The sequence below is a fragment of the Budorcas taxicolor genome, chromosome 18 (assembly GCF_023091745.1).
Source record: "Budorcas taxicolor isolate Tak-1 chromosome 18, Takin1.1, whole genome shotgun sequence".
Taxonomy (NCBI): Eukaryota; Metazoa; Chordata; class Mammalia; order Artiodactyla; family Bovidae; genus Budorcas; species Budorcas taxicolor.
In genome coordinates this window covers 46,262,519-46,376,700 of record NC_068927.1, presented here as the reverse complement: position 1 = coordinate 46,376,700, position 114,182 = coordinate 46,262,519, and the positions used below count along the sequence as shown (strand labels likewise).

The 114,182-nt window shown below is 43.0% G+C and overlaps 3 protein-coding genes and 1 pseudogene across 6 annotated transcripts; all 4 read right to left on the bottom strand.

The window, feature by feature from the left end:
• Positions 1 to 17,074: 17,074 nt before the first annotated feature.
• On the bottom strand, positions 17,075 to 17,804 carry LOC128063926 (beclin-1-like; annotated as a pseudogene).
• Positions 17,805 to 24,908: 7,104 nt separating this feature from the next.
• Positions 24,909 to 49,509, bottom strand: WTIP (WT1 interacting protein). The gene is made up of 8 exons (XM_052655231.1): positions 48,834 to 49,509; positions 42,802 to 42,903; positions 30,330 to 30,397; positions 30,110 to 30,172; positions 29,812 to 29,942; positions 28,998 to 29,049; positions 28,239 to 28,307; positions 24,909 to 25,070 (listed from the first exon to the last, which is right to left on the bottom strand). The coding sequence occupies exons 1-8, from the start codon at positions 49,507 to 49,509 to the stop codon at positions 24,930 to 24,932; spliced, it is 1,302 nt and encodes a 433-aa protein (XP_052511191.1). The 3' UTR covers positions 24,909 to 24,929.
• An 8,232-nt stretch (positions 49,510 to 57,741) lies between these two features.
• Positions 57,742 to 87,327, bottom strand: UBA2 (ubiquitin like modifier activating enzyme 2). 4 transcript variants are annotated; one of them, XM_052655907.1, is made up of 17 exons: positions 87,181 to 87,327; positions 85,218 to 85,301; positions 84,141 to 84,211; positions 82,863 to 82,927; positions 81,229 to 81,329; positions 79,632 to 79,753; positions 76,101 to 76,168; positions 75,514 to 75,635; positions 72,759 to 72,858; positions 71,672 to 71,838; positions 69,662 to 69,755; positions 69,460 to 69,572; positions 66,961 to 67,116; positions 65,308 to 65,404; positions 62,502 to 62,607; positions 60,869 to 61,005; positions 57,742 to 59,200 (listed from the first exon to the last, which is right to left on the bottom strand). In XM_052655907.1, the coding sequence occupies exons 1-17, from the start codon at positions 87,316 to 87,318 to the stop codon at positions 59,019 to 59,021; spliced, it is 1,923 nt and encodes a 640-aa protein (XP_052511867.1). In that variant the 5' UTR covers positions 87,319 to 87,327; the 3' UTR covers positions 57,742 to 59,018. The 4 variants fall into 4 exon arrangements, with proteins under 4 accessions (XP_052511867.1, XP_052511868.1, XP_052511869.1 ...); XM_052655908.1 differs by lacking the exon at positions 87,181 to 87,327 and adding an exon at positions 85,941 to 85,951; XM_052655909.1 differs by lacking the exon at positions 87,181 to 87,327 and adding an exon at positions 85,797 to 85,856.
• Positions 87,328 to 92,726: 5,399 nt separating this feature from the next.
• PDCD2L (programmed cell death 2 like) lies at positions 92,727 to 111,040 on the bottom strand. The gene is made up of 7 exons (XM_052656390.1): positions 110,933 to 111,040; positions 110,652 to 110,818; positions 110,445 to 110,505; positions 109,206 to 109,579; positions 108,036 to 108,146; positions 102,153 to 102,301; positions 92,727 to 92,891 (listed from the first exon to the last, which is right to left on the bottom strand). Exons 1-7 carry the CDS (start codon positions 111,038 to 111,040, stop codon positions 92,761 to 92,763), a joined length of 1,101 nt encoding a protein of 366 aa, XP_052512350.1. The 3' UTR covers positions 92,727 to 92,760.
• Between the last annotated feature and the right edge of the window lie 3,142 nt (positions 111,041 to 114,182).

Genomic DNA, 114,182 nt, shown 5'->3' with positions numbered 1-114,182 from the left:
ACTCTGTTGCTGCCCAGGCTGCCTATCCAGACTGGCAAGTGTCTGCTCTGGCCCCCGGGCAGCCCCAGTCCTTCTCTGGGTGCTGCTCTGCTGCTGCTGCTTCCTTCCTGCAGGCTGTGCCAATTCAGGGCCAGGCCCAGTGACTCACTGACCGCTCCCCTCCTCCCCCCGCCAAGACCTATATCTCTGCAGGGCAAGGCTGGCTGACACACTTTGCATGCCATTCATCAAACTTTGGCTTGTGTGTTTTAGTTAAAGTGGTGGATACTAACCTCAGAAGGAAAGGTGGGAACGACCAGCTTACTGTCAAGACAGGCATCTGGCAGCCTAATCTGCTACCCCCAACTCCACCTCCCTCCTTCTGTAACTTGACCTTCTATCCCCATCTTCAGCATTGGCCTTGACATCCGGAATGTATAAAAGGCCACAATGGTGCAACTATAGGAAGTTAGGGAGAACCAACAAGGCACTAACCCTCGAGTCCTGGTCTATAAGAGCAACAGTCATGACTCAGGTTCATGAGCCACACAAGACCAAGGATGCCCCTGCCTCTCTTTAAAGTCTTTATTTTTGCAACAATTAACATCTCAGAAAAAAAAAGTATTTAAATTATATGTAATGTTTTCCCATAATTTTTATATTAAACAAGTTGTCCTGAAATCATATGCATGCCAGAACTTCACATATCTATGCAGTTCTTGTCAAATGTAGGTAGATGATAAACACAATGCATAAAACATTCTTGAATTTGGAGAAGGTTTCTTATCTTATTTACCTTATTAAAGTGCAGCTCTGGGTTCATCATGAAATCAACAGCCAAAACCAGATTGACAGTGAAGGCAAAACTTGACCTGCCTCCACAGCCTTCCCATGCAAACCAGGAGAAAAGCAAACAAACCATCACCCCATTATTGTTTATCATTCTGGAGTTCTAACCAATAAAACAGGGTCAGAAAAAGAAGTGAAGTAAGGTCCAAACCATAAAGGATTAGTGATATCAAATAGTTTTCATAAATGACAAATATTAACTGCATTCTAGAAGGAATTACTAGGGATTAAAAGGATTAAAATTATTCCAAGAGTAATTTAACATTGGAAAGTATTTCAAACCAAAATTCTTATACTATTTTTTTCTCTTTTGAGACAGCATATTAAAAAGCAGAGATATCACTTTGTCAACAAAGGTCCATCTAGCCAAGGCTATAGGTTTCCCAGTGGTCATGTATGTATGTGAGTTGGACTATAAAGAGAGCTGAGTGGCAAAGAATTGAGGCTTTTGAACTGTGGTATTGGAGAAGACTCTTGAGAGTCCCTTGGACTGCAAGGAGATCCAACCAGTCCATCCTAAAGGAGATCAGTCCTGGGTGTTCATTGGAAGGACTGATGTTGAAGCTGAAACTCCAGTACTTTGGCCACCTGATGCAAAGAGTTGACTCATTTGAAAAGATCCTGATGTTGGGAAAGATTGAGGGCAGGAGGAGAAGGGGATGACAGAGGATGAGATGGTTGTATGGCCTCACCGACTCAATGGACATAGGTTTGGATGGACTCCGGGAGTTGGTGATGGACAGGGAGGCCTAGCATGCTGCAATTCATGGGGTCGCAAAGAGTCAGACACAACTGAGCGACTGAACTGAACTGAATGTGATGGACTGATTTTGAAAGTTCTTCAAGAGTAAATGCTTAAGAGGACTTTCCAGGTGGCTCAGTGTTACGTACAGAATCCTCCCCCTGTCAATGTGGGAGATGAAGGAAATGTGGGTTCGATCCCTGGGTCAGGAAGATCCCCTGGAGAAGGAAATGACAACCCACTCCAGTATTCCTGTCAGGGAAATCCCATGGACAGAGGAGCCTGGCATCCATGAGGTCACAAAGAGTCAGACACGACTTAGTGACTAAACACCACCACCACCACCACCCAGGGAGAAGTGAGGGTGCCAGGAAAAATACGGTTATCATCATACTGCTGATGGAAATGACAGCAGGCACAAATGATCTGGCGGGTAAGGTGGCAGTGTGCATCAAAATCGTCACGAATCTGAAAACTCTTCAAACTACCATTTCCACCTTCAGGACTTTATCCCAGAGAAATAATTAAGACTAGAAACAAACCTTAGGTCCCATGTCATTTATCACTACTGATTTACAAAACAATGTTTTAAATGCCCAGTAGAAAAGCAGACAGTGTTTTTATAAGAAGTAAATTATTTAAATTTTCCTAATGGGCTGCATAAATACATGTTACTTTGTACTCGGTGGGCCAAAAAGTTCATTCAGGTTTTTTTCATAAGATGTCATGGAAAAACCCCAAGAAACTTTCTGACTAATCCAATAGGAAGACAATCATAAAGTAAGAATCCTATTTAATTGCTTTAAAAAGTATGCCAAGGTCCTTACTTGGAAAAAGTTTGGGAACCACTGCCAGAGTGTCGATTTTATAGAAGCATTTCTCTAGATAATATGCCACTGTAGACTGGAAGTACAAGGGTATGTGCTGGGGCAGTACATACTCCTATTCAGTCCAAATCTTCAGGACCCTCAGGAATTGTTAGTCCTGGAAGGCCCGGTGATGGGGCGAGGGGTGGGTTTCACTTACTGTTTCCCAGGCTGAGCTTCTTGTCTCCACAGTGCCAGGCAACAACTCTCAGAGTCAGTCATCCTGGATTCATCTCCAAGGTCCTGGCCACACCAGGCCAACAGGAAGGCTGCCCAAAACGGAAACATGTACATACAAAGGCACCCATGGCAGCATGTCAGCACACCTCTAAAAGCAAAATCATATCGACTTCCAGTTACAGATGATGGGCTGAATACCTTCATTCACGTTCTCTCCCACCAGTGACCAAACCAGAGGATAAAGGAATACTAAAACTGACAACCTCACAATAGCAAAGACAATGCGAAGGCGTTCATTACAGGACTTGAAATTTCAACAAAATGGTGAAGAAGAGTGGGAGGAGGATGTTGAAGGGAAAGCTTATTATTGTTTAGTCACCAAGTGGTGTCTGACTCTTTGCGACTCCATAGACTGTAACCCACGAGGCTCCTCTGTCCATGGGATCTCCCAGACAAGAATACTGGAGTGGGTTGCCATTTCCTTCTTCAGGGGATCTTCCTGACCCAGTGATTGAACCCACATCTCCTGCGCTGGCAGGCAGATTCTTTACCACTGAGCCACCAGGGAGAGCTTAGCACGACTCAAAAAAGATAAAGTGCTCCAAACATGGGGAAGGACAAGGACATAGCTGATCTGCCCCCACAGACTGCCACAGGGGATGAGTGTGTTGTAAATGTGGGGTCTTTAAGGATCATTTCAACAAGGCTGCAAAAATTATACTCAAAGAAGCATATGAAATCAAAGGATTTATTAATATTGTACTCATAGGTCTCAGAGTGAGAACAGCATACCTCCTACGGGGCCACGTGGGAGGAGCACCAGGAGAACAGGTTCCACCAAGCATGATGGAGGACCAGTGGATAAGTGCCATAAATGAGGGTCAGGGAAGAGTACACAAGCGAAAGGTTTGAGCAGATTCAGTGATGCATTTGAATGTTTCTAGGTTACAGTCATGGAAGGGCAGGAAGGGAAACTTATGGAGCAGACCAGCCTTACCATTCTATAGTCTGCTTGTGAGGATGCTGAGCATCAGGGAAATATGAAATTTTAAAATATTATAACACAATAAACCCTGTTATGCCTCAGCATCAACTACACTAAACAGATGGATGAAAGCTTTCACTTGAGTTGTGGAGATATTAAAAGTGAAGGGGACAGTTTGACTTAACCACCAAAATAAAATTTGTTAAGGTGACAGCCAGGAAGAGTTCTATTAAGCAAATGATAAGAATTTAGAATCATCACATACAAGGGAACCCACATAAGGCTATCAGCAGCTCAGGAGAGACTGGAATAATGTATTTAAATTGCTGGAAGGAAAAATAACCAACAAAACGGACAAATTCCTAGTAACATACCACCTATCAAAACTGAATTATGAAGAAAGAGAAAATATAAATAGCTAAGGAGATTGAATAAGTAATCAAAAATCTTTCAACACAGAAAAGCCAAGGATCAGCTAGATTCATTGGTGAATTCTACCAAACATTTAAAGAATTAACACTAATCCTTCTCAGATTTTTCTCAAAAATTTAAGTGGAGGGAACGCTTCCAAAAACACAGTACAGACCAACATTACCCTTATAAAGACACAAGAAAACTACAGGCCAATATACCTGACATAGATGCAAAATTTTCAATAAAATATTAACAAGCCAAATTCAACAGTACATTAAATGAATTATATGCCATAAATTGTGGTATTTATCTCTAGGATACAAGGATGATTCAATATAATGCAAATGATTTCCCCAATTAATAAAAGATAAAAATCATATGATCATCTCAACAGATGCAGAAAGAGGATTTGATGAACTTCAATATCCTTTCATGATTAAAAACTCTCAACAAATTAGGTATACAGAAAGGGTACCTTATCATAATAAAGGCCGTACATGACAAGCCCACAGTTAACATCAACTCCATGGTGAAAAAAATGAAAGCTTTTCCACTAAGACCAGAAATACAACAAGTTGCTTAGACATACCACTCCTATTCAACACAGTACTGGAAATACTAATTAGAGCAATGAGGTCAGAAAAAAACACATCCAATTTAGAAAGCAAGAAGTAAAACTGTCTCTCTTGGCAGATGATATGATCTTATCTATAGAAAATCCTTAAGACTCCACCAAAAAGCTGTTAGAACTAATCAATTCAGTAAAGTTGCAAAGTAAAAAAACAACATACAAAATCAGCTGCATTTCCACACACTAACAATGACCTATCTGAAAACAAAAGCACACAATCCCGTTTATAATAGCACTGAAAACACAATAATTAGGAATAAAATCTAACCAATGAAATGAAATACTATAAGCCATTGATTAAACAAATTGAAGACACAAATAAACAGATATTTTGTGTTCATGGGTCAGAAGAATTAATAGTTAAAATGTCCATATCACCCAAAGCTAACTATAAATTTAATCCCAATCCCTATCAAAATTCCAATGGCGTTTCTCACAAAAACAGAAAAAGTAACCCTGAAATTCATATGGAGACACAAAAGATCAAGAAGAGCCAATGCAATCTTGAGAAAGAGGGAAAAAGTTGGAAGCATCTCACTTCCTGATTTCAAACTATACTACCAAGCTATAGCCACCAAAAACACTATGGTACTGGCATAGAAACAGACACACAGACTAATGGAATAGAATCAAGAGCCCAGAAACAAACGTATGCACGTAAGATTAACTAACATTCGGCAAAGAAGTCATGAATACTCAATGAGGAAAGGATAGACACTTCTATTATTATAGATGGTCTTAGAAAAACTGGATATTTATATGCAAAAGAATGAAATCAGACACCTATCTTATACAGTCACAAAAATTAACTCAAAAGGGGTTAAAGACTTAAAGGTAAGGCCTAAAACTGTAAAACTTCCAGAAGAAAACATAAGATATTACAGAACACTTGATCTGTGGCATAGAAGAGAGAAAAGAGGTTAAGTAAAAATGCTGTAGTCCTGAATTTGAATTGGAAGTATCAGCATGATTGACACATGCCATCACGTGATTGTATATATAATATGGATTAGATGTAATATGGGAGAAATAGAAGTAAAAATGCTGTAATCTTAAAATTTGGATTGGATGGAAATTATTAAAACCACCATTTTGAAAAATGATTTCACAAGATCTAGAAACGTGAACTATTACATATACTCTAGGATTCATTGGTATATATCCTAGAGAGACTCTTGAATATATTAAACAAGATAATAATGTATAATAACATGCATATATATGTTCTCTACAAAACAGAAACTACCCAAAATACCCATCAACAATATGATGGTTAAATCACTTAGGTTATCTTCATCAATGGAATATTACCCAGCAATCAAAACCAATGACTACACCAACACGTAATCCTGGATGAATCCGTAAAATGCCATGTTGAGCAGAGGAAGTAAACACAGAAGAAAACATTTAGATGAGTCAACTAATATAAAACCCCAAAGCATTCAATACTTCACAGTAAAATGTTTAAGGATACATAAATAGGTGGTAGAACTACACAGAGAAGTAAAGAAGGGATCAACACATGATTTAGCATGAGAGGGTAACTAAAGGGGGTGTGTTCAGAGCAGGGCACATGGAGGGTGGTGCTGATTATGTTTCATCTCTCCAGCTAGTGAGAGGGTAAGAGGCAGGAAGGCCAGAGGTCCCCAAGAGGCAGGAGGAAATAAACTGCAAGTAGCAAACGATTTTTTTCTTTCTCTACACAAAATTAGAGAGGCTTCTTTTAATTCTGTGTTGACAGCATCTGGTTCTGCCTTAAGCTAACAAACACATTTTTCTTATGGAAATGTTTTTCTTAAGCTATGTTGATGAAACTATGTATTTACCTTGGAATCTGCCTTTCTTCAAAATGGTTCCGCCTGAGACTTTTTCTTTTCTCAAAACTTGGGCTGATAATGGCTCAACAAACCAGTATTCCTGTCAATTGTTTGATGGCCAGGAGATGACACACCTTGTGCCATCCCATCTCAAAAATGCATATTGTGGGACAGGAGCCTGATAAAACTCCCTCAGCTTTGAGGTGTCTCTCTTATCCAATTAATAGCTTTTGAACAGACATAAAACACTTTGCTAAAAATTAGCAAGCAGGCCCTCTTCCTGTCCCCTTCTGATGTCTATGTCAGAAGCTTTCCCTATATCTATTATACTTTAATAAAACTTTGCTACACAAAAAGTTCCAAGTAGTCAAGTCTTGTCTCTGATTCCAGATCAAAATCCTCTTCTCTGGAGGTCACAAATCCCACACACATAACACAGTCACGTAACACACGGCTCACAGCAGCAAACATTCATCTTGGGGGCTCGTCTGAGATCCTCAAGACAAGGTAAGGATGCTTGGAGCTCTAGTTCTTTGCTCTCCTAGTAAACACATTTTCTGCTGTACTTTACTAACTCTACGGTGTGCCTATGTGTGTGAAAGCAGCATGAAAGAGGTGGATTTAGCCACAAAGCAAGTATTGAGCCCTGCTCTGTGGTTTCATGGTGCCTCGAAATGACTGAAGGCAGCCCCAAAAAGGGGAGCCTTGTCGGGGGTTTATATTGACCTGCCAATGCCAAGAGGCACCCAACATTCCTGCGAGGGAAGCGGCCAGAAATGGGTGAAGCATGTGGACCAAACATTCCTTTCTCGGTTACCTTTTCCTGGTCTTTTTGACCATTTTGTAACTGCCTGAGGAATTAGAACTACTAGTCAAACCTGTTGGATCACAGACTTTCAAGGGACTTGCAATCCACAATGTTGGTTGTTGTATCGCGCACTACAGACAAGAGCACGTTTGGTAGCTGGATGGAGCTCTATCTCCCAGAACGTCTCTCAGGCTAGAAGTTGCTCTCTTAGCTGCCTGTCTCAGAGGGTAGCAACCTGAAAGTGAGTCTTTATCATGGCTGTGCCTCCGATCTATATGGATAGTAGCACCGCTGGTGACCATGAGGTTTTTGAGGACATAGATCGGGAATCCCAGGATCTGGTCAGATTGGAAGTGCAATGGGCTTCTTCCTTTGGTAAAGCTAGCTCTTAGCAGGCCAGAGAAGGCTCATTGGTGGCTTTGGAAGGATTGGCTTAATAGCTCGAGGACAAAAATCAATTTATCCTTGCTAGCTAGCCCTTCACCACCTCTTCTGCTATCACACATACTGGTGTAGTGACACTCAGAAGGGACACCTTTGATTCCCCCCCCCCATCATGTAACTTTTTTTATTTTTTTTTTTTTTTTTACAATACTGTATTGGTTTTGCCATACATTGACATGAATCCGCCATGGGTGTACATGAGTTCCCAATCCTGAAACCCCTCCCACCACCCTCCCCATATCATCTCTCTGGGTCATCCCAGTGCACCAGCCCCAAGCATCCTGTATTCTGCATCAAACCTAGACTGGCGATTTGTTTCTTACATCACAGTATACACGTTTCAATGCCATTCTCCCAAATCATCCCACCCTCTCCCTCTCCCACAGAGTCCAAAGTCCGTTCTATACATCTGTGTCTCTTTTGCTGTCTCACATACAGGGTTATCATTACCATCTTTCTAAATTCCATATATATGTGTTAGTATACTGTATTGGTGTTTTTCTTTCTGGCTTACTTCATTCTGTATAATCGGCTCCAGTTTCATCCACCTCATTAGAACTGATTCAAATGTATTCTTTTTAATGGCTGAGTAATACTCCATTGTGTATATGTACCACAGCTTTCTTATCCATTCATCTGCTGATGGACATCTAGGTTGCTCCCATGTCCTGGCTATTATAGACACCTTTGATTTTATGTTCATCCTCTAGGATCATATGGAAAGGGCAGTCAGAAAGGCTGAAGAACAGCCACACAAGCTGTTGCCTCTCCATGAAACACCCACCGGGAAAACTAACCCATCTATAAGAGTTAATAAGCCCTTTTCTTATCAAGAAATACAAAGAATCAAGGAAGATCTGGGAGACTATTTGGAGGACCCAGAAAAATATGTTAAAGCCTTAAGGGTGTTACTCTGCTTTATGATCTTACTTGGCAGGATGTGATGTATCAGTTCAGTTCAGTCACTCAGTCGTGTCTGACTCTTTGCAACCCCATGGACCACAGCACACCAGGCCTCCCTGTCTATTACCAAATCACAGAGTCCACCCAAACTCATGTCCCCTGAGTTGGTGATGCCATCCAACCATCTCATCCTTTGTTGTCCCCTTCTCCTCCTGCCCTCAATCTTTCCCAGCATCAGGGTCTTTTCAAATGAGTCAGTTCTTCAAGTCAGGTGGCCAAAGTACTAGAGTTTCAGCTTCAACATCAGTCCTTCCAATGAATACTCAGGACTGATCTTTAGGATGGACTGGTTGGATCTCCTTGCAGTCCAAGGGATGCTCATGAGTCTTCTCCAACAACATAGTTCAAAAACATCAACTCTTCAGAGTTCAGCTTTCTTTATAGTCCAAATCTCACATCCATACATGACTACTGGAAAAATCACAGCCTTAACTAGACAGACCTTTGTTGGCAATGTCTCTGCTTTTGAATATGCTGTCTAGGTTGGTCATAACTTTCCTTCCAAGGAGTAAGCGTCTTTTAATTCCATGGCTGCAATCACCATCTGCAGTGATTTTGGAGCCCAAGAAAATAAAGTTTGTCACTGTTTCCATTGTTTCTCCACCTACTTGCTATAAAGTGATGGGACCAGATGCCATGATCATAGTTTTCTGAATGTTGAGCTTTAAGCCAACTTTTTCCACTATCCTCTTTCACTTTTATCAAGAGGCTCTTTAGTTCTTCTTCACTCTCTGACATAAAGGTGGTGTCATCTGCATACCTGTGGTTATTGATATTTCTCCTGGCAATCTTGACTCCAGCTTGTGCTTCATCCAGCCCAGCATTTCTCATAATGTCAGGAAGCAACAGTTAGAACTGGACATGGAACAACAGACTGGTTCCAAATAGGAAAAGGAGTACATCAAGGCTGTATATTGCCACCCTGCTTATTTAACTTATATGCAAAGTACATCATGAGAAATGCTGGACTGGAAGAAACACAAGCTGGAATCAAGATTGCCAAGAGAAATATCAATAACCTCAGATATGCAGATGACACCACCCTTATGGCAGAAAGTGAAGAGGAGCTAAAAAGCCTCTTGATGAAAGTGAAATTGAAGAGTGAAAAAGTTGGCTTAAAGCTCAACATTGAGAAAACGAAGATCATGGCATCCGGTCTCATCACTTCATGGGAAATAGATGGGGAAACAGTGGAATCAGTGTCAGATTTTTTTGGGGGGGGGCTCCAAAATCACTGCAGATGGTGACTGCAGCCATGAAATTAAAAGACGCTTACTCCTTGGAAGAAAAGTTATGACCAACCTGGATAGTATATTCAAAAGCAGAGACATTACTTTGCTGACTAAGGTCGGTCTAGTCAAGGCTATGGTTTTTCCAGTGATCATGCATGGATGTGAGAGTTGGGACTGTGAAGAAAGCTGTGCACTGAAGAATTGATGCTTTTGAACTGTGGTGTTGGAGAAGACTCTTGAGAGTCCCTTGGACTGCAAGGAGATCCAACCAGTCCATCCTAAAGATCAGTCCTGGGTGTTCACTGGAGGGACTGATGTTGAAGCTGAAACTCCAATACTTTGGCCACCTGATGCAAAGAGCTGACTCATTTGAAAAGACCCTGATGCTGGGAAAGATTGAGGGCATGAGGAGAAGGGGACAAGAGAGTCTGAGATGGTTGGATGGCATCACTGACACAAAGGACATGAGTTTGGGTGGACTCCAGGAGTTGGTGATGGACAAGGAGGCCTGATGTTCTGTGGTTCATGGGGTAGCAAAGAGTCAGACATGACTGAGTGACTGAATGGAACTGAACTCTGCATATAAGTTAAATAAGCAGGGTGACAACTTACAGCCTTGACATACTCCTTTTCCTATTTGGAACCAGTCTGTTGTTCCATGCCCAGTTCTAACTGTTGCTTCCTGACCTGCATACAGATTTCTCAAGAGGCAGGTCAGGAGGTCTGCTATTCCTATCTCTTTCAGAATTTTCCACAGTTTATTGTGATCCACACAGTCATATCCTGGGGCAAACGCTAACTCCTGACTCAAAAACTCCAGTTTTGGAGAGAGCTATTGCCTGTAGAGATGAATGGCTTGGTAATGAATCAGCAGGAAAGAGGGAGGACAAGATAGCCACCCTCCCTATTGGGAATCCGGCAATCTCAACTAAAGAACCAGACTGGGACTATAACACGGCTAAAGGAAGATGGAATCAGAGTCATTTTGTCAGATGTATTCTTGAAGGACTCAGGCGAGTACATGCTAAGACTTTAAATTATGCCAAACTGGCAAACATAGAAGAGGAAAAGAAGGAAGCACCCAGTAAATTTCTAGACAGTGAGAAGCCCTTCACAGATTCACAGAGATTGATCCCAAAAGTAAAGAGTGACAAATTATCTTAAAGGATAGATTTCTCACTCAGTTGGCTCCTAATGTCCACTATAAGCTACTAAAACAGGCATATGAACCAAATCAGTCTTTAGATAATCTGTTACAACTGGCTTAGACAGTTTATTATGGCAAGGAATATGAGGAGAGGAAGGAAAGACAGAGAAAGACCAAGGGACAGACTGAAGCCCTAATAATGGTGGTCAGAACCGTTCTGAGACAGCCTGAGAAAAGTGCCCAGAGGGACCCAGGTGGAAAGGGACAGATTTGCGATTACTGTGAAAAGGGGCACCTCAAGTAGGACTGCGCTCAGGCTTCTAAGTTGCCCCCAGGTCCATGTCCAATCTGCAAAGAACCACACTGGAGGAGAGACTGCCCCCAGAGACATAGGACCCAGGGGTTGGACTCTCAAGACAATCAGGACTAAAGGTGCCCAGGGGTCCCCACACAAGCTCCCATTCTAATTACACCCGAGAAACCCAAGGTATTAACGACTGTGGGGGGCCAATCAGTCGATTTTCATTTGAACACCAGGGCAAATTACTGTGCTTACTGAAGCCCCTGGCCCACTTTCTCCCCAATCCACTAATGTAATTGCAATGTCTGGACAAGCCAAACGTTATTATTTCAGTTGTCCTCTAAGCTGCAACTAGGACTCTGTGCTGTTTTCACATGAGTTTCTGATCGTGCCAGAGTCTCCTCACCCCTTTTGGGGATGGATATACTGAGCAAGGTCCATGCCTCTGTTTTCATGAATATGGAGCCCTCTCCTTCTCCCTCATTAATTGAACAAAATATAAATCCTAGAGTGTGGGCTGATGGAAAAACTGTGGGTCGAGCACAAAATGCTATTCCTGTCACTGTCAAGCTCAAAGACCCACACGTTTTTCCACATCAAAAGCAGTATCCTCTAAAATTCAAGGTTAAGTAAGGGTTAAAAGATATCATTGAAAATTTAAAGGAGCAGGGGCTATTAATTCCCGGTAACAGTCCACGTAACACTCCTACTTTGGGTGTGAAAAAGTCAAATGATAAACGGTGACTAGTTCAAGATTTATGAATAATAAATGAGGCTGTGGTTCCTTTACACCCCATGGTGCCTAATCCTTATACTCTATATTGTCTGAAATTCCTGAAGAGCTAAATATTTTTCAGTAATTGATTTAAAAGATGCCTTCAATTCTATAGCATTAGCAGAGGAAAGTCAATTTTTATTTGCCTTTGAAGACCCTACCCAGCCAGCTTCTCAGTTAACCTGGACAGTTTTGCCCCAGGGGTTTCATGACAGCCCTCACTTATTCGGACAGAGTTTGTCACGGGACCTACAAAACTTTAATATCCCCGAGGCAGTGAGGCTACTGGTGTTACAATACGTAGATGATATTCTGCTCTGTTCTGAGACAGAGGAAGCTTGCTCACAAGCCTCAGAAGGCTTCCTAAACCTTTTGGCTGGCTGTGGTTAGAAGGCATCAAGGGAAAAGGCTCAGCTTTGTCAACAATCTGTTAAGTATCTGGGCCTAATCATATCAAAAGGGACGAGGGCCACAGGCCCTGAGAGAATTAAGCCTATACTAAATCATCCCCTACCTACGACTTAAGACATCTAAGAGGATTTGGGGGCATCACAGGCTACTGCCTCATTTGGATTCCGGGTTATGGGGAACTTGCCCCGCCTTTATACAAACTTGTAACTGAAACTCAGCAAGCCCAAACCGACAAACTGGTTTGGTCTCTAGATACTCAAAAGGCTTTGAAGGCTCTACAAACTGCTCTCCTGCAAGCACCTGCTTTGAGCTTGCCCACAGAGTCAGAGTTTAATTTGTCAGTCACTGTTGTTAGAACCAATAACTTAGTTTAAAGTTTGTGGCAGATTTCAGCTTTTCAACAGGCATCACAAGAACTCCAGGAGGTGACACATGACCCAGCCTTTGAGTCAAACAAGCCATGGTTTAAGCCAGGAACCAAAGCTCTGATAAAAACACTGGGACAGGGGGTGGGGGGGGTAGGGGGCATCTCTTGAGGCCCTCTAGGAAGGCCCTAACCAGGTTATTCTTTCTTCTCCCACAACTGTCAAGGTGCCAGGAATTGATTCCTGGGTGCACCACACAAGTTAAAAACTGGCATCCTGACCCCTCAGGCTAAGCCAATCATTTTATCTTTATTCTCTGTTTTTACTTTTTCACTTTTCAAATAAGCCTGATAATCTATATATGGGTCTGCTTCTGCTGACTCCAAAACCCTGATTCTGCTGTTTAACTCTCAAGATAATGCCTTCCTGTCCTGGGCTCATTCTTAAGCCATATTCCACAATCAAATTGCTGGATCTGCAGACCATGCCCCTCCTCATCAGTGGAAGACTTCCTGTGGTGGGCGTCTCTACTTCAAGGAAAGGACTTTTTCCTAGTCTGCGACTACCTTCGACAACAACAATCATATGTAATGCCTCTTCTTAATCTGATGACATCTAACAATCCTAAAATGGACTGGTGTTAACACTTCACACCTTAACTACAGACATAATGTAACTTTTAATTTGGATTGTTTTAACTTGGTTTAATGACGATTTAGCTGCACCTAAGATGACAAATGGGTCTAGATCTGATGGATTTTTGCCTGACATTTATAAAATATGGAATGAGGTCATATGGCTAACTCCTGAAAAGGGACGCCTAATGTCTAGTGCTCTCATATGCTGGGAACAAACAGAGCCATCCCCAAAAGTTAGAACAACTATAATGACTGGAAACAATTGGGATTTTTGCCTCAAGAAATACACATGTAATCATTCCTGTGTTTTCCAACCCAAGTACAGGTCCTCCTTTTGCCTAGCCAGGCATTGACTGAGACTGGATCCCTCAGTCACACTGGCTTGCACCAAGTGGGACCTCATGGATATGTGGCTCTTACCTATGGGCATGGCTTGCCCCTGGCTGGATAAGGAGAAGCACCCCAGGTCTAGCTTTTACTCATGGCTTCATATTTTCAGAGCTTCCAGAGAAGCCTGCTAATTTGCCACACCTTAGAATCGTTGGACAAGGTCTGTATTTCATTGGTATGATTATTTGGCTGCAATATTCATTCCCTCTCTGGGAACTACAGACATTATGCTAAGAGTTGATGCTCTAACTTGACTCAACAAGCCAAGATTCTCAAAAAGCTATTTCAGCCCTTAATGCTGAACAACAGATTGGCCTTAGATATTCTAACAGTCACACGAGGAGAAACTTGTGCCAATATTTACAATAAGCACTAATGTCACTCACTTTATTAAATACATGAACAAGATGATTCAGGCTATGGGTACTCTGAAGCCTCAGTTGCTTCACTTTGGGAGATGTTAACTAGTTGCCCATGGTGGAAAACTATCTTAATTGTAGTAATTCTGATTGTTCTGTTTTTGCTGTTTGCTCCCTGCATCTGCAACTGTGTAGCTGGATTTGTTTCTAGCCGCATGAAGGCTTTTAAGTTACAAATGGTTGTCCAAACTCCTATGAGTGCCACAGCTTCCTCCAGCTACTACTTGGGGCCTCTGGAACAGAGACCCTCAATAGGAAGGTTAGGACAATGTGTTGCCTCACCAATTTAGGGACGATGCCCCTTGTCAGCTCAGAAGTAGTTAAGGAATGAGAACGGCACCCCTATCCATAAGCAATATAATTCTCCTAAAAGAAAAGGGGGGAATGAGAGGGTAACAGGCAGGAAGGTCAGAGGTTCGCAAGTGGCAAGAGGAAATAAATCACAAGTGGCAAACGTTTTTCTTTTTCCTTCTCTATACAAAATTAAAAGAGGCTTCCACCTGGTTCTGCCTTGGGCTAACCAATGTGTTTTTCTTACGGAAACATTTTTCCTAAGCTATGCTGATGAAACTATGCATTTACTTTGGAATCCGCCTTTCTTCAAAATGGTTCCACCTGAGACTTTTTCTTTCCTCAAACCTTGGGCTGATACTGACTCAACAAACCAGTATTCTGTCAATTGTCTGATGGCCAAGGGATGACACACCTTGTGCCATCCCATCTCAAAAATGCATACTGTGGGTCAGGGGCCTGGTAAAACTCCCTCAGCTTTGAGGTGTCTCTCTTATCTGATTAATAGCTTTCTAACGACATAAAACACCTTGCTAAAAACTAGCAAGGGGGCACTCTTTCTGTCCCCTTCTGATGTCTATGTCAGAAGCTTTCCCTAGCTCTATATTTTAATAAAACTTTGATACACAAAAAGCTCCAAGTTGTCAAGCCAGATATGGCACCCCACTCCACTACTCTTGCCTGGAAAACCCACGGATGGAGGAGCCTGGAAGACTGCAGTCCATGGGGTCACTGAGGGTCAGACACGACTGAGCGACTTCACTTTCACTTTCATGCATTGGAGAAGGAAATGGCAACCCACTCCAGAATTCTTGCTTGGAGAATCCCAGGGACGGGGGAGCCTGGTGGACTGCCGTCTATGGAGTCGCACAGAATCGGACACGACTGAAGTGACTTAGCAGCAGCAGCAGTCGAGCCTTGTCTCAGACCCTGGGATGAAATCCTCTCCTCCAGAAGTCACGAATCCTGACGAAACTCACGGCTCACAGCAGCAACCTTTCACTAGGAAACAGATCCACTGCGGCGTGTTCTTTCCTTCAAATTGAACGTTTTCTAGCTTCACTGTACATGTATGTCTTGATATAAAATATTTAAAAGGAGAAGAAAAGGAAAGGGCTCTAGGTCTAGGGAGCATCTTTAGGGTGGGGACAGCATGAACAAGCTTTCAAGCCATGCTCCCTATGACCCTGGCAAGGGTGGCCAGGGCTGCTGCAGGCCAATGAGTTTCCATTGGAGGAGGAGGAACTGAGCCCACACTTCCTCTTGATGAAGGCTAGGGGAGGGTCACACCCAGCCCTGAGCAGAGTGGGAAGGGAGACAACTGGAAAAGGCAAGGAGGCTCAGAGCAGCACTGTGGGGTGAGATGAGGCCCAGAAGCAGAAAAAGGAGGGGAAAAAGACTCAAAATGGCCACATGACTCAGGGTGGGAAATAGTAACCAACACCATTTGCTATCGCTAACACAGAGCAGAGTGGCCATTTGGTACTAGAACCTAGTACCAAGAGAGACATGTTACAGTACAAACTTTCAATCACATCACATGGTGATGAGACAAAGCTTATATGTTGTCATTTTCTCACGTTACCCAACTGTGTAGCTTACACATTTCATCATCTCAGTGGAGATAAAAATTTCTATTTCGTATTTTGAGTACAGGAAGTTGAGAGAGATAAAATCCAGTGAAAACACACTAATCTCAATTCAACTGAGGCTTTACAAAAAAATACAAGCAAACTTAAACTGGACACTTTGAAGATAACAGTTTGAAAAGGCAGGCATGGGGTTACGAGCCAAAATTATGACATGGGCTGGTCACTATACATGGCCTGTTGTAATTCTGGAAACTATCAATGGATATTTTACAGCAAGAGTGGCTTTTCCTGTATTTTTTCTTCTTTTTGTACTGTAAACATGTGCTGTTTGATATGACCTGAATTTATTTTTTGACCTGAATTTACAACTTTTTTTGCAAACAAAACAAAAAATTTACATCTTTAAAGCAAGTATCTTCATAAGGAAAAAAATGAGTTCATTTATTATGAAACTGTGAGGATACCCAAGCAAGGCCCTACTTAACATTCAACAGTATGAACCTGAGAGTTTCCGTCCACTGTTCCTCAGAGCTGAACTGGGTTTGACAGAATTGGAGCCACCACTGCCTCCTCTGTCTTCCATCTTTCCCTCTCACATCCAGCCTGTAAGGAAGTCCTCTTTCTCAGCCTCTTCTGCGAACTGCTGCACACAGCCCAGGAAACCTGCTGTTCCAGATAAAACAGACCCCAGACCAGTGTATCAGCAACTCCTTATATTTGTCTGAGACTTCAGACTCCACAGAGAACACGCCAAAACCTCTAAACTTCAAACCCATCCTATTGGCCAGGGCATTGGTAGCAACACCATCCAGCTCCCAGCAGGATTCAGCTTGTTTCATTCCCCAGGAATATAAGGCATCTGGTTTTCTACACCCTTCAGCTCATCATCGCCTTCCAGCTGTCATTGTTTAAGTTCAGTGTATTCCCTCTGATACTGAGCTTCCCCTGGTCTAGTCTCAGCCTCAGCCTGGACACACTCAAGATATCCTGCCACTATCTTGAAGTTCTTTTCTTTCAGCTCCTCATCAGCCTCTCCTCCCTCAAAGCCAGTTCCTTTAGCTCCATGTGTAGCTGTTCACCAGCATCTTCATTCACTTGCTCTGAGATCTCCAGAGTTTGCAGCTCTATCACTTGTCTTCAGGGAGATTCAGCTGAGTGTCCACCTGGCCTAAAACAGAGTCTGTGCCTCGCTTACCCACTGATGACCCACAACTGTTTGCCCTGACCGGAAGTCAGAAAGCCTCCAGTGATTTTACTTTTTAGCTAATGTTCTCCCTGGGGCTGTGTCAGACACCTCCCAATTAGAGTGAAGCTGTTGGCACTTTCCACAGACATCAACCAGGCTGGGGGATGAATGTGTGAGACACATCCTGATGGGGGTTGATAAATGGCTCCTCTCCTGAGTTAGTCCCTCCCTACTTCTCTCCTGGTTTGACCCGGGCTGGGGGTAGTGATGGAGCAGTAGATTCCTGGATGGTGACACAGGCCAGTTTCAGGGGCTGGCTACAGTGCTGACACACAAAGCTGGCCTGCATGGTGCCACTGAGCATCTCTAACTGTTCCATCCCTCAGGATCTGGAGCAAGACCTCCAGAACCACTCAGTCTTCAGTTACTTCCTGGTCTGCAGCCAACAGTTATGCACTTTTCAGTCCAGTTCAGTTCAGTCGCTCAGTCATGTCCGACTCTTTGCGATGAATCACAGCACACCAGGCCTCCCTGTCCATCACCAACTCCCGGAGTTCACTCAGACTCACGTCCATCGAGGCGGTGATGCCATCCAGCCATCTCATCCTGGGTCGTCCCCTTTTCCTCCTGCCCCCAATCACTCCCAGCATCAGGGTCTTTTCCAATGAGTCAACTCTTCGCATGAGGTGGCCAAAGTACTGGAGTTTCAGCTTCAGCATCAGTCCTTCCAATGAACACCCAGGACTGATCTCCTTTAGGATGGACTGGTTGGATCTCCTTGCAGTCCAAGGGACTCTCAAAAGTCTTCTCCAACACCATAGTTCAAAAGCATCAATTCTTCAGCACTCAGCTTTCTTCACAGTCCAACTCTCACATCCATACATGACCACTGGAAAAACCATAGCCTTGACTATATGGACCTTTGTTGGCAAAGTAATGTCTCTGCTTTTTAATATGCTATGCATTTTTACTGAGTATTTATTACTCACCTGTTAGCATCCTGAGTACTTTACAAGTACTGGCCCTTAACCAACATTCACCAGCACGTTAGGAGGTGGATGCTGGGCTCCTAGTGGACACAGCTGTGACCACTGCAGTTACAGACCCTGCCCCCATGTGGACCAGGGTCTGGTGGGGAAGATAACCCTGGGAATGCCCACATGGAGTGTACATGCTTTTAAGAGATGTGAGCAGGGAGCCTCAAACAGGCCTCAGCATCCTATAAGAACTCACCCTGACCCAACTCCTCCCACTGCTGCACCTCCACCCCATATACCTGGGGGAGCTGGCTGCCTTTTTCCTTCCCTTTCTTCATCTCTAGGAGCTCAGATCTATGTCACCCCCATTGCAGCTCTGAAACACCTTTGTTCAAGGTCTGAACACCTTCAGCAGCCTCCTGTCCTCCTCTCTCTGCCCTTTTCCCCCCTGGCTTCTCTGATGCCACCTTCAACCACCCCTTCTCCATGCCCACCCACATCACTAGCACCCCCTGCTCTATCCCCTTTGCTGAGGGAAAAATGAGCCCAGAGCTCAGATTTGGGCCTCCTCTTCCTTTCTGATCTCAGCCTCCCTCCACATGATCTCATCCACAACTTCAAATATCCCTATAAACGCATAATTACAAAATGTATATCTCCTGCCCTGAATTCATCTTCCCTGAGCTCCAAACTCCACCAGCTTGCTCCACACAGCAGACATCTCTAAAGAGTAAAACAGAATTTTCTCTTTACACTCCCACACGAGCCTATCCTAACCTTTAGGAAAATGGAAAACATCCACCCAGTTGCTCAGTCCCAAAGCCAACAAGGTATTTTTTCTCCAATCAGATGAAGTATAATAAAGTCTTTAAATATTTTTTTAAAAAGAAGGGATGAAGAAAGGAGATGAAGGGAGGGTGGGTCAGTCCACATGAGCTAAATGCAATCTTCCCACTGACATGTTGCAGTGAGATACCCCAACCCCCACCCAGGGCTCCATGATCTTCCCTTAGGACTTTCCTCACCCACATGAGGCTCCTAACCCTGCAAGAGACAGGGTCCCAGTCTGCATGGTACAGGCCTCCTCAGTTTGATCTCCTCCATCATGGACACAGCCCTCTGCCTCTTTGAAGACTCCCCCCAGTCTGGCAATAGGACTCCCTTCATCCCCATGAAAGCTTGTTCCCACACTGGAGGGAGCCCTTCTCACCAGGGTCAGTGATTCCCCCATTTCCAGGGCCAGAGGTGACTCAGGTGTTGCAGGGAACCAGAATACGCATATGTGAAAAGAGAGAGCTGAGCCAAGCTGGGCAGGGAGTCAAGGAGGGGTGGTTGGGAACGAGTTAAGCCTCAAAAGGCCCTACATGTCTGCAAGGATAGCAGCCCCTGGCTGAGACCCACACAGCTCAGGAACGTGGCCACACCAGACCACAGGGCAGGCAGAGCCCAGCTGAAGAGGCCTGGAAATCCTCTAGTACTATTGCTCAAATGGAAAAGGAAGTTCCCAAAGCAATCTGGGTTTGAAGGAGGGTGAGTAAACATCGGGCCAGTGAAATGCCTCTTCCTGGGTTTGAGCCCCACCATTGGTGTCCACAAGGGCAACCGTGGGTGGAGCACTGATGGCCCAGACACTATCACAGAGGAGTGAGTCAGCTGGGTCACACAGGTGCCGGTGACAAGTGTGTGGCAGGTAACTTTAGGAAGATAAGGTAGAGTTTGTGGGACCATCGTGTAACCAGTGGGCAGCACAGGTGTGTGTGAGACATGAGCAGGTACACCTGCACAGCACAGGTGGAGGAAGGTGTGCACTAGTGTAGGATGTTGGGAGCAACAGGTGAGCAGATAGTGACAGACAAATGTGTATATGACAGGCACACCAACACCAGTGCTGAATGCTTCCCATCTAAGTGCGAGATGTTTCAGGGCCATAGTCTCCGCATCCCAGGGAGACCTGAGGGCCCTGGTGTCCCTGGGGAGACACCCAGGCCTGCTCTGCCCTCTGCAGTGACCCTCATTGCAGGACAGCAAAGGGCCCACCTGTGACACACTCCCCCAGGGTTAGAGAAGGAAGCCCAGCTGCGTCCTCAGGACCAGAGCAGGAAGATGGGAGGGGGAAGCATCTGCCACTCCAGCTGTGTTCCTCCAGTTCTCCAAGCTCCCAGACACTTCATGGGCTCTGTCTCCAGGAACCAGGGGCCTCATAAGCACTTGTAGCCTCAGACCAGTCTGCTACTCCAGGCCACGGTGCCACACAGAATTACTCCTGGGATAACTAAAGAAGAGCCTCCTCCTGTGCACCCCAGGTCATGTGCACCCTTCCATTTCAGAACCCCGAACCCAGGCCTGCTCCCAGTAGTCACTGAGTCCCCAGAGCATGCACATCCCTCTCCCAGCCAGGTACCCACATACCCACTTCAGGCACATGCAGGCCCGAAGTCCACACACCACACAGGGGCAGGTCCTCCAGAGCTGCTGGCTGGAAAGTCATCAACAACATGGGCGCTGCCCCTACCCCAAGACCTGTCCTCAGATCCAAACCCAAGGCCCTCCTGAAGCACCCAAGGCTGAGTCTACTCTCACCTTTTTGCCATCCTCCCAGGGGGCATTAGCTATAGAAGACCAGCCTTAGGGATGGGAGTTGAGGCGGTAGGAGAGAGTGGTTGAGCACAGCCCCACTCATCATCCCACTCAACTGTCCATCACCACCAGGATCGGCCCACTGACTCCAAGTCATTCCTCCTCCCACCTTGCACTCCAGACCTCTGCCACTGTAGATTCCTATACCAGACCCTCCCAGGTCCCATAAATAATTACCCCAACTGCCTATTATTCGCTTCTAGGTCCCTCCAGAACAAGCCTACAGGAGGCACTCAAAAGTTTATCTATGGTTCAGCAAGCTCTCATCTTTGTTTCCTGGCCCAAAAGAGGCAGGGAGCACTAACCAGGAGGAGTGAGCACCATTTACTCCTTTTCTGCCATGTAGGCACCCCATGGTCAAAACCCACCTCCAAGAAACCATCCCAGCCCAACATCACGTACACACACACCGCAGCCTTTGTCACTTAGAGAAGGTGAATCTATTTGTGGGCCAAGTCATCCAAATATTTCCAAATCACCAGGCCCTAGGGACCCCCTGCCTTGTGGGAGAAAGACCCTAGGTTCTGTTCACCTCGGTTAAATCTATCTCTCCCCCGCCGGCTCACTCCATCTCTCAATGTCTTTCTCAATCTTTCTCTCCACCGTTCTCTCATCCTCTCAAGACAGTGAACCTCCCTCTCAAGCTCTCTCACAATGTTCCTCTCTCACCCTCTGTCACTCTCAAACATTCAACCGCTTTCACAATGTATTCTCAGCACCTCTATCCCTCACAGCATCTAGTTCTCTCAGTCTCTCTCACAATCTCACGCCCCCTCTCTTATCTCACTCCCAATCTCCATGTCTTCCTCTCCTCTCCCTTCCTCCCCTTCTCATTCCCCTCAACCAACCTCCCTACCTCTCTGTCTCACAAACACACACACACACAGCAGTGGACCAAGCACTCGAGTCTCCAGCCACAAAGGCACAAGTGTGTGTTACCTCCTAGGACACACACTTGATGTGCAGCATGTACAGTATTTGTGGAAACCTGTTTTTGTGCTTTTATCCCACCTGTGACTCGTTCATCTGGCAACTCAGGTTGTACTTGGTGCAAATCGGTGAGGGAGAAAGGTCCTAAACTGAGACTCTAAAGGTCAGGACAGGGTCTGGCTCAAGCTGCAGTAACCACAGGCCAGGCACTGTGAAGATAAGAGTAAACAACTCAGACAGAACCTGGCCTGAGAGTGTCTCTACCCTCTAGTAAGGAGATGTACCATCAAGAGAATTCTTATTCTCTCGGTACATGAAAGTTCAGCAGTTAACAAAAGACAGAGGTGTCACCAGGTGTCAACATCAGGGGAGACATTCTAAGGACAGGCGGGTTTGGCACCCTGCCGTATATAATCATGGGTGATCTACCTGCCTCAGAGTCTGACTCTCACACTGCTTCTTCAGTTCCACAGCCATCAGGTCAGCATAATTCCTCACAATGAACTAGAAGATGCTTCTCCCTAAAAAGAGCTTACAGACCAGGGCCCTAAATTCTGGGTGTTTGGTGAAATGTTAATACCTGGGAGGCTGGCTTATTTGTGTAGCTGAGATTGGAAGGTTCTGATCAGGAATTAAAGTTATGGGCAGGGAATGGGTCCAGGCAGAGTGACCTGCATGTGCAAAGTCTCTGGGGCTAGAGGGATGGTGGCAGTCACCAGCCATAGGAAAAGCCAATACAGGGCTTCTGTATTTGGAGCCCAAAGAGAAAGAGCAGCCAGAGATGCATTCCCTTGGCTCTGACTTTGGTAAGTCTGAAACATGAACTCGAAGAGGGCTCCATGCTGTGATGACTTGGTTCATCTGTGTGGTGGACCACAGTAACCAGGATAGAGCAGGTGAGGAAAGCAATGGTGAGGGTCACCTCCACAGCAGACACAAAGGAAGAGAAAAGATACAAGCTGCACTTGCAGTAAGGAGAAACCCAGGGCAAAGCAGCTTTGACACTGGAAGCAGTCAGAAAAAAAGCTTTGCAATAACAGGCTAGAAAGCAAAGCAGCCCAGCTCAGAAGGAAGAGAAAGCCAGAAACAGCCACCCATCCCAGGAATTTACTCTCACCTGCCCCACTGGGATCGGCTCCTCCAAGAAGCCACTTTGATCCTTCTGAAGCCCCTTCCTCAGCAGACACACGGTTTCCCCATCTCAGGACAACCTCTGCGTTAAAATCACAATCCCCAAACTCACCATGTACTTGCGCCCTCCGCCCACTAGGGGGCCTTCCGGTTCCAGTTCTCAGACTAGCTGGACCCTGATGGCTGCCACTTCCCCTCCTACCTATCCCCAAGGGCACTCCTGACAACCTTCACTTCCTACAGCCGGGCTCCCCCAGATGAATAATCCTACAAGAGAGATCCCAAATCTCACACATGGATAAGAACAGTAGTCAAGAGAAGGTGGTTCAGTTCTCATAGGAACAAGTGGACTTAAAGTATTCCATGAAAATCACTGTGATGGTTATCCTGATTAGGGGGTCTCTCGGCCGCAGGGGCCTGCCCGGGCCACCCACCAGTGCAAATCCAACATTAGGAATGAATGAGAAGTCCAAGCTTCCCAATGCTGATGCGTCTTTCAGAGGGAAAAAGAAAAATCTACATTTCCACATACCACATTTCATTAGGTCACCGCTTTCAAGACACTGACACAAACAAAACCCCACGCTAGTCAAAAGCCTGAGATTTCAGAGGAATTTATACAAAAACATAGTCAAACTACAATGCTTTTTTACCACTTGAACACTAGCTGTATGCTACACAAATTAGACATTTTTGAGCTTGTGATTCTCCTAAGAAATAACAACCGTGGACCAAGGTTTTAAAAGAAAACTATATTCTTTTAAAGAAAATGAAAATATTCTCAAAGGAAAAACTTAATTTAAGTCAACTCATATGCTTTTTGTCGTGGAGCCTAATACACAGTGCTTTCCTGCAACAAGTGGGCAGGGCGCCCCCTCGCGGTCTCTCTTGACCGAGACCTGTGACTGGAATTCTGAGTGAGAAGGCGTTATTTTAGCGAGGCTGAGGATGGGAGGGTTTGGGAAGGAGCCCAGGGCGAGATGACGGCTGTAAACACCCATCGGAATCCTGGTGACCAAAACCCGCAGTGACCAAAGGCCAAAGGCAGGGGTCCTTCACAGGCCCCATTCCCTGAGGGCGGTCATTCCTCACCCCCTCCAGTGACCCCACCCAAACAATGAACCCTTCCCACCCAACCAGCAGGCAAGGCGCTTAAGAGACAAATACGCGTGCCCTTCCCCAAATCCCCGCCTGCCAAGCCACACCCAGCCCCGGGGCGCTCTAGAAGGGGATCCCAGACCCCTCCGCTTCAAGGAAACTGGTTCCTGCCCCAAGGCCAGTCGGAGGATGGCGGCCGTTTATCCCGCACCCCTGCACGTGGTAATGGCCATCTTCAGCTACGCGACCCAGAGCCGGTCTGGGAGCCTCCCCGCCACGAGGCTACCGGGCACAGGGAGGGGGTCCCGAAAGGGAAAGCCGCTGGTGAGGGGAAGGGCGGGAAGCAGGCAGGGCCCGGAAGAAAAAGAGCGGCTTGAGGAGGCACAGACGGTGAATAAATATTAATAGCTTCGCCGCGGGGCCGGCCCCTCGGACAGCAGCTCGGTGGCTGGTGGGGATAAGGGTGGGGTGGGAGCCCGCCGCCGCGCCCACCCTGACACAAAGCTCTGGCACTGACCTGGGTCGCGCGTCACCAGCGCACACGCAAAAATGCGCCTACGCAGAAAAACACGCGCGAACGCAGAAAAACACGCGCGAACGCAGAAAACACGCGCCTGCGCAGAAAAACATGCGCGCTTCAACGCAAAACCACGCACGCATGGGCACGCACGCAAAACCGCAGGCTCGTGCAAGCACAAACACAACCCCAGGGTCGGGCTCTCAGCCCCGGCTCAGAGCTCGGTGACATGCACAGCAGGTGAGGGAAGCGGCCCAGGCCGGAGGCGCCGCAGGTGGCATCGGCGACACAGGAGGTGGCCCTCCAGGGGGTAGCAGCGGCGTCCATCCTCCCCGCTGAGCTGCAGCCCGCAGTCCTAGGGAAGAACACAGCCCCGGCTCCAGGGTAAGCAAGGGAGAGGTGCATCTGCGATCTGTAGGACCCTGCCCACCCTCCAGAGGACTTTGGCCTTTACTCTTTTGGGAGAGAGGCGGTCAGGAGCCCAGTGTTGGGACACCCCGACTTGGAGAACCTCCTGCACATCCAGAGGAGCCAGCCGGGAGGGAGGGAGACGCTAGCCTAGAGTCTGGGAGTCAGGGCTGGGCAGTAAATGCGGGCATCAGCATAAAGATGTGACCCTTCTTACAAAGCCACAGGAGTTTCCCACAGGGAGTGCAGATAACTAGGAAAGGGAAGAGAACAGCTGAGCAGCTCCAACTTTAAGAGAGGAAAGAAGAGGACCAGTGCCCAGATTTCAGGGGAAAATAGAAGAGGCAAACCAAAAACAGCCTGTCCTAAGGGCACAGTGAAGAGGGCGACTAGGAGAGGGGAAGAGCCTAGGACAGTTACTCCAAGCTTAGGGCAGGGACAACTGAGAATCGTCTCCTGGATCCCCACATGGGGGTCATTGGTGACCTTGGGAAACGGGGAAGGTCAAATGGCTGACTTGAGTGGCCTTAAGAGATAATGGAACAGAACTGAAAACATCAAGTAAACAAGGAGTTTTGTTTTATGTCCTTTATCTTACCATTTTACCACTGCAGGATATATTATGGGCTAATTTTCTCTGTTTAACAAGCTACGTGATTCATGTGTAAATAAATAACAGACAGGAAATGTGAAGGGCAGACACGGAAAATAGTGTGCTGTGAGCTACAGTGAGGCACCAGGTGAACAACTTTTTCCTTCCTTTTGTCCCCTACCCCAAGGAGGCCCCTTTGGTCACACTCACTGCACTCAGGCCTCCAGCCTGTCAGGTTTGACACTTGTTACCCAAAGGCCCTGAGACTAATACCTGCCCCACCCTCCACAGATTACAAAGCTGGACTGCTGCCATGGAGCCTCATGTCCCAAACAGCTCAGATCCCAGATGTCCTCCGTGTCCTGTCTGGCCACAGCCCCCTGACTGGGCCTGCTACTAACCACCACACACCAGAGAGAGGGGACAAGAAGGGGGCCTGGAGACCCCAGTTCCCATCCAGGGGTCTCCGCAGAGGGACAGCAGCACCACATCTCCCAGCCCTGAGGCATTGGCTGTGATCTGCCCACAGCTTAACCTGCTCCTGGACTCTGAGTATCAGGCTTCCCCTAAGGACTGTCCTTAGTGATCCCAAGGGTACCCAGCAAGTCCCCAGACAGCAGAGCAGGATGCCCTCCTACTGCTGCTAGAGGATCGGGGGCCCTCCGCAGGCCATGCCTGCTCCCAGTCCACCTTCCTTGATCCTCCCAACAGGATTCCTACTCCCTTTGGGCCACTTGGTCCCACCAACACAACCTGGTTCCAAATGGACCCTAGATTCCTACAGAAGATTTCTCACTGACACACCTGCTCTTCCCTGGGACTCTGAAACCCAACACTTCGATTTTCTCCTACCTCTCTGGTCAGATCAGGTCACTCATTCTAGGCCTGCTGTGTGGCTGTGTGCATCCCTGGAATGTTGGGAGCTCCCTGGGCTATCCTGAGCCCCAACTCCTTCCTCTACAGTTCTCCCTGGAAGACCATTTATTCCCCTGGCTTCAATAGCCATGTACCTGACCATGATGGGACTGATGGGACTCTTGCTTCTGGCCCTGACAGTAGCAAAGACCGGAATTCCCATTCTGCCTTTAACAATGAAAAAGGCTGGGCAAAAAAACAATGATTCTCAGACTCAGAACACCAAGCAAGGCAGGCCAGTGATGGAAGGGAAACTAATACAGCAAGCCCCACAACTGCCCCAAGTTACTGTACTACTTGGAAAGATTTTCCAGAGTACTCAAAGAGAGCCTACTGGCCTTCTTTAATTGAGAATTTGGGGAGGTGAATGCAACTAGAAACCACAGGACAGAGTATCAGAGAGGAAAGAGCTATATATGCCAATGACTCCCAAACTCCTATCCTGTACCAGAGTCTTCATACTCCAGCACATCTGCCTGCTTCCTGGATATCTCCGTTCAGATGTCTCTAGCTACCAAAAGTGAGAACATCTTATGCCTTCTTCTCACCTTCACTCATTCTCCTGGGGTCCTCACTCTCACCTTCCAACCCCCAAATTCCCACATCCAGTCACTGACCAAATCCAGTCCCTTGTACTATCTAACCAACACTCAATCTACTTCCCAGAACCCAGGGTCACAACCTTCACTCCACCAGCGTCCTCAGGGAACCCCAGGCTCCTTCCCCCTCCTTCTCCATTCATTCTCTGCATGGCAAGGTGAGTGCCCTTCCTAAAATCCCAATGACATCATGTCATCCCTTTTCGATCCTTCTCTACTGTCCTCAGGATAACTGCAGGCTCCTCAGGCCTTTCATCATCCTGCCAACTTCTCCAGTGACACAAAACAACACACCTTCACACTTAGCAATTCTGCTTCCATTCCCTGGAAATGCCCTTCTCCCTGCCTCCTTGGCTAGCTCTGACTCGTCTTTCAAATCTTAGCTTGAGTGTCACCTCCCCCAGAAAGTCTTCCTTGATTTTCCAAGGCATCCTAGGTGCTCTATTAAATACTGCCTGAGTACTTGTCTCTCTGGCGGGTACAGACTGTCTTTATTCTCTACATCCACAACACCCTGATGCTGTACATCCTGTGGAAATAATTTGACTGAGAATTGAGCTGAGAGAAACTATATCCTGGGCGGGGTTGGGGGGGTGGGAGGGGGTGGGCACGGTGCAGAGGGAGAAAGCTCACTAAGGGGAGGATAGGCATATGAGGTCGCTTGCTTAGAGAATCCCAGGGACAGGGGAGCCTGGTGGGCTTCCGTCTATGGGGTCGCACAGAGTTGGACACGACTGAAGCGACTTAGCAGCAGCAGCAGCAGGCATCATGGAGTAGAACCATAAAAGAGGAAGTGGGGGATTTCCCTGGTGGTCCAGTGGCTAAGACTCTGGTCCCAATGCAGGGGCCCTGACCCTTGTTCAGGGAACTAGACATTGCCGCAGCTAAGACCCAGTGCAGCCAAAGAAATATTAAAAAGATGTAGGCCCGTAGAACACCTAGGGAGGACAAGGTCTATATAGGAGGGGGGCTGCCCCAGCCACCAGCCCTCTGGGGGACCCGGGCTCACCTCGCAGTGGTAGCACTCCACGTGGTAATCTCTGTCCATGGACACCACACGGATGGTTGTCTCACAGCCCTGGAAGAAGAAACAGGGTGTGAGGCGAACTGTGTGGTGGGCACACACCTACACATGCTCCTGTCACGGGGGCTGTGCGTTCACACCCGTGTGAGCACTGACACGGGTGCTTCCATGGGGCCGGAACAGGCATCGGTGGGCGCACACAGACGGCTGTGCGTGTGCCGTAGGCCTCCTCCCACACCTGCAGCTGACAGCATACACGCTTGCTGATGAGACACCGCATGAGCATCAGTTCTTTGGAGTCAGGAAAGACCACTCCCAGTCCTGCTTCCCCAGACACAGTAAGCTGGGACAGAGCCAACACATGAGGAAAACCCAGTGCCGAGAGCTGCACCCACAAAGGTTGTTTCCTGCACAGACTGCACCCTTCTCTTCATCTGCTCCGCCCACCATCTCAGCTGTGAGCTCACGGATTTGGGGGACAGTCCTGATATGGATGGCCAATGGAGTTGAGGGGGCGGGGGGGCAGGTGAGAAGCTGGGGCCACCATGTCCCTCTGACTCATACAGGAACACTTGCACCCTGTGCGCCCTGGGTGGTCCCCCTCCTATACACATCCTTCTGCCCAGAGGGCGATGGGGCAGGAGCACCTGCTTGTCCCTCCCACCGGGGCCCAAGACCTGGGGCCCACCCAGGCAGGACCAGCAGGGCCAGGCACCTGATCATCTCCAGGTGAGTGGTTCCTACCTGTGCAGGGAGGATAGGACGGGCACAGGAGGCACATTTTGGTGCAAAAACCCTGGAGGAATAAAGGAAACCAGAAGTGACCAGCTGAATGACTAGAGGTCAAGGGCACGAGGACAGGTCCACCCACAATAGCCCATGATGTGGCCCAAACAACAAGCCCTCTCTCCTTGTGTGGACAGAGTGAGGTAGGAGCATTCTCTGCCATGCTTTCTCAGCACTGGCCTTTTCTGTGGCTCCCCAATTCACCTCCACCCCATCACCTCCTCCAGACAGCTTCTGCCCTGGCCTCTCCCTCATGCTTCCTGAGTTTTTGCCCCCTAATGTCCAGGTTTGGGTCTCTCCTAGCTGAGATCCTGCAAAGCCTGGCTCCACACCGAGTACCAGGAACCAATGCCTAGCACCACCCCCATGCAAGGCAGCAGCACAGGACCAGAGGTCTGAGAGCAGAGCCTGGAGCCACAGCAAGGAAGAATGGACTGCCTAGTCACATGGGTACCAGACAGGCAGGAAAAGACTCTGCAGAGACCCCAAGTTCCCATTCCAGGCAGCAAAGTCCTGACCTGGTCATTGGAGCAGAGAGACATGAGGTGGGGCATCTGAGAAGGGGCTGTAAGCAAAGGCAAGGGGAGGAGAGGACCGAGACATATGGCTCCAGGCAGAGACCCGTGCCTCACCTCAACCACTGAGCACACAGTGGAGGCAGGAAGTGAACAGGCCAAGAATGAAGAACACAGACAGGCAGGCTGGAAAAATGCTCCCAGAGGAGGCAGAGGAACCACGGGAGTCACACTGCTCCACAGCACCAGCTACTCACGTGTGATAATCTCTGACACAGTAGATGTTGTTCTCCACGTCCACAGTGAAGGGCACCCCATCCAGGCACTCATTGCATACCGAGCATCGGAAGCAGCCTGGGTGGTAGGACTTCCCAAGGGCCTGCAGGATCTGGGGGCAGGAGGCACTGAAGGGTCAGTGCAGGTGGAAGGCTCAGCACAGCCCCCAGAAGACACGCTGGCTCTGAGCCCCTGGCAGGTCTCCAACAGGTGAAAGGGTGGGGTCCTCAGACTCCACGCATGTCAGAGGGGCTCCAGGAGCCTGGGGGAGGTTCTCACCATCTCCATGATGAGGTGTCCACACACGCTACACTTGTCAGCCGTTTGCTGGAACCCGGAGTACTGGGAGGGGGACACAGGATCCAGGATGTTATATGACAAAGGGGCACTCACTGCCCAGCCAGCATCTGCTTCCTGGCCTCAGGTCTCCATGAGACTCAGGAGGGTCCCTGCCCCTGCTCCCACCCACAGCACCAGCCAGGGCACAGCTTTGACTCACCAGGAAGTCCTCCTGGCAGTACACTTTCTCACCCACGTTGTAGAATGCTTTCCCACGAAGTCGTCTCCCTGCAAGGATGAGGGTAGAGAAGGAGGTCCCTGGACCACTGGAACCAGGGATGATGCCTCTGCTGCCATTTCTCAGCACCCTCCTCCAACAGATGAGAAATGGATGCAGACAAATTTTTAAATTTCCCTCTAATGTTATGTTGTTATCATTACAGTAATTAATAGTTTTTAAAAATTAATATGTTGTTGACAAAACTGTCATAAGAAGTTGTCATAACAAATACATGAAGACCTGTTTATCAAATGTAAATTGAAGTTCTGGTAATTTTAAAAAACATTCGCTTTAAGTTCAGTTGAATTCAAGAGCAGACGTCACAGAATGAATTTCGTAATCTAAAAACATTAGAAGTACAACTCTCACCAGGTAAAAGAGCCCAATATATTAAAAAAGGGTATCCTTTATTGCAAGGGTGCCAGATAGTTCAACATTCACAAATCAGTCAGTGTGATACATCATATTAACAAAATAAAGGATAAAAATCCTGTGATCATCTCAATAGATACAGAAAAAGCATCTGATGGAATTTAAGATCCTTTCATAACAAGAACTCCCAATAAAATGGGTAGAGAGGGAACATACCTCAACATAATAAAGGACATATATAAGAAGCCCATGCTAATGCCATATACAATGGTGAAAAGTAAAAAGTTTTTTCTCTAGGATCAAAAACAAGACAGGGATGTCCACTTTTACCACTTTAATTCAACACATTATTGGAAGTCCTAGCCCGGGCAATTAGGCAAGAAAAAGAAAGAAAAGGCATCTAAATTGGAAAGGACAAAGTAAAACTATCACTATTTGCAGATGAAATATACAAAAAATCCTAAAGACTCCATCAAAAACTGTTAGAATAAATGAATTCAGTAAAGTTGCAGAATACCAAATCAATACATAACAATGTGTTGTTTGTGTTACTTTAACTAATAATGAACTATCAGGAAGAGAAGAGAACAGTCCACTTACAATTGTATCAAAAAGAACAAAATATCTAGGAATAAACTTAACCAAGGAGGTAAAAGACCTGTATATTGAAAACTATAAGATATTAATAAAAGAAACTGCTGCTAAGTCACTTCAGTCGTGTCCAATTCTGTGTGACCCCACAGACGGCAGTCCACCAGGCTCCCCCGTCCCTGGGATTCTCCAAGCAAGAACACTGGAGTGGGTTGCCATTTCCTTCTCCAGTGCATGAAGATGAAAAGTGAAAGTGAAGTCGCTCAGTCGTGTCTGACTCTTTGTGACCCCATGGACTGCAGCCTACCAGGCTCCTCCGTCCATGGGATTTTCCAGGCAAGAGTCCTGGAGTGGGTTGCCATTGCCTTCTCCAAGAGAAACTGAAGAAGACACAAACAAATGGAAAGATAGTCTATGCTCATGGACTGCAAGATCAGTATTATTAAAATGTCCATACTACCCAGAGCAATCTATCAATTCAATGCAATCCCTATCAAAATTCCAATGGTATTTTCCACAGAAATAGAACAAATAATCCTAAACTTACATGGAAACAGAAAAGATCCCAAATAGCCAAAGCAACCTTGAAAAAAAAGAACAGAGCTAGAGGTATCATGCTCCCTGATTTCAAACCGTATTACAAAGCTACAGTAATTAAAAAGTATGCTACTGGCATAAAACGGACACAGTGATCAATGAATCAGAATAGCAAGCCCAGAAATAAACACACATATATATAGCTGATCAATTTACAACAAAGGACCTCACATCCATTAGAATGGCTATTATCAATAAGGCAAGAAATAACACGTGTTGGTTAATATATAGAAAAAAGGGAACTCTTATACACTGTTGGTGGGAATGTAATGTAAATTGGTACAACCACTGTGGAAAACAATATGGAGGTTCCTCAAAAAATTAAAAATAGAACTAACATATGATCCAGCAATTCCCCTTCTGGGAATTTATCTAAAGAAAATGAAAACTAATTCAAAAAGATATCTGCATTTCTATGTTCACTATAGCATTATTTACAATAACTAAGATACTGAACACAATCTAAGCATCCACTGATGGATGCAACGGATAAAGAAATTGTCACACACACACACAACAGAATATTAATATTCAGCCATGACAAAGGATGAAAATGAAATTTTGTCATTTGCAACAACATGGATGCACCTGGAAGGTATTATATACTAAGTGAAATTAAGTCAGACAAAGAAACACAAATACACCACGACCTCTCTTATACAGGGAATCTTTAACACACACACAGACACACATACACACACACACACACACACACACACACACGAACATAGATACAGAGAAAAGTCTGGCTGTTCCAAGATGCAGGGGGTTGGGGATGAGAAAAATGAGTGATGTGGTATTTTTTTAGTTTAAATAAATTGAAAAAAAAAAAAAAAAAAAACTTTAAAAGAAAAAGGCACACTTGTCAAATCCAAACCACACCCCCAGCAGACCTGCCAGCAGCTATGAGAGGCTTTCTCATTAGTCAGGAGATGACAGCCCCTAACCAGGAACAAGAGGGAACTTCCTCCACTTGATGAAGCACATCGAGGAAAGCCCCATAGCTAACATCAGACGTTAACAGTTAATTTTTTTTCACTTTTACCCTTAGGGTTCAGCAGTACACTAGAAGTGCTAGACAGTGGGCTCTCCTTTTTGAATTTCAACTCGGGAGTTACAGGGAACTATAACTCCGGAACCATAACTCTGGAGTTACAGTTACATTCGAACTCCTCTATGGTGTAGGGGAGCGGTTAGGGATTTTCTTCTTTGTTTTTGCATTAGGATGCTCTGATCTGCCTTTTCTGACAGGGACATAAAGTGCTAGATGCTCCTGTTAACTTTCAGCAAATGGGATGGGGGAAATATAGCAGTTCTTGGTAAATTCCTTTATAATAATGGTTTGATTTTGTATTTCAAGAGAAGCTTTTTTCCCAATGTATGCTTTTTCCTTTTTGCCCATTATCCTTATCATTTGCTATAGATGGCTTACTTTGCATTCCTGCTGACGATGCTGCAAGTCTGTTTCATCTAGTGAACTGAAAATTATTGCTTAAAAAAAGTCTTTAAACACAGATGACAATTTTATTATATAGAAAATCATAAGAAATATACAAAAAAAAAACTACTAAAACTAATCAGTGTGTTTAGCCAAGCTGTAGTAAAGGTGGTCAGTATATGAAAACCAAAAATATTTTTATAATCTAGCAGCAAGTGATTGGAAAATAAACTTACAATTTTAAAAATACATTTATAATACCACCTGAAGAAAAACCATAAAATACTAAGGAATAAGTTTAATGGAAGATGTGTCTGATTTGACTCAGTAAAACCAAAGTTTGCTGGAAAAAACTGTAAAAGAGCTAATAAATAGATATACCACTGTTGCAAGACAGTTCTCCACTGGACCGATTCCATTCTTAACACATCTTTCAAACACAGGGCTGGTAGCTTTCACTCTGGATTATCTTTCCAAGGATATCTGTGGAGCAAACTGCTTAGGAGACAGAGACAGCATCTCCCTCTGAAGCAGAGGGCAAGTCTGTTTGCTGTTCAATCTAATAAAGATAATGGGCTTCTCTGGGAGAAGAATCTAGCAGGTTTGCTGGCAGCCCATTATAAAATCCTGGGGTTCCCTAAGCTCAGGGTTCCTCAGCCATGACATACAGACCCAATGCACAGGCAGCGCACACCTGGTACCCACATCACCACTGTGGGACTAAGGAGGGCACACAGAACCAGTGCAAACGTGAAGCTCACACTGCTTGCAGCACTGTGAGTATCTCCCCCGGAGGGTCGTGTCTTCAGCCAGCACCCATGAAACACTGGCAGGCTAACTTGTCAGCTTGCACATGGGGAAAAATCTCAGATCCTGCATAGTTCCTGACAACCATCTTCATGCTTCAAATGTTCTCATACTGATTCTGCCCCATTTGATCTGTACATTCAGTGCCACCCAATCAAGTTCTCAGCACTCTTTCTTTTGTGTAAATTGATGTTCCAATGTTTTAATTTATATAGAAATACAGAGAACCTAGAATAGCCAAAATAATCTTGAAAAAGATCAACAAAACAAGAAGACTAACTATTTTAAGATTTACAGAAGTCAAGACAGTGTAATATTCTGGTAAGGAGAGACAAAAAGATCAGTGGAACAGAATGGAGTCCAAAAATAGACCCATAAATATTTCAAGAAACATGCAAGCGGGAAAGCTAAAGTCCTTCCAGCACATGGTGCTGAAACAACCAGACAGTCATATGAAAAAAAAAAAAGACTCAATTTCTTACCTCATACCATACAGAAGATGAAATAGTCATCAACCTAAACATAAAAATGAGAGACCTAAAACTTCTAGAAAAAAACAAAGGAGACTATCTTCATGACTTAAAGGGAGACAGAAAAATTTAAGTCACAAAAATAATAACCATAAAACAAACAAACAAAAAAACCTGAAGAAAATATTCACAAAACATCTAAAAAGAAATTTTACCATATATATTCCTAGAACTAAACAATAAAAGACAACTCCCAATTTAAAAACTGAGCAAAAGAGGAACTTCCCTGGCAGTCCAGTGGTTGAGACTTCAAACTTCTAGTGAAGGGGTTGTAGGTTCAATCCCTGGGTGGGAAACTAAGATCCTATATGGTACATGGCAAGGCCAAAGAATTTTTAAAAACAAAAAGGGAGTAAAAACAAAATTAAAAATTATTAAAAAAAAAAAAACACAACAGGGCAAAAGACTTTGAATAGACGTCACAAAAGAAGAAAAAAATGGCCAAGAAACAAAGGAAAAAAAAATGCTTAAACCTCACTAGTTCTCAGGGAAATACATATTAAAACCACAGTGAGCTACCACTTCACACTCATTAGAACAGCTAAAATTAAACAGACTGAAATACCAGCTGTTGGCTAATATGTAGAATGACCCAACTCTCTTACATTTCAAGTAGGAGTTTAAAATGATACAGCCCCTTTGGAAAATAGTTTGGCAGTCTCTTATGAAATTAAACATACACTTAGCCTATGACCCAGAAATTCCATTCCCTGGAATTTACCCAAGAGAAATGAAAACATTTGTCCACAGATGACCTGTACTAGAATGTTCATAGCACAACCTAGTATCTACCAACAGTTAAATGAAAAAACAAAGTGTGGTATATATTCATACAACAGAATCTTAGTGATACAAAGGAGGGAACTACTGATATATGTAACAACATGCATTTAAAACAAAAATGTTTAGCAAAAAAAGGGGGGGAACCACTATAAAAAAAAGAAAATAGTACCTATTAACTGCATTTAAATGAAGTTCTAGAACAGTCAAAACTAATGTATGGTGGTAGAAATTAGAACACTGGTTGAAAGGATGTGATGGGGGAATCATATGGAGATCAACTGGAGAAAAGGGAAGACAGAAGTTTCTTGTGGTTTTTTTTCCTGTATCTTTGTTAGGGGTGTAAGTTGTATAAATGTACATATTTATGCAAAATCTTTGAACTATATACTTAAGATCTGTTTGCTAAGCAATATATAAATTGTACTCAATTAAAAATGAAAACAAAGATAAACCGAGTCTATCTTATGCCAGAGTAAAGCAGTGTTCAAAGAACAAAGTGGGTACCTGTCAAAATGGCATAGGAGCCAGCAGGAAGGGACTTCTCTGGCCAAATTTGAGACAATTTGTGCATCAAAAGAATTATGATGGTACTGCAATACATTAAGCTAAGCTAAGCTAAGTCACTTCAGAAGTGTCCGACTCCGTGCAATCCCATGGACGGCAGCCCACCAGGCTCCCCTGTCCCTGGGATTCTCCAGGCAAGAACACTGGAGTGGGTTGCCATTTCCTTCTCCACTGCAATACATTACATGAATACAAATCCATAAGTAATAAGAATTCTCAGAAAATATATATTTGCCCCTGCTCATACATTTTCAAACACTCCTTAAGTTTTCTGGAAAACATGTTACAGTTTAGAACTATATCAACTTTATTGGAGAATTATTCCGTTATAAAATTTGTCCTATTGGTAAGTGGGAAAAAAAAATTCCCTAGGAGAATGCACCTTCAACAGACACCTCAATGAATTCCCACAGACAGACTTCCACAGTCACAAACTAGAAAACCCTGGTGGTCCAGTGTTTAAAATTGCTCTTTTACTACTTAGGGCCCAAGTTCAATCCCTGGCTGGGGTACTAAGATCCCAAAAGTCGAGAGATGCAGCCAAAAAATAAGAAAATAATGAAGCAAGAATAGATGAGGAAAAGAATTTATAACACATATAACCAACAAAAAAACTTTTATCCAAGATGCATAAAGAACTCCCAGAAATCATTAAGAAAAAGTCAAACAACCCAATTAAAAAATGGGCAAAAAGGGGCTTCCTTGGTTGCTCAGTGGTAAAGAATCCACCTCCCAATGCAGGAGACATGAGTTTGACCCCTGGTCCAGGAAAATCCAACACAACATGGAGCAACTGAGCCTGGGCACCACAGCTACTGAACCCGTGCTCTATAGCCCCAGAGCCGCAACTACTGAACCCAAGTGTCCTAGAACCTGTGCTCCGCAACAAGAGAAGCCACTGCAATGAGAAGCCCACGCAGCACAACGAGAAGCAGCCTGCACTTGCCACAACTGGAGAAAGCCCACGCAGCAATGAAACACCAGTACAGGCAAAAATTAATTCTTTATAAAATGGGTAAAAGACTTAACAGGTATTTTACACAGAAAGGCATTCAAATGACTACCAAATACATGAAAAAGTGTATGAGTCATCAGTATTCATCAGAGAAATTCAAAGTAAAATCACATTAACGTATCACTGCAGTATGGCAGAAACCAACACAACTTTGAAAAGCAATCATCCTCCAAGTAAAAAATTAATTAAAAAAGAGAAAGATATCACTCTATCTCTACCAGAAGGGCTAAAAAGACAATGCCAAGTGTTTGCAGGAATAAGGAAAAACTGGAATTCTCATACACTGTCAATGGGATTATAAACTGGTCTGTCTCCTGTGGTAACCACCCGCACATACTAAAGCTACACACAGCTGACAAGTTCGCTGATCTAGACTCCCAGTTCTGGAAGACAGATCTGAAGAAATCAAACAATGCAGCAAAGGGAAAGGAGACAAGGACAACATGAAGGAGTGGCTAAGGGAAAAGCAGCATAGAATGACAAGGACTGATATTTCTAATTTGAATTTTATAAGTGAATAATAGAAACAATGGAAAAGAAGGAAATTTTTGAAAATAAAATAGCTAAGATTGTTCTCATATTGACAGTTTTCAGATTCAGGAGTCAAAATGAATCCCAGACAAATAAAACTCATACCTACACCCATCAAGCTATAAAAGAACACTTTAAATTATCTGTACTTTTTTCCTAATTGATATGTGAAATATTTTAAATACTCTGGAAAATGATCCTTGGAAGTTATGATTGTGGTTTGTTTTCCCACATGCTTCACAGTCAGTCTCTTTTTAACAAATCCAGTTTTTTAACTCTAATGTAGCCAATTTTGTCAATCCCTTTTCTTCTTAAGTTTGGTGATTTTTGTGAGTGGGAAAAAAAAAAAAACTTTCTCAACCAAAATACAGAGGTAATTTTCTATATTTATTTATAAAATTATCATGTTTTTCTTTACACATATTGGTATTTGATCCACTTGGATTTAATTTCATTATTTTATATGGATAACCACTTTTCCCAGAACCATCTGCAATGCCATCTCTATCATCAGTTAAGTTTTCACACAGACATGGGTCTGTTTCTAAACTCTCCACTCTGTTCCAGTGGTCTATTGGTCTATCCTTGCCCCAGGACCAGATGAAATTACTAATACAACTATACAGTATATATTGACACCTGGTAGCAGAAACTTGCCCAACTTACTCTTTGTCAAGATCATCTTGACTATTCTTAGCCTTTTGCTCTTGTATTTAAATTACAGAATTAGCCTGGCAAATTCATGAAAACCTGCTTAAGTGGAATTACAATGCATTATAGATCAATTTAAAAAAACGGGCATTGAATATACCCATGTTCAATAGTACATGAATATGGATATATTCATAAATATTTACATGAATATGGTATATTTATTTTTCTTAGTGCAATGACTAGGACTTTCAGTACAATGCTGAACAGAAGATATGGTTGCAGGCTTTGTCCTTTCCTCTTTTAAAGGTCCATTTTTCTTATATTTCACTACTGAGTATGATGTTGGCATAGATTTTTAGTAACCAACTCTCACCAGGTTGAGAAAGCTCCTTTTTATTTCTAACTTGCTAAAATCTGAATGTCAGGAATTTCCCTGGTGATCCAGTGGTTAAGAATCTGCCTTGCAACACAGGGGACATGGGTTCAATCTCTGATAGGGGAACTAAGATCTTACACGCCACAGAGCAGCTAAGCCCTCGAACCACAACGAGATAATCCATGCACTGCCAACGAAAGATCCTGCCTGCTGCAACTGAAACCTAATACAGTCAAAATAAAACAAATATACAAACTTTTTAAAAAAACTGAACGTCAGAATCCACCTGCCAATGCAGGAGACATGGGTTCTACCCGATACAGGAAGACCCCACATGCCAAGAAGCAATTAAGCCTGTGTGCCACAACTATTAAGCCTGTGCTCTAGAGCCCAGGAGCCATGACTACTGAAGTCCATGTGCCCTAGGGCCTGTGCTCCACAGTAACAGGAGCATCCACAATGAGAAGCCCAGGCTGCAACTAGACAGTAGCCCCCACTTGCCGCAACGAGAGCAACCACGCAGCAATGAAACCCAGCACAGCCAAAACTAAATAAACAAAAATTATTTTTAAAAATGTGAATTTCAGATTTTACTGACCTCTTGTTCTACTCCTATTGAGACGATTATAAAGTTTTTCTTCTTTGTTAATGAGGTGAATTACATTAATGAGTTTTCTACTGTATACTGTATAAGAATACTCAAGTATTCTTCAGATAAGCTCAACTTGGTCATAATATATTATCTTGATTCATACACTGCTGAATTTAATTCAAGAGGGGAAAAAAAGGAGTAAATAAAATAAATAGTACAAGAAAAAATTCCCAGAACTGAAGGGCAAGTCTCCAGTCTAATGGGACTTTGTGTGTGTGCCCAACACAACCAATGGCACAAAGCCTACACCAAACATAAATAAAGTATCCTAAGCTCAGTTGCTGCACTGCACAATTTCAAGAGCACCATTCCTGCTGCATCTACGTAAATGGCACTCCCTGGAACTGTGCAGTTCACGGCCCTTTCCAGGGGCTATCAGAGCCGGAGCAGTGACAGCCATCTTCCTGAGACTCTCAAAAGGAAAAACCAGGTCACACACACAAAAATAAGACTCAGAATGGCATCGAAATTTAGGAGCCATGGCTTCTGGAAGATCAATCTACAACTTACAAAATGCTTAATGAGGGACCTCCATGGTGGTCCAGTGGTGAAGACCCCACACTTCCACCACAGGGGGCCATGGACTCCACTCCTGGTGGAGGAATTAAGATCCCACATGTCATGTGGTGCAGCCAAAAGGAAAAACACACACACACACACACACACACACACACTAAACAAAATGCTTAGTGAAAATTATTTCCAATTTGGAAGACTATTCTCGGTCAACTATAAATTGTGAGGGTAGAATAAAGGCATTTTAGACACACCAGAATTCTGAAAATGTACCTCTCACATGCTCTTTTTTAGAGAACGAAAGCAAAACGCTGGACACTCTTTGGGTGGTTTCAGAGCTTCGAGTCTTCCCTACTTATCCAAGTTGTGTTCAGTATCCAGCCTTACCTCAGGCAGCTTGCTGTGTTTAAGGGAAACTTGAATTCACCCCCCTTATCCACGGGTGGGCCTGATTAGTATAAAGCTAAGTCTTCTTCCCTTATATTTTATATTGGTTCCGATACTCAGGCAAGTAAAGTCAATCAAATCACAGCACTCCCCCCAGCCACAGGGATTGGTTCAGGAATCCATGTGTGAGCTGATCTGGCCAATGACATGCAAGAAGACTGTTGCTAGGTGTTTTCTGGGAAAGAAGTGTCTCCACCCCAAAAACATGACCAGAAGAAATGCCCACTTTTTCTTCAGACCAGTGGTGTGGCAATGCGAGTCTCAAGCTGCCTCAGACGTTTCATAAGAGAAGTTGCCCTAAGGATAAAGCCAAGCACGAGGGAAACCCAGCCAAGCTTTTCTTAAGGCCTAAGCCTCTAGATCCTTCCCAGCCTAAAGCCAGTCCTATCTCTGGGCTCCCAGTTCACTGAGTTAAGAAATATTCTGAAGAGTTCAAGCCTCCTCAGAAGTTTTCCTGTTACCTGCAGCTGAAAGCTTTATGGAGACTGTAGATTCAATCCAAAGAGTATACATGGGAACGTGAAGGTACAGAATGAACAAGCCACAGGGGTTCAGAGGACTGCAGGCTCAGACTACAGGGACCCGGGACTCCCAAGAGGGGAACTCAGAAGAATGCCTGCTACTATGGAACATCTGGGGGTAGAGAGTGGGGAAAGACCTGAAGATAAAGGTCAAGACAATGCATGGAGAAAAAAAGTTTAAAGAAGAAAAAACTCCAGGAAAAGTAAGTGACTACAGAACAAAGGAGATCTAATCACAGTGGAATTCTTAGCTCTGCAATAAATAACATTTAAAAAGTCACATAATATAGTAATATAAACCTAGTTTATTGATTTAATCACAACTTATGATGACTATACTGAGAAGATGGAAGGAGAGAAGGGAGAACAGTCAGTATAAAAACAGCCCCTATTCTGAGGGCTTCCCTGGCGGCTCAGTGGTAAAGAATCCACCCGCCAATGCAGGAGACACAGGTTCGATCTCTGATCCAGAAAGATCCCACATGCCACAGAGCAACTAAGCCTGTGCTCTAGAGCCTGGGAGTTCCTACTACTGAAGCCCACAGGCCCCAGAGCTCAAGCTCCACAACAAGAGAAGTCATCGCAATGAGAAGTCTGCACACTGCAACTAGAGAAGCCCCTACTTGCCTCAACTAGAGATAAGCCCATGCAGCAGCAAAGACCCAGCACAGCCAAAAAAAAAGAAATACATGAATTATAAAAAAGAATCAATTCCTCAGTTACCACAGCAAACTCAAGTAAACCATGGTTAAAAAGCTCAAGTAAATCATTTCTAAAACTGATACATCAAGAAACAGCAGTGTGCACTGTCAGAACCTGGAGGTGTCTACTAGAAGAAGTTGCTAAAAAATACCAAGTGAAAGACTCCAGGGGTAGGAAGATAAGTGCTTTTCTGCTATTGCAAAAATTGGTTCTCAGGACTATCTGACTTAATACTTGGCACATATTACACTTTTATACTATAAAATACTAAAATGTTTTGTGTAAATAAATAAAAGATGTCTGCATGGGGCAAAGTATGAAAGAACAATAAGAACATCAAGAATGTAGATTTATTAGGTTGGTTGGATTATAGTTACTTTTTATAACTTTTTTAAAGTTAACTGATGTTTATATTTTATACCATGTGTAAAATCGGGACAAAAAATAAGCTGCAGGGAAAAAAAATACTAGCCCCATATATAGGCAGGCAGAAGGCACATCACTGGCTCCACAAGCCCCACCCAGGCAGCCAGGAGACATTAGTACACTGCTCAGGACGAGGTTCCAAAGCCAAGGCTCAGGGACTTCCCTGGTGCTCCAGTGGTTAAGACTTCCCCTTACATCACAGGAGATGTGCGTTCGATCCCTGGTTGGGGAGCTAAGATCTCACAGGCATTGTGGTAAAAAAAAAAAAACCATAAAACAGAAGCAATATTGTAAAAAATTCAATAAAGGCTTTAAAAACTGTCCACATCAAAAAAAAAAAAAAAATCTTAGGACATCGCTGGCAGTCCAGTGGTTAAGAATTCACCTTCCAATGCAGAGGACTCAAGTTCGATCCCTGGTCTGGAAACTAAGATCCCACATGCCTCGGGGCAAGTAAGCCCATGTGCTGCAACTCCTGAGCCTGCTGCTCTGGAGCCCGCAAGCCGCAACCAGAGAAGCGCATGCCCCACATGCACCTCAACGAAGAGCCCACCCACCACAACGAAGACCCTACGTGCTACAACTAAGAACTGAAGCAGCCAAAAATAAACCGTTTTCTAAAAAAGACAAAAAACAAGGGTTAGAGGGGCAGCTTTTCCCAATGACCAGCAAAAGGCTCTTCCCTGGCCCCACATATCCCCACCCCCAGGGTCCAGCAGATCTCCCAGGCGCATAGGGCCCTCAAACAGACCAAGCCAGAAGGAAAGGCATCATGACTCAGCCTCCTCCACACTCCAGCCTAGGCCAGAGCTGGGTGATCCATCTGCCTGGAACTTAGGCACAAGAGGGTTCACAGTGCAAGAGGGCTGGAAACGGAGAATGTTACCTACCACAGGAGTTGCAGGTGAAGCAATCCGTATGATATAGGCTCCCCATCGCCTGGCACGCCTGCCTTGCTCCATATATGCCAAGCCCACACTTGATGCAAATGCCTATGGAAGAAAGAGGCAGGAGAGAGCAGCGGTTAGCGCCATGACTGTGGACTTGAACAGCTATGCATCTGACTCCCAGTGCTGCCCAGTCACGTGATCTTGGGCTAGGGGAATTCCAGAGTCCTCCGTGGCTCCAGTACTAATGGCTAACATGGGGATAGTAAGGGTACCATTAGGGCTTCCCTGGAGGCTCAGAGGGTAAAGAATCCGCCTGCAGTGCAGGAGACCCAACCAATCCCTGGGTCTGGAAGATCCCCTGGAGAAGGGAATGGCTACCCACTCCAGCATTCTTGCCTGGAAAATTCCATGGACAGAGGAACCTAGCAGGCTACAATCCATGGGTTCGCATAGAGTCAGACATGACTGAGCGACTAACACACACACACCCACACCCACACACACACACACACACACAAGGGTACCACTACTTAGGGTTTGCTGCTGTTGTCTGAGGATTCATAGAGTTTAGCAGCGCACCTGGCAAGTCAGAGCTAAGTGACACTGTCTGTGCCATCAAAATTACAAGGGCACATTTATGACTAGAAAGTTGTTCTAAGCCCCTTCATCTTGACCTGCTAACAGACTGGGGGAAATTCCTTTCTGCTGTCTATGAACCAAAAAGAATGAAGACCACACAGACACAAAGAGGGCAGAGCCCTGACCCTCCCAGCCACACCTCCCTCACTGAACGGTAATGTCAGTTTAATCTCTTGTTCAGTCCCCACATGGATACTGATGCCCCGCATAGTTTAGGTGCCAGAGATTCTGCAAGGCACCAAATTCCCACCCACAAGGAGACTGTGGAGGGAAACAGACAACAGGTAAGTCACAGCTCAGGTAGAAAAAAGTGCTATGGAGGAAAAGAAGGCTGATTAAGAGTATGTCTGGGGGCACCTCCCTGGCGGTCCAGTGGTTGGGACTTCGCCTTCCAGTGCAGGGGGCTGTGGATTCGATTCCTGGTTGGGGGAGCTAAGATCTCACATGCCTTGCGCCAAAAAAATGAAGCATAAACAAAAAATAAAACAGAAGCAACATTGTAACAATTTAATAAAGACTTTGAAAATGGTCCACATTAAAAAGAAAAAGAAAAAAAAAAAAAATACATATATATATATATATATCTAGGGACTTCCTTGGCTGTCCAGTGGTTAAGACTGCACTTCTTATGCAGGGGGCACAGGTTTGATCCTCAGCCGATGAACTAAGATCCCACATGTCTCACAGTGTGGCCAAAACAAACAGGAATACATCTGAGTGTGTGATTTTTAAAGTTTAAAGAGGGTGTCAGACAAGGCCCCAGTGATAAGGTGGTATCTGAGCCAAGATTTAAAGGAAAAAATGGAGGGAAGCTGCTCTGCAGGGAAAACTAGGTGGACTTGGGGACCACCCCAGTGTGGGGTGCTAAGCAGACAAGGGAGGGGTGGTAAAAAGAGGGCTGACCAGCAATGCCAGGGCAAAGGCCAGCATGAGCTTAAGGGACTCTCTGGCCAGCCCGCCTGGGGACCTGGACTGAAGGTGGCCAACCCAGACACCAGAGCTTCTCTCTCAGACTCACCCAAGGTCTCCCAGGCCACAAAGGGCCTAAGATGGGCCCCCTGGACCCTAAGTCCTCTGGCAGTTTCAGGACACACTCCCCTCACCCCTTCCCCCCTGCTTTCCATCACATCTCTCTGCTCAACATTTAGCATGGCTGAGCCTCTCCCACCTTTTTCTAATGAAAAAACCTCCATCAGCCACCCCATTCTCCCTCTCCCTTCAGTTAAGAAAGAAAGCTCAGTCCACACCCCATCATCTCCTAACGGTGAGCTCTATGGACTTCCTCTTCTGGTCTTGCCGGCAGGGGCCTTCCCCTCCTCTCGGGTCCCCAAGATATGACCTACACCTGCCTGGCTTTCTGGTTCTTCTCTCTTCCCAGCTCTATTGGGTAATCCCTTGCTCCATCCTGGACCTCCCATGCCTAAGTCTCCCCAGGAAAGGGCCAGTCAGTGCAGATGCTCTCAAACCAGGCAGGAATGTAAAAGTGGCTGATGAGGCCCCAGGTGAATGGAGGAGAGAGCCATGGCCGGGGGAGGTCACAGCCATTGGCTCCACTGACGGCTACCAGGTGGGAAGGCAAGGCCAGCCCTGCTACAGAGTCTGATTTTTCCAGAAAAACTAGAAATATGGATTTATATATGAAAACTTTCCATGGAGAAATAAATCATCAACTTTCATGTTGTGAGAATTTGGAAGCCAAACACACCATGTCTGCAGGTCTCCACACGCGGCTTTACCCCGTCTCCCCGAGGAAGTCCCATCTGCTCCCAACTGCTCACTTCTACCGAGGCTCCTGGCACTCTGCCCAGCCCAGATTCCTTTCCCGAGCTACCGATCCACTTCCCAGACCACTGCAGGCCCAGAACAGAGCTCTGGGTTCCTGCTCAGGAAACAGCACTTTTGTGTAGCCAGGTTTAGGGAAGTATCCAGATCTACCCTGTCTTTCTCACCTCCAACTCTGAATCCAGTTTCTGTGTTTCCCACTATAGACTTCATTCTCTCCCCTCGCTCCCACTGGTCTGATTCAGCATCATCAATTCTCATTCCACTTGCTGTTTCAACAGTCTCCTTACAGCATCCCATCCTGGCCCCCAATAATCCATCTCCAAAACTGCAGCCAGACTTATCTTTCTCAAGTGAAAATGACCCACCCTCACACCTTCATTCTTGTCCATCAACTCCATCAACTCTGAAAACCTGACCTTGTTTTTGTCTAAGTTACCAAAATATAGAGTGAAAAGGACAGAAGTCAGCTGCCCCTGGGAAGCAAAACACAAGGATGGGCAAGAGGGGAAATTATAACCTTATTATTATTTGCTTTTTGGTTTTGTTTTTTTTTTTATTAATATGAGCTTGCACCACTTTAATAAAAATACACTGAGGACAGAGACAGGCTGTTCAGGGACTAAAAGAGGGAGCTGACCAAGGCTTAGGGTGATAGGCGGTACCATGAAGAGGTTGAAGACCACGACTCTGTTGCCTCGTACAGCAACTGAAAAGGGGGCCACAGCACTGACTCGGAGCCAGGGTTCTGCAGAGCAGAGATTAGAGGAATCAGAGGTACTGGTGAGATGCAGGCTGCAGTCAGAACTGAAGACAGCTGAGCTGAGGCAGATCCAGGTGTGGAGCAAACCCAGGATTTACCCTCAGGCAAATCCTGAAGCTGCTAGCTGGCTCGTGACAGCAGAACCTGGTCAGAAGAGATGCTCACGAAATACAGAGAAGGGCCAAGAGGTGAGTGGGTTCTAGGGCCAAGAAAAAGGGATGGACAGAGAGGAAGAAACACACTGAGGGTGAGGTTTATCAGAGGTCACTTGAGCTATGCTACCTGCAGACTTCCTGTTATAAAATGTTACATTATTTTCATACAAGTGGACGTGTATGAAACTACCGCATTTATACCTCTAAAAGATGGAATAAAGGCAGTAAGATACTAGCAGTTCAAGTAAATAGCTGCTCATATTTTTAAAAATCAGGAAAATGTAACCTAGATCTGACTTCTCTTAAAAAAAAAAAAAAACAAAACTGAAGAGCAGGACTTCCCCAACAGTCTAGTAGTAAAGACTCGGTGCTTCCAATGCAGAGGGTGTGCGTTCAATCTTTGGTCAGGGAATTAAGATTCCCCCATGCCATGTGGTGCAAAAAAAAAAAAAGAAAAAAAACCCTAAAGATCTATATCATCAGTCACCTCCCACTCCCATGTGACAGCAGTTCCCCTTAGAAAGGACAACCCATTAGCCCCTTCACTTCTCCCACTACCTGCCCAGGCCTGGCCTCCTCAGTTTACAAAAACTCAGAAGTAATGTTCACTGCAGCACTGTTTCCAATAGCCAGGACCTGGAAGCTACCTAGACGTTCATCGACCGATGAATGGACAGACAACTGCGGTGCATATATACTATGGAATATTACTCAGTCATAAAAAGGAATGGATTTGAGCCAGTTCCAGTGATGGACCTAGAGGCTGTTATACAGAATGAAGTAAGTCAAAAGAGAAAAACAAGTATCATATATTAACGCATATACATGGAATCTAGAAAACTGGTACTGATGAACCTATTAGAAGGGCAGGAATAGAGACGCAGACACAGAGCACAGACCTATGGACCCAGCCAGGGAAGGAGAGGGTAGAACAAATTGAGAGAGTAGCACCAAAACATACACATTACTACATGTAGAGCAAATAGGTAATGGGAAGCTGCTGTATAACACCGGGAGCTCAACCTGGTGCTCTGTGACAACCTAGAGGGAGGTGAAGGTGTGGGGGCGGGAAGGAGGTTCAGGAGGAAGGGGGTGTGTATACCTATGGCTGACTCACACTGTTGTATGGCAAAAACCAACACAACACTGTAAAGCAATTATCCTCCAATTAAAAAGATATAATTAAGAAATTGAAAAGCTCAGTAGTACCTTCAGAGGCCCAGAGAACACATCCCTGCCCAGGCCCTGCAGTGAGTGAGGACAGGAAAAGGGGTAGCTTCTCCGGTGGAGAGTGCTGGAAACTTGTTCTCTTCAAAAGGCACTCAGCTTCTGCTCCTAGCACCTACCTGGTATGACAGACAACAGCTTCCTAAGTCACCACCCTGCTCCCAGGCCGTCTGACAGCAGCCACGGGACCTACCCGACCACAGATTCTTACCATGGTGCTCAAAGATGAACAGGTCCCCTCTCAAAGGCAGAACACCCCTGTGGCGTACACACTCCCTTGACCACCTAACCCCTCCTGGGCTGCAACCCTGGGAGCTTAACTGAACCGTCCACTTCCTTACTTGCACCCTTCTGCCCACATTCTTCCTTCTGGCTGGAATGCCCCTACTGACTAGTCGTCTACAACCTCCTTCTCTCTCAAGATCCAGTTCAGGCCAGTCCGGAGCTGCCAGCTGGAATGAATGCATGAAAGACAAACCCCAGGAGGGGCCTCATTCCCAGACACGATACCCACCACCCCCTCCAAAGCCAGGTGCCTGCTTATCAGTCTAGGAGGGACGGAAGCCCCTCCCCAAGCCTCCTCTCAGAACCTCAAGCCTAAGAGTCCCAAGACTTGTCCAAAGGATGGGATCAAAGGGCCAAGGTCAGACTGGGCAAAGCAGGCTGTCAGAGATTGATGATCTTTGCAAATGATGCGAAGTAGGGTTCCCTTGGGGAACATGCCATATACACAGCCCAGCCCAGTGTGACCAGCTCAGTTCCCTCCCACTCAGGGTGGGCTTCCCGTCCCTCGGCCTCTACCTCCAGCCGCTACCATTATCAAAGCCTCAGGTCAGGTGGGCCCCGGTGGCATCTGGCCGGCCGCCTCCCTCCCTGCCCTGTACCTCCCTGCCCTGTTCAGGGCCCCTACTGCTGAGGGAAGGAAGACACCGGGACCGCGGGGCCCTAAAACAGCTTGAGCTGATCACCAAGCACCGAATACGATGAGCTGAAGTCAAGTACCGAGAGTTAAGAAAAAATTATTCGAAAATAGCTTACTCTGCTTATTAACCTGACGTTTTCTCTCAGGAGCAACGCATCCCCTAATGATGCCAGAACTCCGGGCCGGAGACCCAGAGGCTAAGTCACTGTACTGCACAAGCCCCAGAACTGGTGGTTCACACACACACACACGCTAACCCACTGTCCTACACAAGCCCCAGAACTGATGGTTCACACATACATACACACACGCGCGCACACACACACACACACACACACACACACACAAACACACACAGTCTGCGGGAACAAACGTCGCCGGCTCCCAGCCCCTCGGGAGGGAGACGCGCCTTTCGCATCCCGGCCCACCTCGCGCTCTCCTCGACCGAGCCGGCCGCCTACCCGGAGGCCGTCCTCAACCCCCGACGAGGAGAGCGGAGGCCCCGGTGCCCAGGCGCGCGGGAGGCGCGGCCGAGCTCGCTCACCGAAGTAGTCCCGCGCCGTGCGCGCCTCCAGCGCCCGCTCCAGCTCTCGGGTCAGCGCCTCCAGCCGCCGCTCCGCCGCGCTCGGGCCGCCCTCCCGGCCCGGGGGCAGCTGGAGCGAAGGCAGAGCGAAAGGGGCCGGCCCGGCGGGCTCCGGGGAGCGAGCCGGCGCGGGGCAGGCGCCGGGCAGGAGCAGGTCCGGGTAGGCGCCAGCCGAGCCGCGGGAGCCGAGGCTGGACACGCTGGAGCGGGCGCTGCCCACCGACGGCGGCCCGGGGCCCGCGCGCGGGTCCGAGCGGCCCGAGCGCGGGCTGCCGTGGCGCTGGTCGTAGCCGAGACTGATGCCGCTGGAGCGGGCGCTGCCGCTGCCCCCGCCGCCGTCGGAGCCCGCCAGGCTGGCCCGTGGGCTGCCCGCCGGCTGCGCGCTGAGCTCTGGGGCCGCCGCGCGCCGCGGGCCTCGCTCCCCGCGGCTCAGTCCGTCCACCCCGGCCTCGGGGCCACCGCCGCCGCCGCCGCCCTGCCCCCTGCGGCCCAACGCCTGGGCCGTCTCGTCTGCCGGCCCGGGCCGCGGCCCCCGCCGACCCCGGCCCGGAGAGTCGCCGCCCGGCTCCAGCTCCCGCAGGGCCAGCCCGGCCAGGAGCAGAGCCGCTTCGTCCGCGGCCGCCCGGGAGCGCTGCATGGCCCGGCCCGCCGGCCCCGGCGCGTCACCTCCGCCTCCGCTTCCCGCCGCCGCTCCGGCCGCGCCGCCGCATCGTCCGCCCGAAGCCCGGAGCCCGCCCCGGGACCCCTGGGCGCGGGGTGGGGCGGGGCCGGCGCCGGGCCCGGGGTCGCTCCGCCGGCCACGCGCGGTCCGGGGGCCGCGGCGCTTCGCTCGGTGGCGCGCGCGGCGGAGGAATGTGCGCTCGGAGGCGCCGGGCCGCCTCCCCTCCTCCCCGCGGCCGTGCGGGGGGCGGAGGGACTCCTTTGTGGGGGCAGGAATGCGAGGAAGGAGACGGCGCTGCGGCCTCTGGAATGTGGGGGGAGTGGCGGCGGCGGAGCCGCGTTGTCCGCGCTTCGCCCGGAGCTCGGCGGGGCGCGGGGGCTGGGCTGGGCCGCCGGGCCGTGCGGCTTGGAGCTGGCCCTCGAGTGGAGGAGCGGCCAACTGTGTGTGGCGCCGCGGTGAGGGCCCGGCCTCCGTCGTGCGCCCCGACCGTCGGGCCGCTGGAAAGGCCCCGTATTCCAGCGGGCTGAGCAAGAGGCGGCTCCCCCAGTCCAGGCCAGAGAAATGTGAGCAGTTGACAGACGTTTCCCACATCCTCCCCCATCTTACTTTCCTGCGCCGCCACGGTTTCAAGCGCTGGGCCGGACAAGTTTGGCCTTAGGCAGAAGCACTGCAACCGCCCACCCCAGGACACTGGGGACCACTGCGCGTCTCTGACATTTGCGCCCACAGCATCTTGCCTGACTTGACCCCGAGACCCCAGCCCCTCCCAGGGCCATGCGGCTGCGCACTGGTTCCGGGTGTCCCCACCTGCTTTGTTGGGAAGGCGCCTTGTACTAGGAGTTGCGGCTGGATGGAGACTGGTCTCCAAATCTGGTCACTGGGCACAAGCGCCTAAGGCCAGACGAGGCCGGAAACAGGCATCAGGCTAAGCCAGTGGGCGGGGAAGCCTCAGTTGTGACCCAAGGTTCAGTCACCGAGGGGTGTGAAGACTCTTCGTTTCTCCAACACCTGCCCACAGGAGCTTAGGTGAGATACCAAGGAGATGCTACTTCTGAAAGCACATCCTGGGACCAGATGGGCCTTTGGGGGGAAGTGGGGGGGCGAAGGTGGGGGAGGGGAAGGAGAGATGCCTAGGGCTTTGTCCCCCAAAACACAAGCTACAAAGTCCTTGTCACACATTTGAAACAGCTTGTAGGGAAGAAAAGCAAACCATTATCTGTCAGGACCTGATGGATCCCAGAAAACAACCTTGAGTGAAAGAGTTCTCTTACTTCCAGGCACTTCATTCCTCAGAGAATTCAAGGAAGGCAACTACAGGGCCTCAGGGAACAGGGAGCCTGGGTAGGAAAAGGTCTGGGCGCAGGCTGACCAGGGCGTCTGGCCTCAACGTTGCTGAGGAGCGGGCTGTGGCGCATTCTCAGCTGGGAGGGGAGCAATGTCTGACCCAGCTACTCCTCCCTGCTTCCACCTTTCAGAGCTGGGAGAATTCCAGCCCCTACTGGGTGGCAAGGAGGCACAGGTGGGGGCAAGCCCTTTGTGGGGAGCAAAAAATCCAGAGGCGCCTCCTGGTGAAAAATGATCTTCCACTCCGCGAAAAGAAAATAAATTGTCAACAATAAGGTATCCTATTCCACTGATCACATTATCTACCACCTAAAAATGGAAATATTGGCAAGACTGTGGGGAAACGTGTGTATTTTACTGGTAATGAGTGTAAGCTGGTACCTCCTGTCAGAAAGAGCAATTTGGTGTTAACATCCTCACAAACAAAAACATTCTTGAAAGCAGTAATGCTCCAAGAATCTATTCCGGGGAAGTAATCCCATCGCAGATGACAGTGTAGGCACAACTGTTTATCACGTTATTTATGTAATCTATACAGTCCTAGAATCTCCAGCCTTTGGAGCTCAGAGGGAGCTCTCTGCCCTTCAGTGTAACTTAAGTTCCACCCTTATCTGCCCACTTAGAGCTTTCAATATTTTAATAATATATTGGCGTCCAGGGTCAGCTAAAGGGCTTTCTTACTCAAATAGATAGATGACAATAACCACCGACACACTGGAACAGAAGCAACCTAAAATATGTTTGCTTTCTGGCAGTCGTGGCTTGGCAGCTGTTCTTGGCTGGGGGACATCCCACATCTAAGACAGGAAGCTGGTGGCAGCAAAGATGAAAAAGTTGCTGGAGTCAGTCCACTCTAGGCTCCTAATCATTATGAAAAGTGGAAAGTACTGCTGGGGTATGCGCCAACCCTGAAAATGATCAGACACGGCAGAACAAAACCAGATAGCCTCCACAATGTCCCAGCCTTGAGGAAATCTGAAATAGAGATCTACACCTGTTGGCCAAAATTTGTGTCCATCACTACTGCAGTGGCAATAATATTGCATTGAGCAGAACTGGTAGAAAATATTACAGAGTTCCAACACTGGCTATCATTATTCTAAGTGATCCTGTTTAGAAACATACCAAAACAGACTGGCGAAAAGTAAATCACACAAAATTATTCTTTAATAAAGTCAACCAGAACCTGTTTAAATAAATATTCACTGTTCAACATTAAAGTACTTCCATGAAGCGGGAAACTCATTAATTATTTTAAATACCTTTAAAATATTTAATGCAGTGGGGAATCCTACCATCATTCCACGAAGTGGATACAAAGTAGAATTTGAAATTGTATGCTCTCCTTTATACATTAACTGAATGTGTCCCAGACCCCATCTTCCTTTCCTCACTAAAGGTGTGTCTGATCTGTTAGCTGGCTCTTTCTGCCTGAGAAGTGAAGGGCCCCTGATTTATAGCATTTGCCAATAACACCATGGTCAATTTTATGTTTTTATTAAAAAAATTTCTTTTCACTGCACTGCACAGAATGTGGGCTCTAATTTGCCAACCAGGGTTCTAACCCCCATCCTCTGCAGTGTAAGTGAGGAGTCCACTAGACCACTAGGGAAGTCCTTCACTAGGGTCAATTTTATTTTTTAAAATATTTATTTTTGGCTGCATCGTGTGTTGGTTGCCCTATGGCATGTAGGATCTTAGTTTCCTGACCAGGGATCAAACCTGTGTCTCCTGCCTTGTAAGGCAGATTCTTAACCACTGGACCATGAGGGAAGTACCCCCATGATCAACTTTAAACTGCCAATATGGTGTTATTAAACAGAGTTGGAAAGAAATGGGTATAATCAGCTCTTGAAAGCTAGAATAGAGCTGGCTCCAATGACTACTGCCTGCATCCCACTGTTGGAAAAGTTTCAAATAGAACTGCCAGTTCTCTGATTCTATCATTGTTTCAACTAGGATCTTCTGTTGAGACAAACCAACACTCAGAAGGCTAGAACAGGGCATGTTCAATCTAGTCTCACACCAAATCCTGAGCCACCATCTTTTTTTCTAAGGCTGATCCTATCCAGACTGTCTACACTAACAGTGATTTTTTTTTTAACAGATCCCACTGTCTCTCCTTGTAGTCTAGCTTCCATAAGACCCCCTTATCTGTCTGTAGTATATTTTCTGGACCCCAAGGGCATCCCTGGTGGCTCAGATGGTAAAGAATCCTTGTGCAATGCGGGAGACTTGGTTCAGTCCCTGGGTTGGGAAGATCCCCTGGAGAAGGAAATGGCAACCCACTCCAGTATTCTTGCCTAGAGAATCCCCATGAACAGAGGAGCCTGGCAGGCTACAGTCCACGGGGTCACAAAGAGTCGGACACAACTGAGTGACTAAGAACGGCACAATTATCACAATTCAGGGGTTTTCTCAGTCTTGGGACACACTCAGATGTCAATCAAATGTGGACTAAGTAACTTGGGTTACGAGGGAAGGGGATGGCATGCAATCGAACACCACATCTAAGAATCGCTGAGATCCACATTTCTCTCCCTCCCCTGAGCTTGCAGCAGTCTACCTTTATAAGTTTTCCTGGGGAGAGCAGAATCTTTCACCTAAACCACATACGGACCCTTCCCAGCTCAGCACCTGTGTGCCAATCCCATTAAAACACTGCACTAGACCCAACATGCATGTTCTGCTTAAGCCACTGTGAGGCTGTCCACTGGGAGTTGTGCCCAAAGGGATTTTTCCATCCGTTTTCTGAGGTCCAACTCTTCCTACCAGATTGAGTCTACCAACTTCCCTTGGTCCTAGACACCCTTTAGGCCTCTCTAGGGGCACAGACGGAGAAGACAATGGCATCCCACTCCAGTACTCTTGCCTGGAAAATCCCATGGACGGAGGAGCCTGGTAGGCTGCAGTCCATGGGGTCTCAAAGAGTTGGACATGACTGAGCGACTTCACTTTCACTTTTCATTTTCATGCCTTGGAGAAGGAAATGGCAACCCACTCCAGTGTTCTTGCCTGGAGAACGCCAGGGACAGGGGAGGCAGGTGGGCTGCCGTCTGTGGGGTCCAACAGAGTCGGACACGACTGAAGCAACTTAGCAGCAGCAGCAGCAGGGGCACAGAAGTTTCAAAGAATTAGGGTTGGGACCTTATCCTGCATTCAGGAATGGCAATGTATGCATTAACTTTACAGGGCAAAAACCCTAGTCTGCAGCTCCATGGGAAGGAGCTATTTGGGGATGCTACAGCTTTTGGAATCACATTAAGCAAGAGGTTGGTGTTGACGACTTGCAGTACTGCTAGAAGCTGCTGCCAGGACCAACTGGAAAGCTTGGCAACTGAGGATGTGGGTTCTCAGATCCTCCTCCCACTACCTACCTATTGCTACAGTAAGAAGTTACGTTTCTGTGTACACCAGCATTTAGTGTCTTTCAACTTTCAAAGACTTCTATGAGACTGGCAAACTTGACAAGGTTTTCCAAATGAAGCATAGTGCCAAGTAGGGAGGCAATACATTTACTATCTGAAGCTCCAATACTTTGGCTACCTGATGCGAAGAGCAGACTCATTGTAAATAAGACCCTGATGCTGGGAAAGTCTGAAGGCAGAAGGGGACAGCAGAGGACAAGATGGTTGGATGGCATCACTGACTCAATGGACATGAGTTTGAGCAAGCTCCAGGAGCTGGTGAGGGACAAGGAAGCCTGGCGGGATGCAGTCCATGGGGTCGCAAAGAGTTGGAAACAACTGAGTTGACTGAACAACAGTATGTTTATAAAATGAATGATGGTGTGCACAATGCCTACATCTTCTGAAACTGATCTGAGAAAGAACTCTTCTAAAGTAAATCCTGAGGAACTTCTTGGAGCATTATATATTCTAATATTGATATACCCTTTCCTCAGTCTGTCCGTATGTAGTAAATTATCATTTGTTGCAAGATTTAAAGTTTTTAAAACTGTTATACGGAATTCCGTGGCAGTCCAATGGTGAGGACTCTGAGCTTTAACTGCTGAGGGTCTGGGTTCAGTCTATGGTTGGGGAACTAAGATGCCATAAGCTGGATGGTGTTGACAAAAAAAAAAAAAAGCTTTTATGAGATACATTTAGCAAAACTTCCAAAAAATGTTACCAGTTAATAACTGTCTTCAGAAATATAAGCAAGTGCACAGTAGCCTCAGAAACCTGTAGTTCAACCCAGTTGCTTAGTGAAGCAGTTCAAACATTTCTCAAATTTTTGGCTAGAACTTAAATTACATGCAGGAAAAACAACAAAAGAAGTCCCTTCTGTATGCAGAATACAAATAATGTATTCCCAGCATGAAAGGGTCTATAAAAATACTTTGCTAAATATATCTTGCAAGACAGTCAAATGGATTCTGGTCCTTAGCTACACTACTTTACGAAGGAAATGGGAGATCTTCACATCTGCAAGCCACAATGACTAGAAACACGTGCCAACATTTCTTCTTCCCTGATTTCTCTGGGTTTTTAAGATTTGCTTTTTATTACAAGAGTAATAAATTTGCCCATGTTCCTGGGTCATAGGAAACAATGGGAACAATGATGGGGAAAAACAATGGCAACAGTGACAGACTTTATTATTTTGGACTCCAAAATCACTGCAAATGGTGACTGCAGCCATGAAATTAAAAGACGCTTGCTCCTTGGAAGAAAAGCTATGATCAACGTAGACAGCATATTAAAAAGCAGAGACATTACTTTGCCAACAAAGGCCCATCTGGTCAAAGCTATGGTTTTTCCAATAATTGTGTATGGATGTGAGAGTCGGGACTATAAAGAAAGTTGAGCACCAAAGAATTGATGCTTTTGAACTCTGGTGTTGGAGAAGACTCTTGAGAGTTCCTTGGACAGCAAGGTCAAACAGTCAATCCTAAAGGAAATCAACCCTGAACATTCATCGGAAGGACTGATGCTGAAGCTGAAACTCCAATACTTTGGCCACCTGATGCAGAAGAACTGACTCATTGAAAAAGATCTTGATGCTGGGAAAGACTGAAGGCAGAAGGGCACAACAGAGGATGAGATGGCTGGATGGCTGACTGAACTGGGTCATAGAGCAAGTCCACTTCAGACATGTGTGCCACCAACAGGTGAGTTTCAGGAACATCGATCACAAACCAAGTGTGTTCTGGCAGCTTCCCGGTGGACCACTAACCTACTGGAAGCAACTGGTTCTCTTGACTTCCCTAGAAAATCAAATGAGAGAGACTTCTTCCTAGCAATAAGGATGAGTAAAGCTGATTTCATCAATGCCAACCCAGGAATTGCTGTAACACTTTCTCATTCCAACTGGCATTTTTAATAATCTTTATTACTTTTCTGATTCCAATCACAGGATATATATTCAGTACAAAACTTGAAAAAGTCACAGAGGCACTAAAGGAAAATACAAAATATATCTCCACTTTTATTATTAAAGTTCTCAGAGAAAAGTTAGATGGCACAATAAACAATATATATAGGCTCCATTGAGATCCAATGTTAATTTGGTTTTTCTTCCTGTATTTTTTATTTTGCTGAGCCATTTAGAAGTTGTAGGTATTGTGAGCTTCATCTCTAATCTCTCTCAAGAATAAGGACAATGGCCTACATAACTATAAGAACAATACCATAGCTAAGAAAATAATTCCATTATCACTCAATTTGTTCCATTTTCAAAGTTCCAATTGTCACAAGAATTATTTTACACTTGAGCTCTAGAATGTCACACATTCTATATTCATCCAATTATTTCCCTTTAATGTTTAACTTTTCTCTACTCCCTCTGCTTCCTGTTAGTTGGAAGTCTCTAGATGCTAAATTCAAGTTACCTTTTCGGGGTGAGGGGCCTAGATGTTGGATCCTTGAAATCATCATCTCCTATCAGGAAGCACATACCAGGCTGTCCCATTAGTGATGCCAGGTTTGATCACTTGATTACAATGATGCTAGATCAGTCTATTGTCAAGACAGAGAGCTTTTCACTTTTGCAAGTTTATATAGCAACATTTGAGCACTCCACAAAGATTCTGTTCCTTAGTAGCCTTTTAGGTTTTGCATCCACAGATGATCTTTGCCTGATCAATTATTCTGTTAATGGTTCAGGCTCTCATTAAAACATCAAATCCTTTCATGGTACCTGCCAAGTACGCAGCATGATCTTTGGGACAATGGACTCTCTAGGTAAACTTGAGTCACTGGACTGCTCCCAGTGAGGCTGGAATATGGTTTGTCAGACTGTTTCAGGATGGAGCTGCTCGGGAAACATGCTTGTCGAGCCTGCTTCCGGCTCCATAAACCGAGAAAACTCACGTGGGAAAACCATGAATACAAAGGCCAGATCTAAAGTACCTCCACACTCCGGGGACAGAGTAGCAGTTTGGATCTTAGTCTAGTCAAACAAGACCACTACGGTCAGGCCTGCTTTGCTGGTAAACCCAGATTTTATAAAAACAGAAACTGCTGGAAAAGTAATAACAGAGTTGTTGCAAAACTGAAAACTGCTGGTCTGCCAAGAGAGAAACACATCTCTACAAATTACACTGGCATTTAATACCACTATACATTCACACAAGAAAGAAAATAGAACATAAACAAAATGCTAGAAATATACTGTTGATAACTGTGTTGAAAAATGCAGGATGGATGAGGTTTAAAGGAATGGAGAGACTTCCAAAATTCAGATTTTCTTGAGAACTCTTCAGATTTCAAAATTTCAAAACAGGAGATGACCATCAGTGACCAACCAGTTAACCAAAATTTGCTTCTGAGAGGGTATTTCAGGATATTCCATTTTTATCTGTAGCAGTTCTATAATTTCAAAAAAATTTTTTTTTTCTGGAGGAAAATGAAACCTTCGTAAGCTGGATGGCAGAGTAAGAATTACACAACGGCAAACAACATAATGAATTACCAAGTTGAAATTTCATTGACAGTGGCCAAAAACACCAAGGCAGAGGTACAGAACAGGGACAACAGCTTCATGGGTTTCTGTTATCTGAAAACTCCAGGCACATCTGCAGGAGAGCAGCCTAGGGGCCAAGGCGTTCGGAGGTTCAGGAGATATGAGAGCTGATCCGTCGGACTGGCCTGGCCACATGTGCTGGTCAGAGTTGGGCCCAGAAGAGTACATGCAAGAAGGGCCCTGGATGACCTGGGGACACCCCGAGTGGAGGAGAGTTGCCATGTGGAATCTCAAATCCACAACTCCAAGTTACTGGGGCTGAGCAAAGATCACTTGAATGTTCTCAACAGAAGGCCAACAGTTTACAATCATTTAAAAAGCAACATGCCTTTAAAAACTGTCTTTTAAAAAGTACTCATCTGTGGTAAACAGTACTCATCTATGTCCATTTCTGAGTTAATTTTCTAAAAGGAAAGAAAATAGTATGCCTGCAGCAAATACAATGTACAAACCCAGTAAGGCAGCAGAAACATGAACTGTGCAGGCATGTATAACAAGTATGCAGATGTCATTTATTTGGTCCATAAGTACAGTATAGTTGTATTTTGAGTTTTACAAAACATCAAATATAAATAACCTGAAACTGTAACAATACACAAAAATTGGCTTCTTACACAGACATACCAGGCAGTACAAGCTGAAAACTTGAGTAAATTAACAACTGTTTTACATTAATATACATAGTGCCAGTTAACATTTAAAAACAAGTTTCAATGCATAGCACTCGATACTTCTTTGAATCTGTTTCAGTCAGTTAAGAGTATGAAAATGGTTAGATCTAGGCTAAAAATAATTCTTCTTCTAACCAAAAATAAAGGCATAATATTTATAACCAGGTATCAACTTTACTAAACCACAATATTTTAAAACTGTCAAATGATACCTAAGGGTATTTACATTAAAAAGGCAACATGCATTGTGTTGTTTCACCTCATGGACTGGTTATGCACATACTTTGTTCAAAGGGTTTTAAAACTATATTCCTACTTTCAATACAGCATACTGCAATGTTTCTAATAGTTCTAGCAAAATGAATGCTTTCAAAGAGAGCAGAATCATCTTCAAGTCACTGGTGTCAATTTTTTCCCTTTGGAACAAAGGACGTAACAAATAACCTGGTTCTGCCCAGAAGGCCTTAATGGAGTATAAGAGGTTCCGTTCAGAGGCATTGCTGTTCAATCTAATGCTATAACCTCATCAAGCTCCTCTGCCTGCTCTATGCGTGACCTTTTCGCACTGACACTCTCTTTCTCATCTAGCTTCCTCTTGCGACTTCTTTCTTCTTCACTGATATCAGCATTATTTGAGGGACCTTCTTCATCCGAATCAACTATGAGCACATCATCTTGCTCTTGTGCTTAATTCAGAAAAAAGGGAAAAGAAATGGTTAAAAGTGGGGGGCGACTAGAAGCTCACTACAATTTTATGTACATGAAAAACTAACTCTTCTAACACACATCAAACTTCCGAATGCCTACCCTTAGGGAACCTTTACACATTACATATTTCTGTACTGTTTCACTGTTTTCTGTTACAAGCACCTATTTCTTTCCTAATCAAAATGAAAAATTTTAACAGGCATTATACAATTCAGAGGAACTGTTACAGTTCCTTGTTTCTATCTCTCCAACAGAAAAGGGGAGGGTGCATATCCTAATATTCGTAGCAGTGATAATAGTAATAAACAACAACAACAACAACATATACATAGCACTTACAATGTGCCAGGAACTGTTCTGAGCACTTTGCATATACAACTCATTTAATCATCACAACCACCCTATAAAGAAGATAACATTATTATCCATTTTCCAGAAGAGGAAACGGAGGTACAGAGACTTGCCCAAGGTCACATAGTAGCAGCAGAGGACGGGATCGATTCAAACCCACGAAGGGGGGCTCTACAGTGCATGCGCTTAACTTACACTATGGCTGGAACTGTGTCACCCACCCCCGACATTCCGCCAAGTCAAAGGCACAGTACCTACCTTACTGCTAGTCTCCAAAAACCTGCCCACATGGTGGAAAATAAATGCACGCTGCAAATTATGATTTTTGAAAACTACCAGTCCTTTACTCAAAATAGGATGAGGAACCTTTGTATTTTTCAGGGGTGGGGGGGCAGGGGTGAAGGGTCATGACCCACTCTAGACCAGCAGTCTGGACCTCAACCTTTTTGGCACCAGGAACCAACCTCATGGAAGACAATTTTTCCATGGATTGAGGGTGGGGGGATGGTTTGGGGATGACTCAAGTGCATTACATTTGTTGTGCACTTTATTTCGAATCTAATGCCACCGCTGATCTAATAGGATACTGGCTGATGGCCCAGAGGTTGGGCAACCTTGCTCTAGACGATCACTAAATTCATTTTCACAACGCTCAGAGAACATCAGAACCAAAGAAGCACCAATATTCCAAAGAATACCAAAGACACAGGGTCAAAGAAATGAAAATAGAGAAGGAAAAAATGAGTAACTTTTAGTTTCCTGACACTAAAGAACGAAGAGGTGTGTGTGTGTTTGGGGGGGGGGGGGGGGCGCGGGTGGTGCAGGTAGTGTACATTCACACTGGAGTACAGTAAAGCACCAACACTGAAAACCCAGGAAACAGAGCTTCTGACACATTCTACCAAAGTCACTGGTTCCGAGAAAACTGAAATGCTGTACTTACCAAGCACCTGTTCATTCAAAATAGTCAGATGCACTGATTCACTGTCCCCCAAAACATGCATGTAAAATCCCGAAGTAGTACTACTCAGAATGAACTATCTTTATGCACTAGTAAACTGACATTTCCAGTTGTAAAAACAATAAAATCTATGTATTTTCTATAAAAATTTTACCCAGTCTTAAATATCTTCATGGGTCATACATTCAAAGTTCCATTAAAACAATGCTGAAGCAACACACACCTCCAGTAGTCCTGTGAGTAGTTCTATTTTATGGTCAACGTTCATAAGACAATCAGTTTGTTGTAAACCGTCCTGCTTGGTGGGTGACTGCTGGCTGGGGCTGTGACTCACCTGTGGATGTGGAAGGCTGAGCTCCATCGTCGCTGCCATTGGTTATGCTTTTGGCAGCATCTTCAGCTTGCTTGGGCCCCACTTTTTCTGGAGCATCACCAACAACTTCAAATTCAACATCCTTTCCTAGGTCTTCACTGTAAGGAGAATAGCGTACTATAACACTGAACCACTGCTATGACTACTTACAAAAGCAAAGGCACACCAAACAGAAATTGTCCTCAAACCTCAAAAGGTGTATACTACATACACACCTTTTATTTGGCTTCTGATTTTCAAAGAGTTAAAAAAAGACACATAATAGGTTTTTATGTATTCGAAGCTCAATTCAAATGGTCAATAACACTGTCCTTTCAATTCAAGGAAAAAATTTTTAACTTTTATACCTAAAGCAGAAAACTTGAGTCAAAAATTGTGAGGCCTGGTGTAATTCTTAGGCATTCTTTCTTCAGCTATATGAAAAGATTCTATACACGCTCTTCTGATGAGTGTTTGGGGGCAGAGTTACACAGCTTCTTGGTTTTCCCTCCATCTTCACAGGCAGCACCCTGCTTTTGTAATGAGTTCCCAAAAACATGTACAAAAATTTAACACATGAAAGTCAAACAAAAGACTTACATGTTATAAGGGGGGTTCTGTTCCCAGGGAGCTAAAAGATATGATAAAAAAGACCCTAATTATGCCTCCTCTTTTAGACACCAACTGATGTATTTCCATTTCATTGTACATGTCCTTCCACAACTGAACACAAGCACACCACTGACATCCAACTAGTGTGTAACTGAGGCCAGAGATCACCCCCAGCAAGACCTATCTCTGACTCACCTGTCTCATTTTATACTATTATTAATAACCCACATTCAGTTTTTCCTGTCCTTTCCTGCTTTTTATAAACTAAGTATATATAATGTAATACTCTTGAACAATTATACACGTTCTGTATATTTGGGTATAGATGGCAACACTGGCAGTATTTTGGGTATAGATGGCAACACTGGCAAAAATATCTATATAGTTAGATATAACCTGAAGAAATGAGCCAGGGTGCCAATGAGCATGAACCAACCTTATTCAACAGATAACCACACCAAAAGGAGAACCATCTGTATTTAAGCTGTGCTACACATGTACAAATATCCTGTAATGCAAACAGTATGGATACTTTTTCAAATAAAGTGGGCAGGATATAAAATAAAGTAAAAAGAAAAAAAAATGTGACTCAGGGATCTGTATATGGTAATATTTAATGCTCTCTTGTTACTGTTCCAGATCACAAAGAAATATTTGTTTTACGGGAGAGATATTTCTTCCTTCCAAACGAATCTCTAACAATTAAAATTTTTTATTCCAGTTCAACTATGAAAAGGAATGTACCCCTGATTGTAACTATTCACACACCTGCATTTCTACCCTCTCTAGGTCTTTCTGATCAGCTACCACTGATGAGTTACCCTCAAACATTTCTTTCTGGATTCTCAGATTTTTCTGTAGGTCAAACCTCAGGAAACTTGAACATATGTATGGTACAGCTTCAAATGAACAGTAGGATTTAAGGGTAAGAAAACATTTTCTCTCCACTTTAAGTTTATATATTCAAATAACTTCTTACACTTAAAATATTAATAGTTCCTACCTATGAAGGATGTTGATCAATAAAGTGTAGTCCTGAAGGAAGTCATCTGCTTGAAGTCGGCTCCCATTTCTAATTCCAAATTCTGACAATTTCTTGTGATTATTAGCTAAAAATTGTTTTAAAGAAATTTAGATGCTTTAGTTCTATCTCCATGAAGCAGTCAACCTTAGTTTTTATAAGACAAATCCCCTGCTATAAGCTGAATTGTATCTCCCCAAAATTCACATGCTGAAATGTTTCAGAATGTGACTGTACTTGGAGACAATATTTTTTTTAAAGAGACGTTAAATTAAAATGAGGCTGTTGGGGTGGACCCTAATCCAATCTAATTGGTATCCTTAGAAGAAGCCAAGGAGAGGGGTCTCAGGAGAAACCAAACCCGTCAACCACCCCTCCAACACTCTCGCTAGACCCTTTCATCTTAAGATTTCTAGCCTCTGGAACCAGGATAAAATGTGTTAAGTCACTTGCCTGTGTGTTTGGGTGTGATGGCCCTAGTAATCTAGTTCACTAAAATATCAGGCACTTAGGAACTCAGCCCCGAAAACTCAACTACCAAAACAAGGAAACTAAACTGAGAAGTTCTGAGAAACTTCTCCCTTTGAAACCAAATTAATATGGAATCCTACAGCAGTCAACGACAACTTTTAGAATTGTTCAAAACATACTATTTCTAAAAAGGCTACCCACAATATCAACCATAAGCCAATTTCACAATTCAGTTATTGAATTGTAAACTTTATTTCAATAATTTTTTCAACATAAATTTTCTGCATTTCTCAATGGACAGCCAGAGAGGTCCCCAAAAGCTAATCACTCCAACTCAATTCTCTCTTCCATGTCATTTCTGCTAAATCTGAACAGCCCCAGGATGTAACACACGATGCCAAGCCCCCACTAGCACTCAGTAAGCCTTTGCTACATGGATTATAAATATTCCAGTGAAGAACAAACTCTCCAATCAAACTTTTGGTGTTACCATCTCCTCCTACCTATTCTAGGGCCTTCCTGTCTTTAACCGTCCTCTCTCCTGCATGTTCAAATGCTCAAGTTTCATTTACAAAACTGCCTCCTCATTTAGCTCCCAATTTACACTCTCTCCTCACAACAGTCAGTCTGCTCTACTGAGAATTTGCTCTTGCCTATGGACTGTATAGAATCTGTATAGCCACAGTGCCTGGCACATACAAAGTAAAATGTATTTTAAAGTCTTAAATTTTGCTTATAATTTTAAAATTTATGTTGTTTTCTACATAATCCAATGGATTCTCTGGCAGCTGAGCTGGTAAAGAATCTACCTGCAATCCAGGAGATCCCAGTTTGATTCCTGGCTTGGGAAGGTCCCCTGGAGGAGGGTAGGGCAACCCACTCTAGTATTCTTGCCTAAAGAATCCATGGACAGAGGAGCATGGTGAGCTACAGTCCATGGGGTCACAAAGAGTCGGACGTGACTGAGCAACTAAGCACAGCACAACTATCTTTTTTTTCTTCTTCTTTTATACCTTTTCAGTCTACCTGGAATGTCTCTGGAGAACAGTTAATTCCTACCCAGACTTCCATTGCCAAGCTCTTTCACTCAAATTCCACAGCCCAACATGTTCAAAAGGGAAATAGCCTCTGAGCAATTCTATCCGGGTGAATTAGCATCACTTCCAAAGCCAGAGTCTTGGCAACAGTTCTGTCTAAGCCTAACAATGCTACTCTTCCTCACCTGTACTCTACATTCAGACTCTGCAAATCTCAAAACTGTCATTTGCTTTTGCATTAGTAAAAATCTCTCACTTCCCTCAATTTTTTTCTAACTGGCTCCCCACCTCCACTGTCACATCCTTGCCTTAATCTTCTGCAGACTACACATTACGCCCCTGCTTAAACCCTAGAGGGAGCAGAAAATCGGCGGGGGGGAAGACACACACACCCATACACTACACACGACACACGCAATCCTCAAGTTGCATCACTGCTGCCAACCCCACAGCACCCCACCAGGGAACAAAACAGCTGGTCACTCCTAAAGCCCTTTATATTGCTTTGTAAGTTCATGCCTTTGCAGATGCTGTTCATTCTGCCCAAATGTACTCTCCCCTCTCAGTTCTTCAAGAATTGCCCCAAGAATCCTCTCTCCTGTGATATACCCCCTTGCCCTGTTAACCTTCCCTTTACAAAACTTATTTCAAACTTTGTACACCTTCTCTCTATAGTATTTCTTAGATGACACTAAATCTACTTGTTGCTAATCTCTCATCTCCTTCTAGGCTGTGAAATACTTTAAGCCAGGGACTATTATCTTATTTTTCCTTGAATTACAAATATCTATGACTATGCCTGTAATACAGCACTCCAAAGGCTACTGGAATAAATGCTCTCTCACCCTCAACAGCACATGTATTCTGTGGAAAAGGGTCACATTTAAGCCACTGAGATTCTAGACCAGTTTCCATTTTAAGGTCCTAGCCTTTAAAACAGCTGGCTAGAACTAATGGGAGGACGTTTAGTCATTTTTTCTTTTTGGTGAAAACATATTTAACTAGATTTTTAATAAAAAACAGACTACTACCCAGCCAAAGCACAACCTCCAATTACTTATGACCCAATATCCCCAAATTTCTGGGCAAGGAACTATAGCCAAAAAGAATCCTGACACTCTCCAACAAGACAGATGAGGTGTGGGAACTTCGAAGTCTATTCAGATTGACCAGTGTGACCCTCAGTACTGTTTACAGTAAATGGAAAAACTAATGTGCACCCCTTCACTCAGGCAGTCTCCATCCAAATGAGGGTGAGTGAACAAGGCAATGTATAATACCTTCTGTCTCTCCCTCTTCTGAAGATATTAGGATTGTTCCTTTTCCATCTTCAATTTGGACATCTGGTGCTACCATAGCAAATTTTTCTTTCACAATCTATAAGGAAAAAAATTCAAAATGTTAACATATGGAATTAAAAGACCACAAATAGCCTAGACTTCTTATAAAGGCGCTTAATTCTCTCCTTCCACTGGAATTCACCCAATTACCTCAGGCCCACGTTCTATCCGGAGAAGGCAATGGCACCCAACTCCAGTACTCTTGCCTGGAAAATCCCATGGATGGAGGAGCCTGGTGGGCTGCAGTCCATGGGGTCACTAAGAGTCGGACACGACTGAGCAACTTCACTTTCACTTTTTATTTTCATGCACTGGAGAAGGAAATGGCAACCCACTCCATTGTTCTTGCCCGGAGAATCCCAGGGACGGGGGAGCCGGGTGGGCTGCCGTCTATGGGGTCGCAGAGTTGGACACGACTGAAGCAACTTAGCAGCAGCAACAGCACATTCTATCCCATGTTTGACCACTGATAAAGATCAGGTAGCACTTCCTCCAGATGGAGACTAAGAACTCTTGGCTGGCTCTTGGTATTTTGTCCTTCCCAGCAGATTAGGTACTAAGCTAGACACTTAACATATTTTATCTTAGTCTCTATTACAACTCAATATTGGAAGATGTTTTATAGATGAAAAACTTATCATCAATCTGATTCTCAAATAGTTTTCCCCTTCCCAAGCTCCATCTCTTCCCAAGTTCCATAAACCCTTTGCAAATTCCAAGATGGATCAGGAGTGAAAATACTGTTAAATCTTACCTGATCCTAAACAAACAAACAAGCCAAAAAACCAAACAACAGATAACTCTCTAAAGATCCAATTACACTCCAAATAAGTGGAATAACCATTAGCTCAAGAATGAGTAGATACCACTTATAATCATTTCTTTCCTAAGAAAGAACACGGGGCAACCACCCTCTGCTGGCCAACATAGCAAGTCCAGCTCCTTCTCCATCCAAAACATAAGTTCAAATTAACCTGTCCAATGTAACCAGTTCTGGGAGAAAGGCCATTCATTCTCAAGCAGCCTTTAGGGCCACGAAGTCTACTCCTCCGTGTTGGGAGGCACATAAACATGAAACATCACAATGTACATAATCAGAGGAACTATGTGAAGTGATTTCCAGACTGAGAAGTGTCACCATTCAGGCCACTTGCTCTTTCCTAATTAAAAAATACTAGGAGGAACTGAAGGACCAGGCTATAAGACCGAACCATACCTTAACCGTCCATCTCTCACACCAAAGCTCTACAGGTGAATCCAGGTGTGCTCAGGGACTAGCTTAACACACCATCACTAGAAACCCAAGGAACACAGAATTTGCTTGTAAAGATACTATGCTACCTATCTATGTGCCACCTGTGGTCCACATTCTAGCCAAATACACACCCATTCCTCTCTGGGATGTGAAACACACATTCTGGAACCACAGAGAGAAAAGTCAACAGGACACAGATGGCAAAGGAACACACCTCAGTATTCAGGGTAATTATCTGGCTTTTAGTTTATCACAGTACACTGTAAAAGGCAAAAGGGGACTTGTTTTTTTTCTTACAAACAGTAACCTTGTGGAAGAGAACCAGGCTCTGCACTTACCTTATCTTGTAAGGTGAGAACAGTCACTTTATGAACATTCAGCCGCACAGTCACCTCTGGCTTGCTGGCACATACGTAACAGTTAGGGTTGGGAGCATCCAGTGCACAAGGCACAAGAAGCTTCTTTCTTGGGTTTGGTTGTTTATTCAAAAAAATCTTTGGCGAAAAAAAAAAAACACACACAAGCAAAAATCAGAAATCTGAGTTATAACTTATATACCATAGAATATTCACTTAAATACTCCCTTCCAGATGGCAAAAGATAAGGAAAATCAAGACCTTAAAAGGCTGACTTTTCTCCCAACCTTTTCAAATTAGCCACCTTGTAAATAAGGCTGAGCTTACTGAAACCTCATTGTACTGAAGACTAGACTATTCTGCAAACTAACTTAGCATGAATAAGGGCCTCATCATACTTATTTCTGGTATCATCATTGAATCAGTTTGGAGTGCCTTCCTAGTGGTTATTCTTATCAACTTTAAGTCAATTTCTAACAAGACCAGTGCACTAATTTCTCTAATTAATGTCTGCACAGATACAAGGACCAAATGAGCTGCATTTCTTTTCTAATTTTCTGATGATTGTGATATTAACATTCACATAACTAAAGGAAAAATAATGTATGTCTGGTACTATTACCATTTTCCTAATACCCAAACCAAAAAAAAAAAAATTACATGAACCAAGGGAAATAAAAAACAAACTGCACTGAAGTTATAATTCTCAAGAGAACACTGGACGCTAATACACAAATTCTTACTGTGGAACTACCATGTAGTATGGTATCTGTTAAGATGAATTATCTCTAAAGAACCCTATCGATTCCCCCCAACTTAAAGAAGTAAATCCCTTGACAGGCATTAAGTGCTAGGCAGAGGCCTCCTGTAGCCTCTCCCCACAATGAATACTAGGCGTATACACTTGTACTGCCAAGGCTGGAATAGGGGACAATGGTTGATCTTGAGATTCACTGGGAGGGTAACTCCGCTAAGAGAAATCGACAGTAATAAAAACATCTGCTAACACTACTAATACTCAGGCTAACACTTCTATTAACCTATCCTGATATTCATTTATAAATGGGAACAAAGGAAGCCCAGACATAGGGGTATCATTAGCCCGAGAGAGGAACAGAGATGAGCAAGTAAAAAAATGAGAAAAATGTTACAGGACAAAGTAAGACACTTGTTCAGGCTGCTATAAAAGGATAAGACATAAAAAAATATAGTTCTTAGAAATTAAAAACATGATAGCCAAAATAATTTAAACAGAAAGCTGAACCAAGATGTCAGACTGGCATTACGATTCTACATTCCCTTACCCTAAAGTATTTTAAGAATGCGTTAATCATGACACTGAAAAGTAAGAATACCATCATAGACTAGACTAGGTTTTTTGCTTTTGTTTTTAAAAGACATTCCTGAAAGTAAACTGGTCCTTTTATTTCAACATTACTGTAAAAAGGACAACCTAAAACAATAGCAAAATATTGGCTCCAATATTTATAAGAAGTTTTTTAAATCCTCAGTGGTATGAAAGCAAAGTATCTTCAGACATGCAAATTCAATTCAGCAAGAAAGCAAGAATCCAAAGGGAATATTCAAGTGGCTTTATTCGTAAGAGATACACCCAGTCCAACCACTACTAGTGCAGGAAACTCATGATAGCAGATGTTCACATCAAGTAAGGGGACGATAAAAAAAGGGGAGAAAAATTTCTTCCCTGCAGAAATAGCAAGAAAAGTTATCTCAACCTTGGTGCTTCGTGAGGGAAGAACATCTTCCTTTATAATTCATTACAGTAAGATAGGGTTCATGCAGATTTGCTGTCTGAATATATATGTGGGCTAAGAAGCTAAAACTGAGAATGTAAAAGTGGTCTCAGGTTGGTAGAACCCCAGGCACCCAGATATAAACACACACAAATCCTCTTTGAAGAAATACACCTTCAGTGGGTCCTTAAAGAATTATCACAGATACAGTGATAACAAATATAATTCTGTTTAAAAATATATATATATATATCACATAAGCAAACAAAACACTGTGAGAGAGATCTAACAGAAATGACATGAGCTCATCCATAAAGATTTCAGGCATTAACACAACCAAATGTAACATAGTCACAATAACATAAAGTTTAAAATAAAAAGGGAGACTGACAAAAATACCTGAAGAACAGGGGACTATAAAATGACCAAACAGAATTTTAAAACCAAAGTACTCTTAGAATTGGAAAACAATGAAGAAAAGTTAATACAAAGGACCCACAGAATGAGTTCTTCTAAGAATTCAGTAAAACTAGAAATGTTAGAAGTAAACTAGCTTCTGCTTCCATTTTAGACAAAAATAAGAGAAGCAAATGTGTTTTCCTTTTTGTAACTTCCAGGAAGCTTATTTAAACATGCAACTCACAAGGTAACTTGAACAATTACTTTTCCATTGCTTTAAACCAAATGTTATTGTTTTAATTTTAAAATTGCAAATAGAAACACTCACTGTTCTACACTGGTCTATTTTTCCTGATAAAATCTTCAATCCTTCCAATACTATCAACCCAGCAATCACAGCATTAGTAGTAGCGATAGCAGGAATAATGTTCCCTGCCATTGCTGGAAGAAAAAAAAAAAAGATTAGCTGTTAAAAAAAAAACAAAGAAACTTAGAATTTAGATGATACAACTGAAGTACAAACAACTTACATTTGATATCGAATCTGCTTTTCATATTCATACTGAAAATATGCATCCTGAGATTTGCAGCAGAGGTGACAAAATCCATTGCAGATGGGTCATCCTGTCAATAATTTAAACAATTTAACAAGTCTCCCCACAAATTTACTAATTTGGCTAGTACTGCTTTCAGAACAGCACCTTCACAAGTTTCTAACACGTCAACTAGAACAAGAGATGCCCTCCAGGGAAAGGCTGGTCTGGATGAGAAGTGAGCAAGTGCTTGCTTGGGATCATCAGCTCCAGGGATACAGGAATGGGGCCTGCCAAGAGCCAACAGGTTTTAGGAATTCACTCCTGCGTCCACAAATGCACTGGAGACGAAGCGTACGAGATCAGAACACCAATTCTATTTACTGATGGTGGCAAACCTTCCCTGGGTCCATATCGTCAATAATAAGCTTGTCTGACGAGTACAGAACTCAGGGATGAAGACACAGACTGGTTTAAGAAAGCTACTTCATTAAAGCCTCAGAAATACCTAGACTACCTCTTTTTGCTTTGTTTCTCCAAACTCCCTTCACAAGCACTGCACTCCTATATTGGCTGATTCTTTTCAGATGTGGCAGGACAAAGAAAGTTTTCCATTATTCCTAAGCATATACCCCACTCTAATTCAATTTCAGCAAAGTTTCGTGCTTTGAACTGAGAAAAACCATCCTAGCCCATAATGCAGAAACACCAAAGTATGAAAGAAAAAGCACTGATAGGACGTAGGTTCTTCACATACTTACCTGGCTGGCTGAGTAACCACAGGCAAATAAATCCCCCTGACCCCAAATTCTTTAATGTGTTAAATGGGGAAAACTATATAAACATCTTATAAGGCTGTGGTGAGGATAAGTATGATTACTTAAGAGTACCCAAAACAGGGTCCAACAGGTACTTCCCCAGGCAACTGGCTTATCACATCCATTAGTTACAGATTTTACTCAAAGAGAGTAACAATTTGCAGTCCCAAGTTTTGTTACTGAGTCCCTGTATACAGATGAAAACCTCCTAAACCAGTTCTAAAAATACAATGAAAAAAGGTTTTAATACTGACCCCTTACAGCACACAAAACCTAAAGACTAATGTTTGCAACTCTCCAAAATCTAAATTCACCAGCTTTCTTTCAGATGTCTGATTCAACCCCCATTTCAAAATTTGCACATACAAAGCTATCATGTGCTCAGTCGTGTCCGACTCTCTGCAACACCACAGACTGTAGCCCGCCAGACTCCTCTGTCCAAGGGATTCTCCAGGCAAGAATACTGGAGTGGGTTGCCATTTCCTTCTCTAAAAGTTATCTTAGTTCTCTAAAACTGATCAAACTTTTCTCCTTACTTTGAAATTAATGGCAAATCTTTACCAACATCTGAACAAACTTTAGCAGATTAACCACTTATACTCATAGAAAGTATTGAGTATAATTTTAAAAAAGTAAAATTAATTCACTAAATACCAAAATGTAACATTTAACTGCAAGATACTATTAAATATTGTTTTAACTTGTAAGAATTATTACATATCCTTATTGTACAGATAAGTCTCTCAGAACTCAAAGCATTATTAACTATTTCAATAGAAAGGCAATTTTATTACTTTCAAGGCCAAATAAGGCCTATAAGCTGTTGTCTCCAAAAGGATATTATGACTTCTATTAATAAATCTCTATTACGTAAGAAGCTCTCTTAAGGCTATTTTCTTAAGTCAGAGAAATATTTTACTCCAGTAAAGTCACATTTCTCTAGTTAACAGTTACAAACCATGAACATATTAGAATTTAAAATGAGATTTTATGATATTGCTTAAATTCACATATAGAAAATTCATAGTTCAATGTAGTAATTAGAGGTGAACACACCAAAACAAAATCAATGTCCTCAAAATCTGGTAGAATAAAAACAATATCCCAGCATTACTAGATTCTGATATAGCTCAAGAACTGAAACACACATTTGATATACAAGTAACTGCCACACATTTTTGACACAAACCTTGTCCCATATGAGCTCAGCTCCATCCCCCTTTTCTGCTAAATGAACTCTCAAAGTCTCAATGCTCTTTGAAAAAAGACACGCATAGCTCTTCACATCTAGAACCTGCTGGTCTTTCAGACCTAACTGGGGTTCATTTTGTTGATCTGATGCACTGGTTTCTTCTCCTGGAAAAAAAGTATTAGAAAATTTACTCCTAACATCTTTCCTCTACTCAGTTTAACATTCAATGCCTGACAATAAAAAAATTATATAATATGAAACAAATTCCATTAAAGTAATTATCACTATGACACAATTATGCATACATATGCAAGAAATTGGTCAGTATTATGAAAAATTAAGCAAGAAAATGGTCAATACTGATGTGGGAAAGGTGTGAGACTGTCTCAGAATTTCAGATTACTGGAGGATTCAAGAATACAATGTAGGCAAGGTAATAAGCATTATGCCTAGAACATAGTATCAATAAGTGGAAGCTATCACAGCAATACTAGAATTGAGCTGTAAAAGGAAGTATTTGTTACTGTAGGTAACTACAGGAAACCGCTTCAAAATGACACCCTAAATCTCCCGGGGACCTTTTAAATTTCAATATGCTAAACACTGCTATGCAAAACAAGTTGAGACACAATGTGTTGAGAGGGGTAAGGAAGCAGTCACTACTACATTAGTTTTTCCTCACTTAAAGCTACAAATATGTCCCAAAGTTTAAGGAACAACACTTCACATCAGGGAGAATATGGAACAATTAAATGTTAACTGATAAGGGACTAGCTTAAAAGATACTGGCTGAAAACAGCAAGTCAGAGTATGTAAGTAGTATGATTCCATTTACATAAAGTGACCACACAACTGCCTGTGTCTATGTGCAGTTATCACCAAGACATTCTTAAAACATTTGTAGTAATTATTTCTCCAGGTGATGAGGTATCCAGTGATTTTGCTTCTTCAAACTTTTCTGAACTGTTTGAATTTCTTACCATGGGTGTATACCACTGTATACCAAGAAATAACAAGGCTATTTAAAGACTTCAGGTGAGAATTTCCAACTTAGGAATCCCAAAGAGAAAAATGTACCCTTCACCTTGACTTTGCACTTCAGCCCAATCCAATGGAACTGGAGGTTTCCTTTTCCGCCAGAGTTTGTCCATCGTCAACAGATACCTGATATCATCTTTAAAAAGCTAAGACAGAAAGGAAGAAAGATAAATTCCATGAACCCTACTGTCACTATCCTGATAAAAATATAACAAAATTACCCTGCTGACTTCACATTATAAAATCTGATTTAAAGATTTGAGGCCATGTTATGTAACAGTAGATTACAATTCTCAAGGGGGAAGGGCGGGGGGAAGGTGTGCACCCAAAATCTTTGTGTAAAAAGAAATTTTACACACAACGCTTACACTTGAAACAGTTAAAATCAGAGATGCTGAGAAAAGCAGAGTAAGGGAGCTCTGAACTGTGCTGATTGGACCCCATCCTCTCAAACCACTTCCCCATACTGGCTCCCCAGATCAGCTGCAATCACAACCATGCCATTCAAGGGACTGAGTAAACACACACCAACTCCACAGAAGTGAGCCTAGAGGTGCCAGTTAGCAACACCTTCAAGTTTGTGGGCACTTGCCAATAAAGCATACACATTTTAAAAGTGCTCAAACAGAAATTAAGAACCGCCTGCAACACCTTTGAAATGGCCTCCCCTGCCACCCCCCACAAAGAACCTCAAACACACAAAACAATTCCTATTTCAAAACTAAAACCAAACATTACCACATATAGATTGAGACGATCACACGAATCACACTTTCTATGTGGTAGAATTTCAGATGATTTTAATAGTTTTACATTTTCCTTAGTTGTATTTCCTATTGTTGATTTATTCCACACATTTTTTGAATGTATCGGATATGAATTTAGATATGGCTAAAAGTTAGAACTATTTGTCAAAATATACTCAACTGAGTATCTATCAAACATCCTTAATCTTTGGAAAATCAGCCAAATATACAAATAATAGTACAATTTAGTGTGAAAATCACACAGCTCTGAGTACTGTTAAGTTATTCTGTTCTACTTGAGGAACAGGGACAGAGTTGGTAACATCTGACATGGGTACAAAGGGAAGGAAATGAGGGGTCCTGTATGATTTGCGTAACAAATTTAGCTAGAGACATTTTATAGAGGAACCTTAGTGCTTGGCTGTAAAGCCTGCCAGGCAATGGGGAATTAGCATGGATTTCCAAACACCAGCTCCACAGCCTTCTCTGTTCAACTGTTAAATACTAAGATCTTCACACTCTGTCTCTTTCTATAAACCTAACTTAACCAAACCTCTAAGCTGGTTAATTACCCACAGAACCATGCGTCATCTCGGTCATGCTCCACAGAGGAATCTCTATCTGTCGCCTTCCACACTCCCCCGATCCCTATGCACCCACCTGTCTCCCTACCTACCTCAGAGACTGGCACCACTATTCACCTGCTGCCCAGCAGGAAACCGGGAAGTATTCTTGGTTTCTCATGTTATACAAAGTTCAGCCTATATAAAATGGATAATCCACACTCCAATGGGACTGCAGATGGGTTCTACTTCCAATTACTCCAGAAGGCACTGTCCCATGCTGGTTACAAGAGGAACACCAGGTCCTACAAGAGTGCACTGCATATTTTCTATACCTTATACTGACCCTACAGACTACCCTTCAATGGATTCCCACTGTCTTGGTGTAATATCCTTACCATGACCTAGAAAATCCTGCCAGATAGAGTCTCAGCTTACCTTTACAGTCCTCTTTCCACTCTCCCTTTTAATGGGAATTATTTCAGTTCTTCAACCTGAGACTGACTTTCTACATGCTGCATTCTCATCCCCACCCTTATTTTTTGAAATCTGGAGTTGAAATGCCATTTCCTCTGGACAGCCTCTTCTGAACCCTCATTCCAGTCAATAATAATGTTTAATAACACGGAGGGTTAAGTCTACTTATTATTACAGGGTTCCAATACATTTGAACTTAATCTCATTACACCCTGAACTCGAAACTGCTTGTTCAATGTTTGACTTCCCTTCTAGACTCTTGAGTTCTCTCCCCTACAAAGAGCTGGGACCCTATTTTCTGTCTCTGTCACTGTTAAAGCTTCTGTACTTTAAGTGTGTGGCACACAGCAGATGCTTAAAGTTACCTGTTGAACAACAGACTGGAGACATACTTCAGATTATTCTGGCATTCAACTGCTCAAATTGGAATGGAAATAGGCATATGGACACTAGTTTAGAAAATACTGTCACTATCCATATCAGAGTTAAGCACACTGGATTTTAAGCATAATCAAAATCAGCAAAGGAGTGAAAGAAGAGAAACAGCAGAAACCAAAGGTGAGTTATATAAAGAAAATCAGTGAAAGTGAGGGAAGGAAAGACAAGTAAGAGTGCATAAATAAGCCTCTGTATTTATCTTTCTATAAAGATGCTATACTGATTTAGTATTCATGTTAAAATTTCAAACCTGTTTATCCCAACTACATCACAATGAATTCACTAAGACAATGCTGTGTTCTCTGTGTGTGCTCAGTGGTGTTCGACTCTTTGCAACCCAGGGACTGTAGCCCACCAGGCTCCTCTGTCCATGGGATTTCTCAGCCAATAATACTGGAATGGGTTACCATATACTTCTCCAGGGGATCTTCCCAGTCCAGGGATCAAACCCATGTCTACTGCATTGGCAGGCAGATTCTTTACCACTATGCCACCTGGAAAGCCCAATTAAATCACACACTAGCTTGAAACAGCATAATAAACATCGATCCACAGGTTTAAAAAAGGCAACCCTAACCTTGGTAAAAAGCTTAACTGGATCATATCCAGTTGATTTAGCCCATTCCTTGGTGGAAACACGTTTAAGGTCACCATCTTCATGAGACGCTCTGGCTCTGGCTTCGGCTTCCATTGGTTCCCCTACAAAACAAACACTAGCTTATTTTCAACTGTAGTTCATGTAGAATGAATCTCTCACCCACCTTTGAGGTGTGGGGTGGCATGGGGTCACTCATGGAAGCCACCAGCATGTGACACATTCTGAGTTCAAGGAGAAAGAATCAGAACATGCTCATCACCGTTTTTTTCTACTTCAGTTTCTGAAGGCCACATGCAGAGTAGTACAAGTATAGACATGGGAACAACTCCTACCCAGCTCGATTTACTAGATTTGTGAGATTTCTCTGCAGCGTGTTTCTTCACAAGTAAAATGGCATGACTTGTTTTTTAAAACATCATTTAAAGATCAAACAAGAACATAATACATTATCTAGCTTATAACAGCAATTATCTCCCCCTCTCCCTGCCTTAAGCTACCAATATTAAATTAGCAAAATAAAGACAGTGGTCATCAATAAAAAAATACATCCCAACTAGTTTACTCACAGGAAGCTTCAGGGTCAGCTCTGTCAGGAGATACTTCTTGATCAGCATCTTCTTCTCCAAACAACTGGCTATAATTTAAGAATAGTAAATATTTATGTATACCAAAATATTCTGAACAAATGTTACCTTTTCCAAGCTTCCTCAAATCTTCAGTTAGGGATGAAAATTAAATAATTGATAAATTATATTCCAGAAATCTCAAAGTATTTAACCAATCTGTTTAAAACAGCTTGCATTCTCATTTGAACCACAACACAGAGAAGGCAAAATTTTAATAGACCCAGATTCATTTCTGTCTGCTAGCTTCTGCAAATTCCTGTTAAAATCACTCATCAAGAGACAGATGAGTGGCTTTACATTCCAAAACAGACAATATTTCACTTCGAGAATGACAGCTGTGAAGTATACCTGCAACTAGCTATTAAACAAACACTGACACACCTATTATGTGTGAGGCACTGCTGAAGGTGCAGGAAACTCAGCAGTAAGACATTTTATCATAGTAATATGTATCTTTACCTATCTTTACCACTTAAGAGTCATATGAAATAATGGGAAAGTATTAAGCTGAAACTCCCTTATTAATCAAGCTATCCTAAAAACTGTTTAATAACTTTTCAACCTTCATTAAGCACAGGACTTACATTAAAGTCCCAAAGATCTTGATATATTTTACAAGAAAATTGTTTCCAACACTGCTTGTACCCCCAAAATACACTCCCAAAATAGCATGCATAAGTTCCTACCGATCTCTCCAAAACATTTTGCCAAACTAGCAAGTATAAAATATCAATAGTATGTTACTGTGGCTTTATTCTTGATTTTCCAAGTTAATCATACAGTTGAACATTATCTTTGTTTATTGCCTAGATTTCCCTTTAAGTAAAAAAAAAGTGTCTATTAGTCTTGTCAGGTTGTCCTTCTCTTATTACAGGAATATATTCCAGACCACAATTTTAGTTCCTTATGTTGCAGTTAGTTCATCCCATATAATAGCTTAATTGTGTATACATCATTGAACCTCTCTTGATGATGAAATACTAAATGAATTTGAATGTATCAATCCTTTTTTATAATTACCACTTTTATATCTTGAGAAATTGTTCTTTAACCCAAAGGATAAAGATTTTCTCCTATATGCTATATCAGAACAATTTAAAATTTTGCCTTTCACATATGAATAATTAATCCACTTGGACTTAATTTCTATACATTATTAAATTACACATATTGTTTTAAGTAGAGAACAATTTTTTCCACATTGGTTCCACTTAGGCTTTAGTCTTCCATATAAATTTTATAATCAGATGAACAAGTTCCATCAAAATCCCTGATAAAATTTTAATCAGAATTGTACTGAATCATTAATACTTTATATACACAAACTAAAATAAATGTACATTTTGCTCTGTCAGCTAAGAAGGCCTAAAACAAATGGCACCCACATCTATGCCTAAGCAGTTGTATCCGGGCTTCTAATATCATTCTTCAATAAAAGGAACCAGGTTTCCTGAAGAAATGTCTAATTCTAGGGCTGAAGCAGGAAATACACTAGATGAACCTGGAGCATCTTATAGTCCCAGAAAGTAAGGAATTACTCCAAAAGAAAACCCCCCGTCACACTTTAATGGCTACATATCAAAGAGCACAAGGCCAACTGAAGAGCTCCCAATGGCCAAAGATGGAACAATCTGAGCAACAAAATTAAACAGTGTATTAGATTATAGTGAAAGTCGCTCAGTCACACCTGACTCTTTGCCACGCCATGGACTACACAGTCCATGCAATTCTCCAGTCCAGAATACTGGAGTGGGTACCATTTCCCTTCTCCAGTGGATCTTCCCAACCCAGGAAATTGATTTGGCGTCTCCTACACTGCAGGTGGATTCTTTACCAACTGAGCTATCAGGGAGGAAAAACCCATTAGATTATAACCCAAACTATAAAATACATTCAATATCAATGAATCTACATGAATGACAAACACTACCTTAAGTGATCAAGGCCTACATTAATAGTCATAAATTACGTTGATAACATGTATCCCTCATATGATATGAGGAAAACAACACTTTATCTCTGAGGTCTTCCTTCCAATAACCTATAACCACACTGATATCAATAAGAAAAACATCAGACAAATTCCAATAGTGGGGCATCCTACAAAATACCTGACTAGTACTCTTCAAAATTAACAAGGTCCTCAAAAACAAGCTAAGTCTGAAAAACTGTCACAGCCCCCTTAAGGGGGATCTAAGGACATGGGAAGTAATTATGTGGTATCCTGGAATAGAAAAGAAACACTGGGTAAAAACTAAGGAGATTTAAATAATCTTTGGACTTCAGTTAATAAACAACGTATCAATATTGATCCACTGTTACCTATATATCATACATTAGTATGATTAAGATGTTGACAACAGAGGAAACCAAATGTGGGAACTTGCTACCTTCTCAATTGTTTTCTAAATTTGAAACTTCTAAAAACTAAAGTCTACTGAAAAGAAAAAAAAAAAGTTTCCCAAATAAATAAAACCTGCAAGTGTATTTCTTGTGAAATTTTGTCATTATACCGTTATATGTGTACTTTCCTGACTGAATATGTTATACCTTAATCAAAACATAAAACTGTCTGCTGCAGACTTCTAGAAGATATCAACTTGATAACATTCTCTTCTTAGTTGACTAAGAAGGTGAAAAAGTATTTGCTAAATTTTACCAAACATTTTTCCTTTATCTATGAAGATTATACAGTTTCTCTTTCTTAATGAAATAAACGGCATTTATAGACCTTTCCAGTGTTAAATCATGCTTGCACTCCTGGAATAAATACAACGTGGCATCCTTTCCGTTTTACACCATTTAGATCTTTTTACTTTATTCTCGGCTGTGCTGGGTCCTCCAGGTGTGATGTGGTGGCTGCTCCTGCTGTGGAGCACAGGCACTTGGCTGCGTGGGCTCCAGCACTCGTGGAGCACAGGCTTAGCTGCTCCGTGGCACGTGGAGTATTTCTGGACCAGGGACTGAACGCGCGTCCCCTGCACTGGCAGGTGGACTCTCAACCACCGGACCACCAGAGAAGTCCCCCTCTTTCCTTTTTATGGTCAAACCTGCCAATTTATTTTCCACTCTTATCTCAATTACATCCTAATTTTTTTGACTTTATGTTATTCTTTTTCCAACATAAGTTGCATCCTTTGCCAATTAATGATCACCACTCTTCATCTGTGTAAGCCTGTTAACTTCTTTCAACTACCACATACAACGTATCCTACAAGTTCCACATGTATTTTCAGTATTATTACAAACTATTTTCAACTTCCATTATTTCTTATTTAACCAGTGAGTTACTTCTAAGTATGTTTTAGTGTTTTCAAATACAAAGACTTGTGCTCATTTAGTTATATCCCTATTTCCAGTCAGAGTAAGCTCCATCGTCATTAAGTACAATTTCTCCACGGTATTTAAATAAATAACCCCACTGTCCATCAACAGTACTAAAAATATGTGCAGAAATACATATACTCTTACTTGAACAAATATTTCGCCCAGACAATGCAATGAATAGGTTCTGAAGGTGTGTTACGAATCGTACAGCCAGGAAAAGTTCTCTGGGTTGGTTTGGGATGACATTCATAACACTCAGTCACACCCTGCAAAGTAAAGATGTGACAAAAACATTTAACCCATGACAATGGTTTCTCAGTACTGTAATCCATTCTTTCATTTACATTCCAACTATCAAGAAAATTTTAAAATATTAGTGACTCCCCAAATCCTTACTTAACAGATAAGAAACTCTAACATAAAACCTAACTGAATCTACCAGTCACAGCTAAGGCTAAGCCAGGACTCTTGATTCCTGGCCCAGTAAGGAGAAAACACAAGTTTATCTTGATCATAGTGAATAGAGGAAACTACTGGAAAGACAAATAACAGCTTTCCAACCAGTTATCTTCCAAAGTTGTGAAACTCTATTATTTAAATATTATTTATAGCTTTCCCTTATAAGCTCCTAAAGATTAAGTGAATTGAAAGCATTTAATTTCTAGAGCTAACCAGGTACATGGAAAAAAGTCTTAGGTATTGCTAAACCAAATACTCTTCATTTCATTGCTAAAGGGTTATGTTTAAATTTACACTGGAAGGAATCTCTGAAAGAAGTCTACAACACCTGTGATAATTTTTCAAAACTTCAAATGAATATTCCTCATTCTGGCAGTTCTCTATCTCAGTCTTAATACATACTAGCGTCTCAGTAGTGGATCATGGTAATGAGCAATGTCTTTCTAATAATGGTTAAAGACCCCAAACCTGCAAATACCATTTTAATAAAAATTGCAGCAGATCCAGGGTTTTCTCCATAATGCCATTTCTGGTGTCCTTCCAACATGCTTTCTTGGGGCCAGCCATATGGCAAGCAGTCTATCCCTCATAAATTAATATTTACAAGTTTTCATAGAATGATATGAATTAAGCTCCCAAAGAGTAATACTAAACACTAAAACCAACTGAAGCAGAGCCACAATTTTCGGTATGGATAAACTGCCAAAGAACAGACAAAAGTATCAAATTTCAAGTAGAGTATATAATTTCTTTTAGTTTCAAGACCTGCAAATGATTCTTCCAATGTATCTGTTTAATTTCTTAAAGGAATTAAGAGAAAAAAAAGATTTGAGCAGAAAATGAATAACAATATTAAGATTATAGAAAACTGAGTTATGAACATACAGGTACTTGTTCTTACTCTTTAGTTTTATCTAAATACTTGAAATACTTCACAAATAGACAAACAAATTTTTCAAAGTACTCCAGACTATAAATCTGGACTCCAGCCAAAACTAACTTTTTAGAAGCTGGTTTAGCATACACCAACATGTCGTGTAGTCTCTTATGCTTGCCAACCTGAGGATTTTAATACACAAGCTACATTTTAATACACGCAAGGATTTTAATACATAAGATCTTTGCCTGTACTCATCCTAAGTTTTAGAGGAGCACAAAAAAATCCTTACATTCTGGAGGCTGACAAACCCATGTAATACATAGCCAAAGTTAACTTCTTCCCTCCTTAAGGTCCCAAATAAATATTTGGGGAGCAAAAACAAACAAAAAAGATGTTCTTTACCTTTTTGATAGTGGTTACCTGCCCAAGATAACCAGCAGTTCCACTCTCAATAAGAGGGACATCAGCTGCTAGACACATTCTATTAACATGGTTGCGGGCAGCTGGAAGAAAAATACTAATTAACAGGAGTTCATAGAAAAAAAAAAAAAGGTTACGTAGTTACCTGTAATCAGAATGAAATTTACCCGAACCATTCTCTACTGTTTTTATTTCATGTACAATTCTCTTACAACTATGACCAGAATAATACAACTATTATAGACATTTAAGAGACATGCAACAGTAAAATTTCTAACATAAGAAATTCGTATTACAAATTTACTATATGAGAAGCACCGCTATATACTACTTTTTAATTCCAAAGTGCCATCTTCCTCTTCTACTGCTGTGGCTGCTGCTGCTGCTGCTAAGTCGCTTCAGTCGTGTCTGACTCTGTGCGACCCCATAGACAGCAACCCACCAAGCTCCCCCGTCCCTGGGATTCTCTAGGCAAGAACACTGGAGTGGGTTGCCATTTCCTTCTCCAATGCGTGAAAGTGAAGTCGCTCAGTCGTGTCTGACTCTTAGCAACCCCATGGACTGTAGCCTATCAGGCTCCTCTGCCTATGGGATTTTCCAGGCAAGAGTACTGGAGTGGGGTGCCATTGCATTCTCCAACTACTGTGGCTACCTTTTATTAAACTTGGCTAAAACATTGTTTCAATGTTTTGCAAGCCCTTAACTTGCTCTTATTCTACTAAAATTATCAGACAATACATGGAAATGAATGGAGAATATGGAATATCAACTTGGAACTATTAAGGCAGTTTAAGATTGGGGGGAAGGGGGGCGGAAACAAGATAAAGGGGAAAAAGATGAATCTGGTTAAAAGAGTTATCCTGCCTCTTTCTTATGCTACTTTGTATGTCTTTTCTTCTGATATTTCTGACCTGAAATTGTTACAAACTCACTTGACAGATGCACTTTTACATGTGGAAGTCCTTAGAAGAGGACTAAGTATTTTCATTCCACATTTCAGACACACAGATCTGTTAACAATAACTGGCTATACAGTATTTGATATATGAAATATCACCAACTTGTAGAAGTTTAAATGGTCTAAAATGTGTACATGGAACAGGATCCAGTCTGGTATCTCACAGCACCAGATATACCGAAACTAATTCAAGAGCCATGACTTCTATAACTTTGGCATCCTGTTGCCTTACTCTCAAACAGTGGTTTTTAGCCCTAATTGCCCTTTAGATCATCTGGGAAACTACAAAAAAAATATGATCATTAGGTCCCACTTACAGAGTCTGATTTAATTGGACTTGGGTGAAATCTGGACCCTGATATTTCTTAGATCTCCACATAAACAAAGGAAGTCACTGTGTTTAAGTGCTGGGATAATGTGAAACAAATAAACATGCACACAACATACGCAGTCATCCTCTTTAATAATTTTAGCTTCCCCTATTTCACAGCAGTTCCAGTTAAAACTACAATCAAATGGCAATCTTTAAACCTGATCTTACTTCCCTTTAGCTCTTTTAAGATGTAACTTGTAAGGAAATATTTTAATTAACACTAATTGAATAAACAACCTTGTTACAGAAGAAAGGAAATACTTAAAATTATTAAAATAATCTCACCTCTGTTATCTAAAGCATTCATAACCAATATAAATTGTCGAAAAAATTCCACATTATAGTCAGGGCTACAAAGTAAAACAACAAAAACAAGTCACCAAAACAACTGGCCTTATACATGAGCTTTACAGAATAAAACAGGGTACTAAAAAGCATATTAAACTAATAACAGTGCAAAAATAACTGGTATTAGGGGTCTCTACCATATATATATAGGTCTGACTATTCCCAAATACCATCAACAGATTTAAAAGAAATTATTTCCCTTTAATCCCTGTGAATAACTACACATCCTTCTTGGCCAGTTACCTTGGGCACTGAGCAGAAAACCCAAACTGGCACGACTTACGAGTTCCACCAGGCCTTCCCGGGGCAGCAAGTGCCTGGGAACATACAAAGAATACATTCCCAGGATCTGCCTAGCCTGTGGCTTCACCTCACATGGTCAAGATCAGCAGGGTTCAGGCCCCTAGGGTCCCTGCTTTTAGAAGCACTGGGAAAGCAACACAGGGTAAGAAGGTTGTAAGGCTATCAGCAAGCTTGTAGAGCAAACATCCAGAGAATTAAAAGGAACCTGGAGACATAAATTCCCTGAGAAAGCATAAGACTTTCTTTAATTCCAGGCCTCAAAAAAGAACTCATTATTTTTAATACCATTTATACTTGTTAGCCGGACAACAACTACAGATAAAGGATTATTTTAGACACAGGGTTCCTTTGCCCCAACACCTCCAAAATTATTTATTTATCCTATCTCTACTGAGATCAGAGAATACTTATGTACCATCAGAATTACTGCCCCATCACAATCCCCAAAACTCACAGCCCTAATAAACAAATTATTTATGGAAGGAACCTTTTAAACTGAGAAAGGCTGTAGCTGAAGTCGACCAGAATGAGTAATATATTTAGAAAGGTCTGAATCATCACATATAATGATTTTTCATAGAATTATATATTTAAAACAGGAGTATAAGTTCCTTTTAAGTTTTCATAACTTATTTACGATTTATTGAAAGTATTAAAGTATCTCACTTATCTAAATCATTCAAACCATATGTGTCTGTGTATGAATATATACATATGTATATACAAATATACTGCTAAAAGAATGCCACTTAACTTATGTGGGCATAACCTACTGCATTTTTATTATTCCAGAAAAACTTAGAAAGCAGAATGACTTTGAGTTCATATATTTAGCTAATAAAAATATACTTTGAAGGTTTAATTAAAAATTCACAGCAAATGCAATTCTGTGACATAATAATCAGAGCATACTTCATGATGCTGTCATGGTAGGCTATGATATTAGCTTTCGGGTAAAACTGCAGTACACTCTCCTTGGCAACCTGGAAAAACAAACAACACTAAATTACTAATGTACTAAATTACTGTAACATTCTAATTATATACAAAATCTATTTATGGCAGACAACTGCTACTTCACCTTATATAATATTTACATTAAAAATAAAATACAAAAATGTAACAGGAAAATTTCAACAAGATTAAGCTATATACACCTATTTATAAACTAACAGGACAGCTGCCTCCTCTCATACACACTTGTACGTGAATGGCCAGCTTCAGCAAAAGTATCAAATGCTTTAACCAAGTATCATTCATCCATTCAACGACTATTCACTAAGTATCTTCCGTATATCAGAATTTGTATATGGCACTTGGTGAATAAGAGTGACATATATCAAATAACCATCTAGATACATGTAACTACAAAGTATGATAATGATACACAAAAAAAGCAGAGATTGTAATGAAAGGAAGATCTGATTTAGAGATTTAGTAAAGAACTCCTAGAGAAAATGTTAAAAATGAAAAGGGGAACAGAGTGAAAGTTCACCCAAAAGGCTGAGAAAAAAGCAAAGGCAAAAGGTATTTCAAAACCTTGAATCAAGATGGAACATTCAAGGAACTAAAGAAAGGTCACAATGGCAAGAACTCAGGGGACGCTGTCTTCTTCTAAAGTGAACAATGGCCTAAGTTGTAGCTTCACCTGCCCAAAATACAGGAGAAGCCAACCTCTGAGGAATGTAGAACACAAGGCTCACTCTAAGTAAACACTCCGAAACTTAAGCAAGAAGGGGACCCATTTACAGGGTCAGGAAAAGCACTTATCTTCTCTGCAGACAAAAAAAGGACAGCACAGCCTTCACTCCTTTACTAGACAGATCTTTCTATTCTTCATAATCCCTCAGCTGAAAAAGAGACAATTTCCCCCATATTCTCCCTCCTGCTAGAAACCCCAAGTTAATCTAATGCCATAAATAGAAGATCCCCCAAGGGCAGAAATAATAATGAACAGATAAATAGAAACCATATGAGAAATACAATTACCTGGGCCTTTGATCTTCCAACATGTTTCTTTTGAAACAAAAACTGCCTGTTGAGGTTGCTGACATCAATAGTATCCAGATCAATCTACAAATACATAGATCAGATAAATCACCAATTTTCTTATGTTTGAGCAATAAATATCACTATTCTCTTCAACCATAACCCAAAACTTTTGGTATTTGCTACATGTAGTGGAGAAAAGGCTCTTAATACCAAAGTGTTAAATTGATAAAATAATTCAATACATATTAAAAAAAACAAGGTTTACTTTCAAAGATAACGTCCTCTCTCCCCCCAAAAAACTGATTCTTTTCTTCATTTGCTTGTTTAATCATCCTGGCAAATATGTTAGGAAATTCCTTAGATGGCACATAATCATGTTGAAAACGCATTAAAATTTTTTTCCTTTTTTCAATTTCCATCACTTCTCTATTAATCTCATCAATTACTCTTTCAAATCCAATATAATAAACTGTGCCTTCTTTTTCTTAAATGATACTTGACAGATTTATTGAATTTTTAGCACGTTCTTTAATTCAAAAGTCCTTACCCATCCACAATTTTATTTACAATTATTACCTGAGGCCTGTGGAGGGAATCTTCTACACAAGGTTAAGTGTCTCACGTTTTAGGTCTTACCTAATTGCTGTTTAAACGTTAAATACAAGGGAATAAAAAATAATTATAACTAAAAGCACTTTCATTCCACTTCAATAAACTTACATGAAAGGTAATCAAACGTTCTGTATAACATCCATGGTTTTGGCTATAATTTGTGAAAATTACCAGTACATATAATCACATAACATTTTTTTTATTCGTGCTTTCTAAATTACTACAAAAACCAAACCAAATAAAAAAAGATCAACATTTATTTCTCAGGTGCCCCAACTCATTGTCTATGGCAAAATGAACCTTTTAAAGGAGTATCAGTAATTATCAGCTATGCCACATTCATTTTTGGGATTTGTGATACAGAACTGAATGGGAAGACAAACCCTATAAAAACCAAAGGAAAATGCATAAATGCTTCTCCCTCCAGTCACTCATTTATTAGTTCAGTCGGTCATCTCTAATTCCATGTTTCCACTACACCTTAAAACGCTATAAACTCACAACCAAATTGTAGGTTACAACTCCAAACCTCTTAAGTTTACATAACAGAAATAACCTGACTCAAAATTGCAGCAGATTCTCGCCACTGCACACCAACGCAAAAGTTAAAATCCTAACCAATACCTTTAACGAAATAATCTACGGTGATAAAAATGATTGTCACGCAGATTGTCTGTACCCAGAAGAGAGGAGCGCAGGCCCCAAAGGAGTCCTACCAGTTGCCTGGCGACCCAAAGTAAGTTACCAAACTGCATCTCACTTTTCCTCTTATTTGTTAAAAATAAAATGGGATGAAAACAGCGCTTACAAAGCCTGATAGCAGTGACGATTAAATACGTTAAGGCGAGTAAAAACCTCAGGACAGAGTCGGACTCGGGACAAGCGCTCAGTAGGTCCTGATTGTTATTACCGCGCCATACTCTGCTCTGGATATTAAGAGGGACTTTGAATTGAACACTCGCAACATCCTCAAGGGACTCGAAACAACCATCTCCTGCCTCCCGTTCAAACTGGCGTACCGCTCTGAAGCGAAAGCACGAGGGCTCCTCCACAGCCCAGAGCCGCCACAAATTGGCGGGGCGCGGGCGGGGGGGGCGTGGGGGGGGAGGCCCACCGCAGGACGCCCGGAAGACCCGGGCCCTCGGCCTCAGCATGCGGAGCGGGCCCGGCGAGCGGCAAGGCCCGCCCCGTCGCCGTGGAAGAGCTCCCTCTCCGTGGACAGCCACGACCCTGGGGCCTCTGGGTCTGGCCCCGTGCTCTCAGCTCCAGTCCCGACCTCCGGGCCCCAAGCCCCCCGACCCCGGCTCCACAGCCCGCCATTCAGCCCGCGCGCACGCCTGGCCCTCACCAGGTCGATGTGGGAGAAGCCGGTGAGCACGAGGTTTTTGAGGAGCTCGCAGCCGATGCCGCCCGCCCCCACCACCAGGACCCGGCCCCCGGCCACGGCCTCAGCGAGTTCCCGGGGCAGCCCCCGCGACAGTGCCATGGCGGGACGACCACGAGCCGCGGCGGAGGCGGAGGCGGGAGAAGTGAGCCGCGGCCGGAAGCAGGTGGGGGAGGGGCGGCCCAGCTTCCGTTCCTGCGCACCTCGGCCGCCTATCGGCGCCGAGTGGGCGGAGCCCGAGGGTGTGGCCAGTCCGCCGGCCCTAGACAGGGCTGGGCTGTGAGCGAAGGGCTTCACACCTCCGGTAGTAGTTTCTCAGCGACGCGCACGGCCGGGTCTTCGGCCTAAGCAGCCTAAGGATGGTGTTTGGCCTGGGATTTGGAACTCCCAACCAAAACTTCTAACAGGTTAGAAAACTTTTGTCCCTGTATGTAAAGAGCTCTTACAAATTAACAAGAAAATGAATGTCACACAAAAAATACAGGCAATGGATGTGAAGGAGCACTCATGAAGACAATGGGCAATATGATCAATATTGAAATTTCATCAAAGACATGCAAAATAGTTTTCAAATGCTTCTCACCCATTGAATGGCAAAAACATTGTGTTAGGCACTCCCACACACTGCAGGTATACTAAGGCAAAGCTTTCTAGAGTATTGTGGCAATTTGATATTAAAAAAAAAACCTAAAATTGTGCATAGCTTTTGATTCATTCTTTTCAATTCGAGGAATTTATCCAATGGCAGTTATCACTGGTTAAAAAAATAATTAAATTGGAATAGAGAGGCAGATGTACAGAATGGACTTGTGGACTCAGCAGGTGAAGGGGAGCGTGGGATGAATTGAGATAGTAGGATTGACATATACACACCACCATGTGTGAAACAGTGGGAAGCTGCTGTATAACATAAACAGCTGGATGCATACTTTTCTTTTTTTGAAAAATACTTTGCAGCATATGTGTAATGGAGTAAAGGCCTCTTGTGCCCCAAGCGAAAAAAGCCAAACTCTGACAGTGGGAATTTGTAGATGAGCCACCCCACACCCGAGGAACAGAGGCTGCACGATGGCCGAGAGGAGCTACTTCACGTTCAAGGTCAGGAGGGGCAGCTGTGAGGAGATACCCCTCTTTCAAGGTAAAGAGCAGCGGCTGCGCTTTGCTGGAGCAGCTGTGAAGAGATATCCCACGTCCGAGGTAAGAGAAACCCAAATAAGACGGTAGGCATTGCGAGAGGGCATCAGAGGGCAGACACACTGAAACCATAATCACAGAAAGCTAGTCAGTCTGATCACACGGACCACAGCCTTGTCTAACTCAATGAAACTAAGCCATGCCGTGTGGGGCCACCCAAGATGGGCAGGTCATGGTGGAGAGGTCTGACAGAACGTGATCCACTGGAGAAAGGAATGGCAACCCACTTCAGTATTCTTGCCTTGAGAATCCCATGAACAGTATGAAAAGGCAAAATGATAAGATACCAAAAGAGGAACTCCCCAGGTCCGTAGGTGCCCAATATGCTACTGGAGATCAGTGGAGAAATAACTCCAGAAAGAATGAAGGGATGGAGCCAAAAGAACGGGACAACAGAGGATGAGATGGCTGGATGGCACCACTGACTCGATGGACATGAGTTTCGGTAAACTCCGGGAGTTGGTGACGGACAGGGAGGCCTGGCATGCTGGATTCATGGGGTCGCAAAGAGTGGGACACAACTGCACTGAACTGAACTGAAAGACTTATTGCAGGGTGTCAAGCAAGGAAGTGGGAGGCAAGCCTTAGGTCCCTTCAACTTGGTCTTTGAGTTAGGGGATTTTTTTAAGGGGAAGAACAAAGAGAGATTAATCATCATCTTGTGCCATTTTTAAATAGTAGTTTGGGGAGTTAGGATATGTCTCTAGTTTACAATTCTCTGGCCACGTGGTCCATGCCTCTGGGATCTGTTAGCTCACCTTCCTCTGGAGAAACAACTTGAGTTTGTACCTTAACAATGACATCTATAATAGCAAGTTTACTACATTAATGAGGTTATCAACAACAGCAATTTTAGTCATCTGACTCTGGTTGATTAGTGTTCAGTTAGCATCAGACTGAGATCAGAGGAGGTTAAGAAAGGGAGTAAAGTTGTAGAGAGATTTATCATAAACTCAGTAAGGGAACTTGGTTTCAGGAGGTGGGGGAGACTCAGTTTCAATTACAAAGTATGTAAAAGATTAAATTTTATTAAAAAGGTTTCTCAAATGGCAAGAAAAAAACCATGGTTAGCATTTTTGTGTACTTATGTATGCTGGAATTGTGGACAATTTTTATTTCTTCTCTAAACTTTCCTGTATTTCCCAGATGCTCATGCTCCTCAAAGAAAATGTGAACTTTAAAATTGGAAAAAAATTATTAGAAGAAAAAAGGAAAAGGTGGTGTAAAAGGAAAATCCAAAGAGTCATTATTGCTAAGAGAGCTCTCTAAAATGGAGCTGGAAGGCCACTGATAAAGTGTAACTTATGCAAGGCTTCCGTGAAGAGGTGAAGTGAAGTTGCTCAGTCGTGTCTGACTTTTTGTGATGCCCATGGACACCAGGCTCCTCTGTCCATGGGATTTTCTAGGCAAGAGTACGGGAGTGGGTTGCCATTTCCTTCTCCAGGGAACTTCCCTAACCAGAGATCGAACCCAGGTCTCCCACATTGCAGACACTTTACCGTCTGCGCCACCAGGGAAGTCACCGTGAGAAGGCTTCTGTAAGACCCCCTTATCTGTCTGCAGTGTCTGTATCTTCTGGACCCCAGGGCTTCCCTGGTGGCTCAGGTGGTAAAGAATCCTGCAATGTGGGAGACTTAGGCTCAATCCCTGGGTTGGGAAGATCCCCTGGAGAAGGAAATGGCAACCCACTCCAGTATTCTTGCCTGGAGAATCTCCATGGACAGAGGAGCCTGGCAGGCTACAGTCCATGGGGTCACAGAGAATCAGACACCACTGAGTGACTAAGCACAGCACGGCAGTGAAGTCTGACCTTCTGACCACTAACTGTCCTAATGAAGGCATTCAAAACATCTGCCAGAAACTTAATGCTTATTCCCCTTACTCAAATATAACTCATGACAGCCTATCTGTATCAGACCCTTACCCTAAAACAACTCGTGACCATCATCCCTCAAGGACAACTATTTCCTTTCTTGTGTCAGAGTACAGCCTCAAGGCATTTGTCTTCATAAGCCCCTGAATCTCTTCCCTGGAACACTCTTTCCATTATACTCAAATCTGTGTCTTCTGAACTGTAACTTCTTTAAGATTTATTGATTTATTTTGGGGGGCTGCACTGGGTCTTTATTGCTGCACATGGGCTTTCTCTAGTTGCGATGAGTGGGAACTACTCTCGTGGTGCATGGGCTTTGCATTGTGGTGGCTTCTCTTGTGGGAGGGCGTGGGCTCTAGGGTGTGTGTGGACTTCAGGAGTTGCAGAATGTGGGCTCAGGAGTTGTGGCACATGGGCTTCCTTGCTCTGAAGCATGTGGGATCTTCCTGGTCCAGGGATCAAACAGGTGACCCCTGTATTGCAAGGCAGATTCTTAACCACTGGACCATGATTGAAGCCCCAAATTGCAATTCTTATGATGCCAAATGTACTCTTTTCTTCTTTGTCTTGTTGGTTGACAGAAGAAAATTCCTTTTGACTTCTCTGGTCCTTTTCATCAGTTGATTGGTTCCCCAAGCACCCACCAAGCTTGGTCTGTGAGGAGCACTCAGGCTGTGGTTCTGAACCATAAGGTAAAGGAGGGGCCGGGGAACCCAACCATGGCTGGGGCTGGTCGAGGGGCAGGGGGCACACCCTTGCATAGTACGCTGCTGACGTCCCTTCCCTACCATTGGCCTGCCTCTCATAAACAGACATCCTGAACAGGAGGCTCGCCTTCCTTCTCCCTCAAGACACGCAGTGGATAGAGCCACCTTCCTTTGCTTCTCTCCTGCCCACAAAACTGCACACCTAATCCTACTCCTCAGGGCCTTGCTGGCATTTCTGTTTTCAGATCTAGATCTTTTACACAGCATGTAAGTGGTTCACACTGGACTTGTTTTCTCATGTCTTGCTTCCTTAACAACTGTGTTACAAACATTATTTCTATTGGATGATGGGGATGCCTCTGCAATCTGTACTCTATTTAGATAAGATCTGATACAAACAGGTGTAACTAGATTCAAGAACGCATTTGGTTGGAAGCACAAATTGTCTCCACCTAAAAGAAACATGACACCTAACTCATATCTGAAAATGGCTGTATCAACAGTTTCAAGCAACAATTATACCCCATTCTCTCATCAAAGGAGGGTACTCTCTGGCCACTTAAATAAATCCAAAGTGATGTACCTGCAGTCTGATGTACCTGATATGAGCAGTCTGTTTTCTGCTCTAGTTGGAGTGAGTGGTCTGAAGTCTAAGGAATTATCTGCCCACAACAGAAGTGCCACAAGGGAACTGGTGATGGCTCCTCCAACATGACAGAGAGGAGGAATCAAAACCTCTCTCTACAGGACTTCCCTGGTGGCTCAGTGGTAAAAAAAAAAAAAAAAAAAAACAACCGCCTGCCAATGCAGGAGACATGGGTTCAATCCCTGATCCGGGAAGATCCACATCGTAGTTGCCATGGAGCAACTAAGCCCGTGCACCACAACTACTGAGCCTGCGCTCTAGAGCCCGGGAGATGCACCTACTGAAGCCCACACGTGCCCTAGAGCCTGTGCTCTACAAGAGAAGCCAGCACGACGAGAAGCCGTGCACCACAACTATAGAGTAGCCCCTGCTTGGTGCAACCAGTGAAAGTCCTCACAGCCAGAAATAAATAAAACGAACAAAAAACCTCTCTCTGCAGGTCCACACTCGGCCTCAGCCCGACAAACCCAGTGTTCCTGAAATATCTATAACCAACACCCTTGCTTCTTCTACACAGCCAGCCACTTTCCCCAGGTACCTCTGCCCACCTTGGGAAGCAGGGAGAGGGCAAGGAAGCAGTCAGTAACATAAAATCTAAATGGAGAGAGGGGAGATGAGTGGTAGACAGCTGGGTGGAGGGACAATGTCCAGAAGAGACAAAAGGGGCAAGAGGTGGGAGTAGATGAGGGTGGGAAAGTGGGGTAGGCCTCAACAGCTCATGTCACAGGGCAGGAGCCCCAAGCAGCTGGAACAGTCCCAGCAGTATGCTCTGTCAGCATCCAGGGACAGCAAAGGTGCAGAGGCTGCAGGGGTAATACATGGCTAGCTGCTGCTCACAGCGCTACAGCTGCTCTCCCTCCGAGAACCCATCAGGGTCTTCCATAAGATCACCTGCCCTGTGGGCTACAGAGGAGCCATGTTCTGAGCTGCCTCTGTGGACGCAGGCCATTGACCCTGAAGGGCTAACCAGCCCATAAACGAGAGGTTCTAAATCCTGGCTCCAGACCCAGCACAGGTGCCAAAAAGCAAACAGAAACAAGAGCTAATATAAACTCTGAGTCCAAATGAGGTAAAAACACAATTTAAACATTAAAGTTTAATTTATGTAAATAAAAGGAAATGCACTACTTAAATAATAATTCATCTGGGTCCTCTTGGATAATACAGAATTCTTCCATGGGTGCCTGATCATTTTGAGGCCAGCAACTCTCCTCACATGTATAAATTAGAATGGTTCCGAATTCCACAGAAAGATCTGAAAAATACAACATAATCAGGATTCCAATAAAGAGAAAGTATTAGGAGATACACTCAATATTCAGTTTGCTTAGTGAATATAGCCCAGACACTGGAACAAGACTGCTTGGGTTCAAACCCAGCTCTACCACCTGGTGATTTCACCTCTATGATATTATTATGTATTTATCATGATGATAAGATTACTGTGTGGAGTAAATTAGCTAGTACATATAAGATACTTGGAACAGAGCCTGGCACATCTTGAGTGTTATCTGTAAAGCAAAAAGGTTAAGCAGAAGAAGCTAATAGCAAGGAGAAGGATTGCTCAATATCAGGATAACTGATGTTGCCATAGGCAGTGGTTTTACCTTACAAGCTGAAAAATAATTACTTAAGGCAAAAACAGTGCTCATTAGCGCTCAGACACAATACAGTCACAGTATTCCTATAGAAAGTGACTGCTGATTAAAAAAAAACAGATAAGCAAAATATACTTTAAAAAATATGGTACTTCCCAAGTGGTCTAGTGGTTAATACTCTGCCTTCCACTGCAGGGGGCATAGGTTCAATCCTGGTCGAGGAACTAAGATCTTGCATCCTGCGTGGTGTGGCCAAATCCAGACTATTTGACATTGAAGATCATTTTAAAATGTCATGCTAACAGAACACTAAGTCCAAGAAAGGATACAGGCAAAAAGCAGAAAATAGATAAGAATTTATAGAAATGTATCAATGGATGGAGCCAGGAAGAATAGCATTAAGAAAACGCGAGTAATAAGAAAGCCTGTTGATATCAGAATAGGAAAACAGGAGTCAACAGGATGAGCTGAGCAACTGGTTTGGAGCAGCAAAGGAAAAATACTTTAAAAAAATGTAGGCAGGGCCTCCCTGGTGGCTCAGTGGCAGAGAATTTGCCTGCCAATGCAGGGACACGGGTTCAATCCCCGGGTCAGGAAGATCCCACATGCTGCAGAGCAGCTAAGCCGCTGAGGCAGTTATTGAGCCTGTGCTCTAGAGCATAGGAGCAACAGCTACTGGCGCCCGAGCACCCCAGAGCCCCTGCTGTGCAACTGGGGAAGCCACTGCCGAAGAAGCCTGCACACTGCAGCTATAGAGGAGCCCCCACGTGGCACAACTGGAGAAAAGCCCACGCAGCGCCAAAGACCCAGCAAAGCCAGGATAAATAAATAAAATTTAAAAAACAATGTAGGCAGTTGGGCCTTCCCTGGGGGTCCAGTGCTAGGACTCCATGCTCCCAATGCAGAGGACCTGGGTTCGATTCCTGCTCGGGGAACTGGATCCCACATGTTACAACTAAAGAGATAGCATGCTGCATACCACAACAAAGACAGAAGAGTCTTTGTGCTGCAACTAAGACCTGGAGCAGCCAAATAAATGAATATGCAAATAAATAAATATATAGATTGAATGTAGGTGGTGATAATGGAAAGAAAGTCAAAGACAGTCCCCAAAAAGGGTGAAATAGAGCTGATTTTGAAGAAATAACCTGGTGAATTTGAGAAAATTCCCAACTAAAATGTGTAACAGGCAGTTTGTAGAGGGCATGAGAAGGCTGCAGCCTCAGTAATAGTAACCACCAGGAGAGGAAAGAAGGAGGTGCAAAGAATCAGCATAAGTATACATGAACCCAGAGACCTCCCACAGTGGGGACTGAAAGGTGGGGAGGAGAAAGAGGCATATGGAGATCAAAACAGTCCCATTACACATGTAATGAAAAACATCAGCAACCACAAGAAACAGAAAAGACAGGTAAAATCTAATCACAGGTAGAAAGGAAAGGCTTCCAAGAAGTTCAATGAATGCAGAGGGAAAGAGAAAAGATGTTATCATGGAGTTGAGAAGAGAAAGGTGACCCAACCAACTGGTGTTGCTTCTACAGAAAAGCTACAAAGTCAACAGAAAAGATATTCAGGGGAATTCTCTGGTAGGCTGGTGGTTAGAACTCCTCACTTTCACTGCCGAGGGTGTGGGTTCAACCCCTGGTTGGGGAACTGAGATCCTGCAAGCCGCACAGCATGGCCAACTTAAAAGAAAGAAAGAAAACAGAAGAAAAACTAAATATGCAGGTCCGAAGACCCATCCGATCCCATGATAAACAAAACTGCATGGGACTTTCCTGGTGGTTCAGTGGCTAAGACTCTGCCCTCTCAACAGGAGGCCAGGGTTTGATCCCTGGTCAGGGAACTAGATCCCACATGCCTCAACTAAAAGTTCTCATGATGCAGCTAATGGTCCTGCATGCCACAACAAAAATCGAAGATCTCTCATGCCATACCTAAAACCTAGTGCAGCTAAAATAAGTAAATAAGAATTACAGAACAGTGGGACTACAAGACCTGTTAGTTCACTGACAGGACTTCATGGATAAAGAAAGTTCTATGGGGTAAGTGTTAGTTACAAAGGGTGGAGGGGCATCAGTCCACCCTCAGACTTCCACAAAGCAACATTCAATGCCAAAAGATATCTATATGATCGTGAAAGATCTCAGGGATTTTCAGAAAAACGTACTTCCCAGTGAGGCCCAGCGATGGGAGATGATAGGAGGTGCCAGATAAAAGGGCTGGTGGGGCCCTCACTATTAGAAGGTGACAGCATGGGGTTTACCAAGTTTTGAAGAAAGTAGGGCTTAATAACTTTACATATAAGTTGTCCTTCAACTAGAAAGGCATGTAATTGAGGCAATTACATGATGGAATCCAACTAGGAGAGAACAGAATAAAGAATTCACAGGCTAAACAGCTATGAGAATTATGTCTACAGAATACAGATTGATAAACCTCGATAAAGCAAAACTGATACTAAAATATGTGGAAATGGAGTAGGGTAAACATTTCCTTAACTATTAAAGGGTCAAATGCAAACTATTTAAAATTGTAATATGGAATGAACATAATTTTCTGAATTTCAGAGGATCTTTTAGAAACTAGGGCCTCTTTTAATAAAGAACCCATTACCTAAAAAGTCTAGCAGCTGCTTCACTTACACTTAATTTTTCTTATGTTAAATTTTCATGAATTTATTCTAGTACTTTAAATTAGTATTACTAACTCTTTTCCTTTTTAGAAAAAACATTTCTAGTCATACATCTGTTTTAACTTTCTGTCTGCATTTATGTCAAGAAGGATGACTGGACTGATCCTACACATGTGCTAATGGTGATTTCCAAGGTTTACCAGGTATTTGCAGAAAATCTTCAATAGGAAACTCAGGGATCAAAATAAGCGGAGAAAAAAAGGTAAACTGCAAGAAACAGACAACACAGGAAACAAGTAAAAACTTAAAAAAACAGAACACATCCCAAAGATATGAAAGAAGATACTGAACTCATAAAAACAAACCAAAAAAGGGAACTTATAAAAAGGCTTATACCCTATGAGTCAATGAGATTTATCCCAAGAATGAAAAGATGTTTAAACATACCAAAATCAGTGTAATATGCCACATTAATAGAATCAATAGAATTATATGATATCTCAACTGATGTAGAAAAAAGCACTTGATAAAATTCAATACCCTGTAGTGATAAAAATCACTCAGTAAATGAGGAATAGAAGGTAAATTCCTCAATCTGAAAAAGGCCATATACATGAAACACTCACAGTTAACATAGTACTCAATGGTGAAAAACTAAAAGCTATTCCCCTAAGACCAGGAACAAGACAAGGATACCCACTTTTGCAACTTATATTCAATGAAGAAGTTCTATACCAAGAGATGGGACAAGAAAAAGAAATAAAAAGGCATCCAAATCAGAAAGGAGGAAGTAAAATTATCTCTATTGATCTGATCTTTTTTCCAAGAATGCTTGTTTTTGTCTCTGTACTTACATTTCCACACTAACAAAACAAAATCAAATTATCTGCAACTCAAATATTCTTATTAGAATAATGATAACAGAATCTGACCACAAACTCAGTTTTTCCTCTTGATGTTTTCAAATAAGAATTGTTTAAAAAACATGTAGAACTCATCAGTTCCTAGGATAGTTACCAGAAAGTGATGATTTTTTTTTTTTTGGTGGTGGTACCTCACGACTAGTGGAGCTTCCTTGACTAAGGACTGAACTTGCATTCCCTGCAATGGAAGTGGGGAGTTTTAACCAATGGACCAGGAGGGAAGCCTCTGAAAGTAACACATTTAAAGAAACTGAAATAGTAGTCTCCCAAGTTATTTTAGTTGTTGCTATATTTTGTCCTAGAAATAAGTTACCCCTTTGAAAAATTACACTAAGATCAAACCCTGAAATGTTTTTCAATGTAGTAAAACTCACATGTTATTATAATGTCCATATAGCTAATGATGTAGGTAAAGATAAACAGTGATCTCTTCTTACGTGTTTTTTGGGCTTCTCTGGTAGCTCAGCTGGTAAAGAATCCGCGGGCAATGCAGGAGACCTGGGTTCGATAACCTGGGTTGAGAAGATCCCCTGGAGAAGGGAAAGGCTACCCACTCCAGTGTTCTGGCCTGGAGAATTCCAAGGACTGTATAGTCCCTGGGGTTGCAAAGAGTCAGCAACTTTCGACTGAGCAACTTTCAGTTTCACTTTCTTATGGGTTTAATGCAATTCAAAGAATATGTAAAATGGTCCTAAGAAATCAGGTTAAATTGAAATATAAATTTAAGTTGGGAATATAAAAAGCAAACAATTTTCCTTGCTTTGCATGGTGTATGAGAAGCAGCCCACGTGACAGTTATGTCACATGACAAAGTGTGCTCATGTTAAGAACACTTCCATCACCACAGAGGAGAGATTTACTGACTGTATTGAAATAAAAGAAAAAATGTACATGACGCATCTTAGGTAATTACTGATAAACTGGAAAAAGATAACGCTGACATAAGAAAGCCCGTCATCATGAGTGACTCACTCGTTATGCAGGAGTGACTACGGCAGCTGTGCAAAGAGCTAGAAGCCATCATTCCTCAGCTGTGCATGATTTTGCCAAACGTGTCCCCTGGTGAGCTCATAATCCTAACAGACAAAATTTCTGCTCCTAAAATTAACAATAACCTTTAAAATACTGTACAATGGATAAACATGTTTTGTGAATTCAGTAAGTATTTTCATGTCTGTTCTAAAAAGTACTTTAACGTGTATACCTGTGGTGGATACACGTTGATGTATGGCAAAACCAATACAATATTGTAAAGTAAATAGCCTCCAATTAAAATAAATAAATTTATATTAAAAAAAGAAGAAAAAAAAAGTACTTTAAATACACATATGAATACTCAGTGGTCATAAAAATCAAATGTAATCAGTCACTATTCCATGTAAAATACTTATATTTAGCAAACAGTAATATGTATGTGTGTATATATATGTACATATATATAAATGTTGATGAAGCTCTAAGTCATCTCAGTGGTGTCCGACTCTTTGCAACTAAGCAAGGATACTGGAGTGGGTTGCCATGCCCTCCTCCAGGGGATCTTCCTGACCCAGGGATTGAACCCAAGTGTCTTACATCTCCTGCATTGGCAGGTGGGTTCTTAATAAAATATATATTAGGACATACAAATGATCTGATATTATATGTAGAAAATCCTAACAAATCCACAGCAAAAAACTTGGTTCTGAACAGGTTTCTGTTGTTTTTATATCATCCTTAAAGGCTCCGCCCTAGCCTTTATTCTTTCCTTTCTTCTGTGAGTTTTGGTTGGTTGGTCTTCTTTTTCTAGTTCCTTAAGGTAAACAATTAGGTCACTGATTTGAGATTTTTCTTTGTTTTCAACATATGTGTTTAGAGCTCTTAAGATGACACGGTTGGGGACTTCCCTGGTAGTCCAGTGGTCAGGATCCCATGTTTCTGCTGCAGGGGGCACAGGTTCCATCCCTGGGCGGGGAACTAAGATCCCACATGCTGCAAAGTGCAGCCAAAAAATAAAGAAATTAAGACCCAGGGATGCCATTCAGGGAATATACCCAAAAAAACTAAAACCAGTGACTCAAATGTATCTGTATACCACTGTTCCCAGCAGCATTACTCATAGTAGCCAAAAGATGGAAAGCCCCACCACCAACTTAAAGAATTTAAAAAATCTGTATTATACAGTGAAATCTGTATATCATGAATGAACTATAAAAAGGAAAGACATGTTGATACATGCTACAACATGAGCCCTGAAAACATTATGATAAATGAAATAAGCAAGACACAAAGGGACGAATATCATATAATTCCACTTGTCAGGTATCTAGAATAGGCAAATTCAAAGAGAGACAGAAACAGACAGAATAGAGGTTACCAGCAACGAAGGGAAGAGTAAATGGGCTAGGGCCAGGGGCGGGGGGGTGGGGGCCTCATTCTTTTAGGGGAGGGGCAGAGTAGTTAATGAATACAGATTGATGTTTTTGTTTGGGATAACAAAAAATTTCTGGGAATAAAATAGTGGTGACAGTTACATAACACTGTGAATATATTTAATATCACTAAATTATACACTTAAATGGCTAAAATGGTCAATTTTTAAGTATGTGTATTTTGTAACACATTTTTTCAAAAAATCAATTATATTTAAACATTTAATACCAGCAGCAAACATCAGAAACTGAAATTTTTTAAATGCCATTTACAATAGCATAAAAAAGCATTTAACACATAGAGACAAAACCGAAAAAAGATATGCAAGACTCTACACTGAAAAGTATAAGACTCTATTGCAAGAAATTAAAGAGAACCTAAATAAATGGAGAGATATACTAGGTACATGGATTGGAAGACTCAGCATTGTTAAGACATCAGTTCTCCTCGATCTGATCCAGAGAACCAACGCAATACCAAACAAAATCACAGAAAGTCTTTTACTTTTTTTAAGAAGTTGAGGAAATAGCAACCCACTCCAGTATTCTTGCCTGCAGAATCCCAAGGACAGAGGAGCTTGGCAGGCTGCAATCCATGGGGTCACCAAGAGTCAGACATGACTGAGTGACTGAGCATCCACACATAGAATGGCTACCTTATCAGACAGCTCAGTTAAAGAGTTAAGAAATAAAACGCAATTTAAAAAAAAAACCCCACAGAAACGCAAATTATCTGGAAGAGGCAAAATATTTTTGAAAAGGAAGAATAAAGCTGAAAGACTGATACAACCAAGTTACAATTCCAACACTTTGGCCACGTGATAAGAAAAACTGACTCACTGGAAAAGACCCTGATGCTGGGAAAGACTGAAGGCAAAAGGAGAAGGGAGCCGCAGAGGATGAGATGGTTAGATAACATCATGGACTCAGTGGACAGGAATCTGAGCAAACTCTGGGAGACAGTGAAGGACAGGGGAGCCTGGCATGCTGCAGTCCATGGGGTCCCAAGGGTCAGACATGACTTAGTGACCAAACAACAACAACAAATCTTACAAAGCTACAGTGGTCAAGATAGCGTGGCAGTGGCGTCAAAACAGAAAAACAGATCAATGGGACAGAATGCAGAATAAAGAGTACAGAAACAAAGTAACACGCATATGGACAACCAATATCCAACAAAGGTAAAAGTACCTGAGCAGAGAAAGAATATTCTTATCAATAAGTGGTGCTGAAACAACTGGATATTCACGTGGAAAAGAAGGAACTTGAACCATACCTCATACCATATATAAAATGTAACTCAAAATGGACACAAATCTAAATGTAAAACTAGAAACAAAACTTGTGTCCTTGGGCTAAGCAATCATTTCTTAGACAAGATAGCCAAACATAATTCATATAAGAAAAGATTAATAAATTGTGCTTCAAAATTAAAAACTGGTTTTAAAAGGATAGTTTAGAGAATAAAAAGACAAGTCAGTACTTTATGGAAGGGGGAGAAAAAGGCACTGTTTTCATTGGAGAAGCCTAAAATACCAGCCAACATCAACAATCAGTGTTTAGAGAGGCACCCTGGATAAGATGAGTGAGATGAAGAAAATGGCACTTTACCCCACACCCCATGATTTTCTTCTCAATAATCTGCAGTCTCACTCTAATTATGAGAAAAAAAATCAGATGAATTCCAACAGAGGGGCATCTTACAAAATAAGTGACCAGTACTGCCACAAATTGTCAAGATCATCAAAAATGAGGAAGTCCTGGGATGTCTCTGGCGGTGCAATGGCTAAGACCCCACACTCACAATGCAGGGGGTGCAGGTTTGATCCCTGGTCAGGGAACTAGATCCCATGTTCTACACCTAAAAATCCCACATGCTGCAACAAAGACCCGGTGCAGCCAAATAAATAAACAAATATTTCTTTTAAAAAAATCTTGCTTAAGGAAAAATGAGGAAGTCTGAATTCTCATCACAGGCAAGAGACACATTAAGTGATATCCTGGATGGGCTCTTGGATATTAGGTAAAAACTAAGGAAATCTAAATAAACTATGGACTTTAGTTAATAATGCATTAATAATGGCTCATTAATTACAACAAAAGTACTATATTAGTATAAATTTATTTTAATAAAGGGGAAACTGGATGTGAGGTATATGGGAATTCTAGGTATTTATTTCTCAATTTCTCTGTAAATTGAAAGCTTCTAAAGAATAAAGCCTACACTTAAAAAAAAAAAGAAAGGAAAAAACCCCAAAAGAAAAATTGGCAAGCTAGACTTAGAGAAAATATTTGTACATTATATACCAGATGAAGGACTTGTATCCAGAATACATACAAAACTCTCAGAATTCAATAAGAAGACAAACTACCCAAATTTTAGAAAGAGAAAATGATTAGAATAGACAAAACATATATATAAACATATATAACAAAGAAAACATATAGTGATAAATCAGCACATGGAAATGATGCTCAAAATCATTAGTTATTAGAGAAATGAAACCATGAAAACCGTGCGCTATCGCTACACACCCGTGAGACTGAAATGAACAAGACAGAGTGTCGAGTATTGCCAAGGATGTGCAACTCTCACGTACTGTCAGTTGGGATGTAAGTGGCACAGGCTCTTTAGAAAACAAGGTGGCAGTGTCTTAAAAAGTTAAACACACACCTACCGCACAATTCAGCTGCTTTTCTCCTAGATACTTAATCCGAAAGCCTATGTCCATACAAAGGCTTGTACACAAATGTTCAAAGCAACTTTATTTATACTAGCCCCGAATGGAAGCAACAAATATGTCTCCTAAAAATAATTCTAATTTCCCAAATTTTCTGTAATGCTTATATTTTATAAGGAAACAAAGATGAAACACTAGGTTTTCATTTTTAAAATTAATCCCAAATTAGTGCCAGAAACCCACAAACTCGAATAAATAAAGGGCCTTTTACCTAAATTAGCACTTCTGAGCATGCTGACCAGTGCTGGCATAAGCTGAAACTCAAATATCCTTCGGGCTCCACAGTGGCTGCAGGCTGGGAGCTCAGTGACTTCTGATGTAGGGCAGGTCAAAAAAAGTGGTTCTCCACTCCAGGAGTACCTAGAACAAGGAGAAAAAGAACGCTGAATTAGGGCCACATACAAGTCACATGTTAACATCCAAGACTACACTTTATCAATTTTGTTTCTTTCTTGGAGAATATCCAGAGCAAAACCAGATAGCAAAGAAAATCTGAAGGCCCAGAAAACTAGGCTGGAAATCACAGCAAGACATCTGAATTCTTATCAATGCTTGATTTAAAGTCTAGATGAAGGCACTAAAGCTAATGTTGAATTGAATTTAACTAAAACCGCAACAAAGCCCAGACTGCTCAATTGCAGATTGAGACTCAGCTCCCCACAGTTCTGGTCTTACAGATAAAGGGGTGTGCACCCCTAAGGGATGAGTATCAACTTCAGTATCTATTGTCCTCCAACATATAGTCTCCAGTAAATAATTTTTTAAGTTACTAGATATGCAAAGAAGCAGAAAAAACTAACCCATAACGAAAATGAATACATGGAGAGCCATAGCCAAAATGAACTTTTCAGACACACTTTATGTTTTTAAAAATTTCATTGAAGTATAGTTGATTTACAATGTTGTGCTTAACTTCTGCTGTACAGCAAAGTGACTCAGTTGGACATATAAATACATTTTCTTTCTTTTCCATTATGGTTTATCACAGGATACTGATTACAGTTCCCTGTTCCATGCAATAGGACCCTGATGGACAATATTTTTAAAACAACCACCAGACTAAGTCTCTCACTTCAATCACTCTTGTAATCAATGTACTTTAATATTTGCAGATTTAGTTCTTATTTCATTTTTGGGAAATTTCCTATTTTATCTTTCAGTATTGTTTTGGATGTATTTGTTGAGGTCTCTTCTTTGGACACCAGTTATATTTATAGTAGTTAAATTCATCCACCTTCCAAGATAGCACCTTCTAATTGCTTTGTCTTTTTGTTCAGCATTCATGAGATTTTTGAAACTCTCTTCACATCAGTACTTTGATTTTCAGCCAAGTCGACTACTTCTAAATTTATTAGATATGCAATGTGTGGCTTGATTTCTTTAGCAATTCAACTTCCCTTGGCATCTTATTTTCTCAGCTTTGAGCTCTTGGTTTTATTGAACACATTGTCTTACAAAGTTCTTCTGTATCTTGAAAACTCTGCTGGGAATTATGTGTTCCTCAGATTATCTTTTCTTCCAGATATGGTTCTTGGCTCATTTTTGAATGTATGATTCATTTCTCTGATTTTACTCCCAACAGTATGATTACGTGGGTGGCCTGCCACTTTTCAGCTAGTTCATGCCTCAAGAGGGCAACTCTGTTTAGACCACCTGTTTGCTCCAAAACAGTGTGTGGGTTTTCTTACTGACTTCCTGTCAATCACATCAGAGATCTGTTCTTTTCCCCTTCTCCAAACACATTTTTCATTTCTTCTCCTCTTCTGTAGGTTAATCGGAGTTGGGGTATAGTTCTGTAAGACTCAATGCAATCTACTAGAACACCTGGGCTTCATTTTTATTTCTGACATAGTGTAAAATGTCTTACATGTTGGGGGATACCACTCTAACGGGCAAGAAATTGCCCTTGACTTCTTGATCATTTCTGTAACACATCATGGAACCCAACAACTTTTGCTTCTGAGAGGCAATTCCTAATTCCCTGTATCTTCACCCACACCACACCCAGTTGTGTGGCCAAAAGCCCTACAGCAGAAGATACACATTCTTCTCCTGTTTGCTTCTTTCCAGATTCAACATTATTACCACAATTCTCAGGATGCTATGGACTTATCAGTGGATTTTCAAGAAGTGAGAGAAGGTTGAATGGCTAGAACTCACACTAAAGGTACAGAAATGTCTGTACCTTCCTCTGTGAAAAGAAAGTTAACTAAATACATGTGAGGCACCCAGAACTGTATTAGACGTTTGGTGATATCACATCCTGGATTGCCACTTTGAGGTTTTTTTTGTTTTTGTTTTTGTTTTTTAATGAATTTAGGTTAATAACTTCGCTAGTTAAAGTGAAGTGAAGTCGCTCAGTCGTGTCCGACTCTTCGTGACCCCATGGACTATAGCCTACCGGGCTCCTCCGTCCATGGGATTTTCCAGGCAAGAGTACTGGAGTGGGTTGCCATTTCCTTCTCCATGAGTTTTATAGTATTAAGTTTCTTTCCTTATTTCAATGCAGATGGAAGGGATTTTCTTTTTAAAGTTTGTTTTTTTCTACTTTATTTTTGGCTGATTTTTACTTTTTATATTCACTGTAACCAGGTATTAGGATAGAAGGACCACTTCATTTTACTCTGACCACTGTCTCTAGAAAACATTTTTCCATGTTTTCCCTGTGTTGTCATTTTTATATACTATAACCTGCTGGATATGTCATTTCCTCTGAGAGCCTCTGTGACATCCTATTTAGAATAGTTAAATGTTTTATTTTCCTTATTTATCACTTGTGGAAATCATACAATGTATCTTTTTATTTTTAAACTCTCCCACTAGAAGGTAAAATCTATAAAAACATGGACTTTGTGTCATTTTCTGTTGTACATGCAGCATCTATAATAGCTCCTAACATCTGGCTTAGACTCAGTAAATACTAGCTGAATGAATGAACATAGCTCACATGAATGAACATCCTTCCAAACATCCTACAAAGTAGGCATTAGGCCCATTTTACAGAAGAGTGAATAGTCATCTGCCCCAAGGCCAAGTCTTCTAAGACCAAAACCAAGGTTCTTTTCATCCCTACCATGTTTGAAAATGTACTGGTATCACCAATACCTATTATATGTAGGCACTATGCTCTGCATGAGAATAACATACTGTTCTCACTGCCAAAGATCATGAATACGTAAGTACACCAATACTATTAAGAGATCCTTATAGATCTCTGCTTCCCCAAAACAGCATAGTGGGTTTCAAACAACAGTCAGTATTTATGGATGTTGTACAGAGGATTTTCATCATCACCTCATTTAGTTCCCAGAGGAATCCTATGAAATAGGTAGTTGCATTATCATCCTCATTTTAGAGATGAGGCATGGAGGATAAGAAAGGTTACGTGAATTTGCCCATGGACCTTCAACTAGAAATGGAAAACCCAGGCCTTGAACTTCCAAGACCTCTTATTCAATATCCTCTGGGCAGTTGTTACTTATTACAAAGTATGTCTTTGGTATAAGAAACTTGTAAAGTAGAATGCACAAGGGAAATAAAACCAAAACTACTATAACAAAGATTTAGTTTCAAAGATGTAAATCAAACTGACAAGGACACACTCTGTAGTCTAAGAACAATCAAGACTCCACACCCCAAATAACACCTTCCTAAATCCCCATCTCCAGCACTGCATCAACACTTATCCAATTTCACAAGCCAGAAGCTCAAAACCACTTTGTTGCCTTCCAATCTTTTACTCTTATATCCAAGGGTCACCAAGAACTGCCATTATACAAATATCTCCCAAACTCATTTCCTGTTTCCCACATCCTCTGCCTTGATCCAAAACCTTATACCATCTCTCATCTGGATTCCTTGAATCTCGAGTGATCATATCACTCCCCTGGCATCCACTGGCTACAGAATAAAATACAAATTCTTTAGTAAGAAATGGATTGAAAACATACCTAATCCATGCCAGTACTAGACACCAAGTCTGGGGAGTACCCAGTCTGTCAAGGAGGACAACAAGGGTGTGTGTCCTAAAGGAGGTCAAGGTGTGGAGCTGTGGGAGGCAAGAACCAAGCTGTTCTCACTTCAGACACCATGGTGTCCAGCCCATTGGCTTGCCCCTATCCCACCATGATGCACTTGGCCATCTTTTTCCTTAATCAGTTACCTCTGTGACACAAAGCATCCTTGGCCTTTATCCTACAGGATAGGGGTTAGGGGCTCCAAGTGTGTCTCCCGCATGGTGCCTTCCCTGATGAAACAAGGCAAAGGCCCCTGGTCCCTCCTCTGGGTTGCTGGCACCCTTGTTCACATCTCCGTTGGGCACCTATCATAGCATATAGTGTCCTGTCTCCTCTGAGCAGACCAGGTACTTTTGTGGCCAGCAACAAGACCGGTTGTTACTGGACCAACTCCAAGCCCAGCACACAATAACTCAGCCCTATAGGAGGAGAGGATCAGTGTGAGCATTGAGTCTCATCAGTGAAGAGGCCCCTCCCGAGGGGTGGTCTCCACCTAAGAATTACTGCCACTACTGAGGGGCTACATGCTAAAGTCATTGGTTTAATCTGAAAATTCTGGTGAAGGTTTCATCATTTGGGCATGTTTTCAACACAGCATCTCTAGTTCTCATGCCTAATTAAAGTAAGGAGAAATAAAGTGAATTATCATCAATAAAATTAGGATGCAAGAATCAAGAGTAAAGTCTGACTTTGTACTTAGGAGTAAAAACTACAATCAAACTCTATCTATCAGGAACCTTTAAACTTCAAAATTTCGCTCCTCAATTTCAGTCCTAGAACTAGCTTGAACAGAAATCACTACCACATTCCAGGAGTTGTGAACAGGATGCATACTGCAGCACTCAACTCTGCAAAACTGAAACCAGATGGAAACAGTTAAACACCCAACAATACTGCCACAAGTACAGTCAAAAAACAAACAGGCCCAGAAAGTAAGTCATAATGATTTTAATCATACAAAATTAATCATAACAATCTCTCTAATATATAAAAAGTCCCTAAAAATCAAAAGGAACAAGAACTTACGGAAAAACGGGTAAAGGTTATGAATAGACAATACGGAGGCCAAAAAGGTTTCTGTAAGATCTCACAGAAAAACCTGAACAAACTTTTGGCTCACCCAACAAAAGTAATTCCACAACACAGAGGAAGATATTCGTAAGAAAAAAATCAGGTAAAATTATACCAAGAGGCCCTTTTTCACCTTGAATTGACAGAAATACAAAAGCATGAAGCTCACCCTGCTGGCAAGGCTATGGGAAAACAAGCACGTATAGGTTGCCAGTAGGAATTAAAGATCATATATTGCCAGCAGGAATTAAAGTCCAAAGGGAGAAAACTGGGTGCTATCAATTAAAACCACAATTGCATAAACCCCTCTGCTTAACTATGCCATTTCAGGAAATGCATCCTAGAGAACAAGTAAAATGGACATGGGACTACAGTAACTTTTTTTTAAAACACAGTTCTCAATGTTCTTAAAAGATACAGTAATAGATAATAGCACAGTTAAAAAAGAAGGAAACGGAATGTTTCTTGAATGCTTTCTTGTGATTAAAAAAAAAGGAAAGTAACATGTAATATTTGCTTTGACATGCATAAAGAAATTATATAAGCACACATAGGAAACTAACAACAGTGATGACCTGAGTAGATATGAATAGTAGGAAAGGAATTATTTCATTATATTTATACATATATGCACATGTACATACTTTTATGTTTTTGAGTCTTAAAAATCTGTTTTACCTATTGAATATTTAAATTTAAAACAGAAGAAAATCACTTGGAAGAATTTTTAATACATAGGGAAACCCTCAATACCAACAAATGTTTATGAAAAGAGAATAGCTATATTCCATGACCCCAGTTACCAACAACAAAAGAATACCCACAATACCTACTTATACATATACATCTAGATATGTGAAAAAAAACTAAATACACTAAAATCTTAGCTTCTTGGTTTGGGGAATATTGTGGATTTCGGTTTTCTTGTCCTACTTTTCTGTGTTTTCCTAACTAGCACACATTACTTTTATCACCAAGAAAAACAATAAAAGAAAATATGCCTTTACCTTAAAATCTGCTCCTGACAAGCAGCAATTCTCTTCATGAATTTGTAAAACATCTTATCTCCACTTTTAATTATAGTCTTCTCATATTTTTCATCACCATCACTAGACAGACTAAAAAGAAAAGCATAAAACACTGTTGTGTGTCTACATTCAGAGAATTACTGTATTTAGAACAGGACACAGGGAATTCCCGGGTAGTCCACTACTTAGGACTCCACATTCTCACTGCTGAGGGCCCAGATTGAATCCCTGGTTGGAGAACTAAAATCCTACAAGCTGCTCTGGGCAGCCTAAATAAAGAAATACATTTTTAAAAAAGAAAACAGAGTACACTTTTTAAAAACTTTACCACAGTAAAATATACATACATATCTTAGAAATCATAAGTTTAATACTTTATAATGAATAACAGTAACCCCCTGCCCAACTTTCTCCCCAGCCCTGCTTCTTAGCCATTTTCAACACTGGATAATTATCTGCAATGTAAAAAGTCATCATGGGGCTTCCCTGGTGGTTCCGTGGTTAAGAACCCACCCTGCAGTGCAGGGGAGGCTGGTTCAATCCATGGTCCAGGAAGATTCCCCCATATCTCACGACAACTAAGCCCATGCACCACAACTACTGAGCCCAGGCTCTCGAGACCCGGCTCCGCAATAAGAGAAGCCACTGCAACGAGAAGCCTGCACACTGCAGGCAGAGAGGAGCCCCCACTCGTCGCAACTAGAGAAAGCCCGTGTACAGCAACAAAGACTCAGGGCAGCCAAAAATCAATAAATAAACAAAATAAAAGTCATATACCCACTGGCTCTTGTCAGGTCTTTCTCCATTACGGAGTATTTTCAAACACCAACACGTCTTTGTGCACCCCAATGCTATCTTGAAAATGCTTACAAATGAAACACTCTGGTCATTTTCGTAAGAGTCCTTATAAATAAAACCAAGTGTTGTCAAGCTAACTCAAGGGTGGCTCATAAGATTTCCTCGTCTCTGTCTCCCTTTCTAACCCAAGAGGAGTGAAGCAGACAGGTCCTACACACCTGTCAGTGTGTCGGACCTGAAAAAGTTCTGCCTGAAAAAGTATCCCCAGTTTTGAGGATAAAATCAAAGAGTACCCACTCTGGCAGCCTCCTGATCAAACCACCTCTCAAACTCAACAGCACACAGGCTCACCTTTGGGAAAGCAGGTGTTCCATATCAACTCCTTCTCTCTGCTGATACTCCCTCAGAAGGCTCTGAGCATGGTCCAGACTGACAAAGTCCGTGTAGTCATCCTCATCAACGACACAGATGTAGTAGGGCAGGAACTGCGGCACCGCAGGAGGCAAGACGGGGCCTTCCCCAGGAGGTGCAGGAGGAGCAACACCTGGAACAGTATCCTGCAGGCGGAGGTCCTGGAGCTGGGAGGTCCAGTCTCTGTTCCTGGCATTGCTTGAATCATTTCCAAAATCCGAGATAGGCTGCGGTGGAGACGCTTCCTCACTGTCACTTCCCCAGTCATCTGCACCTTGACACCAGTCCTCAGCTGTGAGGCCATTTTCCTGTTTCTGGAAAAATACCCAGCGAATGAGGTTCAAGCACACTGTTCCCTCGGCTTCCTGAGCCACCTAATCCTTCACCTTCCTGAAGGAACCTTACTTAACACCTGCCCCTCCCACTCCAGCACCTCATGGTTTACTCAAAAGCATGTTGGAGGTGACAAATGTTGTGTTTCCTTCTCAGGGGCGCTGTGGCAGATATACTATGGTGGTTTCTTCAACATCTCTTTCAGTTGTGCTTCATGTACTGCAGAAGCTGGTAAGAAAGAACTACATTTCCCAGACTCCTAAGCAGCTAGGGTTCTAGAGACGGTCCGGGGTTCTGCTCATAAGGAACACTAGAGAGACAAACTTAGCAGAATGAAGTAGAAAGTGACCATGACGCAAAAGGCAGCTGGTGTGTAGATGGAGGCAGAGCAAGGCTCTGGAGTCAACAGTGCTGACAAGGGCAACTTCATCAGAATACATCTGGGCTTCCAGACTGCATGGGAGGTGTCATGGTAGCTCCCTGACAGGACAGTTCTGAGGTGTAGTTCTGCACGTCACTCCTGGAGTAATCTCTTCCAGCCTATCTAGTAAGATAAGGAAAAACTTAACTTTAAATCAGCCTCAGCTATAAAAAGTCAAAACGCTTTTCTATTATCTGCAATTGAACCCCAAGAAATATAGGCAAACACCACCTTTTTATTTCTATTTTTGGTAGCACAATGCTTCGCACACATTAAGAACTCAGTGAATTTATAAGCAACATTTATTGGCAAAGAAAAGCTGGATTTTGTTCTGCAGTCCTATCTTTGCAGGCAGTCCACGGGGTCGCAAAGAGACACGATTTAGCGACTAAACAACAACAATATGAGGGTCACAACTGCGTTACCTGAGCGTTCTGAGTCTCTTTTTCTCTCATCTGCAGGCACTGGGAGCGGAACACCTTCCAACTTCATAGTAAAGAAAAACTGCGGTGAGGACTCCATCGCCAACTGCCGGAGGGCTGGCCAGTCCCCTCCCGGTGCACCTGGCGCGGCCGCCGCTCCCGCCCACTCGACCTAAATCCCGTGGGCAGCTCCGCTACTTCCCCGCCTACCTGCGCGCCCCGCCGCTACCGCACTCAGGGCGAGGGCAAGCGAACACGTGCAGGAGCCGATGAAAAGGAGAGCCTTCCAGCGGGCAGTACACCTGCACTACGAGGGCAAGCGGCTGCCGGCACAGTTCACACACCGGCCTCGGAGCTGCCACGGCGGGCAAGGCGTCCTGAGGACAAGGAAGGCGCTCAGACCCTGACTTTGTCCAGGGACCTCGCCCACTCCCTCACCCCGTAGTCCAACACCAGTTCCAGCCGACCCCGGCTCCCGCGCCCCACCTCACCGGAACGCCGCCCAGCTTGCTTGCGGTCCAGGCGCTCGGCCCCGTGGGACGGCCGTGCACCGCAGCATCTCGAAGCCCGAGCAGCACTGGCTTCCGAACGGCCGCCATCACGGCCGGGAGAACACGTGAAGAGGCGGGCTACGGCAGCCGAGAGGGTGCGCCTCTCTGCGCATGCGCTTCGCTGACGCCTGTGGGGCAGCCCCGCCCCTCCTAGACCTTTCGGGCGATGTAATTCGGCGTTCTAATATGACCAACCTAGATAGCATATTCAGAAGCAGAGACATTACTCTGCCAACAAAGGTCCGTCTAGTCAAGGCTATGGTTTTCCCTGTGGTCAAGTATGGATGTGAGAGTTGGACTGTGAAGAAAGCTGAGCGCCGAAGAATTGATGCTTTTGAACTGTGGTGTTGGAGAAGACTCTTGAGAGTCCGTTGGACGACAAGGAGATCCAACCAATCCATTCTAAAGGAGATCGGTCCTGGGATTTCTTTGGAAGGAATGATGCTAAAGCTGAAACTCCAGTACTTTGGCCACCTCATGGGAAGAGTTGACTCATTGGAAAAGACTCTGATGCTGGAAGGGATTGGGGGTAGAAGGGGACGACAGAGGATGAGATGGCTGGATGGCATCACTGACTCGATGGACGTGAGTTTGAGTGAACTCCGGGAGTTGGTGATGGACAGGGAGGCCTGGCGTGCTGCGATTCATGGGGTCGCAAAGAGTCGGACACGACTAAGCGACTGAACTGAACTGAACTGAACTGAAGTTCAATATCCTGGATCCCAGATGTGTTTTTTCCCTGGTAATCCGCCACGAAAGGAAATAGGTACCGTCTACTGTGAGGTATCTTGCCGAGTTTTATCTAAAATCAGGGGGTACTTCCCTGGCGGTCTGGTGGCTCTGACTCCGAGCTTCCAATGTAGTGGCCGGGGTTCGATCCCTGGTAGATTCCACTTGCCCAAGGGGCAGCCTCCCCCCAAAATTGGGGGGATAGCACTTTCCTAAACAACCCCCCACCCCACCCCCGGAAAAAAAGAAAAAAAAGAGAGAGTCCTAAATTTTTAGAGAAAAAAATGTAGACAGTATTAGTCGTTCAGTCGTGTCTCTTCGCGACCCATGAACTTGTAGCCCACCAGGCTCCTCTGTCCATGGAACTCTCCAGGCAAGAATATTGCAGTAGGTTGCCATTTCCTTCTCCAGGGGATCTTCCTGACCAGGGATCAAAGCCCGGTCTCCTGCATTGCAGGCAGATTCTTTATCATCTGAGCCACCAGGGAAGCCCACATTTTTTAGACACATTGAAATGCCTATACTGTAGATGAAATGATATATCTGGGGGTTGGTACGTGATGGAGGGGTCGTAGATGAAATAAAATTGGCCCTGGGTTGATAATTGTTCGAATTTGGTGTGAGGCACAGGGTGGTCTGTTATGCTATTTGAATTTTATATGTTCGAGTTTTTCCATAATAAAAATTTTAAGATGCCTGTGGCACACCCAGGGGAATTTTAAAAAGGTAATGGTAAGTGAAAGAAGCTAGATACAAAAGGCCACGGTTCTGGAAAAGGTAACTTTGTAGTCAAATCGATGCTTGCCAGAGTTTGGGTTTGGGGGCAGAGATTGACCACAAAAGGGTGCCAGAACTTGGGGTGATGAAAATGCTGAAGATCTCACTTGTGCTGGCTACATGACTGGATAGAATTGTCAGAACTGTACACCAAAGGAAGATGAATTTTACTGTATGTAAATTACACCTAAATAAATTGGACTTAAAAAAAGCATGTTGCAGAAGTACTATTTCAGGCTTTGTACCACGGTGTGTAAAAAAATAAAAAAGACACAGGTGCCTCCTTTTGTTTGACTCCAGCCCCAGCGAGGATTTGGAGCTGAAACCTGGTTTACTCCTGTTTATTTCTGCCGATCTGATGGCTTTACAGATACTGTGAAGTCCAATCTTGCTGTTCTCATCACGTCTATCCAAAATGGTTGGATGGTTTGGTAGATACTTGTTATTTTAGCTAAATATTTCCCAGGATACACTTCTAAATTACTCCAATAAGAAACAAACTTCAAAATTCTTCCTGGGGATTTCTCTGGTGGTCCAGTGGTTAAGACTCTGCTTCCACTGCAGGAGGCACGAGTCCAATCCCTGGTCAGGGAACTAAGATCCCACATGCCCCGCCCCCCCAAAAATTTTTTTACGTCTTCTTATTCTTGCTAACATATCAAGATCTCCTCCAGCAAAAGGCCACATTCTGGAAAAGGTAAACTTTTGTAATTAAATTAATGGTTGCCAGTTACTGAGCTCTCTCCAACGTCATCTGATTATATCATAACGCTACCTATTACAGCCTCTCCATCGTGTGATCACAGCATGAAGGTTTATTACATAAGAGGAATTTTTAATATGTGAATTACTACTGCATTCCAGAATTCCAGAAGCAATTTAAAAGCAATTTGACACTGGCATTATTGTGAAGTCCTTGGGAAGAGTCCTTGCATGTGTGAGACTTGGAAGTGTCTGACTTAATTCACGATTTTGTAGGGTTTGGGCCTCCTGACAAACTCACAGAAATCATCAAATGATGATACAGTTGGTATTTGAGGAAATACAGAATGAAGATGTTGAACACTGCTTCAGTCTCACCCAAAGAGCTGTTTGTGATGGTTAATTTTACATGTCAACTTAACCAGGCTAAAGAATGCCCAGATAGCTGGTAAAAACATATTTTCTCTGATTGTCTGTGAGGGTGCTTCAGAAGAGTATAGTCTACTTGAATTGGTAGGCTGAATAAAGATCTGCCCACTATAATGTGAGTGGGCATTCTCCAATCTACTGAGAGCTCAAAGAGAACAAAACGATGGAGAAAAGATGAATTTTCTCTCCTTCTTGAGCCAGGACAACCATCTTCTTCTGCCCTTGTACATCAGAGCTCCTGGCTCTCAAGCCTTCAGACTCTGAACCTTAACATCAGTGGCCTCTTCGTTTTCATGCCTTCAGGGTCAAACTGAATTATGCCCCCTGGCTTTCCTAGGTCTCCAGCTTGTAGACAGTATATTGTGGGATTTCTCAGCCTCAATAATTGTGTAAGCCTCCTCCCATAAGAAATCTCCTCATTCACCTATATAGAAATATACAGACATATCCTATTGGTTTTGCTCCTCTGGAGAACTCATATACTATTCAAGACTCGCAACAACTGGCAGCCACAGAGTAAGTGGACGCTGCAAGTGATGACAGTGGCAGTGAT

Excerpts from the sequence above, each read along its gene's own strand:
- WTIP (XM_052655231.1), bottom strand. The coding sequence starts at position 49,509 with ATGCAGCGCTCCCGGGCGGCCGCGGACGAAGCGGCTCTGCTCCTGGCC. Across the intron at positions 30,173-30,329 it reads ACTGCCAGGAGGACTTCCTG|TACTCCGGGTTCCAGCAAAC; the intron begins GTGAGTCAAAGC and ends TCCCCCTCCCAG. Across the intron at positions 29,943-30,109 it reads GACACCTCATCATGGAGATG|ATCCTGCAGGCCCTTGGGAA; the intron begins GTGAGAACCTCC and ends TCCTGCCCCCAG.
- PDCD2L (XM_052656390.1), bottom strand. The coding sequence starts at position 111,040 with ATGGCGGCCGTTCGGAAGCCAGTGCTGCTCGGGCTTCGAGATGCTGCG. Across the intron at positions 110,506-110,651 it reads GGTAGCGGCGGGGCGCGCAG|TTGGAAGGTGTTCCGCTCCC; the intron begins GTAGGCGGGGAA and ends TTTACTATGAAG. Across the intron at positions 92,892-102,152 it reads GCTCAGAAGTGCTAATTTAG|ATCTTTCTGTGGAATTCGGA; the intron begins GTAAAAGGCCCT and ends TGTATTTTTCAG.
- UBA2 (XM_052655907.1), bottom strand. The coding sequence starts at position 87,318 with ATGGCACTGTCGCGGGGGCTGCCCCGGGAACTCGCTGAGGCCGTGGCC. Across the intron at positions 71,839-72,758 it reads GGCTGAAGTGCAAAGTCAAG|GAGAAGAAACCAGTGCATCA; the intron begins GTGAAGGGTACA and ends CTTTTTTTCCAG. Across the intron at positions 59,201-60,868 it reads TCAGCCTTCCACATCCACAG|CACAAGAGCAAGATGATGTG; the intron begins GTGAGTCACAGC and ends TTCTGAATTAAG.